Source organism: Salvelinus namaycush, chromosome 16 (assembly GCF_016432855.1).
Source record: "Salvelinus namaycush isolate Seneca chromosome 16, SaNama_1.0, whole genome shotgun sequence".
Lineage (NCBI taxonomy): Eukaryota > Metazoa > Chordata > Actinopteri > Salmoniformes > Salmonidae > Salvelinus > Salvelinus namaycush.
Window position 1 is genome coordinate 16,554,928 of NC_052322.1, and position 144,179 is coordinate 16,699,106.

The following is a 144,179-nucleotide window of genomic DNA, read 5'->3' on the forward strand; positions in this document are numbered from 1 at the left end:
GTCATCTGATGAAGAATATCAAGGTTAGTCAAAAATTATATATATTTTACTGGTTTGTTACGATCGCTAACTTTTGCTATTGGGGAATGGCTTGTGTTTCTGGCTATTGTGGTAAGCTAATATAACGCTATATTGTGTTTTCGCTGTAAAACACTTAATAAATCGGAAATATTGGCTGGAATCACAAGATGCCTGTCTTTCATTTGATTGGGTTCAAGTCCGGGCTCTGGCTGGGCACCTCAAGGACATTCAGAGACTTGTCCCGAATCCACTCCTACGTGGTCTTGTACTTTGCCCCGTTCATCTTTCCCTCGATCCTGACTAGTCTCCCAGTCCCTGCCGCTGAAAAACATCCCCACAGCATGATGCTGCCACCACCATGCTTCACCGTAGGGATGGTCTCAGGTTTCCTCCAGACATGATGCTTGGCATTCAGGCCAAAGAGTTCAATCTTGGTTTCATCACACCAGAGAATCTTGTTTCTCATGGTCTGAGAGTCCTTTAGGAGCCTTTTGGCAAACTCCAAGGGAACTGTCATGCGTCTTTTACTGAGGGGTGGTTTCCATCTGGCCACTCCACCATAAAGACCTGATTGGTGGAGTGCTGCAGAGATGGTTGTCCTTCTGGCAGGTTCTCCCATCTCCACAGAGGAGCTCTGTCAGAGTGACCATCACCTCCCTGACCAAGGCCCTTCTCCCCCGATTGCTCAGTTTGGCCGGGCGGACAGCTCTAGGAAGAGTTGGTTTCAAACTGCTTCTGTTTAAGATTGATGGAGGGCACAGTGTTCTTGGGGACCTTCAATGCTGAAGACATATTTTGGTACCCTTCCCCAGATCTGTGCCTCGACACAATCCTATCTCAGAGCTCTACGGACAATTCCTTCGACCTCATGGCTTGATTTTTGCTCTGGCATGCACTGTCAACTGTGGGACCTTTATATAGACAGGTGTGTGCCTTTCCAAATCATGTCCAATCAATTGAATTTACCACTGGTGGACTCCAATCAAGTTGTAGAAACATCTCAAGGATGATCAATGGAAACAGGATACACCTGAGCTCAATTTAGAGTCACTTAGCAAAGAATCTAAATACTTATGTAAATAAGATAAGTCTGTTATTTTCAAACAACTGTTTTTGCTTTGACATTATGGCGTATTGTCTGTAGATACATTTTGTAATTATTTATTTTATTTAACCTTTATTAACTAGGCAAGTCAGTTAATTACAAATTATTATTTATGACAGCCTACACCGGCCAAACCCGGACGACACTGGATCAATTGTGCACCGCCCTATGGGACTCCCAATCACGGCCGGGTTGTGATACAGCCTGGAGTCGAACCAGGGTGTCTGTAGTGACACCTCAAGCACTGAGATGCAGTGCCTTAGACCGCTGCACCACTCGTGAGGCCTGATTGATGAGGATTTGTTTTATTTAATCCATTTTAGAATAAGGCTGTAACGTAATAAAATGTGGAAAAGAGGAAGGCGTCTGAATACTTTCCAAATGCACTGCACACTATTGGTTCATATCAAGTCGTAGTAAAGTTCAGCTTCAGACTACAGTGGGGCACTGTGTCACTGTCAGAAGATATGTGCTTCAGTCATAAAAACGTTCTCTAATCTCTTCGGTCTCAGCTAGCTAGTCAGCCAGTACCTACCTAAGTGGCTAGCCAGCCAAGCTAGCTACAGAAACGAAACATATCAAATACACTCGCTAGAAATAAACACTTTAACTAATGTAATGACTTATATAAACATCCTTAAATATACTGTTAAATAACTCTTACTGACACCCAATAGCTTAAGGGTGCTGAGTGCTAACGCTATCTTATTAGCATTAGCCAACTGTTATGCTGAGGGAGACAAGCTAGTTAGCTACCACCAACTCTGCACAAACCTGTGGCTAACTTTCTGGCTGTTCCGCCCTCTCCATTTCATTCACTGCTGCCTGCTCATGCTCAACCTGCTCGCTTTTTTTGCCTCTCTTACGGAAGAAGTTCAGAATATCCATATTTGCTCTGTGCTACACTGCAGACTCAAAGTGAGTGACAGGTGTTTTGCTGAATGATGACATTGACAACTAACCGGTGCTGTAGGGGTGGGGCCAAGGGACGTGAGCGGTCCACTGTGTTGTGAAATCCAGACTAATCACAGCAAATACAGCATCACTCCTGGAGCTTCTTGCAGTGCCTACTACTGGGTTTGTACTAGATAAGTCAAAATTGGCCAAATAAAATAGCTTTTTGGTCTTAATTCAAGGTTAGTGTTAGGCCCCAGAAACCCAGGCCCAATGATGCCACTGTAAACAAGGCTGCATGGGATTTCTCTTAAAGCCGGGAGCCACTTAGTGGATTTGACAGCTCTAACACAGTTCTCCGACACAGCCAAAACAACTGCTATGCGGATGTTGGCTGAAGCGAATCTGATTGAATCGAGCCCTTGATATATGTATGATGATCTTAGTTCCTCTTTAGTGAGAGAATAGCAGGGCTGCATTTCTGGAATTGAGGAAGTAGAATCCCCAGACGAAAACACCCACACAAGTTAATCACAGCTTGTTTCAGTATTAGTATAGTACTGTAGGACTATGCTATTACAGTCATACAGACGCCTATTGAATGACACCTATTTCTACAAAACATGACAGCAACACTACAGTCAACATGTCATCAAGAGTTTAAGAAAGAGCATAGAATACACCAGAGAATTAGCCTTTTCATTGAAATAACAGCATTCATCATAATGCAATTGCTTGGAATGAGGATGAGTTTGATTGGTACACACGCTGAAATGATAGAATCTTACCTGTGGCACGTCCATTGAACCTTTTTTGTCAAACTAAATCTCAGCAAAACTTTCCAGTCTAGAATGCATGTTTTTTTTGTCATGTACAGTAACACTTCCTTTAAAAGCCATCTAAGAGGTAAGGGGAAGAAAAATGATTTACCTGGCTCTATGCACCGCCCACTTGTCAGATTTCAATTCTCTCTGGTCTATTGTTTACAACGCTCAACAAACGTTGCATGTCAGATCTTGCATCAGTTCATGTTGTGACCTTGTAATCGGGCCTGTGTGTAGCTGGTGTAGAGAGTCAGGCGCAGGACAGCAGATATGAGTAATCAACGTATTTACTCAAGAATACACAAATACAACACAATATACCGACCCCATAATAACGGACCGTATACAAGACAAACATTCACTCACAAACAACCATGGGGGAACAGAGGGTTAAATAATGAACAAGTAATTGGGGGATTGAAACCAGGTGTGTAAAACAAAGACAAAACAAATGGAAAATGAAAAGTGGATCGGCGATGGCTAGAAAGCCGATGACATCGACCGCCGAACGTCGCCCGAACAAGGAGAGGGACCGACTTCGGCGGAAGTCGTGACAGACCTGTGCTTTTGCAATTAGTTTTTGCCTGGTAGTCATTCTTTCATTTTGTGGTTTTGTCCAAAAGAATAGGCTTATAAAGGAGCTAAATATATAAAACCATAACATTTAGTGATTTTTTAAAATAAAAATATATAGTTTATTTTATATAACTAAATATAAAAACCTTCATGAGATCAAAGTCCTAGAGTCAGTCCATACCCAGACGTATTATATTCTAACTTGCCTTAAATGACCAGACATTGGAAATGGTATAGTTTATGAGAAAGCACATTTAAAAAATGCATTTATGTGTTTGCATGGATGTCCTCTGATACCATTGATCAGCCTACCTGTAAAAGTAGGAACGCATGTTCAGGATGCAGTCTTGAATAAATTACACAATATAAATGAGACAATATTTATGTTGCACACCTTTTAGCTTTCTCATTAAATTCTTTACATTCTTGTATATGAATTTCTACAATTTATAGTTGGTTTGGGGTTTTTAAGTCATAGAAATTTAGAACTATTGGAATTTTTACATATTTTCCGATGTACATTGTGTAATTTGCCAATGGTCCCTAACTAGACTCATAGGGAAATCCAATGTCAACCCAAATTTACCACAGGCATTACGGTCTGGTCTTGTGAAGCTGCACTCAGAATGTATTATTAATTGTGTGCTGCCAGCTGTGGGCATGTGGACAGGATTGGAACAAACCCAACCTAATTATTTGTCATGCCTCATCTGAGCAGGATCAGATGGTGACAGGGGTCTCAACCAGGGAAGACCAATGTGATGGCGCTAAAGTGAACTTTTGCACATACAACACTTTATTCTATCTGTGCAGCAAACATTGGACAAGCCAGAAGTTTCAAAGATTGAAACTATTTTAAGGCAGTCTAACAAACCCTAAAGTTTATTTTCAAACCGTATCAATGGTTGACAGGGGCTTTTCCTGATCAAACAAAAAGAGTCAAGCAAAAATGTGAGAAAGACCTGGGAGACTATTGATGATGATGAATGTTTACAGATAGGTTTGAATGCCCCATCATGGTCATATAATTGCAGACATAAATTAATGCAGTTTAAGACCATCCAAAGAAAGTACAGTGTGGAAAGTTCGGAAAGTATTCAGACCCCTTGACTTTTTTCACATTTTGTTACGTTTTAGCTTTATTTTAAAACTGGTTAAATAAATAAAAAATCCTCAGCAGGAATTTACCCAATAATGGTAAAGATTTTTGCAAATGTATTAAAAAGAAAAACTGAAATACCTTATTCACATACACTACCAGTCAAAAATGTTAGAACATCTACTCATTCAAGAGTTTTTCTTTATATTTTACTATGTTCTACATTGTAGAATAATAGTGAAGACATCAAAACTATGAAATAACACATATGGAATCATGTTGAAATCAAAAAAGTGTTAAACAAATCATAATATATTTTGTATTTGAGATTCTTCAACTAGCCACCCTTTGCCTTGATGACAGCTTTGCAAACTCTTGGTATTCTGTAAATAGCCCCAAGGCCCCTCAAACTCAACTCTGGACCTTGAAGCCAGTTCCACTACTTCTTTTCATTGTTCCCCTCTAATCAGAGACTGATTTAGACCTGGGACACCAGGTGTGTGCAATTAATCATCAGGTAGAACAGAAAACCAGGAGGCTCCAGACATCGTATTGTAAGAGTTGAGTACCCCTGTCCTAGGCTATATGAAAATAAAGAGACATGAGCCACAAAAAAATGTAAATAGTTTGGCTAGCCATTTGATTAGATTTTCAGGTGTCTTATGGCTTGGGGGTTGAAGCTGTTTAGAAGGCTCTTGGACCTAGACTTGGCGCTCCGGTACCACTTGCCATGCGGTAGCAAAGAGAACAGTCTATGACTAGGGTGGCTGGAGTCTTTGACAATTTGTAGGGCCTTCCTCTGACACCGCCTGGTATAGAGGTCCTGGACGGCAGGAAGCTTGGCCCCAGTGATGTACTGGGCCGTATGCACTACACTCTGTAGTGCCTTGCGGTCGGAGGCCGAGCAGTGCCATACCAGGCAGTGATGCAACCAGTCAGGATGCTCTCGATGGTGCAGCTGTATAATCTTTTGAGGATCTGAGGACCCATGTCAAATCTTTTCAGTGGCATCTTATATACAAAAGTATGTGGACACCCCTTCAAATTTGTGGATTCGGCTATTTCTGACACACCTATTGTTGACAGGTGTATAAAATCGAGCACATAGCTATGCAATCTACAGAGACAAACATTTGTAGTAGAATGGCCTTACTGAAGACCTCAGTGACTTTCTACGTGGCTCCGTCATAGGATGCCAACTTTCCACCTCCAAATTGACAATGACCCCAAGCATACTTCCAAAGTTGTGGCAAAATGGCTTAATCACTTCTTCTGGCTGCAAGCCCGAGGCCGCCCACAATATGACAACAGCCACTTCAAGTGCAGGGCGCGAAATTCAAAATATATTTTTTAGAAATATTTAACTTTCACACATTAACAAGTCCAATACAGCAAATGAAAGGTACACATCTTGTGAATCCAGCCAACAAGTCCGATTTTTAAAATGTTTTACAGCGAAAACAGCACGTATATTTATGTTAGCTCACCACCAAATACAAAAAAGGACAGACATTTTTCACAGCACAGGTAGCATGCACAAAGCCAACCTAACTAACCAAGAACCAACCAAACTAACCAACAAACAACTTCATCAGATGACAGTCTTATAACATGTTATTCAATAAATCTATGTTTTGTTCGAAAAATGTGCATATTTCAGGTATAAATCATAGTTTACATTGCAGCTACAATCAGAAATTGCACCGAAAGCAGACAGAATAATTACAGACACCAACGTCAAATACCTAAATACTCATCATAAAACATTTCTGAAAAATACATAGTGTACAGCAAATGAAAGACAGGCATCTTGTGATTCCAGCCAATATTTCCGATTTATTAAGTGTTTAACAGCGAAAACACAATATAGCGTTATATTAGCTTACCACAATAGCCAGAAACACAAGCCATTCCCCAGTAGTAAAAGTTAGCGATCGTAACAAACCAGCAAAGGATATATAATTTTTGACTAACCTTGATATGCTTCATCAGATGACAGTCCTATTACATCAGGTTATACATACACTTATGTTTTGTTCGAAAATGTGCATATTTAGAGCTGAAATCAGTGGTTATACATTGTGCTAACGTAGCTACTTTTTCCCACAACGTCCAGATTTTTTTCTGACACTTTTTCTGACACACATATTCTGACCAAATAGCTATTCATAAACATAACTAAAAAATACATGTTGTATAGGAAATGATAGATACACTAGTTCTTAATGCAATCGCCGTGTTAGAATTCTAAAAATAACTTCATTACGACATAAGGCTTACGTTATGGCGACCGAGTGCCCAAAACCTGGGCGCAAAACTAATAGTACACAGTTCGACAGATATATGAAATAACATCATAAAATGGGTCCTACTTTTGCTGATCTTCCATCAGAATGTTGTACATGGTGTCCTTTGTCAAGAACAATCGTTGTTTGGATTTAGAACGTCCTTTTCCCTCTTGAATTAGCAAGCGCACTAGCCAAGTGGCGCGAAGCTCTCCTTTCTGAACAAAGGCACACAACGCAACACGCCTAATGTCCCGAATAAATTTCAAAAATCTAATAAAACTATATTGAAAAAACATACTTTACGATGATATTGTCACATGTATCAAATAAAATCAAAGCCGGAGATAGTAGTCGCCTATAACGAAAGCTTTTCAGAAGGCAATTCCAGGTCCAACCTCGCGCCTTCCTGAAAACAGGAAATGGGTGACACGTCATTCCAAGAGAATTTATTCCATCTCAGACCAAGATAAACACTCCATTTCTTCTCTCACTGCCTCTTGACATCCAGGGGAAGGTGTATGACGTGCATGTATACTAATACGTATCATGCCCATTTATAGGCAGGACCTAGAAGAGAGCCTCAATTTCAGATTTTCCACTTCCTGGTCAGGAAGTTTGTGCCAAATGAGTTCTGTTTTACTCACAGATATAATTCTAACGGTTTTAGAAACTAGAGAGGGTTTTCTATCCAATAGTAATAATAATATGCATATTGTACGTGCAAGAATTGAGTTCGAGGCCGTTTGAAATGGGCACCTTTTATCTGGCTACTCAATACTGCCCCTGCAGCCCAAACAGGTTAAGGACAACAAAGTCAAGGTATTGGAGTGGCCATCACAAAGCCCTGACCTCAATCCTATAGAAAATGTGTGGGCAGAACTGAAAAAGCGTGTGTGAGCAAGGAGGCCTACAAAACCTGACTCAGTTACACCAGCTCTGTCAGGAAGAATGGGCCAAAATTCACCCAACTTATTATGGGAAGCTTGTGGAAGGCTACCCGAAATGTTTGACCCAAGTTAAACAATTTAAAGGCAAGGCTACCAAATACTAATTGAGTGTATGTAAACTTCTTACCCACTGGGAATGTGATGAAAGAAATAAAAGCTGAAATAAATCATTCTCTCTACTATTATTCTGACATTTCACATTCTTAAAATAAAGTGGTGATCCTAACTGACCTAAGACAGGGAATTTTTACTAGGACTAAATGTCAGGAATTGTGAAAGCCAAATACATTTAAACTCAGGTTAAGGTGTATGTAAACTTCCGACTTCGACTGTAGGTGTTCCTTTTGTCCAGGTGGGAAAGGGAAGTGTGGAGTGCAATAGAGATTGCATCATCTGTGGATCTGTTAGATCGGTATGCAAATTGGAGTTGGTCTAGGGTTTCTGGGATAATGGCTTTGACGTGAGCCATGACCAGCCTTTCGAAGCACTTCATGGCTACAGATGTGAGTGCTACGGGTTGGGAGTCATTTAGGCAGGTTACCTTAGTGTTTGTGGGCACAGGGACTATGGTGGTCTGCTTGAAACATGTTGGTATTACTGACTCAGACAGGGAGAGGTTGAAAATGTCAGAAAAGACACTTGCCAGTTGGTCAGCGCATGCTCGCAGTACACATCTTGGTAATCCATCTGGCCCTACGGCCTTGTGAATGTTGACCTGTTTAAAGGTCTTACTCACATCGGCTGCTGAGAGCGTGATCACACAGTCATCTGGAACAGCTGGTGCTCTAATGCATGTTTCAGTGTTACTTGCCTCGAAGCAAGCATAGCAGTAGTTTAGCTCATCTGGTAGGCTCGTGTCACTGGGCAGCTCTTGGCTGTGCTTCCCTTTGTAGTCTGTCATGGTTTGTGTAGTACGATTCAATCTTAGTCCTGTATTGACGCTTTGCCTGTTTGATGGTTCGTCGGAGGGCATAGCGGGATTTCTTATAAGCTTCCGGGTTAGAGTCCCGCTCCTTGAAAGCGGCAGCTCTAGCCTTTAGCTCAGTGAGGATGTTGCTTGTAATCCATGGCTTCTGGTTGGGGTATGTGCGTTCGGTCACTATGGAGACGACGTCATCGATGCACTTATTGATGAAGCCAATGACATATGTGGTGTACTACTCAATGCCATCGGAAGAATCCCGGAACATATTCCAGTCTGTGCTATAAACAGTCCTGTAGTTTAGCATCTGCTTCATCTGACCACGTTTTTATAGACCGAGTCACTGGTGCTTCCTGCTCTAATTTTTGCCTGTAAGCAGGAATCAGGAGGATATAATTATGGAAATATTTGCCAAATGGAGGGCGAGGGAGAGCTTTGTACACGTCTCTGTGTGTGGAGTAAAGGTGGTCTAGAGTTTGTTTCCTTCTGATTGCACATTTAACATGCTGGTAGAAATTTGGTAAAACGGATTTAAGTTTCTCTGCATTAAAGACCCTTGACCACTAGGAGGCCGCCTCTGGATGAGCGTTTTCCTGTTTGCGTATGGCGGAATACAGCTCATTGAGTGCGGTCTTAGTGCCAGCATTGGTCTGTGGTGGTATGTAGACAGCTACGAAAAATACAGATAAACTCTCTAGGTAGATAGTGTGGTCTACAACTTATCCAGGGTGCATTGCATGGTGCAGTTGCCAGAGATATTATAGAATGGAGATAGCTATGAATCCAATGAAAGAAGGAACGTATAACGCCCCACCCAGCAGGCTGATGACCAATCACGTTCAAGTTGGCATGCTACGTCACTTGGTTCCTAAGCAAATCGTCACGCAATCCCTTGTTAATGTCAGTGTACTTTTCCTCGAAAGTACGCAATGTCACGATTCCAAAGCTATACGATACAGCAGATAGCAAGTTAATTATCTTACATCTCGGAAAAGATTTGTGATGTTATATTCCTTGTTGATGAAATTGGTGCTAATGTTGTGTTTTTGAGCTAGCACCCAATAGATGCCAATTCAATCCTTGAAGGTGTAACGATCGTCTATAGGTGATTGAGCGGACCAATGCGCAGCGGGTGCTGAATACATAATGAATTTATTAAATCAAGACGACGAACACGAAGAACACTTGATAACTACAAAACAATAAACGATGTGAACAAACCTGAACTAGAGAACATGTAACATGAACGCACGAACAGGAAGGAACACACGAAAATGAATGAAAGAACGAAACGAAACGAAACAGTACCGTGTGGTGCGACATACACAGACACAGCAACAATCACCCACAAACAAACAGTGAGAACAGCCTACCTTAATATGGTTCTTAATCAGAGGAAACGTCAAACACCTGCCTCTAATTGAGAACCATATCAGGCAACACATTTAACCCAACATAGAAACACATAACATAGAATGCCCACCCCAACTCACGCCCTGACCAACTAAACACATACAAAAACAAGGAAAACAGGTCAGGAACGTGACAGAAGGAGAGAGTTCCTTGTTACAGAATCGTGCAGAATGGACCGTGCGGCCCATTGACATAGCATAGACAACGTTTCCCATCTCCTCAAATATATATCTGCCGTTACGAATGTTAGACTCCACTCTGTGAGGCACACCTAAATTGATGGTGCAGTTTGTTTAGGCGATGTTACAGCTAACTAGCTACGTTACATGCTGATATTGTTTTGGTATTATTGTGGGACACATTTTGATTACTAAAAGAAAAATGATACATAATATTTTCAACCTGAGACTCATTGGCCTTCGCTCATTTTCTGTGAAGAACATGTAAAATAATCAATTTTCATTGAGTGCACACTGTGCACCCCCCAACACATTTAAATTGCATATGTGGTGTTTGGGTCCACTGGACCCAGTTTATACATTTCCTGGCAGGGTTGATGAGACAGTGGATTGCGCAGTGAGACGGAACATAGTAAATAGGCATTTCAACCTCATAGATTTAGCCGGTGGTGACTTGTGGAATAGACACCGGCTGGAATGTGTACATATTTGTATGAACATAACAAGATTCAACAACTGATACATAAACTGAACAAGTTTTACAGACATATGACTATCAGAAATGTAATAATGTGTCCCTGAACAAGGGTGTTGGGGGGGGGTCAAAATCAAAAGTAACAGTCAGTATCTGGTGTGGCCACCAGCTGCATTAAGTACTGCAGTGCATCTCCTCCTCATGGACTGCACCAGATTTGCCAGTTCTTGCTGTGAGATGTTACCCCACTCTTCCACCAAGACACCTGCAAGTTCCCGGACATTTCTGGGGGCCCTAGCCCTCACCCTCCGATCCAACAGGTCCCAGACGTGCTCAATGGGATTGAGATCCGGGCACTTCGATGGCCATGGCAGAACACTTTCCTGCAAGACACATTCCTGTCTTGCAGGAAATCACGCACAGAACGAGCAGTATGGCTGGTGGCATTGTCATGCTGGAGAGTATGTCAGGATGAGCCTGCAGGAAGGGTACCACATGAGGGAGGTTACCCCAGGAAATCTTAAGTCTTATTACATACAGCCGGGAAGAACTATTTATAAGAGCAACGTCAACTTACCAACATTACGACCAGGAATACGACTTTCTCGAAGCGGATCCTCTGTTTGGACCACCACCCGGGACAATGGATCGGATCCTAGTAGGCGACCCAAAACAACGGCGCCGCAGAAGGGGCAGACGGAGGGGTCTTCTGGTCAGGCTCCGTAGACGAGCACATCGCTCTCCGCTCCCGAGTATACTACTCGCCAATGTCGAGTCCCTTGACAACATGGTAGACGAAATTCGAGCAAGGGTTGCCTTCCAGAGAGACATCAGAGATTGTAACATTCTCTGTTTCACGGAAACATGGCTCACGCGGATTACATTATCAGAGTCGGTACAGCCACCCGGTTTCTTCACGCATCGCGCCAACAGAAACAAACATCTCTCTGGTAAGAAGAAGGGTGGGGGTGTATGCCTTATGATTAATGAGTCGTGGTGTGATCATAACAACATGCAGGAACTCAAGTCCTTTTGTTCACCTGACCTAGAATTCCTTACAATCAAATGCCGACCGCATTATCTACCAAGAGAATTCTGTTTGATTATAATCACAGCCGCGTATATCCCCCCCCAAGCAGACACCTCGACGGCCCTGAAAGAACTTCATTGGACTCTATGTAAACTGGAAACCACATATCCTCGCCCTCCTTTCAGCAAATCCTACGACGACTCCATTTTGTTGCTCCCAGCCTATAGACAGAAACTAAAACAGGAAACGCCCGTGCTCAGGTCTGTTCAACGCTTGTCCGACCAATCTGATTCCACGCTTCAAGATTGCTTTGATCACGTGGACTGGGATATGTTCCAGATAGCCTCAGACAACAACATTGATGTATACACTGATTCGGTGAGCGAGTTTATTAGCAAGTGCATCGGTGATGTTGTACCCACAGTGACTATTAAAACCTTCCCCAACCAGAAACCGTGGATTGATGGGAGCATTCGCGCAAAACTGAAAGCGTGAACCACTGCTTTTAATCATGGCAAGGCGACCGGAAACATGCCCGAATACAAACAGTGTATCTATTCCCTCCGACAGGCAATCAAACAAGCTAAGAGTCCGTATAGAGACAAAGTAGAGTTGCAATTCAACGGCTCAGACACTAGACGTATGTGGCAGGGTCTACAGTCAATCACGGATTACAAAAAGAGAACCAGCCCTGTCGCGGACACCGATGTCTTGCTCCCAGACAAACAAAACAACTTCTTTGCTCGCTTTGAGAACAATACAGTGCGACTGACACGGCCCGCTACCAAAACCTGCGGGCTCTCCTTCACCGCAGCCAACGTGAGGAAAAAATGTAAACGTGTTAACCCTCTGATAAGGGAATTTATATGTTTAAAGTAATGATAAGAGAATCTGAATGACATTAAGAGTAATGACTAAAGTATTTCACCCTAATAGTTACAGAAGCTTAGACAATGTGTTTAGACATAATACTAGAATATTGTGAGACAGTGGGAACATTGTGTTTGTGTGTGATAAAGAGGAACTGACAACAGACATGTTTTGGTACTGTGAGACAAAGGACAGGAGATAAAGTTCCTCCACCCAGGGAGGAACAGATGCACTTGTAGGCGCTTGTAGGAGTTATATAAAAGGCTGTGCGCATTATATGATTTTTAGAACGTTCTCGTGAATAAAGAACCAACCTTTTGCAGAAGCTGAGTCTTTGCCTAATTATTATTAAACCCAGGGTCTTACAAACCTCGGGGATTGGTCAAAGCTTAAATAATTGTTAGTTATAATCATTGGGATTGAAAATTCTCCTGACACCCTCACAAGGCTGCCGGCCCAGACGGCATCCCTAGCCGCGTCCTCAGAGCATGCGCAGACCAGCTGGCTGGTGTTTTTACGGACATATTCAATCAATCCCTATCCCAGTCTGCTGTTCCCACATGCTTCAAGAGGGCCACCATTGTTCCTGTTCCCAAGAAAGCTCAGGTAACTGAGCTAAATGACTATCGCCCCGTAGCACTCACTTCCGTCATCATGAAGTGCTTTGAGAGACTAGTCAAGGATCATATCACCTCCACCCTACCTGACACCCTAAACCCACTCCAATTTGCTTACCGCCCCAATAGGTCCACAGACGACGCAATCGCAATCACACTGCACACTGCCTTAACCCATCTGGACAAGAGGAATACCTATGTAAGAATGCTGTTCATCGATTACAACTCAGCATTTAACACCATAGTACCCTCCAACCTTGTCAATAAGCTTGAGACCCTGGGTCAACACCCCGCCCTGTGTAACTGGGTCCTGGACTTTCTGACGGGTCGCCCCCGGGTGGTGAGGGTAGGAAACAACATCTCCACCCCGCTGATCCTCAACACTGGGGCGCCACAAGGGTGCGTTCTCAGCCCTATCCTGTACTCCCTGTTCACCCATGACTGCGTGGCCATGCACGCCTCCAACTCAATCATCAAGTTTGCAGACGACACTACAGTGATAGGCTTGATTACCAACAAGGCCTACAGGGAGAAAGTGAGGGCCCTCGGAGTGTGGTGTCAGGAAAATAACCTCACTCTCAACGTCAACAAAAAAAAGGAGATGATCGTGGACTTCAGGAAACAGCAGAGGGAGCACCCCCCTATCCACATCGACGGGACAGTAGTGGAGAAGGTGGAAAGTTTTAAGTTCCTCGGTGTACACATCATGGACAAACTGAAATGGTCCACCCACACAGACAGCGTGGTGAAGAAGGCGCAACAGCGCCTCTTCAACCTCAGGAGACTGAAGAAATTTGGCTTGTCACCAAAAACACTCACAAATTTTTACACATGCACAATCGAGAGCATCCTGTCAAGCTGTATCACCGCCTGGTACGGCAACTGCTCCGCCCACATCCGTAAAGCTCTCCAGAGGGTAGTGAGGTCTGCACAACGCATCACCGGGGGTAAACTACCTGCCCTGCAGGACACCTACACCACCCGATGTCACAGAAAGGCCAAAAAGATCATCAAGGACAACAACCACCCGAGCCACTGCCTGTTCACCTGTTAAACAGCCATCGCTAACATTGAGTGGCTGCTGCCAACATACTGACTCAAATCTCCAGCCTCTTTAATAATGAAAAATTGGATGTAATAAATGTATCACTAGTCACTTCAAACAATTCCACTTTATATCATGTTTACATACCCTACATTACTCATCTCATATGTATATGCTGTACTCTATACCATCTACTGCATCTTTCCTATGCCGTTCGGCCATCGCTCATCCATATATTTATATGTACATATTCTTATTCATTCCTTTACACCTGCGTGTATAAGGTAGTTGTTGTGAAATTGTTAGATTGCTTGTTAGATATTACTGCGCGGTCGGAACTAGAAGCACAAGCATTTCGCTACACTCGCATTAACATCTGCTAACCATGTGTATGTGACCAATAACATTTGATTTGATTTGTCTTCCCTGTAACGCACAAGTCCGATGATGCTGTGACACACCACCCCAGACCATGACGGAATGTCCACCTCCAAATCGTTCCCACTCCAGAGTACAGGACTCGGTGTAACGCTCATTCCTTCGACGATAAACGCGAATCTGACCATCCCCCCTTGTGAGACAAAAGCGCGGCTCATCAGTGAAGAGCACTTTTTGCCAGTCCTGTCTGGTCCAGCGGCGGTGGGTTTGTGCCCATAGGTGACGTTGTTTCCGGTGATGTCTGCTGAGGACCTAATTACAACAGGCCTACAAGCCCTCAGTCCAGCCTCTCTCAACCTATTGTGGACAGTCTGAGCACTGATGGAGGGATTGTGCGCTCCTGGTGTAACTCGGGCAGTTGTTGTTGCCATCCTGTACCTCTCTCGCAAGTGTGATGTTTGTATGTACCGATCCTGTGCAGGTGTTCTTACACGTGGTCTGCCACTGCGAGGATGATCAACTGTCCTTCCTGTCTCCCTGTAGCACTGTCTTAGGCGTCTCTCAGTACGGACATTGCAATTTATTGCGCTGGCCACATCTGCAGTCCTCATGCCTCCTTGCAGCATGCCAAAGGCACGGTCACGCAGATGAGCAGGGACCCTGGGCATCTTTCTTTTGGTGTTTTTCAGAGTCCGTAGAAAGGCCTCTTTAGTGTCTTAAGTTTTCATAACTGTGATCTTAATTGCCTACTGTCTGTAAGCTGCTAGTGTCTTAACGATGGGAAACAGTGTTGAAACCCTTTACAATGAAGATCTGTGAAGTTATTTGGATTTTGACGAATTATCTTTGAAAGACAGGGTTCTGAAAAAGAGTGAGTTTATGAGTTACTGAGTTTATGTGTGTGACCAATAAAATTTGATTTGATTTGAGCCGTCATGTTGGTTTTAATTTCCAACTTATTTACATTCGTTTTTACTTACACTTGTATGTTGACTTCTCCATATTAATGTTGGTTTTAAGTTTTGGATGACTTTTCTTAGCGGATGTACAATCATCGCGTATTGAATTAAGGGGCGTTTCATCCCGGAGAGAACATAATTATACACTTGCAAACTGATCAAAACGAGGGCTGAGGGGTTTACGTTGCCTACTCCCCTTGCTTGGCTAATCATTTGGACCGACGACAAAGATGGCCGCGGGGATTCCCCCAAAGGTATAAGGCGAAAGTAAGTGGAGGGTGTGTCTTTTTTTTTTTTACATGTTTGAAACGCAGCCAGGCGTTCTTCCAGTGCCTGCTACTGCCTAGCGCATTATATTGTATTGTTTGTTTTTGTCATAAAAATGTGTCAGTTAAAAATGTTGGGTAAATAATGTATAGCGCAAGAGATGTGTGGTTATGGAAACTCATATCAAACTGAAATGTAAACGACGACAACAAAAAACTCCACGACATTTCAACGTGGACATTTTTGTAATATTTGGTTGACGTTGATCAATGAGATTTCAACCTTTATTCACCCACTCAACAAGACAGCCAACAGTTTGTTGAATTCCCAATGTGTTATCACAATGCTTTCAACCAAATTCCAATGGAAAAACAATGTCAGATGTTTGGTTTAGTTGTCATTTAAATATGTTATCACTGCGCTTTCAACCACTTAAAAGCAAAACAAAGTTAAAATGTGAATACAATGTCAGATATTTTGTATTTATACAGCAATTGTATGTGTTATCACTGTGCTTTATCTAGCGTAACAAAATGACGTGGGTTGCATTCGAGATTACATTAAAAGCACATAGTGCAAGTGAACAATTATGTTCGAGATTCTATGCAGAACATAGGAATTGTGATACGAGTTTCTAAAACCACAGAACCTTTGCATGCTAACTTGAACATGCACTCTTTCTATGGTTGCATAAGTAGACATTTATAGTCACAGTAACCTCAATGTGACACTGGATATTTTACTCAAAAGGTTGAATAAATACTGTTATATTAGTTTGTAAGATAGCCTTAACTTTAGGCTATTTACTGTAAAAGTAATACTGTGTTTGGTCGACAACATAACCAAATATCAACATTTTAAAGGATATCTAATGCTTGGATAATTTCATCTGAGCCACTGGCTTAATCATATTCTTTAAGTTTGGTTTAGTTGGAGATGTGAATTCAACATAAAATGTGTTACTTTATCGACAAGTTAATAGGCTATTTACTGTATTACAAAAGTGATATTGAATTGTGTTTGGTTGTCAATGTTAACAAATATCAACATTTGAAGGAGATGTATATTTTGTGCTACTGACTTCTGGCTTTAATTCCCATTTGTCTACAAATTAATAATTGATATGTTGGATTCATGTCTCCATCACAACCAAAAATCTAAGTTGAAGAATAGGACTAAATCTAATCAAACTTTAAATGTACTTTCAATAAAGTTTGATTTGATTTAGTCCTATTCTTTAACTGTTTTTGGTTGAGATGGAGACGTGAATCAAACAAATGAATTCAACCTAGGCTTGAAACCCTAGGCCTATATATATTGTCTATTTTTAGTTGAACCGTGGGTTGAATTGAAACCCAACAGCTGTTTAAGACTTCACAAATGCTATATAGGCCTAAATAGTATCATTGATGATATATGACTTATAAAGTATGGTTACATTTAATTAGCTCTTTTAAATCTGCCCTTTTGACTGACTTTGAGACCATCAATTAATCTATTTAGTTATTAAGAGATCTCTCAATAATCTTTCTCAGGATAGCACATTGGTAGTAGTCACTGACAAATATCTAAGATAATTAGGGCTGGGCTTGATAACATTTTGGGATGGGAGACCAAATTAATACCTAAGATAAATCAACTCTCCAGTAGGAGGTGCTGCCCAGCCTATTGTTTTTTTTACGTTAGTGGATAAAACGTTGAAGATGTGACCTGTTTCAAAGGTACAAATTCAACATATTTTATACAAGGTTTGTCTATGTTGAAAATTGGTTACCATGATGGCATAATCCGGTGGTTGAAATTTCAACCTCAAAACAACAGTTGATTTACTTTTTTAAGATCCAATGTATTTTCCACATACTGTAGGTTCCACGTCACAATACCTTGACACGTTATGCTGAAACGTTTATTCAACCAGTTTGTCTCCAGTGGGTATTATTGAAAGTGTATATTAAAAAAAAGTGTATATCAGGGGTGGCTCACGGGTGCCCGTATCCCGCTGCTGACACCAGTGTAGAAAATGTGGGGGGGAAATAAAGTGGGGAATGACACTTCCAAACTATTGGTCTCAAGGCAAGCACAAACCACACTCCCAAATAGGCTTACGTTATTTCCATCGAGACTGCCCTCTTTAACCTAAACTTGATGTACACCTATGATAAATAGCCTAATCAAAGATCACATTTTTCACAAAAATATTGGTAGGCCTACATGACTCATGAATGTTCGTTCCCGCATTCCACATCATCTTGAGTACGTTAAACCTCGGGCATTTTACAGGAAAGGGTCACGTGTGTTTGTCTTCTACGGAATCCCCCCTGTTTCAAGTCACTTATTTATTCTCCGAGTCCAGCCCACCGCTCAGCTCGTTGTCAAGAGACTGGTACAGTCTACAGGTCTACAGTACCGTTGCTTGACTACCCAGACTCGTTGCTCTGGCCAAACGCTACGCCTTACCAACGTTTATGTAGCAAAAGACTGAGCAGCGGAAGAATTTAGTGTGAAGGCTTGTACAGCAGCCTATTTGCGGAGTGGGATTGCATAGAAGCGGAGGAGAGGAGTTGCAACAATACTTGGTTGTTTTAATACTACGACAAGGATCGAAATGATCGTTCTGCTTTTATGTATTCTGTCGGTGAGTAGCTTAGGTTACTTTTTATTATTGTGTGCTATAATGGCATACGTATTTTGCATTAAGGGAACCATATACAACACATAATATGCTACAAATTGCCTATATTGATGTTGTGTTGGGTTTCTTTTGACTTCATTTTACAATTTAAGCGTTTGTAAAAGATTGCCAAATGCGTCAGAGCTCATTCAACACTTTCACTTTCGATGTCGTTTTGAAGCAACTGCCTCTACAAAAAAAATATGTCAGTTAAAGCTACAGTGTTGGAATATTTTGTTATTTTACTAGCTCTAATGTGAAACATTTGCGCAACTGATTTATGAAATGTGGTTTTATAGGCAATAGTGGCCAATCCTCAAAAAGGGCTTACGTTTTTGAGATACCACAACCCGAGGTTTTCACGTCTCACGTCTCATGCCTCCCATTTATGAAATGGATGGTCGTGAAAGAATATTTGACAGCAAAAGTTCTTAAATTGATAGATATTATGACTAAACTCAAAACGTGCAGAATAGCTTCTTCCACCAGCCTCCTCTGCTCCAAATAAATTATGGTCCAAAATTCATTATGGCTGCCACAATATCATTAAATGGTGGTTTAATCACCTGTGTATACAGTACCTGTCAAGTTTGGACATCTACGGTTTTTCTTAATTTTTCCTATTTTCTACATTGTAGAATAACAGTGAAGACATCAAAACTATAAAATAACACAAATGGAATCATGTAGTACCCAAAAAAGTGTTAAACAAATCAAAATAGATTTTTTTTTTTTGAGATTCTTCAAAGTAGCCACCCTTTGCCTTGATGACAGCTTTGCACACTCTTGGAATTCTCTCAACCAGCTTCACCTGGAATGCTTTTCCAACAGTCTTGAAGGAGTTCCCACATATGCTGATCACTTGTTGGCTGCTTTTCCTTCACTCTGCAGTCCAACTCATCCCAAACCATCTCAATTGGGTTGAGGTCGGGTGATTGTGGAGGCCAGGTCATCTGATGCAGCACTCCATCACTCTCCGTCTGGGTCAAATAGCCCTTACACAGCCTGCAGGTGTGTTGGGTCATTGTCCTGTTGAAAAACATTTTTTTTTTTTTTTTCACCTTTATGTAACCACTCTGGTACAAGTGGGGCGCTAGCGTCCCACGTAACCAACAGCCAGTGAAATTGCAGGGCGCCAAATTCAAAACAACAGAAATCTCATAATTAACATTCCTCAAACATACAAGTATTATACACCATTTTAAAAATCAACTTCTCGTTAATCCAGCCACAGTTTATGATTTCAAAAGGCTTTACGGCGAAAGCACACCTTGCGATTATGTTAGGTCAGCACCTAGTCACAGAAAACCATTCAGCCATTTTCCAGCCAAGGAGAGGGCTCACAAAAGTCAGAAATAGCGATTTAAATTAATCACTAACCTTTGATCTACATCAGATGGCACTCATATGACTTCATGTTACACAATACATGTATGTTTTGTTCGATAAAGTTCATATTTATATCCAAAAATCTCAGTTTACATTGGCGCGTTATGTTCAGAAATGCATTGTCTCAAACAAACATCCGGGGAAAGTGCAGAGAGCCATATCAAATAACAGAAATACTTATCATAAACATTGATAAAAGATACAAGTGTTAAACATACGAATAAAGATAAACTTCTCCTTAATGCAACCGCTGTGTCAGATTTCAAAAAGGCTTTACGGCGAAAGCATACTTTGCGATTATGTTAGGTCAACGCCTAGCTACAGAAACACATACAGCCATTTTCCAGCCAAGGAGAGGGCTCACAAAAGTCAGAAATAGCATTAAAATTAATCACTTTGATCTTCATCTGGTGGCACTCCCAGGTCTCCATGTTAGACAATAAATGTTCGATAATGTCCCTCTTTATGACCAAAAACCTCCTTTTTGTTTGCGCGTTTTTTTTTAAGAACAATAAAAGTTAGTAGAAACATGCCAAACAATGTTTAAAATCAATCCTCCGGTTGTTTTTGTCATAAATAATCAATAATATTTCAACCGGACAAAAGCTTTGTCAATAGGAAAGGTGAAACAAGAAAGGCGCGTTCCCGATCAGGCGCATGGCTGATGTCTGGAAATTTCCACTGGCCTCTCATTGAAAGTGCTGTATCTCCCTCATTTTTCAGAGTAAATACCTGAAACAATGCCTAAAGACTGGCCACATGTAGAAGAAGCCATAGAGCTTGTGAACTGGGTCCTAAGTCTTTGTGTGGTGGATAGGCTTTCAATGGAAAAACGGCCTTTCAAAATAATAGTACTTCCTGGTTGGATTTTCCTCGGGTTTTTGCCTTCCATATCAGTTCTGTTATACTCACAGGCATTATTTTAACAGTTTTGGAAACTTTAGAGTGTTTTCTATCCAAATATACTAATACTAATACTAATATATGCATATCCTAGCTTCTGGGCCTGAGTAGCAGGCAGTTTAATTTGGGCACACTTTTCATCCAAAATGCCAAATGCTGCCCCCTACACTAGTGAAATTAACCAGGTAGGCTAGTTGAGAACAAGTTCTCATTTACAACTGCGACCTGGCCAAGATAAAGCAAAGCAGTGCGACACAAACAACAACAACACAGTTACACATGGAATAAACAAACAGTCAATAATAGAATAGAAAAAGTCTATGAGGTAGAAGCAAATGAGGTAGAATAATGGAGGTAAGGCAATAAATAGGCAATAGTGGCGAAATAATTACAATATATAATATGAAGCAAGGGCCAGCCAACGAGAGCATACAGGTCGCAGTGGTGGGTAGTATATGGGGCTTTGGTGATAAAATGGATGGCACTGTGATAGACTGCATCCAATTTGCTGAGTAGAGTGTTGGAGGCTATTTTGTAAATTACATCGCCAAAGTCAAGGATCGGTTGGATAGTCACTTTTACGAGGGTATGTTTGGCAGCATGAGTGAAGGATGCTTTGTTGCGAAATAGGAAGCCGATTCTAGATTTAATTTTGGATTGGAGATGCTTAACACAGTGTCCAAAGAAGGGCCAGAAGTATACAGAATGGTGTCGTCTGCGTAGAGATGGATCAGAGAATCACCAGCAGCAAGAGCGACATCATTGATGTATACAGAGAAGAGTCAGCCCGAGAATTGAACCCTGTGGCACCCCCATAGAGACTGCCAGAGGTCCGGACGACGTGCCCTCCGATTTGACACACAGAACTCTGTCTGAGAAGTAGTTGGTGAACCAGGCGAGGCAGTCATTTGAGAAACAAAGGCTGTTGAGTCTGACGATAAGAATGTGGTGATTGACATAGTCGAAAGACTTGGCCAGGTTGATGAATACAGCTGCACAGTATTGTCTCTTATCGATGGCGGTTATGATATCGTTTAGGACCTTGAGAGTGGCTGAGGTGCACCCATGACCAGCTCGGAAACCAGATTGCATAGCGGAGAAGGTACGGTGGGATTCGAAATGGTCGGTGATCTGTTTCTTAACTTGGCTTTTGAAGTCCTTAGACAGGCAAGGTAGGATAGATATAGGTCTGTAGCAGTTTGGGTCTAGAGTGTCTCCTCCTTTGAAGAGGGGGATGAACGCGGCAGCTTTCCAATCTTTGGGGATCTCAGACGATACGAAAGAGAGGTTGAACAGGCTAGTAATAGGGGTTGTAACAATTTCGGGGGATAATTTTAGAAAGAGAGGGTCCAGATTGTCTAGCCCGGCTGATATGTAGGGGTCCAAATGATAGTCCCACTAAGCGCAAACAAGATGGGATGGCGTATTGCTGCAGAATGCTGTGGTAGCCATGCTGGTTAAGTGTGTCTTGAATTCTAAATAAATCAGAGACAGTGTCAACAGCAAACCACCATCACACCTCCTCATCCATGCTTCACGGTGGGAACCACACATCCGGAGATCATCCGTTCACCTGCTTTGTGTCTCATAAAGACACGGCGGTTGGAACCAAAAATCTAAAATTTGGACTCATCAGGCCAAAAGACAGATTTCCACCGGTCTAATGTCCATTGAATATAGAGAAGGCAGCAGACTGCTTGACAACACCAAGCATTCCAAGTCACAAGTGTCTCTGATGATCAATGAGGCAACTCGGGGGGCTTCAACGAAAGGAAAGAGAACCCTGGACATCTTCTCCATAGCTCTACATCTTGCGGTATACCAACTGTGGTATAACTTGTGGCTCCAGGATTGGGCTCTTAAGTCACCTCCTTATTATTTGGAAGTAAGCTTTGAATAATTGCTAGTCCAATACTGTTGCCTGAATCCAACATGACCTTCTGCTGGCTCACTGCATTTGTGATGCCCATTGGGATGTTCCGGTGCACTCTTATGATATTTGGGTTGAGCTGGCGAATTTATAAAAAAAATAAAAAATCATGTCCATCATCCTGGCTGTCTGCCCTGGAGTTGCCTTATACAATGGCAAGAAAAATGTGAACCCTTTGGAATTACCTGGATTTCTGCATACATTGGTCATAACATTTGATCTGATCTTCATATAAGTCACAACAATAGACAAACAGTATGCTTAAACTAATTACACACAAATTATAGTATTTTTCTTGTCTATGTTGAATACATAATTTAAACATTCACAGTGTAGGTTGGAAAAAGTATGTGAACCCATAGGCTAATTACTTCTCCAAAAGCTAATTGGAGTCAGGAGTCAGCTAACCTGGAGTCCAATCAATGAGATTAGATTGGAGTTGGTTAGAGCCCTGCCCTATAAAAAACATTCACAAAATTTGAGTTTGCTTTTCTCAAGAAGTATTGCCTGATGTGAACCATACATCTAAAAAGAGATCGCAGAAAACCTAAGATTGCGAATTGTTGACATGCACGAAGCTGGAAAGGGTTACAAAGTCTCTCTGAAAGACATGACATTTACCAGACCACGGTAAAACACATTTTCGAAAATGGAGAAAGTTCAGCGCTGTTGCTACTCTACCTAGGAGTTGCCGTCCTGCAAAGATGACTGCAAGAGCAAAGCGCAGAACGCTCAATGAGGTAATGAAGAATCCTACAATGTCAGCTAAAGACTTACAGAAATCTCTAGAACATGCAAATATCTTTGTTGGCGAGTCTATGATACGTAAAACACTAAACAAGAATTGTGTTCATAAGAGGACACCACGGAAGAAGCCACTACTGTCCAAAAAAAACATTGTTGCACGTCTGAAGTTCGCAAAAGAGCACCTGGATGTTCCACAGCGCTACTGGCAAAATATTATATGGGCAGATTAAACTAAAGTTGAGTTGTTTGGAAAGAACAAAACACTATGTGTGGAGAAAAAAAGGCACAGCACACCAACAACCTTATCCCAACTGTAAAGTATGGTGGAGGGAGCATCATGGTTTGTGGCTTCTTTGCTGCCTCAGGGCCTGGACAGCTTGCTATCATCAACGGAAAAAGGCATCCCCAAATTTATAAAGACATTCTGCAGGAGAATGTAAGGCTATATGTCTGCCAATTGAAGCTCAACAGAAGATTGGTGATGCAACAGGACAACGTCCGAAAACACAGAAGTAAATCAACAACAGAAAGGCTTCAAAATAAGAAAGAACGCCTTCTGGAGTGGCCTATTCCTCTTTACGAAACTGTTTCAGTTCAGCAATATTCTTGGGATGTCTGGTGTGAACACTCTCTTCAGGTCAGGACTTCCTCAACCGATTTGCGATGCTGTGGAATGACCTCAAGAGAGCGGATAAATAAATAATAAACAGACACAGCCCTTTCACAGACTCTCCTTCACAACCAGACAACCAACATTACACTACAGGAGTATCCCCAGCATCAATCAGACTGAGAACTATAGTCAATGGGTCTCGTTGGCATGCAAGCTGCATCTGCTGAGTGCCTGCACCCAACTGTCATAGAAATGGAAACTGATGTACTACAGGTTGCTTTCCTGTAACTTGGTTATGCTACTATGTGCTTGTGTTGTGAAAAACATGAACACAGATTGATGAACTAGTTGTATTCAGCTATTCAAACACAACCGAGGCAGGGCAGTGCCACTCATAGTTTGAGTTATACCAAAAGCAGTAGCAGTGGGTGGGTAAAATCACAGGGGAAGCCAAGTCAGGGGGGGAAAATGCAATTTATTACAACCTATGTGTTGTAATAATTGCATTGTTTGCTCTATAACCTGTTAGTTCATATGACTTCACAATGTGATATACAGTGCTTTCGGAAAGTATTCAGACCCCCTGACTTTTTTCCACATTTTGTTACATTACAGCCTTATCTTAAAATGGATGAGACATTTTTGTAAATTCATATAAAACTGGAATATTACATTGACATAATATTCAGACCCTTTACTCAGTACTTTGTTGAAGCACCTTTGGCAGCGATTACAGCCTCAAGTCTTCTTTGGTATGACGCTACAAACTTGTCACACCAGTATTTGGGGAGTTTCTCTCATTCTTCTCTGCAGATTCTCTCAGGTTGGATGGGAAGCGTCGCTGCTTTGGCGTCGCTGCTTTGGCTAGGCCACTCAAGGACATTCAGAGACTTGTCCTGAATCCACTCCTGCATTGTCTTGGCTGTGTGCTTAGGGTCAATGTCCTGTTGGAAGGTGAATCTTTGCACCAGTCTGAGGTCCTTAGTTCTCTGGAGCAGGTTTTCATCAAGGATCTCTCTGTACTTTGCTCCGTTCATCTTTCCCTCGAAAAACATCCCCACAGCATGCTGTTGCCACCACCATGCTTCACTGTAGGGATGATGCCAGATTTCCTCCAGATGTGACGCTTGGCATTCAGGCTAAAAGAGTTCAATCTTGATTTCATCAGAGCAGAGAATCTTGTTTCTCATGGGTCCTTTAGATGCCTTTTGACAAACTCCAAGCGGGCTGTCGTGTGCCTTTTTACTGAGGAGTGCTTCCTTCTATCATAAAGGCCTGATTGGTGGAGTCCTTCTGGAAGGTCCTCCCATCTCCACAGAGGAACTCCGGAGCTCTGTCTAAGTGACCATCGGGTTCTTGGTTACCTCCCTGACCAAGGCCCATCACCACTGATTGCTCAGTTTGGCAGGCCGGCCAGCTATAGGAAGAGTTGGTTTCAAACTTCTTCCATTTAAGAATGATTGAGGCCACTGTGTTCATGGGGACCTTCAATGCTGCAGACATTTTTTTGGTACCCTTCCCTAGGTCGTTGCCTCGCCTCAATCCTGTCTCGGAGCTCTACGGACAATTCCTTTGACCTCATTGTTTTTTTTTCTCTAACATGCATACAGTGGGGAGAACAAGTATTTGATACACTGCCGATTTTGCAGGTTTTCCTACTTACAAAGCATGTAGAGGTCTGTAATTTTTATCATCGGTACACTTCAACTGTGAGAGACGGAATCTAAAACAAAAATCCAGAAAAATCACATTGTATGATTTTTAAGTAATTAATTTGCATTGTATTGCATGACATAAGTATTTGATCACCTACCAACCAGTAAGAATTCCAGCTCTCACAGACCTGTTAGTTTTTCTTTAAGAAGCCCTCCTGTTTTCCACTCATTACCTGTATTAACTGCACCTGTTTGAACTCGTTACCTGTATAAAATAATTGTCGTAATAGGGAAAGAAGGAAGTGTTTTAAAATGCCTAAATAAAGGTTGGCAATAGGTTTAGCTACCTAAGAATCTTCCTGCATGTTTTCAGACCAAGAAAGCTGTAGATCAGCATGCGTGTGTGTGCATTCTCACTTCTCAAACTATGCAAGTATGGATAGCTGGAGCCCAATATGGCGACCGGAGTATGGGCGAGTGGGTGTGTCGAAGGGAGTGGGTGTATGGAAAGAAAATCAGCTAATTGGGCAGATTTGTTACCACTCAAGACCACTTTGCGTGGCTGATTGGGTTGCACTATGAGTTGATAGTAGGCCACCAGTGCTCTGGTGTTGTGCCTGCCGACTTGAAGTGCTTTCTACTGGGTATCATGGTCATGTCACCGGTGGTAGCAGCATGGTCATTTTTTTCTCTCACATGGTTTCATTTAAAGTAGGATAGCAGCCTACACAAGAAATAACTAATATTGCTAACCTTGTCACCTTGATACATACAGTCTACTACTCAATGGTGAGGGCATGAACGGCAACAACACCGGGACACAGTGCCCTTCGCTCCGCTTGACAAGCACTACTGTCTGGCAACGGCGTGGGAAAACCTTGAAATCAGCCCTTGCCTTAACAGGAAGCCAGTTATATAGGCTAGCACTGGAGTAATATGATCACATTTGTGGGTTCTAGTCAAGATTCTAGCAGCCATGTTTAGCACTAACTGAAGTTTATTTAGTGCTTTATCCAGGTAGCCGGAAAGTAGAGCATTGCAGTAGTCTAACCTAGAAGTGACAAAAGCATGGATTAATTTTTCTGCATCATTTTTGGAGAGAAAGTTTCTGATTTTTGCAATGTTACGAAGATGGAAAAAAGCTGTCCTTGAAACAGTCTTGATATGTTCGTCAAAAGAGAGATCAGGGTCTAGAGTAACGCCGAGGTCCTTCACAGTTTTATTTGAGACGACTGTACAACCATCAAGATTAATTGTCAGATTCAACAGAAGATCTCTTTTTGTTTCTTGGGACCTAGAACAAGCATCTCTGTTTTGTCTGAGTTTAAAAGTAGAACATTTGCCGCCGTCCACTTCCTAATGTCTGAAACATAGGCTTCCAGGGAGGGCAATTTTGGGGCTTCACCATGTTTCATCGAAATGTACAGCTGTGTGTCATCCGCATAGCAGTGAAAGTTAACATTATGTTTCCGAATGACATCACCGAGAGGTAAAATTATATAGTGAAAACAATAGTGGTCCTAAAACGGAACTTTGAGGATCACCGAAATGTACAGTTGATTTGTCAGAGGACAAACCATCCACAGAGACAAACATATCTTTCCGAAAGAAAAGATCTAAACCAGGCCAGAACTTGTCTGTGTAGACCGATTTGAGTTTCCAATCTCTCCAAATAAATGTGGTGATCGATGGTATCAAAAGCAGCACTAAGGTCTAGGGGCACGAGGACAGATGCAGAGCCTTGGTCTGATGCCATTAAAAGGTCATTTACCACCTTCACAAGTGCAGTCTCAGTGCTATAATGGGGTCTAAAACCAGACAGAAGCGTTTGGTATTCATTGTTTGTTTTCAGGAAGTCAGTGAGTTGCTGCCCAACAGCTTTTTCTAGAATGTTGAGAGGAATGGAAGATTCGATATAGGCCGACAGTTTTTAATATTTTCTGTGTCAAGGTTTGGCTTTTTCAAGAGAGGCTTATTACTGCCACTTTTAGTGAGTTTGGTACACATCCAGTGGATAGAGAGCCGTTTATTATGTTCAACATAGGAGGGCCAATCACATGAAGCAGCTCTTTCAGTAGTTTAGTTGGAATAGGGTCCAGTATGCAGCTTGAAGGTTTAGAGGCCATGATTATTTTCATCAATGTGTCAAGAGATATAGTAGTACAAGATTTGAGTGTCTCACTTGATACTAGGTCCTGGCAGAGTTGTGCAGACTCAGGACAACTGAGCTTTGGAGGAATAAACAGATTTAAAGAAGAGTCCGTAATTTGCTTTCTAATGATCATGATCTTTTCCTCAAAGAAGTTCATGAATTTATCACTGCTGAAGTGAAAGCCATTCTCTCTTGGGGAATGCTGCTTTTAAGTTGATATTTCCACCTATTGTATCTCTGTGTTTACAGGTCTATATTTCCAAGATGCATTGAGATATCCTGATGTTGTGTATGTAGGGCAGACAACTGACTATTTGTATTCCACATTTGAGCAATTTCAGAGCTTATAATATTGGGTTACATGTAACCCCTACCCCACCCCCCTCCAGCCCGGCATTATTCTGCACTTTTTGAGTTTAGGTTGTGTGTCACAATAGCTGTCAATATAAACACTTTTGCAGTACAACATTTTTTTCACAACCAGTCCATTTCATAAATGGGAGACATTTAGAGATGTGAAAAATATGATTGTGTTTTGTTCTACCCCGGGTAGGAGTATCTCAAAAATGTGGCTGCCTTGCCACAAGCCTATTAGACTAGAGCGTGAATTTAGGTACTTTCCGCCTCTATTGTAGTGGTCGATCTTGCGACAGTTGAGGTGAGAGAATAGATCATTGTTGGGACAATTTTTTTTTCTACCTTCTGTTTACAGGTTTTGACCGTGGTTTACTCATGTGATCCAGAAACACAGTATTTGAAGAATGGGGAGTGTTGCAGTATGTGTGGGCCAGGTAAGGAAGAGAACATTCATTATTTGACATATCTGTACTCTTATCAGCCTTTTGAGTGAAACTGAGTCAATATACCCTTGTAGGATCTACACTCAATATTCATAATCCGCAAAACTATATTATCTTAACAGGCACCAAGATGTTATCCAGCCATAGCGGTTGTTTTGATCCACATTGTATGCCATGCCAAGAGGGGGAATACCAGCATGCATTCACAAACAAGAACCTCTGTAAACTGCAACCATACTGCGACCCAAGTGAGACTTTTGATGCTCTTTATGTATTTGAAGACATAGTATGTGTCCGAAATCAGATGTGTCATGCCCATAGGGGGCACAGGGGCAAGATTTGTACTGTAAAAAAAAAAAAAAAAAAAAAAATACATCTCTGTAATACTACTATCCACTTAGCAATTTTATGAAGTTGCCTTTAGTTAGCCCAGATAGGTTCCCAATCCCGCAAACTCATAACTAGCTACCAAGAAGACATTTCAGACTATCAATCAAGTTAGAATAGCTTAGCTGGCAAGGTTGGTAGACTTTAGAAAAGCAAGCATGTACTGAATAAGACTCATATTCCTTTCAATATTTTACCCAGAGCTGCAGAGAAGCATATTTAATGTATTTTTAAAAAGAACCACCAGTCAGGAAGATACAGACAGCTGAAGAGGTATGCTTAGATATGCAGAAAAATAGACCTATTTATTACATAGAATTCATGATTATGGTTCTAGATTGCAGGAAAAAGCTGTTTCAGGTGTTTGAAAAATGCCCCCCTCCGGACCACCCCCCAGCCATCCTCGCATACTTTCTGCCCCATCAGATTATTGGGGTGCATGACACCCATGTCCGAAATGACACCCTTTTCCCTATTATTGCATTAGTGCAGGCCCTGGTCAAAAGAAGTGCACTAAGGACTAGCATGCCATTTCAGATGCACGTAGGGCCTACTGTTTATCTGGCTTATCTCTTTGTAATAACACAACACTTGTATCTCCTTCCTGCCACAGATAAAAACTTTGAGCACAGTACCAATAGGAACAAGACAAGCCTCAGCCCATGCAAATGTAAGACTGGATACCACTGTTCCAGTGAAGAGTGCCTGACGTGTGTTCCACATACTAAATGCAGACCTGGAGAAGAGGTTAAATCCAAAGGTAGAAAACACTCACTTTCATCATGCTATCAGCAACGATTGAGTTCCATGCTAGTGTGCCTACTACATGTTCAAACATGGCTTTTAAGTTTCTGTTTCTATTCCGTTGTATTCTATTAAACTGCCAGAGTTAGGCTACCTAAATTGTGTAATTTTTGAACGGATACTCTAACCGGATACTGTATATTTTCTCAGGTAGCCCCATACATGACACAGTGTGTAAGGCCTGTCCTTTAAACATGTTCTCCAGTGACAGTTCTGCAGAGAGCAAGTGCAAGCTATGGACAGTGTGAGTAGTTCGATCCTTGTACCATTAAAAAATGGGATGTGTATGTTATCAAACTGTAAATGAAACCACAGCCATCATACACATAATAATGTTGGTTTGTTTAATCCCAAATTATGTTTTCAGTTGTAAGTCTGAATTCAAAACTGAAGCCGAAGGGACAGCCATCTCAGACACGATCTGTGGTAAGTACTATACAGGGTCCACACATTGAATGCAACACAAATTACACATATCACAACATTTCCATTCTACCATACTGAATTGGGGAACTATAAAATATATTCCTTTAGTGTCAGTTGACCATCACTTTCTCACAGTAACTCATTCACTTGAATTGGGCTACATAGTAGGAGGGGCCTGTTTATCCTGGTTTCAAAATCAGACAGCTTAAACCGAAAGTTGTGGTGTGGGAGTGTTTTCTCAGTATTACAGTAGCCTGTAGTAGGGCGGCCAACAGTAGCCTGTAGTAGGGCAGGTTTCAGTAGCCTGTAGTAGGGCGGCCAACAGTAGCCTGTAGAAGGGCGGCCAACAGTAGCCTGTAGTAGGGCGGCCAACAGTAGCCTGTAGAAGGGCGGCCAACAGTAGCCTGTAGAAGGGCGGCCAACAGTAGCCTGTAGTAGAGCGGCCAACAGTAGCCTGTAGTAGGGCGGCCAACAGTAGCCTGTAGTAGGGCAGGTTTCAGTAGCCTGTAGTAGGGCGGCCAACAGTAGCCTGTAGTAGAGCGGCCAACAGTAGCCTGTAGTAGGGCGGCCAACAGTAGCCTGTAGTAGGGCGGCCAACAGTAGCCTGTAGTAGGGCGGCCAACAGTAGCCTGTAGTAGGGCGGCCAACAGTAGCCTGTAGTAGGGCGGCCAACAGTAGCCTGTAGTAGAGCGGCCAACAGTAGCCTGTAGTAGGGCGGCCAACAGTAGCCTGTAGTAGGGCGGCCAACAGTAGCCTGTAGTAGGGCGGCCAACAGTAGCCTGTAGTAGGGCGGCCAACAGTAGCCTGTAGTAGGGCGGCCAACAGTAGCCTGTAGTAGGGCGGCCAACAGTAGCCTGTAGTAGAGCGGCCAACAGTAGCCTGTAGTAGAGCGGCCAACAGTAGCCTGTAGTAGGGCGGCCAACAGTAGCCTGTAGTAGGGCGGCCAACAGTAGCCTGTAGTAGGGCGGCCAACAGTAGCCTGTAGTAGGGCGGCCAACAGTAGCCTGTAGTAGGGCGGCCAACAGTAGCCTGTAGTAGGGCGGCCAACAGTAGCCTGTAGTAGAGCGGCCAACAGTAGCCTGTAGTAGAGCGGCCAACAGTAGCCTGTAGTAGAGCGGCCAACAGTAGCCTGTAGTAGAGCGGCCAACAGTAGCCTGTAGTAGAGCGGCCAACAGTAGCCTGTAGTAGGGCGGCCAACAGTAGCCTGTAGTAGGGCGGCCAACAGTAGCCTGTAGTAGGGCGGCCAACAGTAGCCTGTAGTAGGGCAGGTTTCAGTAGCCTGTAGTAGGGCGGCCAACAGTAGCCTGTAGTAGGGCGGCCAACAGTAGCCTGTAGTAGAGCGGCCAACAGTAGCCTGTAGTAGGGCGGCCAACAGTAGCCTGTAGTAGGGCGGCCAACAGTAGCCTGTAGTAGGGCGGCCAACAGTAGCCTGTAGTAGGGCGGCCAACAGTAGCCTGTAGTAGGGCGGCCAACAGTAGCCTGTAGTAGGGCGGCCAACAGTAGCCTGTAGTAGAGCGGCCAACAGTAGCCTGTAGTAGAGCGGCCAACAGTAGCCTGTAGTAGGGCGGCCAACAGTAGCCTGTAGTAGAGCGGCCAACAGTAGCCTGTAGTAGAGCGGCCAACAGTAGCCTGTAGTAGGGCGGCCAACAGTAGCCTGTAGTAGGGCGGCCAACAGTAGCCTGTAGTAGGGCGGCCAACAGTAGCCTGTAGTAGGGCGGCCAACAGTAGCCTGTAGTAGGGCGGCCAACAGTAGCCTGTAGTAGGGCGGCCAACAGTAGCCTGTAGTAGGGCGGCCAACAGTAGCCTGTAGTAGGGCGGCCAACAGTAGCCTGTAGTAGGGCGGCCAACAGTTGCCTGTAGTAGGGCGGCCAACAGTTGCCTGTAGTAGGGCGGCCAACAGTAGCCTGTAGTAGGGCAGGTTTCAGTAGCCTGTAGTAGGGCGGCCAACAGTAGCCTGTAGTAGGGCAGGTTTCAGTAGCCTGTAGTAGGGCAGCCAACAGTAGCCTGTAGTAGGGCGGCCAACAGTAGCAGGGCAAGTTTCAGTAGCCTGTAGTAGGGCGGCCAACAGTTGCCTGTAGTAGGGCGGCCAACAGTAGCCTGTAGTAGGGCAGGTTTCAGTAGCCTGTAGTAGAGCGGCCAACAGTAGCCTGTAGTAGGGCGGCCAACAGTAGCCTGTAGTAGGGCGGCCAACAGTAGCCTGTAGTAGAGCGGCCAACAGTAGCCCGTAGTAGGGCGGCCAACAGTAGCCTGTAGTAGGGCGGCCAACAGTAGCCTGTAGTAGGGCAGGTTTCAGTAGCCTGTAGTAGGGTGGCCAACAGTAGCCTGTAGTAGGGCGGCCAACAGTAGCCTGTAGTAGAGCGGCCAACAGTAGCCTGTAGTAGGGCGGCCAACAGTAGCCTGTAGTAGGGCGGCCAACAGTAGCCTGTAGTAGGGCGGCCAACAGTAGCCTGTAGTAGGGCGGCCAACAGTAGCCGGTAGTAGAGCGGCCAACAGTAGCCTGTAGTAGGGCGGCCAACAGTAGCCTGTAGTAGGGCGGCCAACAGTAGCCTGTAGTAGAGCGGCCAACAGTAGCCTGTAGTAGAGCGGCCAACAGTAGCCTGTAGTAGAGCGGCCAACAGTAGCCTGTAGTAGGGCGGCCAACAGTAGCCTGTAGTAGGGCGGCCAACAGTAGCCTGTAGTAGAGCGGCCAACAGTAGCCTGTAGTAGGGCGGCCAACAGTAGCCTGTAGTAGGGCGGCCAACAGTAGCCTGTAGTAGGGCGGCCAACAGTAGCCTGTAGAAGGGCGGCCAACAGTAGCCTGTAGTAGGGCAGGTTTCAGTAGCCTGTAGTAGGGCGGCCAACAGTTGCCTGTAGTAGGGTGGCCAACAGTAGCCTGTAGTAGGGCAGGTTTCAGTAGCCTGTAGTAGGGCGGCCAACAGTAGCCTGTAGTAGGGCAGGTTTCAGTAGCCTGTAGTAGGGCAGCCAACAGTAGCCTGTAGTAGGGCGGCCAACAGTAGCAGGGCAAGTTTCAGTAGCCTGTAGTAGGGCGGCCAACAGTTGCCTGTAGTAGGGCGGCCAACAGTAGCCTGTAGTAGGGCAGGTTTCAGTAGCCTGTAGTAGGGCGGCCAACAGTAGCCTGTAGTAGGGCGGCCAACAGTAGCCTGTAGTAGGGCAGGTTTCAGTAGCCTGTTGTAGGGCAGGTTTCAGTAGCCTGTAGTAGAGCGGCCAACAGTAGCCTGTAGTAAGGCAGGTTTCAGTAGCCTGTAGTAGGGCAGGTTTCAGTAGCCTGTAGTAGGGCGGCCAACAGTAGCCTGTAGTAGGGCAGGTTTCAGTAGCCTGTAGTAGAGCGGCCAACAGTAGCCTGTAGTAAGGCAGGTTTCAGTAGCCTGTAGTAGGGCAGGTTTCAGTAGCCTGTAGTAGGGCGGCCAACAGTAGCCTGTAGTAGGGCAGGTTTCAGTAGCCTGTAGTAGGGCGGCCAACAGTAGCCTGTAGTAGGGCAGGTTTCAGTAGCCTGTAGTAGGGCGGCCAACAGTAGCCTGTAGTAGGGCAGGTTTCAGTAGCCTGTAGTAGGGCAGGTTTCAGTAGCCTGTAGTAGGGCGGCCAACAGTAGCCTGTAGTAGGGCAGGTTTCAGTAGCCTGTAGTAGGGCGGCCAACAGTAGCCTGTAGAAGGGCGGCTAACAGTAGCCTGTAGTAGGGCAGGTTTCAGTAGCCTGTAGTAGGGCGGCTAACAGTAGCCTGTAGTAGGGAAGCTAACAGTAGCCTGTGTGGTACCTCTGTCAACACTAGTTTAAGGGACACATAGGCCGTAGGCTATGGTTGGTTAACAATAGTTGGTTGAATTGTTTGTATAAAAATGTTATTTTTTATTTACTTTACAGTGCCAGTACCCAGTTCCCATGGAACAATAATCCCAATTGTAATGGCCTTTCTAGCTGTTGTGGTTTTGGGCATTGTCCTGTTCAAATTTAGAGGTATTTAACACTAATTTATTATGTTATTTGAGTGATAACTTTACGTTGGAATCTTTGAGTAATCAAATTTTTATTTTGTTCTAGGTCAACTCGGAGAGGCCTGCAAGAAAGCAAATGTACGTTCTCTATATGCATTTTGTACCAGCCGTGACAGTATTACTGCTATTCTGTTATATTTAGACACTAATTCACATATGCATTGTGTCATTCACCGTAGGAATCCTGTATGGATTTTAATCTTAAGAGGGGAACTAAGAGGGCTACAGCAGACGGAAAAGCAGAAGAGGGAAACGCAGAAGGACCTGAAGAGGGGAGGGAACAACTTCAACCTATGATCCAATTTGTAGAGCCACCATCAACACTATACCCACCATTACCAGGTTTTCAAATACCAGAGGAGGTTGAAGCTAAAGACGTGTCAGAAAATGGACATTTGGTGGTGCAGGAGGAGGGTAAATCTCACCATGTTTCTGATACACAAAGTGTATTTTATGGATAGCTATAGATCACATGACCACCTGGCTTTACCTATTGCTTAACATGATAAACAACAGCCAGGTTGTGCATTAATTAATACAGTAGGGGTGCGTGGGTATAATCACTGGGGAAGCCAAGCCAGTAAAAAAAGGTCATATTACAACCTATGTTGTGATATTTGCATTGTTTGCTCTATACCCATTAGTTCATACACCACCATGATATACAATAAGACTGTGACAACAAAAAGACAGTTACACAGTGGTGGAATAAATTCAACTACACATGCGTTTGTTTCATCACAAAACCGAAGAGCAACATCTGACCGGTGGAGTCCACAAAGCATATTGCACATAACAAACAGTTGTATTACCTACAGCATGGTCAATAAAGTTTATGTTTTTGACAGTTACTAAACAGCTACTGATTTGGAACCACAGAATTACCTCAAGTCACCACAAAGACAACAGGAACACTGTCCCCGCTGTTCCAGCACTATTTCAACTTAAACATTTAAACATCATCATCATGCTTAGTTTAATACACTGAAAACAAACTTAAAAATACCAAAAACATTTTAGTCCAATCAATGTTGCTAAATATAATTCTGGCTGTGTGTGTGTGCGTGCGTGTGTACGCACACGCAAGTGGGAAAAAAGTTCACTCACCCTAATTGTAGACTAGTTGAAGGTCAATGCCATCTTCCTCTCTTTCATGTTGGCAAAACGTTCTATGGCTTAGTCATACAGTATGCTTTTAGTTTTTATTTTCATAGGCTACCTAGCTAAAATGCTTGCTATCCTAACTTCCTCACATGGGCAACAATGATTGATATGGTTGAATATTCTGTACGTGTAAACTGTTGTAAAAAGTATTGGTTGCTGTATTCTGTTATAGAAGATGTTCATAAGCACACTAGAGAATGGCTTTTTATTATGTCTTTCTGTTTTAATTACTCTCCTTTGCATTAAACTATCAAAAATAAATGCTACTGAGTTGTTCATAAAGACAATGCCCATTTTAAATTTGAAATGTCTGTTTTGTTGTTGTTTTTTAAATTCAAAATTAGCATTCAAAATCAAGACTATTTTTTTGGTGTCTCTTTCAATTTAAGTTACATTTATAAAGTATAGATTATAATATTGTTGGAGCACACTGTACCTGGTCTTTTATTTTACAGTACTTTTACATTTTTGGGTCAGTAGCAGGTACTCAGATTTTCCACAAGGGGGGGGTAGTGCTTCACTAGAACCTTGAGATTTCAGGATCAGTCAGGGGGTGGACTTCACCCTGTGGTGGAAAAAGTACCCAATTGTCATACTTGAGTAAAAGTAAAGATACCTTAATAGAATATGACTCAAGTAAAAGTGAAGGTTACCAATTAAAATACTACTTGAGTAAAAGTCTAAAAGTATTTGTTTTTAAATATACTTAAATAACAAAAGTAAATGTAATTGCAAAAATATACTTAAATTAAAAATATAGAGCCTTCCAAGTGGTGCAGCAGTCTACGGCAGTGCAAGAGGCGTCACTACAGACCTGGGTTCGATCCCAGGCTGTGTCGCAGCCGGCCACGACCGGGTGACCCATGAGGCGGCACACAATTGGCCTATTCCGCTCAGTGCGGCTTGGCAGGGTCGTGTTTCGGACGACGCATGGCTCTCAACCTTCGCTTCTCCCGAGTCTGTACAGGAGTTGTAGCGATGGGACAAGACTGTACCTACCAATTTGGATATCACGAAAAAGGGGTAAAAAGTACAAAAATAAATAAGTAAAAATATAGATCATTCCAAATTCCTTATATTAAGCAAACCAGAAGGCACCATTAGCCAGGGGCTCACGTCATTTTCAAACAAAACATTTGTGTTTAGTGAGTCCACCAGATCAGAGGCAGTAGGGATGACCAGGAATGTTCTCTTGATAAGTGCGTGAATTGAACCATTTTCCTGTCCTGCTAAGCGTTCGAAATCTGGGTGTCAGGGTAAATGTATGGAGTAAAAATGACATTGTTTTCTTTAGGAATATAGTGAAGTAAAAACATAAATAGTGAAGTACAGACACCCCCACTGGTGGCTCTGTCATACTTTTGTGAGAATGTCATGATCTTGGGAGGCCAGAACAGAAGGGTACTCATAAATAGACATATTAGCTTTACCTTTTAGATGCTGTAAACAAGTTAATTCTGTCACAATTCAAATGTTCCATGTAGCTTGGGTATTTTAATAATTAAAAAAGTTAACCAGCAATGTATTAGACTGTTTTAAAAGTACAGTGTGTGCTTGGATTAATCAATGCTGTACTTGTTTTAATATAGTTTGTGACAGATTGGATCCTGTTGTGTCTCCCTGTTCTGAGGGATCACACCCTATACGGTCTATGATTATGATCCTTTGGGCCACCTGTAAAACAGGGGACCAATCTACCCTCTGTGTTAGCAATGGACTGGGTGTGTGTATTTTGAGGTGGGATGAAGAATAGAAGACAGTGCATTTCAGGCTTCTTTCCTCTTAGGTGATTTCTCATTATCCCCGGATAAGTGCAGTCACAGCCCTTTACATGGAAACCTGGGTGATTGACAAGGGAGAGGTTTTTCTAGTCTTTCACCCCCCACTCATCTCCCCCTAACTGAATCTCACCCATCAGATCCTGTAGGTATGATCTCCTGTTGTCTGATTATGTCCGTTTCTCTCCTACACACACACACACAATCTCTCTCTCCATGTGGAGGTTTGGAGATGCAGAAAACTGAACTGGTTTAGGTTAGCAGGCCTGCTCCCCCTTTTGGACTCTTCAAGTTGAATTGTAGGATCAATCTGTTTCTACTCATCTGCAGTTCTACTGTGTTCCATTTTGAAATGGTATTATTCAACTCCTGTCTGAATTTGGATAACGACCCCCATGCAGTTTCTTGTTTGGGCTATGTTCCATCAAATTGTTAGTGTGACTATCACCCTGCATGGCCCAACAATGAGAGAACCAATTACTTTACTATTAATTAATTGAACTAATTTAAACTGATAAAAGGATGATTTCAGTCAGTGAACATGTGACCATGGGCCATGATTAATTTTCATCCTTGTTATTATTCAACAATATTTATCCTGCATAGATTGGGGTTTATATAAAAAATATTTAATTTGCATATCAATCAGATCTGTTAAATCTTTACAGTCAGGTATTAAGCAATATTCTTGGATAAAAATCGTAATAAACTACCAGAATAAGTTTGAAAAGCTAAATATAAAACCTTAAAAATCTGATTGTGGCCTTGCCAGACCTTGCCCCAAAAACAGTAAGAACTGGTGAATGATCAACACATGACAATTCCATTTCATATTTTGAGGGATTTTATTTTACCAAAATAAATGTTAATGATAAGACAAATGAAATTATAATGTACAGATTATTAATGCAAATACATCTACACTTATGTACACAAAACATAACTCTGTAAGAGTCTTCGGTCTTACAAGAAGCCAGACAACATATAGGCCTGCCCAGCATTTTCCATAGTAAGCGTGTAGGCTACCACATAAAAAATAAGCCTGTTCCAATCCCTGGAGTTTGGCATTTTAAAGTGCAAAATATGTAAACATGTGTTTTTGGTCATTTAAAACTGTAAACGCTTCGTTAAAGAATATCGTGAGCAGTATATCTGGGAATATACAGTCCATTCCTTGATGCCCATTCTGACCAGAATTTGCCCATTTCTGTGCTCCTGGGATGACGCACATTGTCCTGGTGGGGCTTTTTCACCGTTTCCGAGGTCGCGGTTTCTGCCAAAGACCATATTTTGGGCTTTTGACACTCAACGTTGTCCTTACATCCTAGACGAGATGGGGATGATGTGCGTTCGGTGTCACTCTTTTCGACATAATTTCCCCCATGAACACGCGTGCCGTCTCTATGGTCATCGCTTGATTGTTTCTCCAGGCGTGCATCCACCAACTCTGGCGTTGAGTTGTCCACTCTATGTCCAATATCCTCCACCTTGTCATCGACGGTTTGAGGATCTATTTCTTCTTCATCAAGCAAAGCGCTTTTCTGCAGAGAGACATCACTCTTCTCCTCGTCGCTTTCGCCCTCCTCCTCGTCAGATTTCCCCTTGAACGCCCAGCTCACCCTATTCTCCTTCTTCAGCCGTCGCCTGGCGTTGGCAAACCAAGTTGACACCTGCGTGAGGCTCATCTTGGTTACGATGGCAAGCATGATCTTCTCGCCCTTTGTAGGATATGGGTTCTTGAGATGCTCGTTCAACCAGGCCTTGAGCGCGCTGGTGCTTTCCCGGGTAGCCACCTTGGCGACTCTGCTTGGGTCATCGGTTGCGCCTGGTCGGTATTGCGGGTAGAACGGCCCTCCTCGGCCGAGAAGCGCTTCATAATACGGAGAGACAGTCTTCAGGTCGAAGGAGTTGTTCTGAAAACACAAGAGAGAGTTGCAACGTTTAAACTTCTGCATAACCGACCACACTGATTTGTCAAGTGCGTAATTACGCATTTCATTTTATTGGCGAGAAAGGCACGCATCAAGCACAGTTGTACGTTGTATCTGTTGTATTCAGATTACAAAATGTAATGAATTATCCATTAGAAGCATAGGCTATTCTCAAGTAATTTACCATGTGCGCGATGTGTCTGTAGTGTGGATAGGGGATAAAGTTGTATCCCTGTAGTCCTGAATATGCCAAAGGGACCCCAGCCATCGCAGCAAGATGAGGGGCTTGTTGCTGTTGTACCCCGGGTTGACATCCCAAAACCGGTATCTGATATCCAGGGAGCATGTTGATGTTTCTTTCAAAGAAGAAGTTGCCAAATCCAATTTGTGACGCAGGCATCCTTACGCCCTGACTATCAGATTTTGAATGACAGTATGTGCACCCTCGCGAACTTTTAATATACCCCTGTGCAGTCATGGGCGTTCCTTAGCCGCGGTGACTGACGAGTTCAAAAGACTCGCTTTCACTCGGACCAAATCCCATCAAAGGAGAACTCCGCTGTTCCTTTTAACGGTTTCTTAAAGGCGCTAAATAGCCTACGTGATACTTATCTCGAACCAAGCATTTCTATGGTGAGAGACGAATAATTAAACTTCATTTGAAATTCACAATTTTATTCTGATGCATAGGATATAGAGATCTAGCTAACTATTTCTAATAATTGACTTACTCTTTTTTGTCACAACATGATCGGTAACCTTAATAATGGAACAATTCCAAACTATTAATTTATGTGTCACCTGAAATTAGCCAAAATTCCACCTTTTATTTAACAGATTTATGAACGCCCAACAAATCGTAATCATTTCACCTTTACTTACCCCAACATTTAGGAATTCCAACAAAATTAAGTGTTTTACAGGCAAAGAATAAACACATTTTCCAAAAAAGAATGAAACTCTTTTAAAATCAAACTCAAGTTTCCCATCAAATTTGATAATAAAATTACTTGAATAAGATTAACACCAGGCAGACCTATCTTGTCTGACGATCAGACCTCTGTTGGAAAATTACTTCTGAACATATAGCTGTGAATTTAGTTAGCCAACTGAATTAGTCTAATGATGTTAATAGATTTTCAGGTTTCTTTCCATGACCATTGGCTGAAACTGTAATGTCTTTAATATATTATTATTTGGATTTATCTGAGTTTTCATCTAATATTTGTAGCTTGAATTAAGCTATTGGTTTTTGTAGGCTATACTAAATGCCCCTCAACATCTGAAACGAAAAAATGTAGGCATTATGCTGTTATTCCACAAGTCTATCTTAAACTATTAAATGAATATAAAATCGGAAAACATCTCACATATTTAGTTAGATACCAATGTACTTTATTTACTATTCCTAATTAACAAATGTAGGCTTAATCTTTGGGTGCCAATTGGTCAATGGGTTTACCTGCCTCACAACTTTTTTGTTAATTTATTGTGATTGAACCATAACAGACTGCCCTTTACATGTCGGAGAGTTTTGTTGTGGCTTCAGCATGTCGTTTCAATGGGGCTAATTAAAAGTGGTTAAGTGAAACAGGTGTTAACTAATGCATATGATAATTATGAGATAACAAATGGTGATGTGGGAAGGTCGAATGATTGTTAAAGATGCGAGAAGAAGAAGAGTTCTTATTCCACTCTGCCTTTCATGTTCTCCAAAAGGACATCAGTTGAAGGATACGTTTTTACAGAATTTGTGCGCACTATAGGTATTTCTGGTTCATTTCTAAAAGGGTGAATTGTTAAATATAAGTATTAACATGTCAGAGAATAACATTTAGCCATGTTTGCATAAAGGTGTCCAATTTTTTTTAAATATATATATATATATATATATATATATATATATATATATATAATAACGCATAGCTTACATATCGTATTATCTATTTATTTGTTAAAACAAAAATAATGGTATTGAAGTAAGATACATTTATAACAGAAGACTAGCATCTGCTATATCATCTGTTATTAACAGAATTCATGAAATGCATCATCTTGATTTAAATGTTCACGTTATGCTGAACATAATCAAAAGGCCTATTCCACAGATGGTTTGTTTCTGTCTGTGTGTGTGTGTGTGTGTGTGTGTGTGTGTGTGTGTGTGTGTGTGTGTGTGTGTGTGTGTGTGTGTGTGTGTGTGTGTGTGTGTGTGTGTGTGTGTTGTGCATTAGGTAGATGGAGAGGGATAAACAATGGGAAGAAATAGAGGGGAGAGGGGGTATTTGGGCGAGGTCCCTCAGGCCTAGAGCAAATTTGTTCAACTGGTACAATGAGTTGACTGGAGAGCAATGAGTCAGAGGCTTAACTAATGCCATCAGTATGTCTTAAAACACAAACAGCTCAGGGCAATTGCTTTTGTCTGACTTGTAGACTGTCCTTTCAATTCTTTTCCTCTTTCGCATGTCGGCTACAATGCAGGTGTTGGTCTTGTTCTGACAGGTTGCATATGTACTGTTTGCTCTCAGGATGTCCCTCGTTTGCCTAGAAGAGTGGCCAAATGGAGGAGGACTGTCCTCAGTTCCCTATGAGATTCAGTATACAAGATAAGATGAATGATAGTCTCTTGTGAGTGTTATATGGCCAGCACATGCACGATTTGGCTGGTCTTACGGTGAATGGAAAAGTTTCCTCTGTTCTCTTCGAAAACTCCCTTTTAGACAAGATTGGTAGGCCTACTTTAGTCCGTCATAGATGGATCGACTGGAAGCCTCAATGATGCCTTTCATTTCCCACTCTCATAGATACTGTATCCTATATAACTGTGCCAATTAACCGTGGGCCTCTGATTAAGTCCAGGAGAAGAACCATGAAGGACAACCTTTCTCTAGTGGAACTCTCAATTATGCTTTTAATTTCCCATTCTCATACTGTATTCGATATCTGTGCCCCACTATAGTCTAACAGTGGGCCTCTGATTGATGAGAAGATCCAGGGCCATGACAACAGCGTGAGTCCTAATGAGCTACTAACAACAATGGGCTTAGGTGTGACTTCAATTACTGGTCATCACCTGCCGCTGAGGGGACACAACAAAAGGCCTAAGTACAGCATGTCAATAGAATAGGTCACGAGAAGGTGTGAACAACACAACAAAAGCTTAAAGGGAATCTACAGAGTATTCAACACCTAGTCCTTGTTAGTTTTTTAAAACCACAACCAGATACCTGTACTTCTCCTAACAGAGAGGGAAAGTGGTAAGCAGAGAATAAATCTGGATATTTGGCATGAAGTGGGAATGGAACGCATTTCTAAAATGCTTATTTGAATATAATTTACCCAAATAAAGAACTAATCACTACTAATGTAACATAAACATAGGAGGCAAGATACACTACCTCTTTAAATCTGACTCAATGAAGCAAGTCAATGTATCAACTTGCTCATTCCCTTAACATTCCGAGGAAATTAAGTGAATGTCAACTCATGACATGGAAAAATCGTCATATAACAAATCCCATTCTTCCCAGGTAACGGGATATAGAGGGACACAACCCCAAATGGAGAAATGTAAGCAAAGCGTACATTTTATCAAGCTCTCCCACCCACTCCTCAGCTATCAACCCCTCCCTTCCCTTCGGACCCTCATCCCTCCTACCTCTTTGTCCTTTGTCATTACTCTTATCAGCTACACTCTATCATTCTTTTTATAGAGAAGTGGCGCTGAAACCGCTTGCAAATGTAAGTATGTCTTTGTTAGTATCTCGGCGGTGGGCTGCAGTCCCGCCCCTCTGGTCCCTCCTGGGTGTGCTCTGATTGACGGCCCTCTGCTGGGTGAGGGACAGGCCATGTTCGTTAGGCTGTGACGGACAGGCCGACAGCTGGGGGACTGAATGACTGCTGGTGGTGCTGGTTGGGCACTCTGCTGCGTTGGACGTTGGGGGCCACTGGCCCGCTCCACCACCACCACCCCTGTGGGGCCTCACTGGGCCCCTTGGACCCCCAGCCTGCCCAGCAAGTGTAGTTCCCCGGCAGGCTTGCTGTGCCAGAGCAGCTCGTTAGCTGTTAACTGGCAACACCCTGCCTCTCCTCCTCAGTGACAGGGAGACTCAGCATGGTATGTTGGTCCAGGTGGCCCCCAACACACATATGCAAGTCAACATGCCCTGCTGCCCAGGAGAGTACATAATTCATTAATTGAAGTCAGAAATAGCACTGTAGACACTGAATGGCATATTATAGAAAAATTGGGTATAGTGAACTCCCAGACAGACAGACATATAGTATCTACTACTATATTACAGTAGCTACAGCGGAACATGTGACATGGGAGTACTTTTTTTCTACATGCTGCAAGATTTCCAATTATTATTATTGGAAAATAACCATCCACAATAAGAGGGGTTAAACGTATTGCTAATGCACACTGTGGCAAATAATTCCACTGCTACTCGTGGTGCATGACATGACATGAAATGTAACATCAAAACAATAGTGTTTCATCGTTAATAATCATACAATATGTTGCTCAAAATAATGTATGCTTGTTTTGTTAAAGAGTTAGGAATGGAGGTAGAGGAAGAAAGCAACTCCTAAAATGTAACAAACTAAAGTTCACAGCTAGCATCTAATGAGCTTGTAGGGCATCTGTGACGTGACATCTACATTTCGGTCCATTTGTAAAACAAAGGCTACAAGGAAGCCGGGGGCACTGGTTCTCTGTGTTTCAACCCTTATAACAATGGAAAGCAGGCGCTGGTGGGAGGCAGTGCTCTCATGGAAATGAGCATCCAAACCAACAATGTGTCTCCTAATCTCCTCAGAGAGAGGAATCAGTTACACAGCAGTATGCACCCCTCAATGCTTTTCATTAGAACCAGCGTGCTATTGAAACACTAACCCCCCACCTACTCCCCGCGAACCCCCCCCATCCCAAACCCCCTAATGTGTAGCCACAGGCTCTCCTCACACATGGGCCAGATACAAGGTAGCCCCTCCAGCAGTAAGGGGGGGGGGGGGGGGGGGGGGGGGGATCTAGACAGTGGGACAGGGGGTTAGTATTGGGGAGCTAGGCCTCAAAGCATGGGATTAGAGTTAATGTGCCCTCCCTGGGTTATAATCTCTTCAGAGGGGGACTTTGTTTGAGGGCTTGAGGGCAGTAAAATAAGTATCTATTACAGAAACCCCCCTCTTATCCCACACTCCAGCAGCCTCCCTCTCTTCAAAAATGAAGCACAAAAACACTTGCCTCTGTTCCCCCATGTCTTCTGATATCCAAAAGCAAGTGCTGCTGCCCTTTTCAGCTAATCTGGAGTTAAGGGCTAAAGCCTTATGGAGAGTAACCACGACACATATTTACTCCATCTGTAGCCTGCAAAGTGAGGAGGTTGATGTAGATCAAAGGAGGCTTAGAAAAGAAGTGAGGATATTACCATGAAAATAAGAATAAAATAGCGTTCTCACAAGTTTAATTTCTTGTTGTTGGGGAGTCATAATGTGAGAGCTGAACTATGGGCTCCAAAGCTGAGGATTTAATGAAATGTAATCTTGTTAGAATACCCGTGTATAAAGAAAAATCTTGATATTATTATCCATCGACTAAATCTTAAGACCATCCCAACCACAGGAGGCTGCTGAGCGAAAGGACAGCTCATATTCATGGTCGTAACAGAGCCAATGGAATGGCATCAAAACACACATGGAAACCATGTGTTTGATACCATTTCACTGATTCCGCTTCAGCCATTACCACGAGCCCGTCCTCCCCAATTAAGGCCCCACCAACCTCCTGTGATCCAACAGCTGATATTAAGTGCCCATTTTACCAAGTTAACTTGGTAAAACTCCACCTACTGTGACTCTCATAAAGATTAAAAAGTGAACACAAAATTAGTAGCACAACATAGCACTTTAATACCAAAATATCTCAAATATAAATAATGTGCAAAACAAAACAAGCTTGAAGAGGCAGGTTCAAATTGAGGCAATACAAACAACTTGAGGAAAAACATGATGCAAAGCCATGGCACATCAACTAACTTGTTCCACAATTGAATAAGGCACTTCATTATGAACAGACTATTCTATGCCAGTACTCTGGTATTGTTTTGTCTTTCAATAGAATACAACGTGAAATACAATGTGAAATACAAATTGAAATACAACGTGAAATACAAAGTGAAATACAACGTGAAATACAACGTGAAATACAGAGGGTGAACCAATAGAAAATATTGTCCCTTATGACAATCAACCAACTGACAATGTAATAGTGCAATCATCAACATGTAAACGTGGCACTTCGAATCTGGAATGTCAGATCGGCTTGGAAACTAGACATTTGGGCCAGGGTCTTCACTAAACACGGTGTGAGGAAAAGGCAAGTAAAATTCAAATACAAACTAAATTGAAAGAGCAAGAAAACAAATGCAGCATGCAAAATAGCTCCGTATGTAATGTAACATTTTGTCTCACTAGAATAAAATTCTACTTTTAAAATGGAATTAAATGATAATCAAATAATTTTGGGAGATTACTGCCTTGATTGTATTGTAGCAAACAACAAACTAAACAATTCAATAGTTACAGCTCCCTACAACATAAAAGCATACAGCATAAATACTATAAAAGCATACATTAAAATTCAAATAAACACAGTGACTGAACATGTTTTTGTGATGTCATTTCTGTGATGTCATTGAATGTGGGACATTTGGCTAACTTCTTCCTTAGCGTGAGAATTTCCTGGGTCTGAATACGGGGACCATGAGTTGATGGGGCGCTAGTGCCACCCTCTCCTTTACAGGGGCTAGCTCCTCCGCTGAGCCCCACTTCTTCTTGGACTGGAACAACGAGACCAACTTCCTGTTCCTGCTGCGGTCTCTGGCATGGAACTCAGGGAACTCTGAACAAAATACAGACCACCATAGTTGTATAATACATTCTATGTAAGGCTGAAACCTAACGGTAAGGATTACCTTTTTTGGCCTCTGTTTTGACTTTAGTAACAAAGCCACAGGCATTGTTATGACAATGTTATTCTGTATCAGACCGGGGAGGGAAATATTGTGGCCTTTGTTAATTTCTTGCGTGTCAGACAACATTTCAGAGACGTCAGAGAGTCAAAAAGAAAATAGTAAGAGACACTCACGTATCTCCTCTGGAGCTGCTCGGTCTTCCTCTGTAGGCTCCCTGATGTTCAGGTACTGGCAGGCAAGATGGCCGCTGTAGTCCCGCAGATTCTTCTTCGCACCTGAGAGGAAAGGAAGAACATGTCAAACAATGACTATAAGAAAACATGTACCTGGAAAAAGGCAATCAATGGCAGAAAGATAATAGATTACCTGTTGCATCGATACCCTCCATTCCACACCCCAAAATACAAAAAGCATGTGGGTTAACTTTCCCTGTCATTTACCATATTTTCCAATGAGCAGCTCCAAAATGTGTCGATGGCCATGCAATGCTGCAATATGCAGGGGTGTATAGCCCTGCAAAACAAAAAGTGGAAAATAATGCAAATGTATTCCCCACCAAAGACATAGGGGTATAATGCAAATTGTATAACCATGTTTTGTTTTTTTCAAGAACAAAACAGGCTGTCCAATACAGCTATTTGAACATAACCTCTGACATCCACTGTGTGCAGAGTTCAAGGTTTAACCCTGGAAAAATGTACAAGGCGTTTTAATACCTACCCCCTAGAGTTTCCCATGGCCCCAACACAGCCAATGAAAACATGAAAGGAGAGAATATACAAATTACCAGAGGTTATGGCAACACAACATAATGACCACATATATAATTGGCTAGTTATTCTCAGAAAATTGCCATAGTTGTGAGTTTGGCACGGTAATACATTTACACAATTGACATGATTTATTAGTAGACACTGTGTGGGCGTGTTTTACTATACTTGTGAGGACCAGAAGTCCCCACAAGAATAGTAAACTAACAAATATTTGACCGACTAGGGACATTTTGTTAGTCCCCACAAGGTAAAATGCTATTTGTAGGGGGTTAAGGTTAGAATTAGTTTTAGGATTAGAATTAGGTTTAGGGTTAGGAGCTATGGTTAGGTTTAGGGTTAAGGTTAGGGTTAGAGTTAGGGGTTAGGGAAAATAGGATTTTGAATTGAATTATGTATCCCCACAAGGTTAGTTATACAAGACTGTGTGTGTGTGTGTTGACTGCTGTATTGCATTTGCACAGCTGGATCTTCACAGGAACCATTACGATGCAACATTACATCACCAACACCACAGAAAACAACATAACTAACCTGGCTGCAACCCATAGGCTCGTTGCCTTGGTAACTAATCTGCCTGGCCGGCCTCCAAATATACAAACAACATACCTATTGCCTGATCACTTCCTGTGTATGATATACTGTACTGAAAGAGGAGGTACTCACATGCTGAAAGAAAATAAAAATAGTAGTAATGTTATTACTACAGTTCGACAATATTTTCTAACATACCATTCCAATAGCATAAGAAATTATAATACAGAACACAATACAGCCCATATTCACAAAAAACAAGAGCATACTCACAGATTTAGTGTTAACATCAGCTCCTGCGTTGGCCATCATGGTAGCCATGTCCTCTTTGCCATGTTTGGCTGCCCAGTGAAGAGCGGTCTGTGTCCAGAACAAGGAGAGGGAAATGTGAACCATTCACAAAATACAGTTGTTTGAACCAAACTATTTCCATATACAGAACAAAAGCACTTTACTGCAAAACCGACACAGGAGTTGCCCTATTTATGTATACACAGATACTTGTATTGTATTGACATATACACAGAGACTTGTATTGAATTGACATGCACACAGATAATTGTATTGATGTACACACAAATCAAATTGTATTGGTTGCATACACATGTTTAGCAGATGTTATTGCGGGTGTAGCGAAACGCTTGTATTGTATTGACATATACACAGATACATTCCCAGTAGTGGTTAGTCAGTAGATAGTAATTGGCATAGCATCATTACTCCTCTACCAAGTGGTTTCAACAGTGTGGATCAGATGAGAGTTCTGATAGGCTGGCTGAAGCGGTGGGCCAGCTGTGCACAGGAGGAGTGGAGAGATGGAGGGAGAGGTAGAGGGAGGGACGAAGGGATGGTTTCCTGCCATCTAACAGAGCCTAATTACAAAACAACACTGCACTGTGCCCACACCAGGGGGGGGGGGGGGGGGGGGGGGCAGCCGCCTGTCACAGGGAGGAAGATTGATGATGTTGGTGTGACCCTCAGAGGGGAGCGAGGGAGACCCACCCAGGAATCGCCCCACTGTCAGCACTCAGCCATCAGAAAGACAAGGCTAGGGCCCCACCACGCCGTGTGCCCCCTGTACACACACACACACACACAGAGACATACTCACACCCAGACACACACATAGGCATGCACGCGCAAACACACACGCTCAGAGACAACATGCACACAATTGCCCACAATTTCACCTGCTGAATCGCCCGTAATTACACAGCCTGAAGTGCTCAGTGCTCAGAGACCCATTGACAAGAGTAACAAAGTTGATCACAGCAGCGGCACTATGTCAGAAAGTTGTATGTGGTTTGCGTGGGACTTATTCTTGAGTGTGCAGAGCTTGGCTGCAAATGTCAGCCTCTGAACCACAACGTCTATGTTTCTCAGTCTGACTCCAGTCATGGAACAGGGAGAGCAGAACAATGATGAGAAGTAGGTTACCTTTGTCAATCAAGACTAGTAAAGGTATTTCCTTTACTATAGAGGTGCTTAGGCAGCTTGAGCTCACCATCTATGAACATCCTTGTGCTTGTTCAAGGCCTTAAATGGCATTTCTTCATCTCCTGCATTACACGCTACTACACCAGGAACTTGGTGAACTATATCACAACCTCGATATTAGGACAGAGCAGTTGGGGGAGAGATACACCTCTAGATATCCAAAACCAGTCTGGGACACAGATTGTGATAGATGAAGTCTGGCTCTGAGTATCTCCATCTCTGTTGCCCGCCCTGTCACACGCTGAAGACGGATTGGTCGGCTGGGCCGTTTGAGTGGCAGCTTGGCGGGTCTCCTAGTGAGCAGGAGTGATGGACGACGTGGGACAGGATGTGGCGTTATCCCCTCCTCATGCCTCTCGTTCCTGTCCCAGCCCGCTGGGGCCACCTCCCACGTTCCTGCCTGACCGATGACACACTCAGTGTGTGTGTGTGGGTAGGTGTCATGCTCCCAACGTGGGAGTAAGTAGTGTCCTAAGGGACAAGGGTTGATCAAGAGGAAACATTGGACAAAATGACCTCTGGCCTGTGACACTTTCCTGTTCATAGTAAGACCACTGAGGAGTGATGGGAGAATGATTTACTTACAAACTGCAGGGTGAGAGGAAGTACGTCACAGTCCAGCACGGCAAAAGGGGGGAGCACATGTCACGTGTAGAGGACGAAAAGGACATAGAGATCAGGAAGGAATAGGATATGTTAGATGGGGTTAACATATGTGGTTCTTTGAATTAGCCATTCCCTGTCAATGACAGTTGAGGAGGAGAGTGTAGCTACACAATCCATCTGCTATTGGGAAGGTCAAAATTTATGAGTTGTCTAAACTTTGTCTGATGGGGACAGAACTAGTCCACAAACGGCACCCAGACCTCCTCAACTTCAGGCCCTAGGTAAGAGTGACTTCACCGCCGAAGGGTGAAGGTGGGGGCATCAAAGCCGCCCGAGGGAGATTTAGCTCCTTCCCGGGGACATGGCCAACACTGTTCTTCAATTAATCCCAGCCTGCTCTATAACTTTCAGATTATCTTTAAGTGGTTGAAGTCTTTGTGGTGCATTAAGAGTCTCTCTCTAATCCCCGCTCCCATCTCCCTGCACTTCAATGGCGACCCTGGTATCTTGTCTGGGTGGGGATGCTGATGGCAGGGGCTTAGGGATAGGTCTTAGAAGGTGGTCTGACACAGGACAGTGTGAGAACCCCAACACAGGGGAGGGACAACAAACATGAACCCAAATCTCTTGAGCGCACAGGGAGACCAATAAAGGGATTTGGGTTGTCAGGGGGGGAGGGGGGGGCTCCAGGAGCTAAAAAGCTATCTTCCATAATCCTTTTGAAAGCGGCGCCTTTGAAATGCATGATCTTGATGTGTGTACATCACAGGGTTTTTAAAATACAATTAACGGAAAAATAACAATGGAATGTCGACTATTTGAAATGCATTTTTATAGGTTTCATAAAACAATAGGTATAATTTCAGAATATGATCAACTTTCTAGAAAATGATTGTCAAGAATTGAGATTAACAAGATATAAAGTAGGGGATATCAATACTTAATTCACTTACCCCCTGACAGTCATAGCAGATTCCAAAAAGAAAATAAAGAACATAATCAGTCAATTATAATAGAAATGTAATACAAATATTCCTAATCAAAGTTGTGGAGAAAGTATACTCACTGAAACAAAGTCCTGGTTTAGTCAAATGAAGGAAAGGGAAGGAGGGAAACTACATTTAGTGGTTGCATCCAATAAAACAAAGCTACCCATTTATCCACAAGATGTATACTGCAATGTTATGCAGACATATCCAAGGTGGTTTTGGAAACCTTGGCCTTTGTGAAGGGCAGAGGTGGAGGGGTAGAGGTTACCTTCTTGTTGGCCAGGGAGGGCTCCTGTTTGAGCAGCTGGGAGAGGTCAGAGAGACGGCCACAAGTAGCAGAGTAGATCCATTCCTTCTCCACAGGGTCCAGCTGTAGGACAGGGAGTGGATGAGCTAAGCAAATGGATAGTGTCCATAAAGCACACGTCTGGTATGTACAGTATTATGAATATTCATGTCTAATATGTACAGTACCAATCAAAAGTTTGGACACACCTACTCATTCAAGGTGTTTTTCTTTATTTTTACTATTTTCTACATTGTAAATAATAAGGAAGACATCAAAACTATGAAATAACACATATGGAATCATGTAGTAACCCAAAAAAGTGTTAAACAAATCAAACCATCTCAATTGGGTTGAGGTCGGGTGATTGTGGAGGCCAGGTCTTCTGATGCAGCACTCCATCACTCTCCTTCTTGGTCAAACAGCCCTTACACAGCCTGGGTGTGTGTTGGGTCATTGCCCTGTTTAAAACAAATGATAGTCCCACGAAGTGCAAACCAGATGGGATGGCGTATCGCTGCAGAATGCTGTGGTAGCCATGCTGGTTAAGTGTGCCTTGAATTCTAAATAAATCACATACAGTGTCACCTCAAAGCACCACAAAATCCATCACACCTCCTCCTCCATGCTTCACGGTGGGAACAACACATGCAGAGATGGTCTGTTCACCAAGTCTCTTCTTCTTATTGAAATTCGACCATGAAGGCCTGATTCACGCAGTCTCCTCTGAACAGTTGATGTTGAGATGTGTCTGTTACTTGAACTTTGTGAAGCATTTATTTGGGCTGCAATTTCTGAGGTGCAGTTATTCTAATGAACTTATCCTCTGCAGCAGAGGGAACTCTGGGTCTTCCTTTCCAGTGGCGGTCCTCATGAGAGCCAGTTTCATCATAGTGCTTGATGGTTTTTGTGACTGCACTTGAAGAAACGTTCAAAGTTCTTTAAATTTTCCGGATTGACTGACCTTCATGTCTTAAAGTATTGATGGGCTGTCATTTCTCTTTGCTTATTTGAGATGTTCTTGCCATAATATGGACTTGGTCTTTTATCAAATAGGGTTATCTTCTGTATACCCACCCTACCGTGTCACAACACAACTGCTTGGCTCAAACGCATTAAGAAGGAAAGAAATTCCACAAATTAACTTTTAACAAGGCACACCTGTTAATTGAAATGCATTCCAGGTGACTACCTCATGAAGCTGGTTGAGAGAATGCCAAGAGTGTGCAAACCTGTCATCAAGGAAAAGGGTGGCTACTTTGAAGAATCGCAAATATATTTTGATTTGTTTAACACTTTTTTGGTTACTACATGATTCCATATGTGTTATTTCATAGTTGTGATGTCTTCACTATTATTCTACAATGCAGAAAATAGTAAAAATATAGAAAAACCCTTGAATGAGTAGGTGTTCTAAAACTTGACTGGTACTGTATATATTAGCATATATAAATGTGGAAACTCACAGCCACTGGGGTGGAGCGCATACTACCCATACACTCCTCTTCCGACTCGGACTGAAAGAGACAGACAATAAGACAAATTATATAAGTAATATCATGAGTATTATTGATCCAGCATGCTGAAGCAGCAGTGGCATCTCTCCCAACCAAGGCCTTATGTTGTTCCACATAGGAATGAAGAATGAATGTCCTAAGGCCCTAATAGACACACACACACACACAAATCAATCAATCACAATCACACTGTTTATATGTTTATCACCTCAGACATCAAAAGGGACAAAGTGATCAAACAAGTGTCAGACAGACAGACAGGTAGGATGGAGGCAAACAGAGGTTTTCACACCAAGGGGTCAATGTAATAATAACTGTGAACTCCACTGTTAACCAATAGACATGTCTGTCTGTGGACCTTAGGGCTCCCGAGTGGTGCAGCGGTCTAAGGCACTGCAGCTCAGCGCAAGAGGCGTCACTACAGTCCCTGGTTCGAATCCAGGCTGTATCACATCCGGCCGTGATTGGGAGTCCCATAAGGCGGCGCACAATTGGCCCAGCCGGGGTAGGCTGTCATTGTAAATAAGAATTTGTTCTTAACTGACTTGCCTGGTTAAATAAAAATATACATTGGTCAGAGACCATCCCACCATCTGTGTTCCCCTCTGTTTTAAATGTGGTCAGAAACGCCCCAAAAATAAAGCACACATTTCTCTGAATGCACAAAAGTGTCATTCTGGCTGATTAATGTGGGGAGAAAATGGCCGTTTTCTATATGTTTTGTTTGGTCAACCACTTGATTGCTAATTGTTCTGAGATCATACAGGGACATGATGTAAAAACAAAAAAGTCTTTCATGTCGCTGTCATACATGCCTTGTTTAACACGAAAAGTGGAGGCCAATTTATCCACTGGCACATGTCCACTTTTTCTCTGCTGGAAATAAAAATAACAGGGGAAGAAAAATATTGTTGGGCAGAATTTTTTTTATAGTTGAGTTTCATTTTGTCAAGTGGATCTCTCAGCACTTTCCTCCTCTCTGTCATGTAATTCCATTCTCTTTGTCTTGAGGTTTAGAACACAGTTTAGAACAGAGTGATACTTCAGCTTCCCAAGCTCTTCAAGAGCAAATGAGAGTAGCACAGGCAGAGTTACAACTGGGGGTTTTTTGCGCAAAGAGGAAGTTCAACCAGCCACAGTGTAACAGCTTTGTTAGACAGGGGAATATTTGCTGACAACTGGTTCTTTCCACAGCATCAATGATTTTTTGATACAACTCCCACTTTCTAATGTTGTCACATAAGAGAGGTGGTGAGATTCAGGAGGCCCTTTTACGTTATATGATGAGATATGGAGACGAGCAAAATAATTGTATTTGATAATTGGCAGCCAAACACGTCATGTCACCAGCATTAGAATAATAGCCTAACCTCGACATTTAGCCTATATTGGACATTTGCATGATCACTGATAATTTAACCACAATGTGAAGTTAAATCTGCCTATAAACTTTTCATGCTTTTCCACGATGTGGTTAGGCTTACAGTGCACCATATCTCTTGACTCCAAGTTAACTTCAATGTGATGGTTATTATATTATATGTAGGGTCCTATAAAATTTGTTCTATTTTTTCCAAAATTCTGTTTTCTCGGTTTAGTTTTTCCAGGTTTTCGGTTTTTTCCAGGTTCTTTTTTCAGGTTATATTTTCAAAATGACACTTTTTTTAAATAGAAAAAACAACCAAATTGGATGTTCTAAATCCACAACAATGCTTTAAACCACATCAGGAGACCCCCTTTGAGGTCTAGGACAAATCTAAGACATTTTTATTTTTGTGTTAGCCTTTTAAAAAGTTAGCTTTTCGTTAAAAAACAAGGACATTTCTAAGTGACCCCAAACTTTTGAACGGTAGTGTATATATGTGATGGGATGTATAGACATTATGGACAGTATGTGGATAGAATATATAGTATATCTGAAGAATACGTAGGATAGAATAGTATATGTACAGCAAAAGTTATATAGGATGGGCTTGAGTAGAATACAGTATACACATATGAAGTGGGTAAAACAGTATGTAAACATTATTGAAGTGACCAGTATTTCATTATTACAGTGACCAGTGTTCCATGTCTATGTACATAGGGCAGCAGCCTCTAAGGTGCAGGGATGCGTAACTGGGTGGTAGCCAACTAGAGACAGTGACTAAATTCAAAGCAGGGTACTGGGTGGAGGCCGGCTAGTGATGGCCATTTAATAGTCTGATGGCCTTGAGATAGAAGCTGTTTTTCCTGCTCTCGGTCCAAGCTTTGATACACCTGTACTGACCTCGCCTTCTGGATGATAGCAGGGCGAACAGGCCCTGGCTCGGGTGGCTGAGGTCCATGATGATTTTCTTGGCCTTCCTTTGACACCGGGTGCTGTGTATGTCCTGAAGGACAGGCAGTGTGCTCCCGGTGATGTGTTGGGCAGACCGCACTACCCTCTGGAGATCCTTGCGGTTGCGGACGGTGCAGTTGCCGTAACAGGCGGTGATACAGCCTGACAGGATGCGCTCCATGGTGCAGCTATAAAAATTTGTGAGGGTCTTAAGGGCCAAGCCAAATTTCTTCAGCCTCCTGAGGTTGAAGAGGCGTTGTTGCGCCTTCTTCACCACACTGTCTGTGTGGGTGAACCATTTCAGATTATCAGTGATGTGTACGCCGAGGAACTTGAAGCTTTTCACCTTCTCCATGTCGATGTGGATGGGGGTGTGCTCTCTCCTGCTGTCTCCTGAAGTCCACGATCTGCTCCTTCATTTTGTTGACGTTGAGGGAAAGGTTATTTACCTGGCACCCCTCCGCCAGGGCCCTGTCACCTCCTCCTTGTAGGTTTAGGGCCATCAAGGAAACCTATATCTTTCTAGATTAATCTCAATCTGTTTAATGGGCACAAATCAGAAATATTTTTCTAATGAGTTCAAACATGTTGTTGCAACTTGCCTTACATAATGACAGAACAAAGGGCAGCATTCAAATGCTAATGGTTGCCCCCTTCATATTGTTTCCCACTCTCAAACATCCACGGTTTGTTTTAAATCCAGATAATTTAGCTACTGCCATCTGGTGGAATTTTGCAGCAACAGTTCCTGCTATGACTCACTATTTTGTTCAGAGAGAGAAAGTGTCCTCTGGCTCCAGGACCTGCTCTCCTCGCCTCCGTCTGGCATTTTGAGAGGGAGGTGAGAAGATAATTGGATGACATCTTCTCCTTAGAACTTCTCCTCCAACACTCTCTGTGTTTCCCTCGATTTTTTGAGAAGATAAGGCGGGGAGAGAGGACGCAAGGAATTGAGGAAAATATTTTGAGATTTACGCCTGCTGTCACAAGCCTCTCACCTTTGACCCGGAGTCCCTGTCTAGCTCATCCTGTCCGTTACTGTGTGCTAGGGTTTTCTCTGAAATGGACGGTGAGGGGGTCCTCTCGGTGTGCTGGTCCTGAAGGCACAAAGACAACATACAGAATTAAGCTGTGATGAGGCAGCCTTAGTCTGGCCTCAACACCATTGTAAAAAGGTCTTAATGTCATTTAAAATGCTTAAAAGTATATACATGTGTGGTTAAGATAAAGTGCACGGCTGAATCCCAAATCACCCCCTTCCCCCTCCATTTGCACGTTCACACGCACCGCCATACACACAAGTGTCCCAAAGCTGAGGGAATGAAAATGATCGAATGTGTAGGAGCTAATTAGACCCTCCAAGCCGGCAAGGTTGAAGGCTCCACAGCCAAGTGCTATCGCACCACGAAACGCATGTTTGGAGTTCGCGCAATTGAATACAAAATAATGGCGAGGCAAGCCTAATTATATGCCAGTGCATATGTTCCTCTGATTTCAAGGCTTGACACATTTAACAAATGAAATACCTTCCAAATGAAATGTTTAACTGTTACGGAGGATTACATATTTTATTTTTTTATTTTAATTTAGGGGTGGATCAGCTTAATATTGCGGAAAGATTGTTGCTTCCATCAATGTAATTGTCTGCATCATTTCCAATCCCCCATATATTTTTTGGGTAAATATATATATGCATATACATACACGTACATACCCATACATAAACATTCATACATACACACACATACCTATATAGACATACATACTTTTTTAAGAATATACCTTTATTATTCCCCGCAAACCCTACCACCCTTCCCCCAATTGGAGTAAACTAATAAACAATAACATTTAGGGTTCTACCTTCAGTTTAAACATATTATACACATTTTACAGACACAATCTATTTTACAATAGTTATATTTTGTTTGTTTTTAGTCCTTCCTCTATTCCTGATGTCCATCCAGTTGGATTTCTATTTGTAACTGTGCTCTTTCACAACATTTCTGAACCTATATACATTTTACAGACCCCGTATGTTTTACATTGGTTATCTTGTAATTAGTCCCACCCTTCAGCTCCATTTAACCACTCCCACTCCTCTTAACACCATCCATTTTGGATTTCTATTTGCCATTATTTTTCAACTGTGCTGTGATGTTTCACAAAAGTACTGAACCTTTCTATTCTCATAGCTTCTACAGATTATAAATTAAAGATAAACATTTTATCGAAAATAATTATTATATTATTGATTGATTGACTATGGCTTTTCAAATCACCCAGTATTTCTATCGGCAGCATTAGTTCTAGGCAAATGTTGCAATTCTTCAGCCATTCCTGGACCTGCGACCAAAAACGAGCTACATATGGACAGTACCAAAATAAATGATCTAATGACTCTGCCTCCTCACAGCAGAATCTGCAGAGCTGGGAAGATTGTATCCCCCATATTTATCCCATTCTATTGGTTGCAATAATTTTCTATAGTAATTTAAATTGAAAAATTTGAAGTTTTGAATCCGACGTTGTTTTGCATGTCAATTCATAAACCATGTGCCATGGAATGGGTACGTCGAAAATCTCTTCCCAACTACTTTGCAACTTATATGGCACAGCTGTCAATTTTTTGGTCCTTAAATGAAATTGGTATATGTTTTTATTTATCACACTTTTCTTTAACCATTTATGTTCTTTAATGCAGGGCTGACATACAAGTTCCTTACTTTTCTCCCCTTCTACTTGCCTCTTCCATTTTTGTGGTAATGCTGCAATTAGTTGGTTGTAATTTTGGGTAGAGCAGATATTTCCATATGTCTGTGTTAGCTCCATGTGTGACATAACTCCACTAGTCCTATTTATGGTATTATTCACTAAAATATACCTTTTGTAAACACGTCATTGAAAAATAAGTATAATTAGTATATTTGAGTTTAACCACAATATTTGTTGTATTATTTGTTCTGTCTTTTCAGGTGGATTAAACTGAAATTGCAACCAAATTTCTATGGCTTGTTTAAAAAATAACAATATTTTAGATATTATTTCCTTTTCAAACAACCGAAAGTGAGCAGTTGTAATCTGAATAAAGGGAAAAGGGCCATTCTTGAACATGGGGTGAGACATTCTTACAAATTTACTAGAGAACCAGTTTGGATTTAAGTATAACTTTTGTATGACTGATGCCTTTTGTGAGAGGTCTAATGCTTTAATATGTAATCATTTCTGCCCTCTGAATTCATATTCGTTATATAAATAGGCCCTTTAAATTTTGTCTGGCTTGCCATTCCAAATAAAATTGAATATTTTTTGTTCATATAATTTAGAAAGCAGGTCACTAGATGTAGGCAAAACCATAAGCAAATAGGTAAACTGTGATATGACTAAAGAGTTAATCAGGGCGATTTTTCCACAAATAGACAGGTATTTTCCTGAGATAATTTCTTTCATTTGGGATTTGTATACCCGAGTATGTCCACATCCCCATCAGACCATTTTATTGGTAAACTACACGGTAATGTAAAATGTGCATTTTTTTAGTGATCCAATATCATAATTTGGTTTTAATCCAGAGAGGTTAGCAAAAGTATCTAGATCCTCTATGAGGCCATGGAGGGATTCTAATTGTGGTTTTTAAAGAAAACATGAATCATCAGTGTACAATGACACCTTTGTTTTTAAGCCATGGATTTCTAATCCCTTAATATTATTGTTGGATCTAATTTTAACAGTTAACATTTCGATGGCAATAATAAATAGATGTGCCGATAGTGGACAACCTTGTTTTACTCCTCTAGACAGTTTAAAACTTTCTGAGATGTAGCCATTATTTACTATTTTACACCTAGGGTTACTGTACATAACTTTAATCCATTTTATAAGAGATTCCCCAAAATTGAAATATTCTAGGCATTTATATATAAACTCCAGTCATACTTAATCAAAAGCCTTTTCAAAATCAGCAATGAAAACCAGGCCTGGTGTCCCCAATATTTCATAGAATTCTATTGTTTCCAGTACTTGTCTTATATTATCTTCAATGTATCGTCCACGTAAAAGACCTGTCTGATTAGGATGAATAATATCTGACGATACTTTTTTAATTCTATGTGCCAAGCATTTAGCTAGGATTTTTGCATCACACACTGAAGTGTAAGAGGATTACATCTTTGTTAATTTGAATTTGTTTAATTATTAAATGTGGAACATAAATTGCATCATTCAAAGTCACAAGTGTGTCCTGAAGTTAATGGGTTAATTGATCCCCTCGCCACTCAATGGAAGTCACCGTTGGAGTTGTCATCATCAGCAACACGTGACAACGGAGGGCCCTCCGAGCAAGTTGGTAGAGGCGAGGGGGTGATTTGGGATTCACCGCACCAATCCATTGCCATGCATAGGTGTGCCTTACATTAATTGCTTGCTACAGAGTTGATTGCTCAGGTTTAAGCCAGGTATGGCAACTTAAGATAATTAGCGTGCAGCTCACCCATGCTTTCAGGCTCTCTGAGTAGTAGCTCTAATCCTGTTCCATTTGATGCAGCTCTGTCTTAAACTAATGTCCACTCGACTAAATATGCAATTAACTTCATGTTTTCCATAGTATCGCCTGGTCTAATTAACAAAGTAAAGTTCAGCTAATTAAATGTATATTCTCATTGGTTAATCATTATGGGCGGGGTTTAGGAGCAAAGGTAGAAAGGCTGTCCTTTTCTCTCAGCTCAGGGTTGAACACCATTTTACAACGTGCTCCATAGCAGTTTGTTTGTGGCGGCCTGTATGTATAGGCAGTTGATGTTAGCTGCCCTGGTTGATTCTCCTAGTAAGGGGTAGAGTTAGGCTCTGTTTAGCACCGGAAAAGGAGTAATCCGTAGTTATGCTGTTTAACATCTAAGCCTAGTCTTAAAATGCAGTAGGAACCGTACTGAGGGGCTGAGCTTTAGACCCACCATCATCTGTCATTTTGTATCCTGAATGTTGCCATGGACAACTGTTTTCAAGACGAGCCATATTTCCTGCAATAAATCCAAGTACTGTTTTTCTACAACCATTGGTCCTCATTCCCAAGTGTCACCTACCTTGGATCTCCTATTCAACAGAGGCCATCTCTCCATGCTACATTTAATAAGAGCATTCTTGATTTACACCTGCTTACTGTAACTCTGACAAAGTTATAGGTAGTATACTATATGTCCACTTCATGCCAAAACCACTTGTGTTGTGCTGTTGCCCTTTTCCTGTGTGAATAGAGATATTGTTTGCACATACTTATGTGAACACTGACACTATCGGCTTAGCATATATTCTCTTTAAAAGTGATGCTTGTAGACACACTAAGGCTGCGTTTAGACAGGAAGCCCAATTCTGTTCTTTTTTCCACTAATTGGTAATTTGACCAATCACATAAGATCTTTTCGCATCAGATCTTTTTCAGAACTGACCTGATTGGCCAAAATACCAATTAGAGAAACAAATAACAGAATTAGGCTGCCTGTCTAAACGCAGCCTAAGTAAAATCCCTTCTGCTAGATTGTGTAAACTGAACAGCTGGATTTTACTTTGGTAATATATCATTGTGCAATTAACCCTAATATTTATTAGGAAATGCAATAAGAATTTCACAGCTCAAACCAAATGGGAAAGACAACCAGAATGAGGTTGTTAACAGCTGCACCCTTTGAGTAAAAAATGTGGTAACTGGCACAGGCCGTTTGTAAAAAAAAATCTGAGACAATACAGAATTAACTCTTTGAGAAGTCCATAAAATGACAGATTGGAAATTAGTAAGAAGGATAATAATATCAAAGTCTTGCTTTCAATCCATGCTTCCGCTCTAATGCCATGCTCTTTGTGTGAGTTCTTCTCAGCTTTCTAGCATACCTATCAATGCATCTCATCCCTCTTTTTTTGTGGGAAACAAAAACAAAAATATCAAAACTGGTCATGGTTGAAGCTCACCTCCTGCATGTGCTCCTGCTTGGGTGCCTCTTTGAAGGTAATGCTGGGGCTTCCTCCACACCACATCACCTGTGAAGGCTTCCTCGCCTCTGCCCTCTTGGCCGGGTCAGGCTGGAGGTCTGGTTCCCCCTGGGTGTGGAGAGACGAGACCCCCGACACATCCCACTGGACTGATGCCGAGGGCCTGGCAGTGCTGGCCGCAGGACTGGCCTGTCTGTCTGTCCCAGGCTCTGTCTCACTGCCCTGCTTCTGCTGCCTGTACCTCTTCTTCAGAATCAGGTACTTCTCACCCTAATGGGGACAGACGGCAGGCAGGTGATGAGGAGGAGGGTATAGGACTACTGTATAGGAGTTTAACTTTGATCTAAAAGTAAAGTCATTATGCAGTGGCATTTCTTAAACTAAGATATATTTTATTGTGGAAATAATTCAAACTGTTTGAGATGTATTTGTAAGTTGCCCTTTCTAATTATTATGTAACTGAATGGTAATAACATTGTGTAGGCCTACAACCGATAACACAGGGCTGGGGCCCTAATCCTATTGATGAATAGCAAACTACATAGTAAACAGACATAGAAAAGAAAATCCTTTTTTTGTAACAAATTAACTACCATGGCTGAGTAAAGATAGTGGGAAGGCAACTCAATTTGAGTGTGGAACATTAAAGAGCTATGCACACTTATCACAGCACACTTTCTACAAATGGTCGAAAGTTCACCTACTTCACTTACATTCTCTGATTTCACAACAGCAATCCTGTCGATGATCCGTTTGAACTCCTCTCTGTATTTGGCTGGGGGAAATGAACAATTTTGGCATCATAGAATTAGGAATTAGAATACTAGAATGGGCATGAACCTTCTTATGAGTGTCCAAAAGTCAGCCATGTTGGTCAGGGAGTTAGTCAAAATCAATGTGAATAATGTATCTGCACTGTATATGTGTTAGCTAGCCTACTAGTTTTAGAGGAATGGTTCCATAAATGTTTCTAATTAACTGTCAATATGCCAACATTCCATTCAAACAATGCCGTCAATTCACATTTACAACTTGTCTAAATCCTATCATCAACTGATATGAGCCATTGTATATATATATATATATATATATATATATATATATATATATATATATATACACACACAATGGCTCAAATCAGTTGATGATAGGATTTAGACAAGTTGTAAATGCAACAAGTACTGATATTGTATCATATAATAACACACACAGCTTTCCAAGAAAAAATAAATAATAATATGAGTCTATTTACATATATTTTAGAGGCTATTTATACATAAAATGTGCATAAAACCTGTATAAACTGTATTTTTATTATGTGACAAGATTTTAGGTTGACCATAATTAAATAACACAATTTCTGATACATCACATGCCTTACTTTTATTTTTGCACAAGTAAAAGCAGGAAATGCATCACCTATGCCTCTACTGCAATTCATTCCAATTAGACTGGTTTTGGATTTCTCCCTGGACAAGATGGCTGCCATTTTCACCCCATTCTGGAACTTTGGGGTTTATAACATATCCCCTCTAGTAATTTAATAGAATCTCTATAGTTGGCATATTAAGTTCCAAAAACGTGATACAACTTTTTGTTTTCTCCCAAAACCCCAGACTTTCATTCTCTGAGGGGATTAGAGAAAGAAAATGGATGATGAGGATAAGAAATATAATTTGGTCTAACAGTGTAATAATAGCTTTCTTATGGAATGAACTCTAATGGGATTAAGTGTTGTCTTTATTAATTTTGTTACCCCTTTTTCTCCACAATTTCAGGATATCCAATTGGTAGTTACAGTCTTGTCCCATCACTGCAACTCTCACGTACGGACTCGGGAGAGGCGAAGTTCGAGAGCAACCCTGCCAAGCCGCACTGCTTCTTGACACACTGCTCGCTTAACTCGGAAGCCAGCCGGCACAATGTGTTGGAGGAAACACCGCACAGCTGGTGACCAAAGTCAGCGTGCATGCGCCCGGCCCGCCACGAGGAGTCGCTAGAGCGCGATGGGACAAGGACATCCCGGCCCGGCCAAACCCTCCCCTAACGGCGCTGGGCCAATCGTGCACCGTCTCATGGGTCTCCCGGTCGCGGCCGGCTGCAACACAGCCTGGTATCGAACCCTGGTCTGTAGTGATTACTCTAGAACTACGATGCAGTGCCTTTAGACCGCTGCACCATTTGGTAGACCCTAGATCTTTCTAGTTTAAAAGTCATATCCTCTCTAAATCAGGCTGTTGAATCACTGGCATTCCAAGACGTAGACCTATTGAGCCTGAAGAACGCATGATGGCTATTTGAGATTATTGTGTGGCCTGTGAAGACTTGTGGTTGATCTGCCCTCCCTGTTACTTCATCATCTTTCCCCTTCTTGCAGAGGCCAGGTTTGTGTCCCAAATGGCACCCTATTCCCAATTTAGGGCACCATTTTTGACCAGGGCTCTGGTCAAAAGTAGTGCACTTTATAAGAAATAGGGTGCAATTTGGGGAGCACACCAGGGGCTCCAAGAGGGAGGGGCTTTTATTCTTCATTCCTCTGCAGGCCAAACACAGATCGAGTTGCAAAACAATCATCTCAGAAAAAAGTCACTGACTGGGAAAAGGGACAAAGAGGAAACTAGGGCTCTCTCTGCCAACATGAGGCAGGCAGATATACAAACAACTCTACTCCCATATCATCTCCAAAAAGCCCACCCCCAACCTATCTGTCTATTTCTGCAGTATTAAAGCTTTCCTATGGGAACCCAAACAAACTACAAATTGATGGCTATTATAATAGTTTACTGTTTAACTTCCTCTCTGACAGATACAACTGGGTTTGTGAAACGATATTCAGACTTGATGCTGACAGACGTCAGTTTGTATAGGCTGCTGTTTCTGAGAATGTATCCATTACTCCAGCCGGCCAGACCACTTAACATAGGCCATCTTAGTTCAACAGACAATACTAATGGCTGAAGCCCTGTGTTTGAAAGAATGTTTAGGTATGTAAGAATAGGCCCGAACAAATGAGCTCTTTCCCTTTTCCTGACAGCAGCAGGGAGTGGAAAGAACATTTTGAATGAGACAGTTGCATAGCTCACAACTTCACATCCACAAAAACAGGAAATCCAGAGGAAGTGGCCACTTACATCTCATCAACAAAATAATTCCTGGTTTACTGGTACAGGGGTGACAGTTTACATGTTCAGTAATTCATTAGCTAAAAAGGTAGACAGAAAGCCATAGCAACTGGACAGACACAGCAATGTTAGCTATCACTTCCCCACTTTATGGGGAAGTTTCCCACTATGTCCCCACTTTATTCAATCGTAATAAAAGAGCACATCATTAGCGATCTAGTTGTGCTGGTGGTGCCTGTGGCCTAAATTATTGCATTATGATTAAAACACTATTATCGTGCAATCATGCCCATTTAAAAAATGGGAACACGTGTTGTTAGAAATGACTAAGTACTGGAACTATGTACTGGAAATCATTTTCATAATTGGACACTCCAGCCATGTCAGATAGCACAATATCAAAGCAGCTTTATTTGGAAACCTCTGTCAACAACTGTACCACAGAGATAGCATCTGGACAGTACAAATGTAATACAAGGTCACATTGGATAATCATTCATCTAGCGCCTGTCAAAACATGTTAGGGCCTAGTTATTTTATCCAGTACCAAGCAGGGATAATGCCCTGGTGGATTGCATTGCAAGTGATTGGTCAAACGTAACAATATTGTAATTTCAGGTATCAGTCTCAATTTGAGGAAGGACATTGGAGAAAATATTTGTTGTAAATAAAATTGTAACAGTCTCAGGTTTCAGGATAATGCCAGTTGTGTTCATGACTCAGGGGCTGAGTGTTATTAATTAAAAGGCAGCACCATAATCACACTGTTTATCAGTGTGAATCATTGTTGTAATACCACAACAGAACACCACAGTCCAATGGTGAAAATGGTTGGTTGTTGTGGTCTGGGTCTGAGGCAAGGCTTGTGTAGCAGGCACCAGAGAATTCAAGCAGCTAGAATTGGTCTCAGGAAAGGAAATTACAGAATTCCTGGTGTAAATGTTCTGTTTAAAGGCCCTTTAATGTAAAGCAGATGTTTAGTTTCGGCTACCCGACCGGGAATTGGGAACAATGATAAACAAATGGGTTTGAGGGAAAATTATTCATGAAATAGAATTGTTATAAAGGAATTAATTATGTATGATCAAATGATGTGTCTGGACCACACAGATTATGTTATTGTGACAGCTACATACGTGACAGATGTCGCATGAGACGAGAAACTGTGATATCGCGTCAAGTCATCCATCACGAAGCAGTTGATGAGAGCAACTGTTGCAGTTTCGTTGAAATCATTTTTGAAATTCCACATTTTCGATACAATGTACTGCTACTTACCACGCAGCTGCATGTCGTTATGACCAATGAAAGGCCTGTATATTTTCATTAAATCAGCATTTTTTACTTTCCCTCCGGCTGAGTAGAAATAATCCAGCAACGATTCTTCACTGACATCACCCATTCTTGCTTTATGTTTGCTCGTTTTCTATGACTAAAAAGGGTTTCTTTTAGAATTAGTATGGTCTTGCTGCTATGACATTGTACGCTCCCTGGCTAATTTGAGAAGGAGAAAAAAAACATGTGTAGCACATGTCCAACTTCACTCCAACCAAACCCAACCCACTCACTGTGCACCCTCCGTTTAACTATTTCAGTGCTGAAAGAAAACTGAGAGGACAAAGCATTTTGAAAGCATATGTTACAGTATAAGAGATATTTCTGACCAACTTGAACCATTGTGTTTAAGCACAATTACAAACTCTTTAACACTGATGGTGACATTCCCATAAAACCTAACCCATGCATCTCAGTGGATTACTTTGTGTACAAATCTTTCCATTTTCCCGCAAGTTTATTATTTGCATATTCAATACAAACTCAGGGGTGCATACTGTCGGTAACACCTAGCGACCTCGTCAAGAGGTTCGAGCCTCTTGGTGTAATGGTTAAGGTGTTGACTTGACAGTCTCGAATCCCAGTAGGTGCCACTACGTGAATTTGCTTTTGCTGTGGGATGGTGCCCGATGAGGCCATCGGAGAGTTGTGAGTTACTTGTTATAGAAGTATGGGGACACGCCCTCCCGAAGGAAGATGGAAATGTAGCGACCTTAATGCTGTGTTTGTAACCAAGTGGGAGGTGGGAATTTACAAGTTATGAAGTCTTAAATACAAGTTTAATGAATACACATGCTTTGAACTCGATAGGCTAATGGCCAACAAGCTGAGTAAACCATGAACTAAAAGTACAGCTATCATGCTTGTTAAACAAATAACAGTGATCAAAAACCATATTAATAGATCGTTTTTTTTATAAATAATGTTTTGTTGTTGCATTTAACTCCTGAAAATGCTATTATCAAAGTCATTTCCATAGTACAGTGTTCCCAAAAAGGACCGGCCGCAGGCCATATTTAGCCGGCAAGTGATTATATTACGTTCTCAGAAATAATATATAAACTATTTCGTTATTTATTTATATTTTGGAGGGAACATAAAATACTCTAGAAACGCCAGCAAATCAGCTCCAAGTGATTTTCATTTTGAAAATCTGTTCCATAGTATTCCCATGTATAATAGAGTGTGATCATATGATCAGACTCCCGGTCTTGACACAGCCTGGGATCGAACCCGGGTCTGAGTAACACCTCAAGCACTGCAATGCAGTGTCTTAGACCGCTGCGCCACTCTGGAGTCAAAATTATATTTAATTGCTAAAATATACACTGATGATCAGAAGTATGTGGACACCTGCCTGTCAAACATCTCATTCCAAAATTATGGGCATTAATATGGAGTTGGACCCCCCTTTGCTGCTATAACAGCCTCCACTCTTCTGGGAAGGCTTTCCACTAAATGTTGGAACATTGCTGCAGGGACTGTCTTTCTTTCAGCCACAAGGGCATTAGTGAGGTCGGGCACTGATGTTGGGCGATTAGGCCTGGCTTGCAGTCGGCATTCCAATTCATCCCAAAGATGTTAGATGGGGTTGATGTCAGGGCTCTGTGCAGGCCAGTCAAGTTCTTCCACACCGATCTTTACACACCATTTCTGTATGGAACTCGCTTTGTGCACCGGTGCATTGTCATGCTGAAACAGGAAAGGTCCTTTCCCAAACTGTTGCCACAAAGTTGGAAGCACAGAATTGTGTAGAATGTCAGTAGCATTAATATTTCCCTTCACTGGAACTAAGGGGCCTAGCCCAAACCATAAAAAACAGCCCCAGACCATTATTCCTCCTCCACCAAACTTTACAGTTGGCACTATGCATTGGGGCAGGTAGCGTTCTCCTGACATCTGCCAAACCCAGATTTGTCCGTCGGTCTGCCAGATGGTGAAGCGTGATTCATCACTCCAAAGAACGTGTTTCCACTGCTCCAGAGTCCAATGGCGGCTAGCTTTACACCACTCCAGCTGACACTTGACATTTCGCATGTTGATCTTAGGCTTGTGTGCGGCTGCTCGGGTATGGAAACCCACTTCATGAAGCTCCCGACGAACAGTTCTTGTGCTGACGTTTCTTCCAGATGCAGTTTGGAACTCGGTAGTGAGTGTTGCAACAAAGGACAGACAATTTTACACGCTACGCACTTTAGCACTCGGCGGTCCCGTTCTGTGAGCTTGTGTGGCTTACCACTTCTCGGGTTGAGCCGTTGGTGTTCCTAGACGTTTCCACTTCACAATAACAGCACTGACTGTTGACTGGGGCAGCTTTAGTAGGGCAAAAAGTTGACAAACTGACTTGTTGGAAAGGTGGCATCCTATGATGGTGTCATGTTAAAACACACTGAGCTCTTCAGTATGGCCATTCTACTGCCAATGTTTGTCTATGACGATCACATGGCTGTGTGCTCGATTCTATACACCTGTCAGCAACGGGTGTGGCTGAAATAGCCAAATCCACTTATTTGGGTGGGTTTCCACATACTTTTGTATATACAGTGTACTTAAGTATCAAAAGTAAAAGTATAAATAATTTCCATTTCCTTATATTAAGCAAACTAGATTGCACCATTTTCTTGTTTATTTTTGTTTACGGATAACAAGGGGCACACTCCAACACTTAGACATCATTTACAAATGAAACATTTGTGTTTAGTTAGTTCGCCAGATCAGAGGCAGTAGGAATGGCCAGGGATGTTCTCTTGATAAGTGTGTGAATTGGACCATTTTCCTGTCCTGTCCTGTGAAGCATTCAAAATGTTACGAGTACTTTTGGGTGTCAAGGAAAATGTATGGAGTAAAAAGTACATTATTTTCTTTAGGAATGTAGTGAAGTAAAAGTTGTCAAAAATAGAAATAGTAAAGTAAAGTACAAATACCCCCAAAAACTACTTAAGTAGTACTACTTAAGTATTTTTACTACACCATTGTGGTTACTTAATGCAAAAATGGTGTTTGATCAGGGTGGATGTATAACGCAAACGTCTAGCAACCTGAAGGTTGCATGTTCAAATCTCATCAAGGACAATTTTAGCTAATTAGGAACTACTTACTACTTTTTAGCTACTTTGCAACTACTTACCATGTTAGCTAACTCTTCCTCTAACACTAACCATTTTAGCTAACCCTTCACCTAACCAAATTTGTAACATATAACAAGTTATGCAAATTCGTAAGATATAATACAAATTGTAATTTGTTATATATCATACGAAATGGGTGATGGGCATCCACAAATTATTACATACCATATGAAACGTAACATATCATACTAAATGGAGTGTCTTGATTTACGTACAGAATAATACGAAATGCTCTGAGTCCAGGTTGTTTACCTGGGTGTGTAACCATACCCCACAGCAAAAGGGCCCATCCTGCTCAGTCAGAGCCCCAGTGTAGTGGATGGCTAGTGTCAGTTAAGGTATTATCCTTAAACACAATGTCAGATTAATTGTGTCAATGCATTCTGAATATTAAATGTGTTTGATTTACCCCAGTAATCTCACTCTCCCTTTTTCTCCACTTGTAGCGAGCTACTCTTTAAATTAATTTCTATTTCATTAAGAAATATGCTTGTGATTTCAATTTCATATGTTTTACCCATACAAAAAAATACAATATTGAGATGACAATAAGCTCCTTATAAACTGATACAATTATAGTCCCTAGTCCCTATTAATCTTGCATGTCATAAAAAAAATGTGAACCTTATGCTCTGCCATTTTAGAAAAACACCCTTTTTATGAGGGTCAAGAATGATGATCCGCTGACATATGTCATGTCTTTGTGTTGTAAAGTACCACACAGAAGCTGAGAACATATTTAATCACTTTGCCATTACTGAAATACACTGTGTGGAAGGTAAATCATAAGTAGCAATCATGTAATTACTTTGCTCACACTATGGAGCAATTTTGGATTTTTAACTTAGTCAGCTTAGGGATTCAAACCGCTAGGCTGCCTGCTGGGATGTATGACCAGAAAGATTCCAGACCAGGAAATACACTGAGGGGGACCCATCACCTGTCGTTTAAACCTTCGGGGCCTTGAGGGGCCTCGTGGGGCCAGATATTAAGCTAGCTGTGGCCCTCTCAGTCTCCAATAACATGAAAGTCAATCAGTCTCTATCTAACTAATGGCAACGCGTGGCGGTGTCAGTGTATCGGTGCTGTGCTGGCTCTGATAGAGGGCAGCTGTTCACTATGACTAGCATGGTCATCCACCCCATATGGCTGTCACTTGTCTGCGGGCCTTTTCACAGCACAGACCTTGTAAACACTTTATTTCTCTGCCCCCCCCCCCCCCCCCACCCCACCCACCCCACCCCACCTAGCTCTTCTGAAGGGGATGATGTTGATTAATGGGAATCAATGGTAGCGGTATTATCAAGCGGACAACCCATCATTTAAGCCCCTGCTGCCTCTACATCCAGCCAACCGGCCAGCCCTGGGTCTGGGTTACACCATCCAGAGAAAACTGGCTGAGAGAGGAAGGGAGAGAGAGCTTAGAAAGGGGATTGTTTAGACAGACAATGGTGTCTACCTGATTTTAATCCCGGCTCCAAAAGAGCATAGGGATTGGCAGAGTTTAATATATGAAAGTGCTCTCCATAATCGTGATTTGCGCAAAGTGCCCCTTTGTGTTAATCTGACATTTTTTACAGCATGCTTTTTGACATCTGTCACAGGGAGGAGTGCTTACATGCCCCAGCTGCTTGGAACTGAACAGAACAACCAGGATGATAATACTGTACATTTAAAAGGATCTCATCGTAGACAATGCATCCACAATCCCATATACAGTATAGTGTTGGGAAGTATTCCAACATTGAAGAAAAACTCATCAAATTTAGGAAAGCGTGAAAATGCCTTCTTTCAAACATTTAGTCCTATATTTAAGTAATTTCTCGACAAATTAATTTTGTACCAACAGTATCAAAGAATCCAACCTGATTAAAGTACAGTAACATTAAACACTTTCTATGCAATGTCTTTCACCTTAGACTTTGATTGTGAAGATGAGCACACCAGAGTACAGTCTCCAGAGAGCAGCCAGCCACCATAAACTACTACAAGCAGTGTACCACAACCACAACATATGAAGATGAGTTTATTTAGTTGGGATTGTTTAATTACTTTGTGGTTCAAAATGAAAGCTGCATTTCAATAATTAAAGTCCAGCGTATCAGCGCTAAAGCATAAAATGTTGGAAATAAAATCAAGGATTACAACATTAAATCCCACAGGGCCAGATGTGAGCACGGGAGGGGCCACTGCCCACTGACAAACCGGATTCTGGATCAGATTAAGACTAGGGACAATCCCAGAGGGGCCATGGGGCCTTTCCAATGCGGATTAGGGGCATGTGTGGAATCAACATGCTGTAATCCACCGATTAGCTGATAATCACCTGTAAATACACCTTTGTCTGCGCACACTACAGACAGGACAGGACAGGACCAGCCTTTCCTGGAAGTGTGTGTGTGTGTGTGTGTGTGTGTGTGTGTGTGTGTGTGCGTGCGTGCGTGCGTGCGTGCGTGCGTGCGTGCGTGCGTGCGTGCGTGCGTGTAGGCTTACATATTTCCTGCCATACCTCTGGAAGGTCTGCCACACATGTGTGGACTGTGAACCACTATTCAAAGCTGAGAAGAAGTTCTGAGGAGAAGGAGAGGCCAGTCAACCAGATGTACAGTATATAGCATTACCTCATCAGGAGTTCAGACCTGTTCAGCAGGAGTTGCCTCTGTAAAGACTGACCAGTATCAAATAAGAACATCTTGGTTATTAAATAAGGGCTAGATTCAATCCGTAGTGAGGAAGATCTGTGTTATAGCGCGATTTAAATGTTAAGGTAATTTCCAATTGAGCTGACATATGCAGCGTTTACCGTCAATGCAGTCTCCGCAAATGCAGGAACATTGACTTTAATTTTCAACTGCACTATAGCAGGTATCTTCCGCTCTACGAATTTAATAAAATTTAATTTAATCTAGGCCTGGTCCCAGATCAGTGCTTTTCACTATTCCATTGTTATTGTCGAGCATTCCTTAAGGAGATGGCAAGAGAGCAACAGAAACAGACTGGCACCCAGGCTAACGCAACACCACAGATCCAATGCTTTCTTCAACCTGTCACACCAACCGTAGAAAACGGCAGCATCAGTTATACTTTGAAAATATATTCGGAGGCTTTTAGATGATCTTATGCGTAATACGAGGATCCAAGAGGTTGTAGTAAAGGGTACAGCATATCATATCCAAGCAATAAAATACTGGATGTACACCTCGTAAAAAGTATAGGGGTACTTCAATAGAAGAGGTATTGTGTTATGTACCATAAGCTTAACTGGGTCTGTATCGAGAGGTCAAAGTGTGTGTGAATGATGCAAACACATTATACTGAACAAAAATATAAACGCAACTTGTAAAGTGTTGGTCCCATGTTTCATGAGCTGAAATAAAAGATCCCAGACATTTTCCATAAGCACAACAAGCTTATTTCTCTCAAATTTTGTGCACAAATTTGTTTACATCCCTGTTAGTGAGCATTTCTCCTTTGCCAAGATAATCCATCCACCTGACAGGTGTGGCATATCAAGAAGCTGATTAAACAGCATGATCATTACCTTATCCTGGGCACCTTGTGCTGGGACCAATAAAAGGCCACTCTAAAATGTGCAGTTTTGTCACACAACACAACGCCACAGATGTCTCATGTTTTGAGGAAGCGTGCAATTGGCATGCTGACTGCAGGAATGTCCACCAGATCTGTTGCCAGAGAATTTTATGATTATTTCTCTACCATAAGCCGCCTCCAATGTCATTTTAGAGAATTTGGCAGTACGTTCAACCGGACTCACAACTGCAGACCAGGTGTAACCACTCCAGCCCAGGACCTCCACATCCGACTTCTACACCTGCGGGATCGTCTGAGACCAGCCATCCGGACAGCTGATGAAACTGAGGAGTATTTCTGTCTGTAATAAAGCCCTTTTGTGGGGAAAAACTAATTCTGATTGGCTGGGCCTGGCTCCACAGTGGGTGGGCCTATGTCCGCCCAGGCCCACCCATCACTGCGCCCCTGCCCAGTCATGTGAAATCCATTGATTAGGGCCTAATGAATATACACTGCTCAAAAAAATAAAGGGAACACTAAAATAACACATCCTAGATCTGAATGAATTAACTATTCTTATTAAATACCTTTTTCTTTACATAGTTGAATGTGCTGACAACAAAATCACACAAAAATTATCAATGGAAATCAAATTTATCAACCCATGGAGGTCTGGATTTGGAGTCACACTCAAAATTTAAGTGGAAAACCACACTACAGGCTGATCCAACTTTGATGTAATGTCCTTAAAACAAGTCAAAATGAGGCTCAGTAGTGTGTGTGGCCTCCACGTGCCTGTATGACCTCCCTACAATGCCTGGGCATGCTCCTGATGAGGTGGCGGATGGTCTCCTGAGGGATCTCCTCCCAGACCTGGACTAAAGCATCCGCCAACTCCTGGACAGTCTGTGGTGCAACGTGGCGTTGGTGGATGGAGCGAGACATGATGTCCCAGATGTGCTCAATTGGATTCAGGTCTGGGGAACGGGCGGGCCAGTCCATAGCATCAATGCCTTCCTCTTGCAGGAACTGCTGACACACTCCAGCCACATGAGGTCTAGCATTGTCTTGCATTAGGAGGAACCCAGGGCCAACCGCACCAGCATATGGTCTCACAAGGGGTCTGAGGATCTCATCTCGGTACCTAATGGCAGTCAGGCTACCTCTGGCGAGCCCATGGAGGGCTGTGCGGCCCCCCAAAGAAATGCCACCCTACACCATGACTGACCCACCGCAAAACCGGTCATGCTGGAGGATGTTGCAGGCAGCAGAATGTTCTCCACGGCGTCTCCAGACTGTCACGTCTGTCACATGTGCTCAGTGTGAACCTGCTTTCATCTGTGAAGAGCACAGGGCGCCAGTGGCGAATTTGCCAATCTTGGTGTTCTCTGGCAAATGCTAAACGTCCTGCACGGTGTTGGGCTGTAAGCACAACCCCCACCTGTGGACGTCGGGCCCTCATACCACCCTCATGGAGTCTGTTTCTGACCGTTTGAGTAGACACATGCACATTTGTGGCCTGCTGGAGGTCATTTTGCAGGGCTCTGGCAGTGCTCCTCCTGCTCCTTCTTGTACAAAGGCGGAGGTAGCGGTCCTGCTGCTGGGTTGTTGCCCTCCTACGGCCTCCTCCACGTCTCCTGATGTACTGGCCTGTCTCCTGGTAGCGCCTCCATGCTCTGGACACTACGCTGACAGACACAGCAAACCTTCTTGCCACAGCTCGCATTGATGTGCCATCCTGGATGAGCTGCACTACCTGAGCCACTTGTGTGGGTTGTAGACTCCGTCTCATGCTACCACTAGAGTGAAAGCACCGCCAGCATTCAAAAGTGACCAAAACATCAGCCAGGAAGCATAGGAACTGAGAAGTGGTCTGTGGTCACCACCTGCAGAACCACTCCTTTATTGGGGGTGTCTTGCTAATTGCCTATAATTTCCACCTGTTGTCTATTCCATTTGCACAACAGCATGTGAAATTTATTGTCAATCAGTGTTGCTTCCTAAGTGGACAGTTTGATTTCACAGAAGTGTGATTGACTTGGAATTACATTGTGCTGTTTAAGTGTTCCCTTTATTTTTTTGAGCAGTGTATTTCAATTGACTGATTTCCTTATATGAACTGTAACTCAGTAAAACCTTTGAAATTGTTGCATGTTGCGTTTATATTTTTGTTCAGTGCCTTCAGAAAGTATTCATACCGCTTGATTTATTCCACATTTTGTTGTTACAGCCTGAATTCAAAATGGATTAAATATAATTTGTTCACTCATCTACACACAATACCCAATAAGGACAAAGTGAAAACATGTTTTCTAAATTTTTGCAAATGTATTGAAAATTAAATCCAATAATATGTCATTTACATAAGAATTCACACCCATGAGTCAATACATGTCAGAATCACGTTTGGCAGAGATTACAGCTGTGAGTCTTTCTGGGTAAGTCTCGAAGAGCTTTGCACACCTGGATTGTACAATATTTGCCTATTATTTGTCAAATTGGTTGTTGATCGTTGCTAGACAAACATTTTCAAGTCTGGCCATAGATTTTCAAGCAGATTTAAGTCAAAACTGTAACTCAGCCACTCAGGAACATTAATTGTCTTGTTGGTAAGCAACTCCAGTGTAGATTTGGCCTTGTGTTTTAGGTTATTGTCCTGCTGAAAGGTGAATTCATCTCCCAGTGTCTGGTGAAAAGCAGACTGTACCAGGTTTTCCTCTAGGATTCTGTTTCTTTTTTATCCTGAAAAACTCCCCAGTCCTTAATGATTAAAAGCATACCCATAACATGATGCAGCCACCACTATGCTTGAAAATATGGAGAGTGGTACTGTGTTGTATTGGATCTGCCCCAAACATAACAATTTGTATTCAGGACAAAAAGTAAATTGCTTTGGCAAATTTTTACAGTATTGCTTTTGTGCCCTGTTACAAACAGGATGCATGTTTTGGAATAATGTATATTCTGTACAGGCTTCATTTTCACTCTGTAATTTAGGTTAGTTTTGTGGAGTAACTACAATGTTGTTGATCCATCCTCTGTTTTGTCCTATCACAACCATTGTAACTGTTTTAAAGTCACCATTGGCTTCACTGTGAAATCCCTGAGCAGTTTCCTTCCTCTCTGGCAAGTGAGTTAGGAAGGATGTCTGTATCTTTGTAGTGACTGGGTGTATTGATACACCATCCAAAGTTTAATTCATAACTTCAGCATGCTCAAAGGGATATTCAGTGTCTGAATATTTGCCTGTTGGACAGTGTCCCCACCATCTATCAATAGGTGCCCTTCTTTGCGAGGCATTGGAAAACCTCCCTGGTCTTTGTGGTTGAATCTGTGTTTGAAATTCACTGCTCGACTGAGGGACCTTACAGATAATTGTATGTATGGGGTACAGAGATGAGGTTGTCATTCAAAAATCATGTTAAATATTCTTGCAACTTGTTAAGTGCATTCTTACTCTTGAACGTTTGGCTTGACATAAAGGGTTTGAATACTTGATTCAAGACATTTCAGATTAAATTTGTAAAAAAATTCTAAAAACATAATTCCACTTTGACATTATGGGGTATTGTGTGTAGGCCAATTACCAAAAATCAAAATTTTAATTCAGGCTGTAGCATAACAAAATCTGTAAAAAGTGAAGGAGTGTGAATACTTTCCGAAGGCACTGTATAATGTAGCACCACAAAGATAATTAATGCCATCTACTGGCAGTTTATAATACATACATGTGAAGTTACTTGCTAGTCCAGGTGCACTAGGCTGTGATTTGACTCCATTTCAGTCATTTGAGACACAGCCCACCCATTACTGTTCATTAACAACATAAAGTCAGACTCCTCATATTTTGTGGTTAAAATGCAAATGTATTAAGTGATATAATAATAATAATTTGGTGGGTGCTTATATTTGTCCTAATTCACACATACAAGTGTGTATTAATACGCACGTGTGAATTGGAAATGTGTCTTTTGCATATCCCACTCTCCCTGAGACACCTTCAGAGACTCGAGTCACGGCCCGGGTCTGCCATTATCAACGGCGACCCTGGACCAACTAGGGTCAAGTGTCTTGCTCAAAAGGCACAAGTTGACCTTTTGCTTACTTTCCCAACGCTCTAACCGCTAGGCTACCTGCTGCCCTGCAAAAAAAAGGTAATATCCATGGTGTACTTCACTACACACAATGTACTCTAAAGCAAAATGTTTGATGATGCTTTTTTTATTTGGTAAGACACTTAAGAGACATTCCTGAAAGGGAGATCAAATAGTTTTGGTTCATAGCAGATTCATCATGCCTGATATGAAAAACAAGAAACGAAATATTAAGTCTACACCAACACAAAATGTACAAGTCATGAAATCAAACAATATTTTATATATAAAACATGGCAAGCTTAATAAATATTACAAATAAACAAAAACTGGTAAAGTAAACAAATGTTAAACTATTTGGTTTGGGCAATATTTGACAAGGAGGGGTTTAGAGAACGCATATTAAACCATCAATAAAAAACAAGCTGAATGTCAGTTTGACCATGTTAATGAACGATGGTGGTCAGTGCTCCCGCCAAATCACTTCTATTAGTGTGGACAGAAACACATTCAAAGAAAACCGATTCACAAACAATATGCAACCCCAAACCGTTGCTCAGTCTCTTTAAGTTACTGTATTGTGTTAATGTGTTACATTAAAGAAACACAAAATATGCAATGTCTCAAAAGGTGTTCCAAGCTCATTGTTACATGGAATATTGTTTTTTGTGTGTGTAGACTGCTCTTTTACAAATCACGACATTCTAACTTGCATTTGTTCCATGTAGGTTGCAGGTTGTGAGTGCATGCTCAAATCTTTCTACATTAGTGTAGTCATGTTCCCCGAAACAACTCCATTCCACCTAATAACCAAGGGTTCATCTTTCTGCTTCTAAACACTAAAGAACGGAAAACCATTTCATTATCTTAGTCTTTGTAGTTAAATCATACCACCACTATTGATTGACAAAAATTGCTTCAGCACAGTAGAAAATATAAAGCCCAGAATTTACTCTGTCTATTCTAATCTTAGATGCGGCAATTTTGAAAATACATTTTTGGCTCTGTACGTTTGAAAATACACAGCAGTTGATAACACAATATGTGGTTGTTACTTGAACACAGTTTTTTCATGTATACCTTTAGTTTGACATCTACTTGGTTCTCAGGTCTTAACATCGTTGGGTATGTTACTCAAAGAGGATGAACACCATGAAGGGAATCATTTTGATTCAATCAGGAGTTTAGGACAATGTATCATTCACATACAGACACACCCACAATACACACCCAGACAGACACACACTCACAACTAATTCTAAGTGTCCATTGTGAATGTAAAGTCATCCCCTTAGTGATTAGTCTATTTAACAAAGATACAATTGTGCAACATTTATTGTTTGCATCAAAGCAAACCAGGAGTAGAACATATACCAGGCCATCCTAGTTGCTGCAATTCACCAAACACATTTTAGAGAGAATTTTTTTTCTGACATTGTGCCCCTTTTCTTTTCTTTTAATTACTTAAAGGTGCATTCTCCAACTTTTGCATCATTTCAGCCAGTAGTTTCGAAAGTGGTGCTCATGAGCCAAAAGCGGTCCCCATTTTTTGAGTACTACGTCATCCAATTGTGTACTGTGTCATCCATCTCGTGATATATTACACATTTTGCAATTTATATGATATCATTCGAATGTTGCAATTTGAGCAAAATATGTTATGAACTTGGATCCCGGAGTGCATCTTTAAGAGTTAAGAGTGTTTGGGCCACCCAAGCCTTTCCTAGATCTTCTCTGGTCCACTCCGGTCCATTGCAGAGAGAAGCAGGCAGATCTATGCCGGGACAACCCCTCTTTCAGTCTCGTTTTAGAGGGTAGGCCCGATAGGGTGTTACCCTACACCAGTAACTGTCCAGTCCACCCAAAGGTCCCAGCCTCAGCTCCCCTTGACGCTCTGTTCGTCCGTTACAAAGTGCAAGCAGTTAAATGTCTCTTTGCCTTTTCCCTCCCATCCCACACAATAAACTGAAATCAAATGCAACATCAAAGAATATTCTTATTGTCTGATTGCAAAACCGTGCAGCAGACACTGTCCAACAGGCAATGGAAAGGGAGAAGGCAGCTTGAGAGAGTGCATTTGTGTCACAAGGAATTCAGTCCCCTCTACGCAGACTCCATAGAGTGTGGTTCCTCTTCGTGGTCAGGTTGCCACTAGTTGGTTGGTTGTCTGCCAGAGTGGTTACACCTCCCTAGAAACAGAAAACACACAACAGAGATTGATTACCACAAGGCCTTTGATATTGTATAGAGTAAAAAGGTAAATTATCCTGAAGATAATTTCTTTATTAGAACTTTGGCTGAAAGAGTTCCTCTGTGGGTTCTACTTTGGTAGTGATTGTAAATAACCATAGCTTGCATTGTGTCAACTTGGCAGAATTTAATAGAACACATGGAAGCCCAAAGAGCACATCCAGGTGTATAGACATGATACCCATGTATAAAGTGAGATGTGACTTACGATGCAGTGAGAGTAGAGTTGAGCACTAGGGTGGTGCGTATCCTATAGAGCTGGGCTAGGGTCAGCTTCTTGTGCTGATGGGTCTTCCTTCTTTTGGGCGACGACTGCTTCTCTGGGCAACCGGCTGTGAACGACTCACTGCACTTCCCCCCCTGTCCTCCAGAGGGCGCCACCACCATCTCCCCATCTGAGCTGCTGCTGTCAGCCTGGCTATTGCTGCCTTCACAGGCCTCAGCTGCAGCCAGAGCCCTCTGGACCTGCCGGGCCTCTGCCTTCCTCAGGGTGTCACAGAGATTACCAGAAGGCATGCTCATACTCAGGAAGTCCTCATACTCAGGCTCTGAGTCTTGGTCAGTCTGAAACAGCCCAGTAAGGTCGTGGGCTGATAGACTCTTACTGTGGACCAGGCATTCCGCCCTCTCGCTCCTGTGTTCTGATTGGTCCTGGGCTGTAAGGCTGCGGGTTTGTATCCGGGAGACAGGTGCATTGTCGCGGAAACGCTGCAGAAGGTTGTCCTCTGAAAGGGACTTGATGTTCAGGCTCTGGAGGCAGCGGAGGCGGGCCGTAACCGGGGGGCGTCGCCGAGGCTTCAAAGACTGAACCACTGACAGCTGGGAACCAACAGAGGTTGAATCCTCCTCCTCTTCCTTCTCCACCAGTTTCATTACCACCTTTTCGTTCTCCATTTCCACCTCCACCTCGTGGCCCTCTATCTCTCCCTCCTCTTCAGTCTCCTCTCCCTTGCTCTGGCCTGGTCGTGTCTGTAGGTCCAGCTCTCTCAGTAGGGACTCTGGGGAGAGGGTACCGTAGGCACTGTCCATGGACAGAGAGCGACACTGAGGCTCCAGCTCAACCTCCCCTCCCTCCATAACACCCTCCTGCTCTGGCTCAGGGTCCCGGTCGGCAAGGTTGTCCTGGGGGCTGGCAGGGTTGCAGTGCAGGGGCTCAGGCCCAGTAGGTGGGGTAACTGTGCCCGAGTCTAGGCTCTTTTCTAAGGGTCCTCCTGAGTCTGTGCTTGTGGCAGAGGGGTTTTGGTGCTCCCCTGAATCCTCTCCTATGTCCATGACTGACAGGGTCTCTGTGGAGCAATCCGAATGACTGGAAGAGAAAGACACCAAAACGTTAGAATGATGAGAATGGTTCTAGTAATATAAACACTAACAATAAATGATCATGTTCACATGAAATAATCTTTGCACAGATCCGATCAACATCTACAGTGTCCTTATAGAAGAATGAAGCTCTACTATGTCTAAGTCGTTGTTTGGGTTTGTACCTTGGTCCCTGCTGATCTTTGTTCCTCATGCAGGGGGAGCTGCTCTTGTTTTCCTCCTCCTCTTCCTCTCCGCATAGACGGCGCTGTAGGGTGACCTGCTGCCTGAGAACCTCCTCAGTCCGCATTCTCTGGAGCTGGTTCTGGACGTTGCAGATGGCATCAACCCAGCTTCGCCCCTGGGTGGCGCTGTTGGCCTGGAAAGTGTAGGCTGCCACAGCGCTCTTGAACTCATTGAGGTAGATGAGAATGAAGGAGCCTATAGTAAGAGAGAACAGCTAATCAAAACATGTTTCTCAAGAATTTGCTTGAGCCTGTCTGCAGTGCCAGATGGGACGGAATATCACTTTCAAGAGTTTTGTAGTGGTTCCATTGTGCCAGACATGCTTAACATGTGGTTCCATTGTGCCAGACATCAAGCACAGCTGAAGTATGTGAAAGAAAACAAATACCTTGAACCCTGGTTTAAATGTAGCTGCATGCTGGTACTCACCAGGGTCCTTGAGTTCTTTGCAGATAACATTGTGGATGAGGAGGGGCTGTCTGATCACCTTGACCTTCTCTAACTTCTTCACTGGTTTGGTGATGAGCAGCAGGTCTGTGAACAGGAAGCAGTACACCTCCATCTGTGGGAAGGATGGGGAATTGCTTCCAGGTCAATTTCAGGTCACTTGTCATCATTCTAGTACAATAACTAGGCTAAATCAAATAAGGAAATATTATGAAAATAATTTGCTCCCCAATCACCCTGGTCATTGACATATTCTATCACAATGACAATGGGTAGTTCTCAGCCTGCGACAGTTATAATGAGATAAAAGCAGTTACAAAGTAGCCCAGCCAGACTCTTACCCTGCTGTCTTTGCCCTCCTTCATGCGCAGTGCCGCCTCCAAATGGAGCTGTCTGGTCTCCTCTGGTGATGTGCCTCTCATAGGAGCCATCAGGTCGAAGCGGTTGAACTCACGCAGGATCTAAGGAGAGAGACAAGAAGAAGAAGAGTTACACACCAAGCAGAAACACGTTGCACAATTTCAACCCGGACTAAAAATCTAATTCAATAGAGATTCTAGTCTAGCAGTAGACTTGCAGCAGTATATCCAGGAAGCCAGCCCTGAGTGTGGTGAGTGCCCACCTTCTCCAACTCCTCGCTGCTCCCCTCCACTGCTTCGTAGGAGTCGATGCGTCCAGAGATGGCGGCTAGCTTCTGCTGCTCCTCCCGCTGGCGCATCCGAGAGTCCACGCTGTTGATGAAGCCCTCCACACACGCCACCATTCCGCTGACGGCGTCGCGGGACGGCGAGTCGTCAGTCTTCTTGAGGACAGCCTTCAGCAGTAGGGGGTACTTGGTGAGTCTCTGGTGAGGCTTGGCCAGCATGTCAGCCAGCTTCAGCCGGTTACACTGCTTATGAGTCTCAGCCCACTGCGCAGGGGAGAGAGAGACCAGGAGTTAGAGGTTAAAGAAAATGTGGCTAGGAACTTAAATGAACAACACTGAAAAGTGCTATGTAGAACGTAATAGTGGTATATGATATTGGTTGACTGTGCTGTATTTGTGAGATTAGTAAATAGTATTTGGTGGGCAGTTGTTTAACTTTACACTATCAGTGTGAACAGAGAGAGATCGGGAGGACAGACGGACTGCGACTCACCGTGACGTAGATCCTGAAGAGCTCGTTGTCCCTGAGGAGTGACCTCATGTATTCCATACTGGCCTCCTCCTCCATACAGTAACGGATGTAGGGCTTAAACCTGGAGCCAATTGTCCTGAAGCCGTGGTGGAGGTCTGTAGGGTTGAGGAGGGTCCTGGCCTGCCGGGCAATCTCCAGGGCAGGCAGCATCACCTGGTTCCACAGGGCCGTATGTAGACGCACAATGTCCTGGATGTTACTGAAGAGTCGCGCAGGCTCCACCTCTGTCAGCAGACCACTCTCCTGCAGGTTCAACAGCCCGCACAGGAACAACTGGAGGAAGAGAGGACATGGGAGAACAGGTTGCAATATGGGACATCTTATAGGAAAGTACTGCACTAGAGATAGACAACCTACACTGAGTGTACAATACATTAGGAACACCTTCCTAATATTCAGTTGCAACCCATTTTGCCCTGAGAACAGCCTCAATTTGTCAGGGGCATGAACTACAAGGTGTTGTATTTTGCCCTGAAAACGTTCCACAGGGATGCTGGCCCATGTTGACTTCAATGCTTCCCACAGGTGTGTTAAGTTGGCTGGATGTCCTTTGGGTGGTGGACCATTCTAGATACACACGGGAAACTGTTGAGCGTGAAAACCCAGCAGCGTTGCAGCCCGACACACTCAAACCGGTGCGCCTGGCACCTACTACCACACCCCGTTCAAAAGGCACTTAACTCTTTGGTCTTGCCCATTCACCCGCTGAATGGCACAGATACACAACTCATGTCTCAAATGTCTCAAGGCTTAAAAATCCTTCTTTAACCTGTCTCCTCCTCTTCATCTACACTGATTGAAGTGGATTTAACAAGTGAGATCAATAAGGATTCCTAGCTTTCACCTGGATTCTCCTGGTCAGTCGGTTTTGTACACTCGCTGTATACGTGCCACTAATGGCCCTCAGAGAGCAGACCTAACCAAACTAAAATCTTAGCAGGATTCATGGAAGTAGCTCATTTGGACTTGACATAGAAGGTTATGTTGTTCTTCCAAAAATGATCTAGGAGGTACACGTGTGTAAGGGAGAGAAGCAATTACTTTGTAAAGGGCACTTACGTCAGTGATGACTCGTAGTTTCTTGATGTAGGTGGCCTCAGTGTGCAGGAGCTCCCAGATAGCCTCCTGCTGGTGGAACTGGCGTCTGGTCAACGTCTGGAAACACACAGAACCAAAAACACACTCATTAGGTAATGGCACATCTATATCTCATACACATCTATGTGAACAGACGACACACTCCCTTATCCACGAGTTGCACATAAGAACACAATGCACCCCCCCCCCCCCCCCCCCACGTTCATGAGTTAACAGCCTTACACAGGTCTGAACATATAAAGTAGCAACACACACACACACTCATAGGGTAAAAGCCATAAGCCATGTCTAAGAACATACTGCATGAGACAGACTCATGAGATAACAGCTTTACTGTTACATGTCTGGTCACAAACAAATGATACCATCTAGACCGAGCTCAGTCAAACACTGATTGAGTTGGAGTGTGACTGAAATCCCCACAAACCCTGATCCCCAATCACACAGCATCTTATCACACACAGACATCGGTCTATCTTGCCTGATTACCTGAGCCCACCTCTAAGGGTGTGAGTTCTGCCCGGGAAGAGAGACGGACGGGATTGATCTGGTAACGTTTATACAACTCCACATTAACCTTAATAAACAGCTGTATAACACTGGCTGTAAACGTTATCCGCCCTGTTGCTGGGAAACACCGGACTGGATGGGCGGGAGATTGTCAGGCCAAAACAGGAACTGATTGTGAACAGTTTATGACTTAATATGTGAGTAGCTACATGCATGCGATCAAATCAAATTTTATTTGTCACGTGCGCCGAATACAACAGGTGTAGACCTTTCAGTGAAATGCTTACTTACAGGCCCTAACTAACCGTGCAATTTGTAAGTAAAAAATAGGTATTAGGTATTTGTATTAAGCATTTGTGGTTATGTGTCAGTGAATGAGTGTGTGTTTCGGTGAGTTTGTTTTGGTGCGTGCTGGTATTCGTGTGTGTGTGTGTGTGTGTGTGTGTGTTCATGTTACCGTACCTCATGGTTGTCGAGTAGCTGTGTCCAGCTGTCCTCCAGGGTGAAGCTGGTCTCCTCCTCTTCCTCCTCCCAGGAGTCGTGATGGAAGGAGAGCTGAGGAGGAACCTTGGGAAGGCCAAACAGAGTGTACGACTGCAGCTTATTCTGGAGCTGCTCCATGCGATCCACCTCCTGATAGAATGGGCATAAACCCAAACGTGTCATTAACCACAGCTCCTGGGCAAATTATGTATTCCTGCTTCATTCGAACGTAATTCACATGCACAGCACCTTTAGAGGAAATCACAAGGTCAGTATTAAATAAAAGGTTAAATAAAAAAATAAAGTATTACTTTAGGAAGGGGAGAGGCAGGAACAGTGCCTTTAACTGTATTACGATAGAGGTTATTATTCTCTTAAAGAAAACTGTAAAACAGATTGACCTCCTGCATAAGCATAACCCTCAAGAGTCCACTGAATTCTTCAATCTTAACAGCTACCCAGACTATTGTCCTGCCAGGGCAGCCTTATGTGTACGTATGAAAATGAGCTCAGTGCATTGAGATCACTTGGACAATAGAGGAGCTGGGTAAGGGGGCGGGGAGATGCTAACTGTGCTTTGGGGACCTGTCCCCTGAAGGGGATACAGGATTTGGTTGTTTGACCCTGGTTCACCCTTGCTTTGTGGAGAGGAGAGGGGGCAGGTCTCTGTGGTCCCCCACCCAGCCCTGCCACTGACAGGGTTAAAGATGATGGCCATTGGCCACGGTGAATAGAGATGACCTGGGAGCTGACAGGTGAGTGACAGACACGGTCTCCATCTGACATCTGCTACTGTGCAGGATATGACCCCAGGGGAGCGCGGACAATGTACGTGTGTGTGTGTGCTTTGTTAGTCTTAAGAGATAAAAGTGAAGGATTATTGCCATTTCGTATTTTTGCATCTTATTTTTTTCCATTCTTGTGTGTGGTATGTTATTATCGTAGTAGGTTCTTGAATAGACATTACTCAAACATGTTAATCCTTTGTTCTTACAGGTCACTTCCACCACAGCTACTTAGTGTATTTGTTTAGTGGAAGGTTGCTGTGTGAGCCTATTCAGAGGCTTTGGAGAGGAGGGATGTGATCTCACTGGGAGCTGAGTGGATATGGCCTTTGAACCCCGTACCACACACACACGCTTGCGCGCAGAAACACACCACCTCCCTCACTCTACTAGGTTTCCCCTCTGACGGCCCGGACCAGGCCTTACCCCTCACCTTGCCAAAGGCCCCTGCTCCAGTGTTGGAGCTAAAGAAGCCAGAGAAGCGGCTGGCGGCGCGGTTCTTCCAGCTGTCCGGTCCAGCCCCCACACTGGGCAGAGAGCCGCTCAGTGCGGTCAGGGAGTCCGGAGACGGGATGCTGGCGTCCCCAAGGAACTCTGTTATGTTCTTCCTGCGACGTGCCTGACCCTGCAAGAACCAGGAGAGACCCGAGTTAAAAGCGGGTTTACATGAAGTCACCGTGAAGAGAGAGAGCGAAACAGAAAGAGAAACAAGAGACGGTAAGAAGAATAGCAACTCATGCGAAAGGAGAGGAGCAAAGATGGGAGGGAAAAAGTCAAACACATGAGGAGAATAAACAGGAAACAGAGGGAATTTTTTAAGTGATGATGACATCAGCAGGAGAGCTGTTAAAGCAATCCTAACATCCTAACTGTCGTTCAGACACAAACAGGACCACAGGGAAGGAATGCCACTTCCTGAGACGGAACACTAATTACCTCACAGAGGGAAAGAGAGCAGGCCAGGGGGGGGGGGGGGGGGGAGAGACGCTGTTCCATAAGAACAGGCGGACGGCTGGAGTCAATCCACTGCATTGCTCCATCACTATTGCTACCCTGTGAGCAAGCAAGCCCTCCCGCTGGCCTGCGCGCCTTAAACATGCAATCTCAATCCAATTCACGAGCATCGTCCGGCTGGGAAACCAAACAAACATGGGCCTCCTCAGGCCTCAGTATCTGAGGAAACAGTTGTTTTTTTGCCATCAGAGAGAGACGGTGTGTCAGTGCAGTGTAATCTGCTAGTGGGGACTAGGGAGTCGCTGGGCCATTGACCCGTGTTCAGTTCATGTTACAGTAGAAAGGAACATCAATTCCATGGTATTGACGGCTGCTTTCTTATCCACTGCTCTCAATCCCCACTATTTCCCTGTCAAGTCATTCTGGGTGGCTAACAAATCATAGGCAGAGGATAAGGTCTCCGCCTACAGTACAAGATCCATAGTGAGAATGTACACAAAAGAGGCTGGTTAGCATTGAGCAGTGGTGTGGTAAACAAACTGTCGGATGGAGAGGAGCAATAGCAAACCACTCTCTCTCTCTGCAGACACACATTATCTACTGTACCCATCTATAAACAACACTGCTCAAAATGTATTACCTTTCGGGATTCTTTAAAGGCTTTCATGCAGCAACCCCTTCTCGACCAATCGTTGTAGTACAGTACAATCTTCTCCTCCTATCCAAAGTAGTATAAACTGTACTTCATATCGGAGGAGGTTTTCCTCCTCTGTTTTAGTATCAACGTGGGATAAGATCGAGAGGGAAAGTAACAAATGACTCCAGCATAATTTCCCATCCACTATATTTAGATTTAACTGCTTCGGTGGAGCAAACAGTGTGGTCTCTCATCCAGCTCTGACCAGGGGGGATTTCTGGGAGATCTCGGCCAAGAGGACAAGGACACAGGTGCAGGAAGTGGACCGACAGAGAGAGAGACTCTGGACTGTGCTAGTGACAGCACCTCATTGGGCTAGACTGGAGAGGCTAAATTCCTATTAGCTTAGCGTGGTAATGCTCTGGCAACAGATACACAGAGCATGGTAGGTGAGAAAAATGTGATTCTAGTTTTAGCAACATGTTTTTTAGATTAGTATATGATAACGAACATTTTACCAAAACTAAAAACGACACAGTATCAGTCATTTGCAGGACATTTCTGAAATGATGAGTTTCAATACATTACAGTACAAACCAAAGTCCTGGCACTATGCCTACCAACCCAAAGAGAAGTAGGCTAAGCCTTCGCTACCAACAACTGCAATACCATAGTGTGACTTCAAGACTTACTGTCTAAACTGGCAAATAGATGTACACGTCTTTAAATTCTAACAGAGATACAGTAAGGGAAAGGCTCCCTGACGTTTCACACAATGTAAGCAGTATAATACTCACCATTGAAACCAGCGGCATGTCAAAGATTACAAAAACCATACTTCGGATAGAGACTTATTGACTGCAGCCCATACCGGAACGGAACCAGCTGCAGTGTTCTCTCAAGTTGAACCTCTCTTCGTCCTTCTCCGCATACATCCGCGATACACACACACACACACTTGAGAGCCAGAGCCCTTAGACTAAGAGGGGAAAGCCCCAGAGAGCGACAGCTGCAACAACTAGAAGTTGTTCCCCATCAGAAAAGCGCTTCTGAAGTCAAGTTATGAGCTGAGATGTCCTGCTCAAATTGAGTCCAAGTTGAGTCAAGAGTCCAGGTTTTGATGTTTGATAGGAAGGACACAAGAGCCACTCTATCTCCATGAATACACCATGAGCACCACCCCAGGACTCATCTTTGAACTCTGTGTGTCTCTGTGGTAGTCCTTCAAGTACCGCTGTCCTAACGCTGAGAGATGAAGCCTGCTGTGCTGACTGAGCCTGCTGCCTGCCTAGCATTTCACACAGCCACTGTCTTGGAGTCATAGCAACCGGGAAGATCCTGCCTGCCCCATTGTGTTGAGGAGGAAAGGAAGAGGAGGCGGGGCTACAGGAAAAGTATGAGTGTGTCGCTTATCTACATAAAGGGGGTGTGGACAGAGCAACAGCTTGCAGGGTAGAACAGACATCCTGGTGCTGCAGAAGACTTGCCAACTGTTCATCTGTCCATAGTGGCTCTTTGGCCCTTTGTTTAGAGCCGCATCTGATGTCCAATTTCCTTGTTCTGACTGTTGGGAGTCCCCCACAGAGCCCCACCCCGTGCCTTTCCTTTCCTTTTCTTTTAAACCACTGCACTTCCCTCCAAACTGACTGACAGCTTTGCAGCTTAATCACTCAAAACTGTCATGCTTCCTTATTGTAAACGAAACTGTTAGTCTACAGTATAGCTGTACAGAAATGTATTCAGGCTGTCAATGGTATGACGCATGTACCAGGCATATAGAAACAGACTCACAAGGAGAGTTTTGCCTTTGGGAGCAAAGCAGATTGTCACATACAAGTTAATTTGGGAATGTCTCCAGTTGTAGAAAAAAAGGCATTGAGTGACCTAACAAAAACATGTATTACTGAATTGGTGAGAACTCTAGTTAGGCCTTTACCACAGTGAAATGACCAAAGTCTTGCTCTGTTGTGGTTTGAATGGGCATTCCAAGTTTTTAAATTGAGACGTATCTTTTGGCTCCGTTCACCTAAAAAAAAGGAGCCATTCATTTGGCTCACAAACAGCTCTTCATTCAGTGGCGCTTAAAAAAGGTATGAAAAACCATGAAAAACAGCACATTTCTAATGTAAAGCCTAAAAGGTTGACTACCATTATGTCAGCTCATGAAACGTGAGTTCAAATTCAACAACTATATTTTTAACACGCTGTGTGTTCAAGAATGAGGCTCTCTCCTCACTACCAATTATTCCTGCAGTGAGGAATTACCATCTTCAGATAATGTTTTTATAGCTTATCTACAGATAATTGTTGTCTGGAGTAGGGCTGGCATAATTACCATATAACCGTGTAACCGACGGTTATGGATGAAGCCTGTCATTATTATTTTTTACCATCATAACCAGGGCTAAAATTAACACCCGCCACCTGCCAAACGCAGGTATATTCTGGCATTGGCGGGTAAGATGTCTATTTCACCAGCCACGTTGGCAGGTGGTCAGGGCTCCACAGTGTGAGCATGTCACTCGCATTTGTGAAGAAAAAAGTCAGGTATGATCACATTTATAGTCAAATAAATGCTGCAGTAGATGTTTTCAAAGTGTTTCTGCCATTTTGTTTCATAGCTGGTAAATTCATCGCACAAAGTCAAAGAACTAGGAATCATATATAGCCTATTCCACTTCGGTCTACAACACCGCCAGGCTGTGCGCATGTGAAGAGCTGAGTGAAATATTCAGTTTTAGAAGCTCTGCAACAGGCATAAAATTTGGTCTGATATATCTGAAATGAAAGTCTGAAGTGAGACTTTGTCCTTGTGTTTCTTGGCTATTTACATTGTTTTGTTCACAAGCAAGGTTGTTTTTCTATGCATGAGTTTCAACTGCTAGGGAAGAGAAGACAAGCTGCTACTCGTCAGACTCAATCTCAAAAGGCACAAACATGACTCAAATCGCGCTACCAAGGTAACGTTCCGCCCTTAAAGGTCAGGAAAACATTTTTGTATCTGATATTTTGGTTAAAAGACAAACGAAATGAAACATACCATATTACTTCTTACTAGGAATACATGTATTGTTTTAGAAACAAAGCATGCTCATCTGTTCTTTTGGTGTAAATGAGGCAAAGCCAAATATATTTGGCCTGGTAAAAAAATCTGAGTGGCTGGTATATTTTTAAATCTACCTGCCACAGTGGCTGGTGAACCAAAAAGTTAATTTTATGCCCTGGTCATAGCCGTTAAAAATGAAATGTTTTTTGTTGTTGTGTGGAACGAACAGCTGACTGAAGACAGGATGGCCGGGCATTTGTATGTTGAGTCCGTTTCTGCTCTAACACTCTACAACTACTGATGTGGGCGGCAACATGGACTCTACAATGTGACAAAGGGGCAGCAGGTAGCATAGCGGTTAAGAGTTTTGGGCTAGTAACCGAAAGGTCGCTGGTTCAAATCCCCGAGCCGACTAGGTGACAAATCTGTCGATGTGCCCTTGAGCAAGGCACTTAACCGTAATTTGCTCTGTAAATTAATCTGGATAAGAGTGTCTGCTAAATGATGTAAATGTAATTACATTTTGTTGCTCCTTGCTAAAACAAGCAAGGTGTTGTAGCAAAGCAGTCTTCGGTTGCCTAGGCAATGCCCACATCCTTGCAGCAGCAGTCAAAAGCAAAGGAAAGGAGTCAGAATGTTTTTGTTTTTTTGCTATTCGCACGGTTATAACGATAACCGCGGTCATAACGATAACCGCGGTCATTTGGCTGACCAATGACTGTCGTCCAAAATTCCATGACCGTCACAGCCCTAGTCTGGAGCTCAAAACGTAGTAATAGCAGTATTCAAATCAGGGATACAAATGATCGGCTCTTTCACAGATAAGATTCTCGACATTCACCGAAAATAGAGCTGATCGTTCATGAACAACCCATCGCTAGTTTGAAACAATGTTTAAAAAAAATGTTTTCCTCAATCAACTCTGTTTTGGTTTGCATGTCTAGACAACTTTCCACAACGCTTTCCTGGTTGACTGTAACAAGGAAACAAATGCCCAGTACTGACCTGAAGGGGAAAATCCCTTGTAGTGCCTGTTTCAACAAATAAAGTGTGCCTACTTATTCTACACAGATAGGACTAAGAAAATACTTTCTCATAACATGGCAGATCAACTACAAGCCATCAAATTCAGGTCATCTCTAATCACCTGGAGTAGCTGTCTTTCTTCAGAACTACCAACATCTCTGTGTGGCCCTGTCTATCTAACCAGCCCTCTCTAAATGATGGTGTTTATTGTTTTACCAACATCTCTGTGTGGCCCTGTCTATCTAACCAGCCCTCTAAATGATGGTGATTATTGTTTTACTAACATCTCTGTGTGGCCCTGTCTATCTAACCAGCCCTCTCTAAACGATGGTGTTTATTGTTTTACCAACATCTGTGTGGCCCTGTCTATCTAACCAGCCCTCTCTAAATGATGGTGATTATTGTTTTACTAACATCTCTGTGTGGCCCTGTCTATCTAACCAGCCCTCTCTAAACGATGGTGTTTATTGTTTTACTAACATCTCTGTGTGGCCCTGTCTATCTAACCAGCCCTCTCTAAATGATGGTGATTATTGTTTTACTAACATCTCTGTGTGGCCCTGTCTATCTAACCAGCCCTCTCTAAATGATGGTGTTTATTGTTTTACTAACATCTCTGTGTGGCCCTGTCTATCTAACCAGCCCTCTCTAAATGATGGTGTTTATTGTTTTACTAACATCTCTGTGTGGCCCTGTCTATCTAACCAGCCCTCTCTAAATGATGGTGATTATTGTTTTACTAACATCTCTGTGTGGCCCTGTCTATCTAACCAGCCCTCTCTAAATGATGGTGATTATTGTTTTACTAACATCTCTGTGTGGCCCTGTCTATCTAACCAGCCCTCTCTAAGTGATGGTGTTTATTGTTTTACCAACATCTCTGTGTGGCCCTGTCTATCTAACCAGCCCTCTAAATGATGGTGTTTATTGTTTTACCAACATCTCTGTGTGGCCCTGTCTATCTAACCAGCCCTCTAAATGATGGTGTTTATTGTTTTACCAACATCTCTGTGTGGCCCTGTCTATCTAACCAGCCCTCTCTAAATGATGGTGTTTATTGTTTTACCAACATCTCTGTGTGGCCCTGTCTATCTAACCAGCCCTCTCTAAACGATGGTGTTTATTGTTTTACTAAAATCTCTGTGTGGCCCTGTCTATCTAACCAGCCCTCTCTAAATGATGGTGTTTATTGTTTTACCAACATCTCTGTGTGGCCCTGTCTATCTAACCAGCCCTCTCTAAACGATGGTGTTTATTGTTTTACTAACATCTCTGTGTGGCCCTGTCTATCTAACCAGCCCTCTCTAAATGATGGTGTTTATTGTTTTACTAACATCTCTGTGTGGCCCTGTCTATCTAACCAGCCCTCTCTAAACGATGGTGTTTATTGTTTTACTAACATCTCTGTGTGGCCCTGTCTATCTAACCAGCCCTCTCTAAACGATGGTGTTTATTGTTTTACTAACATCTCTGTGTGGCCCTGTCTATCTAACCAGCCCTCTAAATGATGGTGTTTATTGTTTTACTAAAATCTCTGTGTGGCCCTGTCTATCTAACCAGCCCTCTCTAAATGATGGTGTTTATTGTTTTACCAACATCTCTGTGTGGCCCTGTCTATCTAACCAGCCCTCTCTAAACGATGGTGTTTATTGTTTTACTAAAATCTCTGTGTGGCCCTGTCTATCTAACCAGCCCTCTCTAAATGATGGTGTTTATTGTTTTACCAACATCTCTGTGTGGCCCTGTCTATCTAACCAGCCCTCTCTAAACGATGGTGTTTATTGTTTTACTAACATCTCTGTGTGGCCCTGTCTATCTAACCAGCCCTCTCTAAATGATGGTGTTTATTGTTTTACTAACATCTCTGTGTGGCCCTGTCTATCTAACCAGCCCTCTCTAAACGATGGTGTTTATTGTTTTACTAACATCTCTGTGTGGCCCTGTCTATCTAACCAGCCCTCTCTAAACGATGGTGTTTATTGTTTTACTAACATCTCTGTGTGGCCCTGTCTATCTAACCAGCCCTCTCTAAACGATGGTGTTTATTGTTTTACTAACATCTCTGTGTGGCCCTGTCTATCTAACCAGCCCTCTCTAAATGATGGTGTTTATTGTTTTACTAACATCTCTGTGTGGCCCTGTCTATCTAACCAGCCCTCTCTAAATGATGGTGTTTATTGTTTTACCAACATCTCTGTGTGGCCCTGTCTATCTAACCAGCCCTCTAAATGATGGTGTTTATTGTTTTACCAACATCTCTGTGTGGCCCTGTCGATCTAACCAGCCCTCTCTAAATGATGGTGTTTATTGTTTTACTAACATCTCTGTGTGGCCCTGTCTATCTAACCAGCCCTCTCTAAATGGTGTTTATTGTTTTACCAACATCTCTGTGTGGCCCTGTCTATCTAACCAGCCCTCTCTAAACGATGGTGTTTACATGAGTTTCACCTGGCCTCTGTGTAGACCTTTCGGTCACCCTTCATTAATAACAGAGAGGACCCTGACCTACAACACTACTGACAGGTCTGGGAACTAGGGTTGGTGGCCCTCAGCAGTCTGCAGTCACGGTCAGCTCCAAGCAGGTTAATGATATCAAGTCTTGTGTCGAGTCGGCTCCTTATCTTATCTCTGCCGTTTGTGGTCTTAACCATGGTTTGGATGGGGAAATCTTTTAGGTGCCAAAACCCCTGAGGGGCCTTGGTGGAGGATTGTATTGAAAGTAGCTAGAACGGTCATGTCGCCCCCCCCACTCACACTACTGGCCTTTCAGGTCTGTTGTTATTCAGCGATAAGAGGCCCCTTGATCAGGCAGGCTAATTAACGATTGGAAAACAGTGTGACATTAACTTTCCTGGCCACATGGACACAAACCCACACACACTGAAATGCATGAAAAAAGGCAAAACATGTATTTGCACACACATGACCATAGCCAGTGCCATGGTGGATACAAAGAACCATTGACATAAAAAGTGGAAGAGATGAATCGTCCATCACCTGGTAAACCAGATATCACTGATAATACAGGCCAATGGTCAGAATGGGATTCCAAATGTGTCCCTACACAGGCCCACCAGCATGACTGGAGTCTCCACTGTTCATCTCACACACACACTACCCTGCTGAGGTTTTCCCCATCATGCTCATGGCCAAAAGATCAATAAATCAGATACAAATCTCCCCCTTGGCTAAGGTTACAGATTGAGAATTCTGCTCATGCAGTTGCTGTGTAAAGTTGTGTCAAATCAAAACTACAGCAATCATTGCCTAAGCATTATATTTAAGCTGGCATACATTACACTGGCATCTTGTCTAAAATCAACTTAAATACTACAAGCACAGAGGTACAGAGACCAGGTGGTTCTGTCTGTCTGTCTGTCTGTCTCACCTGACATTGTGTTGGCGTTGGGCTCTGGAGAGGGGCTGATTCAGGCAGACCCTCAGGAATACCATCCACATGCAGCAGGTCCCAACTATACCAGGACGAGAGGCGATTAAAACGCAACATTCTCATCCTCACTTACTGTAGATGCAAAACAAGTCCAACAAAAGTCCAAATGTCACCATTAATTTAGGAAGATCTGGAATCCCCAAAAAGTCTCTACGAGATCCAAAAAACATGACAGCTCAAAAAAGAGAGGAAGAATCCAACCAAAATCCACAGAGAGAGGGAGTCCAAAGCACAGTGAAGTGCTGAGGTGAAGGAGGGTTATAGCTACTTCCTCTGTCAGTCACAAGAGCAGTAGTTCCCGGAATCTCTGTCTCTCCTGGCAGGTCAACCATCACACTGATATCATAAAAATGCTGTGTGTTCTCCCTTCTCTCGTCAAGCCTCAACACACTCTACTATCCAAGTCGCACACATTAACACACAGCTACTGCTCCTGCAGCAGTTCAACTGGCTCCTAGCCCCGCCCAGTCATAACGGAGCTCCCAGCCCTGATAGGCTGTAAACAGCAGACATCAGTCCCCACCTGGCCCAGCATACTCAACAAACACAGTAGGCCCACTTTACACATAACACCACACTTAGTACACAGAAATATCCCCATTCATGCTGGATAAACAAACCTTCTATTAGAAATGCATATGCCAGCTAGGGATAGTTAGATACACAACTTGGGTTTCAATTGAAGACACGGTTCAGCATTGCACTATTTAATGACACTGCTTTACAGTACTTGTTTAAATCACCAACGTGGACCACATCTACACTACAGCATCTAATATCCAAGAGCAATGAAATATCAAACAAAATCCAGCATTTTCACAGTGGAGTTGTCTATTAAAGTATAAGAACAAAAACATGAAAGTTACTCATATGTCAATTTCTTTCTTCTTAGTTAAGCTGAGATGTGTGAATTGGGTGGCCGGTAGCCTAGCGGTTAAGAGCGTTGGACCAGTAACCGAACCGTGGCTGGTTCGAATCACCGAGTCGACTAGGTGAAAAACCTGTCAATGTGGCCTTGAGAAAGGTGCTTTACCCTAATTGCTCTTGTACGTCACTCCGGATAAAAGCGTCTGCTAAATGGCAAAAATGTAAATGAATGGTTATTCATTTGACTGTGTCCTCGGAGATCCTCAAACGTGATCACACGTGTGACTCCTCCCCGTTGTTATTCAAACGACTCTTGCGCAAATTGCTGATTGTCCTCGTTGTGTATTTCACACAGAGGTTTGATGGCCTGAAATGAGTGAGCTGTTCATTTTGTTAGCCTATTCTGAGCAGAACAATCACTACTGTAGTCTAGGGGGAAAGACATGCATGTGAGCACTGTGCTTAGTGGGGAAAATGACACTGAGGTCAAGGAGAAATAAATAAAGACAACTGTTTTTCCCCTTAACCTTCTTCCTGCTACCATCAAAGGACTTTCATCAATACACAGGACACTGTAGTCCTACAGTTTTTAAAGTCAGTTAATAATACATTTAAATTAATACTGTATAATATAACCAAACATGCATGTCTGAATTATAATTATTAACTTCAATATTGTCTACGTGTGCGTGTGTGTGTGCGCGCGCATGTGTTTAGGGTCTCTGATGAGGGTGTACAGTGGAATGCTCGCGAGTCACATCTATGTTACTTCCTCTAAAAGATGAGGGCTGCCTGCGTTATGGTTCCTTGAACCCTCCAAGCTATTCAACTCCTGTAATATCAATCAATCATATTTAATGTATAAAGCCCTTTTTACATCAGCCGGTGTCAAAGTGCTATACAGAAACCCAGCCTAAAACCCCAAACAGCAAGCAATGCAGATGTGCATTGCTTGCGTTTGGTGGCTAGGAAAAACTCCCTAGAAAGGCAGGAACCTAGGAAGAAACCTAGAGAGGAAAACATGCTCTGAGGGGAAACCAGTCCTCTTCTGGCTGTGCCGGGTTGAGTTTTATAACAGTACATGGCCAAGATGTTCAAACATTCATAGATGGCCAGCAGGGTCAAATAATAAGAATAATCACAGTGGTTGTAGAGGGGGCAACAAGTCAGCACCTCAGGAGTAAATGTCAGTTGGCTTTTCATAGCTGACCATTCAGAGTTAGAGACAGCAGGTGCGGCGAGAGAGAGAGCGAGAGCGAGAGTCGAAAACAGCAGGTCCGGGACAAGGTAGCACATCCGGTGAATAGGTCAGGGTTCCATAGCCGCAGGCAGAACAGTTCATATATTTATCCCCATCCCCCAGTCTAACTACCTATCCATTACACAAGTCTTCCCTCTCCCTCTGGCCACTCCAGTTCCACAGACACCTTCAGACATCTCTAGGGTGGACCATCATTTCACCTTCTACTATGAACCTTGGGTGGAACAAAAGCCCTGGTTGACTTGGTTTGTGTGTGTGTGTGTGTGTGTGTGTGTGTGTGTGTGTGTGTGTGTGTGTGTGTGTGTGTGTGTGTGTGTGTGTGTGTGTGTGTATATAGAGTTCCTACTGGTTATATCATTACGACCCCATGTCAACATCTAATTTACAGAGTGACTGACTGATTAGAATGGGGGGGGTCATCTGAAATTCTGTTAGATAAGGGAGTCCTCTCACCTAACACTGTAGACAAGGACGGATGGACATGTGGGAGGATGTGGAGAGACTGCCATGAGTCTTCCATCTAAAATCACATTTCCATCTGTGCTCTATTGTACTGGACTGGACTGCTTTTTCTCAATCAGGAATTTGTGCACCATTACATTCCACAACAGTCATTGGTAGATGGCTTTTCATTCACATTTTCATTCATCCAATACAATACTATTATGGGATACGACATACTGAAAAGAATCACCTGGTAGAAGAGAATATATTTTGGAGGATATTAGTCTATCTTACCCAAGGTCAGATGAGTTCACAGTGACAAGGCTTTGTACTGAGTCTGTATATCTGTCAAACGCAGTTTCATTCTGAGCAGGTGAATCGTATTCTCTGTACTGTTAACCGGCCTTGGCATTGTTGTATTATTATCTATGGCAACCAAATGGTGCAAATTACATAAAGGCCTTAAAGAAAGTCCAAAGATCACTGCTATAGATGTGATCTAGCTAGGGAATGTAAATCAAAAGACACCAAGCATCCACCGCATTCTGTTTGAAGTACTTATTGTTAAGCAGGTGACTGGGGTCGCCAACAGCTTAGATTATCAATAAATGGTACAGCGACTAGCATTTTCCAAAGCCTGTACAAAATTAAACTAGAACTCTTAGAACACAATTATGCTAGTAGTAATTTCACCTTTGGTCAAACTTTTATAAACACTAACTTTAGCCTGTGCCTAATACCTTAACCTCTTGGCAGGTAGCAGACACAGTCCTGCCAGTCTACCACCATTTGTGCCATGGGCTTTTCCAGGTGCCAGTAATCTTTGCTCAGTACCTCTGGAGCCAGGAATCCTCTACCTCGGACCTAGCTGGGTAGGTAGGCAGAGGGTTAGTGCTAAGCTCTGGCTGGGCATGGGGATTGCATTGGGACTGTGTGAGCATTGCACAGAATTTGGTGGGAGGTTGAGTATCTAGTATCTACGTGCCATCACATGATAATGAGCCCTACACAGCCCTACCCATCCCAGGCCTTTGCCTTCTCTGGTCTGGTGAGAGACGTCAACGGTGGTAATTGGGGAGGTGGAAATGGGTGAACAGGTATAATGTGTATTTGTGATTAAGGTCAATGTGAAAACAGAAACCGATGGGTTGGGCAAGAGCCAGAACACACGTGGGCAAAGCAACGTTTTGAACATTCGTCATCGGCTTTGATACTCTGATTGGTTAAAGACGATTCAAACGCTGATGACTTTGTTTTGAACAAGGCCCGTTGTCACCACAAACAAATTCAACGCTGGCAGATTCAGACTGAAGTATGTAGCGAACGATAGAGCAGCGGAAGAATTCGGCTTGAGTCGACAGGCAAATCATCGGCTGCAAGTACCTCTAACTTTCCAAGCTCTATGGCACACATAATATTACAAACTTGTAATATCCCTTTTGTGCACAACGGACGCTCCTTTAAGAGAAGCAGAATTTGTCTGGTATATTTGAAGCCTGCCTGGCTCAATTCATTGTTATGCCAAGCTGTATCCTGTCGCTAGATAAATATTTTAACTACCTGGAGCAAAGTCTTCTGTACGGTAGAGCAGCCAGCCAGGCAGGCTTGGAATGGTCCGTGTGTAATTTAAAAGGGCTGAAGAGGTTCGGCATGTTCCATTTTTCTCTACCAGACCCTGTGCTCTGCTGGAATACTATATTAAGCAAATGCATGGCACAGTGTTGAGCTCCTATCCTACAGGATGAAAAGTGTGTAGCCTTTCTCTACTCTTTATCTCCCTCTTGAGGACACGGAGAGAATTGCATCAAGAGAATGGGATCAAGAGCTGTCGGTTTGAGATGATGATACAACAATTCATTACATGTACACAACACGGTCGCACTAGGCAACATTTCTTAGCATAAGGATTTTTAGTAGCCAAGAAGAGCCAATGAATTTTACCTAAGGGGACTTGTCAAGCATTAACTGTTGACTGAATGAGACACTTCTAACTAAACAAAGACAGGAGTGGAAAGGAACAGTATGACCAAGCTTCTGACTAATCAGACAGGCCCATGTTTAATGTCCGAGGCTGGTGACTTACCCATCCACAGACAGACGGACACTAAAGCCCTGTTACATTACAGCAACCTCAGCTTTATCCACACCTCTACCCGCTTCCTAGACCAGGGGCACGGCCGCAATGACATCACGTCCATGTTTTCAGTGCACGCAACGCTACCTTGTCTCACCTGCGTGTGTGAGTGTTGAGTGGGTCTAGACTTGTCTGAAGGGCGCTTCACCGTTCACACCCATGGACTTGTTTTTCACTCTGTAACCACAGAGGGCTAGTCCACACAAGCTTCAAAGCAATGTGCAAGAGCATAGCACCAACCACAGACATTATATTAAGGGAAGGTTGCGCCTGATCATTTAAGCCTCTCTCTTTGTCCGGTGTCAAATCAGTCAGTCGGTTCACGCGATACACAGCTATGGAAAGCGTGCCTGTGTTTAGCACAGAGTACCAGGGTGCCAGTTCACCCCTTGTCCAACAGAGCAGCCAGCCACCCTTTCTCAGCACCTCTTCTCCAGGCCAAAGGGAACACTTCTTGGTCCTTCCTGTCAGTCGGAGGAAGCGGCCAGAGGCAGCGCCTCTTCCTGCGTGAGGTCACCAGTCTCACAGCAGGCTCAGAGGGCTGCAGTGGAGGCTGGCACAGCCCAGGCTAGTAGGAAACATAGTGTAGGCTGGCACAGTACAGAGGTTATGAGGAAATCGATAAGCAGGGTTTAAGTGTTCAGATGGGAGGAAAGATAGAGGTAAACGGAGGATGAGGTAATGGAGGATGAGGTAATGGTAATGACTGGCTTATTATCACTACATAGAATGATCCACTACATGAAGAAAAGGCATCACAGGATGAAGGGTGAGAATATGGAAAGTGGGAGGAAGTCACAACAAAAGTTTCAACAGGTTTTAGAGATGAGTGGGTAGTGGCTGTGTATAAGTCAGACAGGATTTATAGTTTAAGTGTGCTTACAAGTGTCTGTATGAATGTATTTAGCGACAGCATTAATGTGTTTGTGTGTGTTTAATGTGTATGTGTGTGTTTAATGTGAGTGTGAGAGAGGGAGAGAGGAGATTTGGTGTAGTGTGCGAGTGAGAACATACTGTAGAGGCTGCACTGACCAGCAGATCGACGTTGCTCTCCTTGCGTCCAAGGGATCCGTGCTCCACCCTCTCACTACAGAGGGTAAGGATGTAGGGACTCTGCTCCCCCAAGGAGGGCTTCATGTTGGGCAGACTGAGCGACCGCAGGTCTTTCACCCCCTGCTCCACCTTCAGCTCATCACCTGGCCGCGCTGAGGAGGAACCAACAATGGAGGGTTAGCTTCCTGGGTTTTAAAATTATCTTTATTGAAGCTAGTTATTTGCAAGAGAAAAGTACATCCCGAAAAAAACATATCAACATTCTTTTCTTTTTTGCTCTAGTTTCCTGTTGAAGTTCTCTCTCTGCGGGCTCCAAAACAGGATCTCTAATCTAGTGGGCAGCCTTAAATCCCTCTTAAACATTGGATTGTATAAAAGACAAATACATCAAAACACGTGATTTGATGCCATTACATTCGCTCTGTTCCAGCCATTATTAAGAACTGTGCTCCCCTCAGCATTCTCCACTGATCTATCCTGATTGCCTAGTCATTTTTACCCCTACCTACATGTACATATTACCTCAACTACCTCGTACTCCTGCACACTAACTCGGTACTGGTACTCCTTGTATATAGCCTCGTTATTGTTATTTATTGTGTAACTATTTTCATTTTGTTCATTTTCTTACTTTTTAAACTCTGTATTGTTGGGAAAGGGCTCTTAAGTAAGCATTTTAACAGTAAAGTCTACACCGGTTGTATTCGGCGCATGTGACAAATAAAAAATATTTGATGATTTGCTGCTACAGATAAGTCTCGTGCAGGGATCCAAGATGGGGGACGCCCTGTCCAGTTTCCTCTGATCCAAGGGAGAGACAGGAAACTAAGGCCCTGCCATCTGTCCCACCCAGGCATTTTTAATGCTTGCGGGTAAAAAGAAAAGCCAAATATTCTCTAATATTGAACAATTAATTAGATTAGTGTTTGTTTCATGTTTCGTTAACCCTAAAAATCTAGTTGTCAGTGCAGGGTAGTAATCAAAAGTTGAAACACATTGTACCTTGGTTGGTTTAGAATCAAAACAAAATCCAAAAGACAGAGGTAGATTCCGTGGGAAAATATAAACTCAGCAAAAAAAGAAACGTCCCTTTTTCAGAACCCTGTCTTTCAAAGATAATTAGTCAAAATCCAAATAACTTCACAGCTCTTCATTGTAAAGGGATTAAACACGATTTCCCGATTAAACACGATTAATGAGCATACACCTGTGGAACGGTCGCTAAGACACTAACAGCTTACAGACGGTAGGCAATTAAGGTGACAGTTATGAAAACTTAGTACACTAAAGAGGCCTTTCTACGGACTCTGAAAAACACCAAAAGAAAGATGCCCAGGGTCCCTGCTCATCTGCGTGAACGTGCCTTAGGCATGCTGCAAGGAGGTATGAGGACTGCAGATGTGGCCAGGGAAATAAATTGCAATGTCCGTACTGTGAGACGCCTAAGACAGCGCTACAGGGAGACAGGATGGACAGCTGATTGTCCTCGCAGTGGCAGACCACGTGTAACAACACCTGCACAGGATCGGTACATCCGAACATCACACCTGCGGAACAGGTACAGGATAGCAACAACAACTGCCCGAGTTACACCAGGAACGCACAATCCCTCCATCAGTGCTCAGACTGTCCGCAATAGGCTGAGAGAGGCTGGACTGAGGGCTTGTAGGCCTGTTGTAAGGTAGGTCCTCACCGGCACAAACCCACCGTCGCTGGACCAGACAGGACTGGCAAAAAGTGCTCTTCACTGACGAGTCACGGTTTTGTCTCACCAGGGGTGATGGTCGGATTCGCCTTTATCGTCAAAGGAATGAGCGTTACACCGAGGCCTGTACTCTGGAGAGGGATCGATTTGGAGGTGGAGAGTCCGTCATGGTCTGGGGCGGTGTGTCACAGCATCATCGAACTGAGCTTGTTGTCATTGTAGGCAATCTCAACGCTGTGCGTTACAGGGAAGACATCCTCCTCCCTCATGTGGTACCCTTCCTGCAGGCTCATCCTGACATGACCCTCTAGCATGACAATGCCACCAGCCATACTGCTCGTTCTGTGTGCGATTTCCTGCAAGACAGGAAAGTCAGTGTTCTGCCATGGCCAGCAAAGAACCCGGTTCTCAATCCCATTGAGCATGCCTGGGACCTGTTGGATCGGAGGGTGAGGGCTAGGGCCATTCCCCCCAGAAATGTCCGGGAACTTGCAGGTGCCTTGGTGGAAGAGTGGGGTAACATCTCACAGCAAGAACTGGCAAATCTGGTACAGTCCATGAGGAGATGCACTGGAGTACTTAATGCAGCTGGTGGCCACACCAGATACTGACTGTTACTTTTGATTTTGACCCCCGCCCCCCCTTTGTTCAGGGACACATTATTCCATTTCTGTTAGTCACATGTCTATGGAACTTCTTCAGTTTATGTCTCAGTTGTTGAATCTTATGTTCATACAAATATTTACACATGTTAAGTTTTCTGAAAATAAATGCAGTTGACAGTGAGAGGACGTTTCTTTTTTTGCTGAGTTTAGTTCATATATTCTATTCTATTTTATTAATTGTGAAACTTGAGGGAAGCAAAATAAGATGTGGTGTTCTGATGGATGCTGACTGGTCCTCTGATGCAGTTACCTTTGACCTTGAGATAGTGGCCACCGAAGCGGTAAGCCTCAAAGTTCAGGGACAGGGGAGTGTTGGACTGGTCCAGGAACAGATCTACCCGGGATAACTCAATACCTTTACGCTCAAACACAGGACCCAGCACCTCCCTGGAATAGAGGAACACAGAGACAAAGAGAACAGAGTTAACAGACCAGCAGGGTTTCCCAACTGGCGTCCCGCCCGTGATTGTATTTGGCCCGCCAAGTTTAATTGTTGGACATAAAAAATACAAATAAACTGTAAAAACACGAGAAAATCAGTTCCAAGTGATTTTTATTTTGGAAATCTGTTCCAAAAATACTCTCACGGATAATAGAGCGATAAATGTGATAGTATACAAAAGCAAGCAAAAGTTTTAAATCAACTATTATATCCATTTGGGCTTCTTGCTGTCAATTTACAGTCTACATTTATTTGTAATTATGTTCCATGTTGACCTTCCGCTCAAGAAGAAAAAATAAGCCTGCGGCTGACTCTAGTTGATGATCCCTGCCCTACAGGCTTAGTCAAACCATTCATAATGACCCCACCACTCCCCAGCCGCCTTCTTTCTCACCTTAAGGTCTTCTTTTTCACGGCGGGGACGATCTCTGTGTCAATGTCAACGTTCAGATCAAACTTGAGGCTGAAGCACTCCTTGCTGGGGTCCTGCAGGGGGCGACAGACACAGTGGAAGTTAACGGCTGTCGAACTGAAGAGCTTAGTCTGAACGCCTGTAGTGATCTCTTTCTCAGTAGATGCACAGGGAGGCCCTTTACTAGCAAGCAGGCTGGCTGGCTGGCTAAGACTACTCAGGAACGGCCCGTCGGAGACCATTATATATCACTCCTTGGCTGCCACAGAGAACTAACGCAGCCTCAAAGAAACATGTTTGCTGCTGCATGAAGCCTGCAATCATGTTGGCACTGTGATCATCATACTATCTACAACTTTCCATCACATACAATAAGTCAGCTCTGTTCAGACCAATAGACTTGACCCAATACTATTAGGAACTGAGGTAGAGAGATGTGGGTTCCTAAGGGGTGTATTTCTACGTCGCACCCCTGCCTGCCTGTATCAATACTCACGTCAGTGTGCCGTCGCCGTGGTTTCTTCTTCACCAACTTCAACCCCCCAGGTTTACGTTCCCTGGGGGAAAAAAACAGTCATTTGCACATTAATTGACACAAATATTGAATAAATCATTCTCATATTAACTCCCATAGTGTAATGAAACACCTATGGAATAACAGGTCAACACAAGCACAACTATCGTATATTAATAGAGCAGTGCAGTCAAAGACGACTCCCCTCACTCGTCTAGCGTACATTTTGTCCTTCAAACCAAAATGACGAGCGCCATGCTGACAGACAGACAGACAAAGTGATGATGTCTGGATAGTTGACATAACGGAAGTGACATACCCTCGGTCGTTGGCCCCTTCGTCCTCCTCCTCCAGGTCAGAGGGGGGGCTGGTGCGGGGGGGACAGGAGCGCGTCGAAACGTTCCGGGCCAGGATGGAACCTTTCAGGGGGGTTACACAGAATATCTGTTAGAGATCTTTAATAACACTTTTCCTTAATAGCACAGGTACTTCCAGTTTAATCTAGCCTGACTAAATATTAAAAGGAAATTCTAAACGTTTATCAATTCTGTGGAAGGCAGTCGCGACTAACACATCAGTTCAGTGAGCACAGAAGAAGTCAGACAGTCTCATATCTTACATGAACACAGTTGAAAAAATTAAATTAAATAAATCCCGGGTGGAGGGAAGTCAGTGGTTGAACAGGAAGGTGGTCTAGAATTTATTCTTATGCATGTAATATGGTTTGGGGAAATACATTTCTTTGACTCAACAGTTTCGATACAAGTGCTGCTCTGCGGACCTTGACCTGACCTATCATACGACCAGTGTTGGGGAAGCTACTCTGAAAATATAGTTTACCAAGCTAGCAATTACTTCACACTGGAAGAAGTTATATAAGTTAAGCTACTCTTAAGAAAAATAGTTACTTCGAAAAGAAACTACTTTGTGAAAAATTATCATGTCCAATTCTGAAATGTCATAGACTACAAATCGCAAGAACAGATCACTCTGGATTCAGATGCTGACAGAATGTGTAATTTAGTCTATTAAACACAAAACTGTTTCAAGTGAGAATTAGGCAGGTCTGATGCCGAAAAAAGAAAGGAAATAACTGCCTACTTGAAAAGAAAAGCAGTTAGTTACTTTTCTGCCATGTAGCGGTGAAGCTAACTCCTGAAAACTCTACCAAGATTTGAATTTATTAAACTACCACCAAGCTACTTCAAAATATAGTTAAATTACTAATTGAACTACATGTAGTTCACTACTCCCAACACTACATATGACCTGACCTGAGTGTAGGATCGGGCACTAAATGTAGTGGAGAGGACGTCTGGGTGTGTAAGTGTTGTGGTGGGTAGTGTTGTGTACCTTGGGGTTGCAGGTCAAAGCGCGGGTGTCGGTCAAAGTGCATGTTTTCTGTGTCTTCCGGGTGGCAGCGGGAGTCACATGACTCACAAAGGTGAAGAGGGCTCTTGTTGTTCAGGTCCAGGCACTCTGGGTGGTGGCACACCTGGAGAGAGGGAGAGAGAGGGGTGAGGGTCAGTACAGCAGATGTACCAATCAACCTGGCCAGTAGTCTCGCGCGCCAGACACTTCCTCCCCAAGCTCGCAATTAGCCTGGGGAGGTCAAGTAGGCTAACAGAGAGACAGGTCACAGTATAACGATACATACACATCAGCCTGACGGCAGGACAGACAGCCTAATGCTCCAGGACCCAAGCCATTGTTTACACCATCACAGAGGCATGGAAGCAGCGCACAGGAGGTCTTCTGACTAGAGTTAGCCAGCCAGCCAGCCATCCAGTCAGGCAGACAGACAGCAGAAGGGAGCTGGATTAGACCCTCTCCACCTGTGGCCAGACCCAGACAGACCTCCCCCTAGCCCCTCCAGAGGACAGCAGCCCAAGGGGGTGGCATCCCTGGCCCAGGGGGTGGAGGACATGGGTAGGGGTTTCCCCCTCTCCAGCCTCTCAAGCCTCTCCGAGCTCCAAGAAAACCCAGACTGACTTCTATACCGGGAATGAGGACGTTTGGGGAGATACAATTTAGGTCCTGGTACCGTAGTTCCTGTCATTGTCTCGGTGTGCTCTGCTCAGGACTGGAGGTTTGTATGCGTGTGCATGCGTGCGTGTATAGGGGGGGCTTCATGTAAACAAGCACACACACACACACACACACACAAGCAGAACAACAAGTGTTTTCCCACAAGCTACCAATCACTCAGGACGAATAATAATCACACAGCCCTGTTGGATGTTCTTACTACGTTGACAAGCCAATAGATACACCTGTAGGCTTTGTATTCCACGTATCAAGTACGTGTCAACACAAAGATGCAGCATGTCAACTCCAGCTATCCACAAACATTGATAATACCATATGTTCTGCTAGGGCCATTAAGCTGTACTTTAAATCCCTGGAAAACAGTCAAGAATACTTTGGTTTAATGAATTGAGGCGTACAGGCATGTGCCCCTGTTGTGCTCTCACCCTCCACCTACCTTCCAGCTGAGTGGATGAGAGCAGCACTGTCCCCCAGCCATACAGTCAGGCTCCATCTCCAGGCCAATAAGCACCCAGGGCTTCAGCTACAAAATCCACCACCTCTCCGGTACGCTAACTAACAGAGTCCTTTCCTTTCTCTCCCCCCGGAAACAGCCACAAGCTGCCTAATTAATCCATACTTCTCAATGTCTAGCCAGGTTAAGTACCAGTAAGTATTTTGAGGAGCTAGTTGGGGGCCGGGGGGGAGGAGTAGATGTGAGGTTAAGACCGGCCAAGCCAAGGAAGGAGTCCCAGTATAGAGATAAACGTGAAGAAGGAGGAGAAAAAAAATACGCAAGCAGATTTAAGAAGTCCAAAGCTCCCTAATCTGGTGGACTGGGCTGGTCTCGCTCTGGCAGAGCCATCTGACGCTCCGCCGGCAGGCAGGGTTGAGATTAAACCAGGGGGGGGGGGGGGGGGGGGGGGGAGAGAGAGAGAGAGAGAGAGAGAGACACACACAGAAAGAGAAAGAGAGAGAGACAAAGAGAGAGAGAGAGAGAGGGAGACAGACAGAGAGAGAGAGAGAGAGAGAGAGAGAGAGGCAGAGAGAGATAGAGAAAGAGAGAGACACACAGAAAGAGAAAGAGAGAGACACACAGAAAGAGAAAGAGAGAGAGACAAAGAGAGAGAGAGAGAGACACAGACAGAGAGAGAGAGAGAGAGGAGACAGAGAGAGACACAGAGACAGACAGAGAGAGAGACAGACAGAGAGAGAGAGAGACACACAGAGAGAGAAAAAGACACAGAGAGAGAGACCCTTGTTTACTGTAATAGGCATATGAAATGCTCCCCTCCAAAAACACAATTAAGTTAAGTGTGCTTTGAAGTTTTTAGATGAAGCATGTCTCTGGTTGTTGGATGGGAGATTCAAATGCAATTTAAAAGAAAAAGCCTCATACCAAAACATTGGTATGATGGTATATTACTAGTTATATTAATCCATAGCTGGAATGTTTCATTCTGTTCTCTCTCGCTGTTAAATAAAATACAAAACATTGTGCTATGTAACAACATGAGCATGTCAGGAAAACTCCAGAGTTCTGCTTTCAATTTGTTTTCCTGGAAATAACAATAAACCTTTCCCCTCAGAAGTCATTTCACACACACAAAACACAAATAGCTGACAGACAAGATTTGTAAGCCCCTGTAGCCCAACAGCTCTCTCTCAACAACCACATAACAGACGTGACATGGTGTTAATGAAATGTGGAGACAGACGTGTGTGTGTGTGTGTGTGTGTGTGTGTGTGTGTGTGTGTGTGTGTGTGTGTGTGTGTGTGTGTGTGTGTGTGTGTGTGTGTTCAGATGGGTGAAACAGGAGCAAATCAGATGCCATATTTAGACAACGGCGGGCTCAGCAAGGTAACCAACAACTCACGCATGGGCCGGGTGACCAACACAAATAAACGTGTCACCTCTCGGATGAGGAAAACTCTCCTATGCCTCTTCTGTCCTGGACAACAAGCCACACATTCAGTCCCAAAACCTGTCAGAGTTTAGTTTTAAAGAAGAAAAAAACAGACTACATTTGAACATACTCAGAGGACAAGACTCAAAGGCTTTGTCACTGAAATGTTGAATGTTCAGTTACCATTTCATGTTAAAGATTGATACTTGGTTGTGATAGTATTTCCAACAATAGGTCACCTGAGTGAAGGTGAGAGCACAGCAAACTTGGTGGTGGTGACTGGTACTTGCGGGCCAATTAAAGTGCATTGTGACTTTGAAGGAGGATGATGGTCAAATGACAACTGGCTGGGGATCGGGAGCTGGGAGTATGCATGTGTGTGTGTGTGTGTGTGTGTCCAGACGCGTGTTATCAAGTCAACGGGATTAGCGGTGGGTTTGGAGGAGGAACAGTGATTGAGGCCCGAGCGACACACACAAGCCCCCCTGACAGCTGTGAACACGCACACACACACAGGCCCTGCAGTCCTCGCTCAGGCTTAGCACCATCACTGCCATGTGGTACCTGATTACACACACTTGTTGCCACGCATACCACACACACGACCAAGGCGCCATCACACACTACCACACACACGACCAAGGCGCCATCACACACTACCACACACACGACCAAGACGCCATCACACACTACCACACACACACGACCAAGACGCCATCACACACTACCACACACACGACCAAGGCGCCATCACACACTACCACACACACGACCAAGGCGCCATCACACACTACCACACACACGACCAAGGCGCCATCACACACTACCACACACACGACCAAGGCGCCATCACACACTACCACACACACACGACCAAGGCGCCATCACACACTACCACACACACACGACCAAGGCGCCATCACACACTACCACACACACGACCAAGACGCCATCACACACTACCACACACACGACCAAGACGCCATCACACACTACCACACACACGACCAAGGCGCCATCACACACTACCACACACGACCAAGGCGCCATCACACACTACCACACACACACAACCAAGGCGCCATCACACACTACCACACACACGACCAAGACGCCATCACACACACAACCAAGGCGCCATCACACACACGACCAAGACGCCATCACACACACAACCAAGACGTCATCACACACACAACCAAGGCGCCATCACACACACAATCATGTGAACACAAAGTTGCTACATTCTAATTTCCAACCATCAATGGGAAGTAGACAACTATTGAATGAACGTTCCTCTCACAGACAACAGCTGTCACACTTAGAGATGACTGGATTCTCCCGAAGTGATTCAGCCCTGTTACCTCAGAGTCTGGATCACACACACACACACACACACACACACACTATGGTCGGCGTTATAAGGTTTGATCCCCCTCCCTCGCCATTAGGACAATAATGATAAAATGCAAGGCCAGGCCGCCAACAGCACTGCATCAATCACAACAGTCTCTCTCCCAGTCTCCACCGGGGATGGTTCCCCCCCCGGACTGACTGGCTTTAATCTGAACAGCCTGTCCTGCCAGAGCACACCTAATCCCAGCCTCTGTGTGTGTGCGCGCGCAATAAGGTTGTTTATAGTTTCAGTGAATGTTGCAACGAGTGCCTGTACAATGTCATAGTGTGTAAGTGAAAGGTGGAATAGTACTCACTGGAACATAGTTGTCAGGATGGGATATTGGTGGAAGGAGACTGATTATTGAGAGACAATGTGAAAGAGAAAATAGGGCCCTTGTTGTGTTTGGTTTACTGCTACACACACGTTGTTGGTGCCCAAAGCTAATTAAATTCCCTTCCCATCTTCCATTGGGTCATCCACATACAGTCAGTCTCCAGCAGCCATCACACACACACACACACACACACACACACACACACACACACCCTAAATCAACACAACATTGAACAGCTATGACGAACATTCAGTCAAGACAGATGATTGTGTTTAGCTAGGTCGAACACAGACCAAACAGTCATGATGACATTTGGATATGGCTACAGTCCTCTAATAAAGCCTTCCTTTCAGTAATTTACTGTGTGCCTTGTTAACACTGCAGTCAGTTGATAGTGTGCTGCAAAGTGTTTCAGTGAACTATTCCACAATAACATCACTCCACCCCCACACTAAAACATTACTTCAGGGCCAGGCACTAACGTGTTAGACATCTTTGATTTGGCAACTTGAAGCCGCGTTCACCCTTTAGCGTTAGTTACCTTAGCAGATATGCCTTCTCATCATCAGTCATTTAAATACGTAAGACGTACTGAATCACACACACACACACACAGACACACCCTCCCCCGGCTTGGACCGTAAATGAGGCTCGACTGGTGTCTACCGACCTTGGATGACACGTTATCACAACACACGCAAAAGTGACACACACAAGTGATTGGTTTGACTCAGTCGTGTACAGTCTTGTACAAATAATAAGACTGTTGTGTGCACTCACACACCCTCAAACGAGACACACAGTACAGACTTCAGACTCCCTCATACACTGGTGTCAGACTCACTCCCGTCTAACTAATCAAATACATTTAACAAAAATATAAACACAACATGTAAAGTGTTGGTCCCATGTTTTATGAGCTGAAAAAAAAAGAAACTAGAAATGTTCTATATGGGGCCTCCCGGGTGGCGCAGTGGTCTAGAGCACTGCATCGCAGTGCTAGCTGCGCCACCAGAGTCTCTGGGTTCGCGCCCAGGCTCTGTCGCAGCCGGCCGCGACCGGGAGGTCCGTGGGGCGACGCACAATTGGCATAGCGTCGTCCGGGTTAGGGAGGGTTTGGCCGGTAGGGATATCCTTGTCTCATCGCGCTCCAGCGACTCCTGTGGCGGGCCGGGCGCAGTGCGCGCTAACCAAGGGGGCCAGGTACACGGTGTTTCCTCCGACACATTGGTGCGGCTGGCTTCCGGGTTGGAGGCGCGCTGTGTTAAGAAGCAGTGCGGCTTGGTTGGGTTGTGCTTCGGAGGACGCATGGCTTTCGACCTTCGTCTCTCCCGAGCCCGTACGGGAGTTGTAGCGATGAGACAAGATAGTAATTACTAGCGATTGGATACCACGAAAATTGGGGAGAAAATGGGATAAAATGTATAAAAAAATTTAAAAAAATTTTTTTTCTATATGCACAAAAAGCTTATTTCTCTCAAATGTTGTGCACAAATTAGTTTACATCCCCGTTAGTGAGCATTTCTCCTTAGCCAAGATAATCCATCCACCTGACAGGTGTGGCATATCAAGAAGCTGATTAAACAGCATGATCATTACACAGGTGCACCTTGTGCTGGGGTCAATAAAATGCTCCCAACTGGGTGGGCCTATGCCCTCCAAGGCCCATCCATGGCTGCACCGCTGCCCAGTTTTGTGAAATCCATAGATTAGGGCCTAATGAATTTATTTGAATTGATTGATTTTTATTTTGTATTTTTATTTAACTAGGCAAGACAGTTAAGAACAAATTCTTATTTACAATGATGGCCTACCCCGGCCAAACCTGGACGACGCTGGGCCAATTGCGCCACTCGGGAGCCCAATTTGATTTCCTTATATGAACTTTAACTCAGTAAAGCCACAGCAGATGTTCCAGACTTGAAAAGCTTCTCCGCTCTCTAACCCTTCCCAGTCCTTCCTATCCTGGTCTGGTCTGTTCTGGTACTCTGTGTTCAGACTCTGCCTCCGTCGGCATGCCTTCAACTTATCAATGAGCTGCGTGGGAGACTCTCTCCACAACACTTTAAAAAAATATACAGCTTCAGCCTGGGTGGCCAGCACTCACCGTAATGCTACAGCTAGCTGTACTACTGGGACATCGTATCAATCATGGTTTTAATTCAGAATGATGGATTGGTACGCAAATGCTAAACACCCAGGGAGTCTGCTTTACATCAAAAAGACCGTTAAATCACTTCTTCTTAGGACTGCCATCTAGGCCATCATTACTTTTAGTTACCATTTTCTGAGAACACATTTTCATGCCCCTCTTGGGAGTTGAGCACGCGACTGGGGGGCCCCCTGGGTTCACTGTAGAGGTTGGTGTCCTAAACATCACACGCTGTAGCCTCAGTGTACCCAGTGTGGTAGCGGAGGATAAACGCAGGTATACACCGCATACCCACCTATTTCTCAGTGGGTGTTGCGTATACTCACTTCTTAATCCCCAGGGTACGTGTCATAGTAGTGTAGTGGAGGTATACACCGTATCAATTAATAAGGCAGATCAGAACGTTTAGCTTTTTTAAAAAAAATGCTGATAGGCGATTATTTCTTCACATTTTCAGTGCAGCAACGTGCACACGGCAATAGGCCTAGAACAGTACAAATGTTCCAAAATGCAATTTGTGGAAAACCCCACTAAATCCCCACGCACATGTGAGCGGTCTCCTGGAAATATGAATTAGAAATTAAGAGAGGGGAGATCTAAAGATGCAACAACTATCATGGGTTGCTAATATGACTAGGATCATGCCTTTGGCTGGAAGACAATGAAAGAAAGTATTTGTAAAATAATTGCCTCCACGTTTCTATGGTGGGACTTTGGCTATAGGCTACTTTGAAGCAAGGTAGGACATGCCTCATATATGAAGTAAAATGTCTAGGTTTCAAACAGTTAAGGAACAGAAAAAATATATAGTGATGCTAATGATAGGCCTAACCGCCTTCTGGTAGATGGAAAGGCTTTCCCAAAAACTTTAACAAAATGTTAACTAGCTACAAAGTAGCCCATGTCTAACTGTCAGAATGATGTCATGATTACTTGCATCAATCCATTGGCCATTTGTTTTGCGAACTCTCATATCTCATGTGCTACAGAAACACCACTAATCAAACAGTGCTAGGTGCCTGGCACTTAAATTAAAGGGTAAGTACACTTAAAAATCAAAAATGTCAGATTTTTTAAATACCTCAAAAAAGTGGTCTCTTGATGTGGTTTAAGCATTTTAGATCATTCAGAGTGCATGTCAAACAGGAAATGTTTGGCCAAATTAGAGTAAACCCACTTCTCCAGGCACCACTACACCCCTGACTGTACCCTTTTAGTTCTGGCTGTTACTGGTAGGCTAGATGGAAACAGAGAGGTGGGGGGGGGGGGGGGGGGGGGGTAAATGAGATCAAAGGGATAGATCAGAGCCCCAGGTCAGGACTGGGCCAGATCTGATCATTTATTTTTCAATAAATAAACTTGGGTGAGTCTGTGAGAAGAGGCAGGGGAGAACAGTGCCGCCGCGCTTTCTCTTTCTTCTCCCGCCATCGGTCTGGTTCTCTAGCTGGGCTCTGAGAGTGTGCCAGGACCAGGCCGGAGCTCTTAAAGCAGGAGGTCTTACACAACGCCAGCCTGACGTGTCTCCTTACTATTAACCCCCCTCCCTTTACCGTGGAAGGGTTCGGTTGTCTTCAAACACATATGGAACTCTTCAAAACAGAGGCACTTGTTGTATCGGAGCGTCCAAAGCTAGGGCAGAGTGAGCGTGCATGTGTTTCTGGGACACATGGGATGATTCATGTATAAAGGCTTGTACTGTAGGGAGACTTGTTTTCTATCTGTAATGAGGAGATGATTGGCAGAGTGAAACGTCCAAGCCCACACCTGAGGCTGAGTGACTGGTAAGTGTCTGGTTGACAGGATATATTTTTCTGTATTTATTGCCAAGGCAGCAGCTACTGTTCCCGGGGTACAAACAGGATTAAAACAATCACATCTCAACAAAACGTAACAGCCTACATCATAAACAAAACATGACATCACTTCTCTATCACTACAAATCTACAATATTACAATGTGTGTGTGTGTGCAACTCTTCACAGGCGCCGTTGTGCCGTGAGGTGTTTTTGGTACTTGGTGTATATACGGTATATATGATAAAGGATATGATGTCATTCAGGCCAATGGGTTAGGGTTAGGGTTAGTATTAGTAAAGTAGATTAGCTCATTTGTCCAGTGTTGTACTAAAATTCCTGCAGCTTTTCAGTTTAAATTCAGTCAAATAATGTTGACGTACAACCGGATGCATTTTTCCCAGGCTGGGTTGAACACTCCCAACCAAACAGGCCTGAAATCTGATCCCATCAGTGAGAAAGTCCTTAGTCAAACTAAACTGTGTGACTTGTCATCTGTTTAAATGTATTTTAAAGGAGTTGTCAGGCAGACTGGGGGAAAACCACATGGAGAGTTTCATAATGATGACAAACCTATGACACATCTCCTACTGTAAGTCTTAGGAGAGGACTGACTTTTCCAGATGTACACACCGTGGAGAGTACACTAGGGAAACAGGTCCGGACTAGAGAGAGGGAATCTGACATCAGTTCGGAATATAGCAGTCTCCAACACAAATCACAAGATTACGCAGTGGCAAAAACCAAAAAGACAGCTCTTCTTCAATGGTCAACGGTCCATTTGATTAGCTGTGTTTGGTCAGTGGATGTACAGTAGAGTTTGGGAATTGTCTGTCCTAGGACAGAGATAAACTGAAGGACATCCATCTAACAGATCATTACAGGAAATAGCCTAGGTCTTTTTACAAAGGAAACATTCCACCAAAAGTGTGTTTCAACATGCAGCATGAAGAGCCTTGCCTGTACAGTAAACTGCACAAACATGCACAGATTTCACACCCACACCTTGAGAAATAGGCTAGTACTTCAACTAGGAAGAGACTCGACCACCCCGAAGTCAAGCCTTTTGTCCCTAAAAGGTCAAGCCAAGCCTTTTATCCTATACCCATATGATATACCGTATCTCCGTATCTACGCATTACGTTGTTGTTTTTTTAAACAATCATAAAACTGCAGATTTGCTGTTGGCCTCATCGGACACTGAACTGTCAACGATGGCAAAACGAGAGACGACTTTTTCTTACACACAAACATCAAGAGTTATTGGTGTGACCACATGAGAAAACTGAAGACCCACTCACCGGCAGCTGGTCCGTCTCTGCTCTAACGCAGTCAAGTGCACTGAGACGGAGTGAGTGTTGTCTCAGGCTGCACTGCTGGACTGTGATGCAACCAGTCTTCCCATCCATAGCTTCAGGGAAGGAAAAGAGACCGATAGGCAGGAAGGCGATTTGCACGACCAAAAAAAGAGGAAGTGCGTGAAAAAGAAAATAATTTTGGGAACCGCTGGAAACTCCTAGAGAGACAAATTGCTGATTTGGACACAGGCAGTTCCAATTTCGACTTGGAAATGGATAGTTGGTAAGCCACTTTAGATTTGGTATGAAGAAAATGGAGGGGGGGGGGGGGACACTGGCTGGGCTGGCGTGTGCCGTTGAGGATCTTGGGTTGTTGATATAAGAAGCAGATGTGGAATATGCCGACGTCTGACAAAAACAGAGACTTAAAGGCCCCCAAACGTTACAATTGATATCTGTGTGTATGCCATCATCACTAGCAGGCAGGAACAGTGTAGAGATAGGGAGAACATGGAGGCTGATTGAAAAAGCTCCAGGAAGTTTGTTGATGGCCTATGCTCCCCGAGGAACAAAAGGGTTTAAAAGTCAAGACATAAAGAGAGGGTGCATTGCACTAGCATTCTCACTGAGGAACAACATATCACTCAACTTCACTCTGGCTGTAGATCTACTCAGCCAGGTATGATATCCCTTTGCCATACCATTCTCCCACCTGTCCCTATAGATTATACCTAGCTGTGAAGCAAAATGTAAGATCAACCCTAAAACTACACAACCCTAGGCAGACAATAACACAACATGCTGGGTTCCTTTCACTGAACCTCAGTACTAATGCACACAGTGGGAGAGGTTGTGAGAGGGGTAAGGATGTTCTCGATCACTCACCTCCAGTTTGCAAACAAAATGTGATGGGAAAAAGTGTGTTCCTGAAAAGATTCTCAGTTTCGATGGGTAAGTGACAAAATACTTCCAAGGTCACAACTGTCGGTAGCTCGGTGGCAGGCAGACCAGAAGTTAAAATCCCACCCTCGACGGAAGCTTCTCTCTAATCTCGTTCATCCGTCAGTAAGGGAGCGTGAGAGAAAGTGTTTTAAAGTCCCTAGAGCTCTATGAGCAGGAAGAGCTCCAAGGTAGTAAAACGCCACAGGATAACCTGACAGACGAGGCTAGATTGAGCATGAACATGTGAGCTGCCTCGGTGTTTGCGATACCCCGCCCCCCACTACACCATCAGCCTCTCCCTCCACTCAAAGACCTACCAGCATTCACACATCCTGGACTGACTCACTGACTTGTATAGAAACCAGTCCTTATTCTAAACATCTCATGTTCCCACCCCACCCCCCTTCTGTCTTCACAGAAATTGAATGACTAGAACGGGATTTTCCCACAATTTCTATGGTTCTCCCTACTCATGTGTATCGTGCTCCGTATTCACCTCACCCTCCCATTTCTCCCTGTGTTTGATCCCTGACCTCTCAGTGGCACAAGGTCAGAGAGTAGCACGCAGGATGGTGTATTTGTGCTTTAAAAAAAGAGCTGACAGGAAAAAGAGGAGGCGTTTTTAGTGGTTCTTTCCTATGTAGTAAAATAAGTTGTCAATGGGAGGGAACAGTGTAAGAAGCAGTGTTGGAGAACTGCACTTGTTTACTTCTTTCAATATCAGATTAAAATAAGTCACTTGCTTATATGATTTCAATCTTGATGACATGATATTGAAATATTCTAATCCTATGGGCACCTCAATATTGTTGAAACTACTGGTGGCTGAAATATCAAAATGACTGCCTCCCTCATGACCCCATGTCTTCGCGCAGTCTACTGTTCTAACCTGTGCACAAACATGGGCCAGTACACTGCTCTCTGTTCTTTTGTCATTCAACCTAAGCTTAGAGGAGTCTACAATTAGCCAACACTGAAAAACTATTCAGGGGCCCCATGGCTGCAGGAGGCTGGAGAGACTTCCTGGAGGCACAGCCTGGGGAGGGAGAGGTCAGTTCTGTTCGGGTTGGGAAGCCCAAACTAATCTCTCTTCAAAACAAGTCAACATACAGGTCCCCTGCCCACCACCCGCCGTTGCCAACCTCAATTACAGCAGTCTGTGTTTAAAAGATGGGGCGGCAGCCACGCAATTACCCTGAAGGATTAGTCTGTAGTGGCAATGTCATTGTTGGGGAGGAGAAGGGGAATGTATTCTGTGTAAAGAGGTGACCCTCCCTTGATGCCGGACCTTGGCATTAACCCCTCCTGGACCGATAAGTCCAGAAATTCTTTCACAAGGTGTGTTCAAGAGACAAAGAGATAAAACAAAGAGAAAGATAAGTGTGTCGAGCGTAAAGAGCGAGTGAGAAGGGTAATTAAAAGGATACATGTAGCCTAATTATTTCACCATAAATTCTGCTGGAAGTTCCAGGGGCTGGAGTTTGGTTTGGGAGTTCATTCGACTGATTTACAAAGTCGCCTACTATTACTCGTCGTATCCGCGATAATAACATGTTTTGGATTTGGGAGATTCTCGAGAACACTGTTTCTAATTGAAGGCTCAGACAGACAGTCATTCTTAAAACAGTTAATTAGTTTCAACCACCCTGTGGACTCCCTCCCTCAGAAATTAGCCCTAACCAGTAATTACACATGAAGGCTTTAATTTGGTTTGCCATGAAGAAGAGCAGAGCTTCACATGTGAGGAGGGATTTGAATTTGTTATGTTGTTTCAACCCATCATCTCGCCACTGGGGGCCTCGTTATAAAGACTTTGAAGAACCAGCCAGTTACATTGGTCGTCCCTGACTCCCTGTCGTCCCAAGGCCATTTCCATTGGAGTGTCGGTTGGACGTTGGTGTTGCTCAATCAGGTGCCCTCTTCCTGTTATTCCACTGCCTGCTTCCAGTTAAAGAGGCTCATGGGGCTTGGGGTTGGGGTTGGCGTTACCATCTCATGGGTACCTCCTCCTGGCTTTGAATACCTTCCTGTTAAGACAATCTACTGATCGGCTCACGTCACACAATATCCACGTTTGTTATTGTTGGCCCCATGTCAAATCCTTAGGCCTAATTCCTATACATACAGGAGTATTCCCTTTCTTTTCCGCATTTCAATGATGTGTGACATTATTTTGCTGTGAAATTGGTTGTGTTTTTTATGCAAGCCTACTACCAAGCAAGGTAAGTATCTCCACGGAGAGCAGCAGAGCACTATTTAATCTGGTAACTGCCTTCATTTGCATCATTGCTTGTCTCTCCTTTCACGACTGAAAAATGAATGACCCAAGACTGATGGAGTCACTACTAAACTTATTTCAAGGAAACCCAAGTAAAAACACAACAGCGATCAAATCTGCCACTGTCATTGAGAACGATTTACCATTGGAATACGGTCTAAACGATTTGCGTATGTGAGAACTTTGGAAACCCCCTTGTTTTAACGTCAAGGATGGAAAAATACAGTATGGGAAGAAAGCGGTCGATTGGCTAATAGACGATGATGTCGGTGCACTGGGAGTTCTGTGGAGTGAAAAGCTTGTTGTAGCTTGCATCTGAGGCCAACTGTGACTCTAGGTATAGGTCTGTACGTCACCCACTTCTTCCTGCTTGGCTATAGCCACCAGCAGAGACTGTCTTTACCCAATCACCCTCTGTGTGTGTGCCTGTAGACGTCAAGTACGATTACTGTAAGTGAAATATTACATAGTCATACTACCTGAAGTGGAAAATATGATAGTTAATGTATTTAAAACTTGCTCTGTGTGTCATTGAGATTACATAGTAGGCCTGTGCTTTACGGGATGAAATCACTTTCCAGATCGCAAATGCTTTCATGTCCTCAGCCAATTCAACCATGCCATCGCAGAAGTGAGATGTAGCCTATGCCGTAGAAATACTTCAATTCTGTTGCTCTATAAAGGTACGTTTCCATAAATCATGTCCAGAGAAAAAAATTAAATGCTTGAAATGAATATAAAACGCTATCATAAGCATTATTGGTTTCTGTGTGAAGACGATTGGAGTTCCAGTCTTTAACAGGCATATCAAAAGACACTTCTCTTAACTTTCTCTATGTACTTCACATTGAAAACCCATTAGCCTACTTTTCCCTGAGCAATCCCAATGCCCAAATCCTGCTTAGTAGTCTAACATCACAGTACCACCACAGCAGAAATCCCACCCATGCCAGCCGGAGTGGTTCTTGCTCTGTTCCAAATGGCACCCTATTCCCTATGTGTAGTGCACCACTTTTGAACAGACTCCTATGGGCCCTAGTCAAACGTAGAGCACTACATAGGGAATAGTGTGCCATTAGTGACAAAAGCCTTTGAGTTTGAGTTTGAGTTTATTTTTATTTTTACAGGGCAGTGCACATTAATCAACGTTTCAGTAAAAGTGCCGGTTTTAGCCAGCCGGCTAATTTTCAACCGCAGTCCCTGGGTAGGTTATTAAAAACAATTACAATATAGACAATAGCAACATAGAACAAGCAAGACATAGCAACATAGGACAAGCAAGACATAGCATACAGACAGAGCAACATAGGGCAAGCAAGACGTAGCATACAGCCAGAGCAACATAGAACAAAAAGCAGCAAGACAAAATTCATAAAAGCAACAAAGTGTTTCCACACCTCACAAGTTACAGACAACAGACATGGAAAGCGGCAACACACAGCTAGGGACCATGTTCACAAATCTGATTGACCTTTAGCCATGTCTTCAAGCATTTTGTGAAAGTGTGATATGTGGTGCAGTTATGTGTGTCTGATGGCAGTGTATTCCAGACATGGGAAGCTCTCACAGAGAATGCAGATTTACTAAAGTTGCTTTTCCTTAGGGGAACTATACAGTCACCTCTCATGGCAGACCTTGTAGATCTGCTGCCATATATGTTTGGGTTTTCTGTTTAACAAAAATACTGAGTGGAGGGGGAGCCAAGCCATTTAGGATCTTGAATACAAGACATGCGTCGGTGTATTGCACAAGATTTTCCCAACTCAGGAGCTCATGCTTTCTGAGGATGTAACAGTGATGATGGCTATTGGGCTTCCTATCAAGCACTTTGAGAGCCTGTTTGTAGACAGACTGAATAGGTTTTAATGTTGTACAGCAAGCTTGGGCCCAACTAGTCAAGCAGTATGTTAAGTGGGGGAGTATCATAGATTTGAAGTACAGTTTTGCTACCTCTGTAGTCAAACAATTTCGTATAAATCGGAAATTAGCTAGGTTGAATTTGGTTTTGAATGACCTTTGACTTGTCATACAGGGAAAACTTTCCTTACACAGAAAATGAGGTCATCCTGCCTTCCTTTTCCTGCTAAGAAACCCCAATCGGGGACTCTGTGCTCTCTCATTTCTCCTTACGACTCATACCGGGTCTACTTAAGCTATATTTATTTTGGTGCTTGTTATATAAAAGGCAGTACAAGTTGTGAGGAATATTTGGATGACAATCAAGCGTGAGTTATGTACACATTTTCCTGCTTCAATAAATATTAAATCACCTACTGGATGGTAGAAGTATGTGACAACCAGGACACCGTGCTCTGAGCACATAGAATATGGGTCTACTTTCAATGCAAATGAAAAGGTATATCCATATACACTTTCTCACACTTTCTCAAACACACAAAAACACACGTGCCAACATACATGCAAACACACATACACACGTGCAAATTCTCTCTCTCCCATGAGCGCGCACACAGACAGAGAGACAGCTAGATAATTCTACCTCGAATTATTGACAGTACATCTTATAAGTCGTGCTCCAGTGTTGGCCGCCCTCATGCCTAAGACCTTTTCAAAACACAGACTGTTCCTCATTAGACCAGGACAAAAAAAGAGGGGGGAAAAGGGAGAAAGAGCAGAATGAAAATTAAAAGGATGTGCACAGCTGCTTTAAATAGTCCTCTAATCTGTCCGTGCCAAGAGGCAGCTAGAGCCAGACTCATACCAGAGGAGAGCCAAGCAGGGAAGGGAAGCATCATTAGGTAACTCGGTAAGGAATTAAGGCTTAACGCCACTGTACCTCAATACCTGGGTTTCAGTCACCCTATAGATGATTGTTGAATAGCTGACGGTGTGACCTTGTGTGTTGTTTTTGTATTTCATCACGCTGGAAGTTCAAGGGATTGTTTCGTTCGTGACTAGCTTTAAAAGGCTGGATAATATTACTTCCAAATAGTGTCACTACTTCCAAAAAAACAATAACATCAGAGATATTAGTCATCAAATGGATATGTAAGGGGCAGGAATAAAAAGGTCAAAACCATCCAAGTGAAACCAATTAAACCAAAGAGAGAAATAGAAGTCAGTCAGCTGATTGAAACTTCTCCCCTTCCATCCATCCACCCTTCCATTCCGTCACCTTCCCTGCAGCTGTTTGTACTAGGAGGGGCGCGTTGCCGTGAGAACCCACACCTTTCGGGGCCTGTCTGGTCCTGTCCCCGTAGAGACAGGGGGGAGGGGTGTAATTAACTGTATATGTGGGAGACCTGTTACAGAGCGAGCTCAGACTGGCCTCTTCTCCTTACTGTGCCAAGACTGCTGCCGCTAAATCAGTCAGGTGGACAAATAGGGGTATTCTTGTGCCCGAGCACCTGCCCCTTTGCCATCCCACCCGCCAAGTTCCCTTTTGGGTATTTTTGTATTCTTTTTTTGTAAACAGTTTTTGTTGTTGTTGTTCTGAACCCACTGCCCCCAAGTCGTCGTGATTTCGCCACTCCCCACCCCGACCCCGTCCGTTGATCTGCCCTATACGGAGCTCATGTGCGCTGCTTGTGCCTTTCTCCCAGTCTGCCCTGTGTGGAGTTTGCACACCCGCCCGGTATCCAAACATGCATGGCTTGAAATGCGGTCACTGGTCGAGTGTGTAGCCATCTACCTAGTTTAAATATCAACAGTGCTGCCACAGAAGCATAACACTTGATTAACATCATCATCAATATTCGGTCTGGTTGGCTGATAGCCTACTCACAAGTAGCACATCACCATTTCCTTATAGAATCATAGCCGCGGGAAGGGTCCTGGAAGTGCTGCAGCACCCCTGATAACTGTAAATACATTTGCCAAATAAATATAAATTACTGCTGTCTGTTCAGAAATATATGAAATAATTCAGAATAGCCCTCTACACCACAACTAGGCATTATAATTTAGCCACAGGAGACCAATAGCTGTAGATTGTGTGTAGCTCAATAACAAGGCATAGCCTGAATTCGGGAACAAGCGGCAAATCTGAAGGTGAACAGCATGCAGCTAAAAGAGGCCTTACATAATATTTCAAATACAAATTGCGGGAAAACAGGTTGGAAACCAAATGAGTCCTGCTGAAAATAGAAGACTCTAATCTATCTGCTGTAAACTATAATAACTCTAATCTATCTGCTGTAAGCTACCAAAATATTTTATCAACTTCCAAATATGCCTATTGGGTGAACATTGTTTTACAAAGTAAGGTATTGTAATGACCTTACTAGATCACAAAGGAACAATTGTCCAGACAGAGAATTGAGTTTACGAATTGACGGTTTATTAACCCAACTTCACACAGGCTACTGTTTGGCCGTAGCCCACGCCAAATAAATGAAGGATACCCTATAAAACAACCGTGACCTTCTCTTGTGAAGCTCAGACGTAAGAGAGAACAATGGCTAAACCTGTTCTTAACTTCCAATGCTCCATCCCCTTGCCCAAACCCCCCTCCACGTCACTCCGCCAACCACCAGGATGCCCAGCATCAGAACATTCCAGGCATTCCCGTGATTGGCAGATATCAGATTGATTGGCATGGCGGACCCCGCGAACACTGGGTACTGGTAAGTACAACACAAACAACTAACAGCATAACACATAACACACTGCTGTCTGTGAGGGTATGTTTTTTTTTTAGAGGTATGTTTTTGGCACAAACACATCGGCCATTGCAGTCGAGTGAGCTGCGCATCATTGCGTGAGTCAGTGAAACCGGAAAGGGGGAGGATATACGGACACGCCACATGTCCAAATTGATGACATATGTCTCGCAACGAGAGTCAAGTGAAGATAAACGGATTCGGTTCAGTCAGTCATCCTGATGAGCCCTTCCCAGCTAGCTAGTTTAAGCTTGTGGGCTGTTATTGGCTACACGCAAACGGGAGCGAAGGACACTGTTCCCGTATTGTAGTGTTGCCGGCTTGCAGCGCAAACTCTCCCCATTGAGCAGTAGACTGTATCCCGGATAGTGCCATTCAGATGGTTTCTACCAATTTTACAAGTTATTTCTCGTGTAGGCTGTTATCCTACTCAAAATAAAATCAAGTGGGATGGAACGAATTGACCACGTTAGCTAGCTACCGTGGGCAACGTGATAGCCTACAGCTGCCCGCTGAGAAGCAAGTCTCACATTGGCAAGCACCTCGATACAACATTGCAGCACTGGACATTCATTGGCACAGGCTTGTCGCTAGGTTAGTTAATTGGCATGTCACAGTGACATCCAGAGAGTGATCGATACTACAAGTTATTTCTCCCTGGCCCATCAAAATAAACATCACTTTCTTTTACAAGTTTTAACTAGCGCCATGCTGCTGTTGTTGCCAGCTAGCAGGACAACCGACTGAACCGAATCCATTCGTCTCCACACTGTTGACTAGTAGTGTGTGCCACAGAAAGTATATGACTCTTATATGACTCTTAAAATTAAGGAATTTAGAAGGGGGGGAGAATTTTGGCAGGCAAGAAAATGGCCTTGCCGAAATCCTCTCCCCCATTCTAATTTCCTTAATTTTGTGGCTAGAGTCAAATACTTTCTGTGGCACACACTACTAGTCAACATGAGCTACCAAAATTATTATGAAGTGTGCAGTCCCAAGATAGAAGGGGGAGGGGGTTTGGGCAGGCAAGAAAATGGCCTTGCCGAACCCCCCCCCCCCCCCCTCTTTATTAATAATTTATGTATGTGTGTTATATTAAACAGGAGGGAGTAAAATGTAGGCAAGCAATAAACATTTCAGAACAACTACTAGTCGAATGAGACATGGGAGAGATGATGCATTTTCTCAAAGAGATTTATTTATAGACTATTACACTTGAAACAAAAAGCCAAACCGAAAGCTGCAGACAATACTAGTGAAACCTCAACTAGCAAGCAAGTCGCAGCAATGAAGAATTGAGTGTGTGCGCATTCACGAGAATGGGGGGGGGGGTTCTGGCAGGGGGAGATTTTTCGGCACAAATTACAAATTAAGCACCGAATAGGTAGTCTCTAGCTAACCACCATATACAAAAATATCCACACAAGCCACATATCATGAATTATAAGATTATGAATATTATCTATATTATTAAGTTATTATTTAAAAGCATTGAAGATGTATCACAATCAGTAAAAACAATCAAGCTAGCTAACTAGCAGATTTACATCTATCATCAACATCAGTGATCAGCTGACAGCTTACCCTCTTCTCCTGATGTCAATCATGTCTGTAACTATCAATCATATCTGTGTGTGGGGGGGGCATTTTGAGCACCTGCCCCATGAAAGGTCCATGCACGGCCCTGCTGCTAACCGCCACAGCACGGTCAGTCAGTCCAGTATTAACTCAGAACTAAGGCCTCGCTATCGGCCTGAAAAACAGTCCCAGACCTACAACAAAGGTTCAAATTAGGTTCATACGACTATGGTACAAACCCTTTGGAAACACATGAAATAGTTATCTAAGCCTAACCTCAGTACAAGTAGTGTTAAGTAATGTGATGATGACTCTACTCGTAGACAGCTATAGTAGGTAGTGTCAGTACCTGACTTACTGGGACACCTGGATGTATTCAGTGAATAATTGGACAGGTGAACTTGACTAACGCTACGCCGGGGTGCATGTCTCATGCGGTGACTGGAACTCACAAACGCCTCTGGGGAGCTGAGTTACCGCAGAACGGAACTGTTATAATACTATGAAGTAGGACCAAAGGAAGAGCTATAAAGACCAAGCACTTTCAAATAAAATGGAGAAATAACATGAGGAAGGAGACTGCAGTCCAGTTGACTGACTGACTCCCTCTCTCCCTCCCTCCCTCCCTGTTGCCAAAAGCAGCTCAGTTCAAAGGGTTTGTTCAAGCTCCTTAAAATACTCTTAAAATGAAATATAAAAAGTTGAATGTTTTTGTTCAGTCAAATGGCTTCTTTGATGAGTTTATTTAAAACCACATGGGATATAATACAAAGTATATATTTTTTAAAGCTCTAATCATGTCTAAAATGTTTATGCAATGCGGGCGATTGGAGTTAAAACGCAACAAGAGGTAATAAGAAGAGATGGGACTGCAGAACTGGCCTGCTTCATTAGCGCCCCCTGCTGACTAAGACCAGACCTGTCACAGACAGGAGACGTGGGCATTTCTCTGCTGTTCTGTCTGCCAACTGAAGACAACATTAGCACAAGTCAGGGAACAAGGCTTTGCTGTGCCATCCTCTGAAATGTATGAGTTTGTCAACCGACTGGAGAGATGTAGATGATTAAATGGAAATCAGACAGAAAAAGGCAGCAAAGAAGACGAGTGGGGGAGAGATTGAGGCTGGGACAGGGCTGTTGCTTGCAGTTGAAAACAAGGCTTCCGTCCATCTCAGTCCAGTCACCAGCGAGCTTCTCAATCCTCCCTTGCTCCTCTCCCAGTCCAGTCCCCATAACTAAACAGGCCTCGTCTTAATCTCCTTACATAACGTCAGCCCGTGACCTCGGCCAAGGAGACGGGTTGCGTCAGTCGGACAGGCTTTGTCCCAAATGAACTCCCCTCCTCCCACCGGTGCACAGATCAACACACACACGATGTAGACCAGGGATGTCAAACAAATTTTGTCTGTGGGCCGTATTCGGTCATCGCCAAGGTCCGGAGGGACGCACTGATTAAAAAATATATATAAACAATAGTCCTCTATCCATCGCTTTTGGAATTTTCAGTGATTCTTAGTAACATGGAAAAAGTGAAGAGACTGTATAATATAGGTCCATTATAATTTCTACACAGTTTCGATATGGTTTTAGTCTTTTCAATGTAGACAGAAGGTTGTTTTTCCCTGGTAGAAAAAAAATGCACTCAAACCACCCGGGAGCCTGAATGGGCCTGCAGGACTTGAGTTTGACACGTGATGTAGACACTTCACCCACTGTGTACGTTAACTGGCTCTTGCTCAACTACAAAATCCTAAAAGGCCTGTAGAAGATCCTTGTTGCCTGTTATAACACGAGCAGGGCAGGAGAAAAGTGATTGTACAGTAGTAGTGTTTCTATCACCCAGGGAAAGGAGGGGAGGGACAGATCTGCTTAATAACGTGTGAAGCCGAAGAGAGGCTAAGAGACTGAAGCTACTACAGGTTCATCTCTCCAGCTCTCCTTGTGCCTTAACTTCCTTATACGTTTTTGCAACAGAGAATTGCTAGAACTAGCCTTGTCGTCTATAACTATCCTTCCCTGTGCTGCGTTGTCTTTATTCCCTAGCTTTGTGCTTTTTTCCATTCATTCTCTCTATTATTTTCCCCTCTTTCACTCCAGTCCATCATTTCCATTTTTTGTTAAAGGGACCGGTTGCTCTGTCACAGAAACTGAGGGTGAAATACATCTCATCCAGATTGAGAGAAAGGGCTCCTGTGAAGTGGACCGTTTTGGGGGAGAGCCGAGCGACCAGACAGAGACTGCTTTGGTTCATCTGGCCGTCTGGCTATGGTCCTGTTTTCAGAAAGCAGCAGCTTCAAAGGAATAATTCCTTTCACAGTCTAGTGGCCAGACACACTGCCTCACTCCTCGTACCCTTTTAACACCTAACAGAAGAAAAGGAGTCTCTCCCTAATCAGGTTGTATGTAGCAGGACCTCACCATAGAGCTTCAATATTCTAGATACCTCTACGAGGGTAAAGGTCTTATGGGGCCAAGCTGGACCTCATGTAGCATAAGAGTTCTGTCCAAACGGACAATCCAAATGAAATAAAGTTACACACTGATCTCTCCTCACTGTGGATTTATATGATAATGATTTGGGCTCAATGGTACAGGTTCAAAAGGATTACCCCTAACTGACTGGCCCATCCCAGGATGCGAGTCTTACCTTCGAGGCCTGTCGACGGTCAGGGCACTCAGGATGCTGGCACACCACCCAGTCTTCCTCCTGAACAGGCTTCTCATCTGGAACACACAGCAGAGGAAAGACCATGAGAAACACACACCTCTGTAGAAGATCACACACACAGACCTAATAAATGTGTCACCCTCGACCACTGCTACTCGAACTTCGGCGATGCATACAAAGTGCTCCCCCGCCCTCCCTTCGCAAATCCGACCACGATGCCATCTTGCTCCGTCTTATAGGCAGAAACTCAAACAGGATGTACCCGTGACGAGAACCATCAAACGCTGGTCCGACCAATCGGAAGCCACACTTCAAGATTATTTTGATCACGCGGACTGGAATATGTTCCGGTCAGCCTCAGAGAACAACATTGACCTATACAGTGACTCGGTGAGTGCGTTTATAAATAAGTGCATTGGAGATGTTGTACCCATTGTGACTATTAAAACCTACCCTAACCAGAAACCGTGGATGGATGGCGGCATTCGCGCAAAACTGAAAGCGCAAACCACCGCATTTAACCCTGGAAATAGGTCTGGAAATATGTCTGAATATAAACAGTGTAGCTATTCCCTCCGAAAGGCAATCAAACAAGCGAAATGCCAGTACAGAGACAAGGTGGAGTCGCAACTCAACAGCTCAGACACGAGACGTATGTGGCAGGGTCTACAGGAAATCACGGACTACAAAAAGGAATCCAGCCACGTCACGGACACCGACGTCATGCTTCTAGACAAACTAAACACCTTCTTTGCCCGCTTCTAGGATAATACATTGCCACCGTCGCGGCCTGCTATCAAGGACAGCACCACCCCCTCTCCTTCTCCGTGGCTGACGTGAGTAAAACATTTAAACGTGTTAACCCTCGCAAGGCTGCTGGCCCAGATGGAATCCCTAGCTGCTTCCTCAAAGCATGCGCAGACCAGCTGGCTGGTATGTTTACGGACATATTCAATCGCTCCCTATCCCAGTCTGTTGTCCCCACATGCTTCAAGATGGCTACCATTGTTCCTGTACCCAAGAAGGCAAAGATAACTGAACTAAATGACTACCGCCCAGTAGCACTCACTTCTGTCATCATGAAGTGCTTTAAGAGACTAGTCAAGGATCATATCAACTCCACCTTACCGGCCACCCTAGATCCACTTCAGTTTACATACAGCCCCAACAGGTCCACAGAGGACACAACAGTAGTGGGCTTGATTACCAACAACAACGAGAAAGCCTACAGGGAGTTGAGGGCACTCGGAGTGTGGTGTCAGGAAAATAACCTCTCACTCAACTTTTGTTGACAAAAGAGATGATCGTGATCTTCAGGAAACAGCAGAGGGAGCACCCCCATATCCACATCAAAGGGACAGCAGTGGAGAAGGTGGAAAGTTTTAAGTTCCTCTGCGTATCACAGACAAACTGAAATGGTCCATTCACACAGACAGTGTGGTGAACAAGGCGCAACAGTGCCTCTTCAACCTCAGGAGGCTAAAAACATTTGGCTTGTCAACCAAAACGCTGACTAACTTTTACAGATGCACAATCGAGAGCATCCTGTCGGGCTGTATCATAGCCTGATACGGCAACTGCACCACCCTCAACCGCAAGGCTCTCCTGAGGGTGGTGCGGTCTGCACAACGCATCACCGGGGGAAAACTACCTGCCCTCCAGGACACCTACACCACCCGATGTCACAGGAAGGCCAAAAGATAAATCAAAGACAACAACCACCCGAGCCACTGCCTGTTCACACCGCTACCATCCAGAAGGCGAGGTCAGTACAGGTGCATCAAAGCTGGTACCGAGAGACTGAAAAACAGCTTCTATCTCAAGGCCATCAGACTGGTAAAACAGCCATCACTAACACAGTGAGGCTGCTGCCTACATTGAGACACAATCACTAGTCACTTTATACAATGCACTCTAAATAATGCCACTTTAATAATGTTTACATATCTTACATTACTCATATCACATGTATATACTGTATTTTATACCATCTATTGCACCTTGCCTATGCCGCTCGGCCATCGCTCATCCATATACTTACATGTACATATTCTCATTCACCCCTTTAGGTTTGTGTGTATTAGGGAATTGTTAGATTACTTGTTAGACATTACTGCACTGTCGGAACTAGAAGCACAAGCATTTCGCTACACTCACATTAACATCTGCTAACCATGTGTATGTGACAAATAAAATTTGATTTGAAAACATACTGTAAGCCCATCAGGCCTGAGAATGCTCTATATATAGGGTGTAAGAGTTCAATTGAAAGACCGAGAAAACGGCATTGCTGCCAAAAGTGTCCAGACATGACAGAGCTGTACTGCAATAACTTTCCAAGAACCTTGGAATAGCAGACCTGTCCACAATGACGACTGTGTCTCTCCCACTCTTTCTTATACTCCATCTTGTGTATATAATATGTTAAACAACAGGCTCCAGGATCGATGACAATCATCCTATCTAGCAAACTAGAATCAATGTAAAGACAAGTGGTGAGTGGCTAGTGCCAAAAGCTGTTTTGAATAAGAAGTACACAGACTGAAGTAATCTCAATATCAAAGTGATTCCTTCACAAAAACACAGAAGCAACCAGAAACTAAAAGATACCCAGTTCTGAGCACAAAAGTTAACTCTCTGTTTGTACATGAGAGAGAGGACCTCAAAAGTACCTATTAACCTTCTTAAATGAGACAAAACAAGTCTTAAACCCCACTCACTCATGCCAAGAAATAGGTCTGGATCAAGGGCTGCGATATAACTTACTAAAATCCCCCAAAACACATCTGTTGCTCTTCCACTACAGGCATGGCACAAGGCAGGGATAGCAGCAGGGCAGGGGCAATCCCTCCCAGAGTCTGTCCCTCCTGCCCTGCCTGGGAGCAGGCCGAGACGTGCTCTCACTCATCCTGGGCCTCTGCCAACACCACCTCTGTTAATGACTCCTTCTAGGTTTACAGGCAGCACACTGCCCAGGGAGACACATCTTTTTTTCTCCCTTCAGGGGCACTTTTCCTCAAACTACAAGTCTTTATGACACTTGTCTAGTCCTAAAGGCAACAATTTTGCACTGTAGAACCGTTTTCGGCCAGTGCAGAGGAAATGCAAAAGCCCCACTATGAGGTCCGCAGAGGCACCCAGTCACAGAGGTGACCCAAGCTCCAGGTAATGGCCGACCAGGGGTCTGCTTCTGGGTCTCTGACTCCTGACCCCGTAGCAACACTCTCTCACCTGTGAAGTTCATGATATTCTGTCTCTCGTATAGCTAGCTGCCTATCCCTTTGTATACCATACCTTTACTATGGGACTCTTCCTCCCGCCCTCGGTCTTTCCCCTTTTGTCTCTCCAGCTCACTCGCCTCCGATCACGGTCTCTCCTGCTTTGGATCACTTTGTACCCTCGCACTCCACTTTTCCCTTTCTCTGCCTATTTGCCCCTCTCCGCCTGTGTCTCTCTCTCTCTCTGATGAACAGGAATTCCTGAACTCAGCACTGCTGATTAAGCCAAAAACAAACAAACACAAGGCCACATGTGACAGCAGACAATGAGTTGATGCACACTAAAGAGACAGCAGAGCGTTCAGTCTGCACAGCCTTTCCCTTGCTCTCTCTACAGCTCCCAGTGCCTCAAGTCTTAGACATAACGTCAATAAACAAGACACAGCATTGAGGCAAGCAAGTAACTTTTATAAACCAATAAATAGAAAAGGGATGTGTAAGGCCATGATAATGAAAACTGGATATTTTGTACCATGGCCATAATTGGCTGAAGACCCACTAGCCTAGTCCGATACTGTGTGCTGTAACCAACTCTTCCATCATTGTCAAGTCAAAGGCGTACATCATGGTCAAAAGGAATTGGATAAAGCCCTTAGACTAGACCACCAGGCTACTTACTACCTCACTCCCTCGTTCACCCATAAACCTTACATTACATCACCTCATTCTCCCTCAGACCCTCACAGCCTCACCAGCACAGCTCCATGTTTAGGCAGAGAGAGGCAGAGCCAAGAGTACGTTTAGCCGCAAGCCTTGAGCACACTTTTATAAGGAATGTTAAGAATGCCTCAGTCCTGCATTCAATTTGCTGAGCTTTGCCGTGGCACATCGGGCGTCTGAGGCTTAGCTATTCTCTGATTGTTCCGTTTTATTCCCCCTCTTTCATTTGAAGGGGATTGAGGCAGGGCGATTGTCTGAGCCGGTTGCACACAGGCCAGGAAGAGGATTATTATGCAATGGCCGCCGTCGACCATCTCCTAGAAGACAAAAGACAGATGGCAGACGGAGAGCTGCTGCCCTGCCAGGGAACAAGGTGTTTCCTAGGCCTGGGGCTGGCAGAGATGTGTTGCACTGTATTGCGCTGCATGTGTCAGCATAGCTTATTTCAGTGTCAGAGGCGGGCTGGAAGGCACTGGGAAGGAACTCTGCATCTGCGCCAAATTATCCCAGCAAGAAGCCCCATTACAAAGAGATCAATTGTTAAGATGTTTTAACACTAAAGAGCATCTGCTATAAAAACACAAACACCTTTTCCCGGCGCTACCACTGTGTGATGTAACAGGGGAGGCAAAGATGAGGATGGGAAACGTGATTCGGGGACTTCCTTACAGGCTGCCCCCAGGTGGTAAGGGTAGGCAACAACACATCCGCCACGCTGACCCTCAACACGTGGGCCCCTCAGGGGTACGTGCTTAGTCCCCTTCTGTACTCCCTGTTCACCCACGACTGCGTGGCCGCGCACGACTCCAACACCATCATTAAGTTTTCCGACGACACGATGGTGGTGGGCCTGATCACCGATGATGATGAGACATCCTATAGAGAGGAGGTCAGAGACCTGGCAGTGTTGGGCCAGGACAACTACCTCTCCATCAACATCAGCAAGGCAAAGGACCTGACTGTAGCCAACAGGAAACGGAGGACTGAGCACGCCTCCATTCACATCAACGGGGCTGCAGTGGAGCGGTTTGAGAGCTTTGAGTTCCTTAGTATCCACATCACTAAGGACCTATCATAATTCAAACACACCAACACAGTTCTGAAGAGGGCATGACAATGCCTCTTCCCCCTTAGGGGGCTGAAAAGATTTGGCATGGGCCCTCAGATCCTGAAGTAGTTCTACAGGTGCACAATTGAGAGCATCTTGAATGGCTACATCACCGCTTGGTATGGCAAATGCTTGGCATCCGAACGTAAGGGTAGTGCGTACGGCCCAGTACATCACTGGGGCCAAGCTCCATGCCATCCAGGACCTCTATATTAGGCTAGAGGAAGGCCCTAAAAATTGTCAAAGACTCCAGCCATCCAAGTCATAGACTGTTCTCTCTGCTACCGCATGGCAAGCGGTACCTGAGCACCAAGTCTGGGACCAAAAGGCTCCTGAACAGCTTCTACCCCCAAGCTATAAGACTGCTGAACAGTTAACCAAATGGCTACCCTTTCTATTTGCATTGACTCTCTTGCACACTCACTGGACTTTACCCACACACTCACACATACTACACTGACACTCCAACACACACACACGCATATGAACACACTTTCACACTCTTCACATACACCTGCTGCTACTCTGTTTATTATATATCCTGATTGCCTAGTCACTTTTACCCCTACCCACATGTACAGGGCTCCCGTGTGGCACAGCGGTCTACGGCACTGCACCTCAGTACTAGAGGCGTCAATACAGACCCTGGTTCAATTCCAGGCTGTATCACAACCGGCCGTGATTGGGAGTCCCATGGGCGGGGCACAATTGGCCCAGCGTCGTCCGGGTTTGGCCAGGGTAGGTTGTCATTGTAAATAAGAGTTTGTTCTTAACTGACTTGCCTAGTTAAATAAAAATGTAATAAAACATTACCTCAATTATCTCATACCCCTGCACATTGACTCGGTACTGGTACTCCTTGTATATAGTCTCGTTATTGTTATTTTATTGTGTTACTATTTCCTTTTTTAATATTTTTTTTAAAAACATTCTGCATTGTTGGGAAAGGGTAAGCATTTCACCTTCTACACCTGTTGTATTCGGCACGTGACAAATAAAATTAGATTTGATTAATTAGACCACCACCATGATTGAAACCCTGGCACTCTTGTAGCCTGGTCCAGATTTGTTTGTGCCGTCTTGCCAATTTCATAGAAGTTGGAAAAACCGCACAAACAGATCTGGGACCAGGCAAGTACTCTTGTACACTCAGCAGAAATGGTGGCCTGAGCGGAGCAGCCTGGGCTGCCTGGCTGGACCTTGTTATTCCAGTACAACAAACGACGAACCAGCTGTTATTAATGTAGCAGCATATTCAGTGGCAGTCAGTGGGGCCTGAACAAAGTCATCCTGTTGATGTTGTTTTACCCCTGTAGTGGCACACACACACACACACATCTAAAAACAAGGCCACACAGTGCTTCCTCCACTACCAAAGTCCCCAGCAGCGCACAACAAGGAGAAACTATTTAGAACAGAAGAGGGGCAGATAGTGGAGGGTGGACCACTATTTGGATGCAGAAAAAAAATGTATTTCAGGCTGTGTCTGGATAACAGTATACAACAACATAGTTGAAAAGGGGAAATACATTTTCAGTTCAATCGAGTGTTGCAAGAGACATAACTGAGAAGTCAAAAAAAAAAAAAAAAAGTGCCAAACACCACAAAACTGAAAGCATAATTCTGTCCAAAGTAAGAGTATTAGTGCACCAGTTTATAATACTCTTATAACCATATTTAAGAGGGTCATGTGGGGATCACTCATTACATAAGCAGAATGTTTGAATTAGAGGTCGGCCGATTAATCGAAATGGGCGATTAATTAGGGCCAATTTCAAGTTTTCATAACAATGGGAAATCGGTAATTTTGGACGCCGATTTATTTATTTTTATATATTTTTTTAACACCTTTATTTAACTAGGCAAGTCAGTTAAGAACACATTCTTATTTTCAATGACGGCCTAGGAACGGTGGGTTAACTGCCTTGTTCAGGGGCAGAACGACAGATTTTTACCTTGTCAGCTCAGGGATTCAATCTTGCGGTTAACTAGTCCAACGCTCTAACCACCTGCCTCACGAGGAGCCCGCCTGTTACGCGAATGCAGTAAGAAGCCAAGGTAAGTTGCTAGCTAGCATTAAACTTATCTTATAAAAAACAATCAATCAATCATAATCAATAGTTATAACTACACATGGTTGATATTACTAGTTTATCTAGCGTGTCCTGCGTTGCATATAATCGATGCAGTGCGCATTCGCGAAAAAGGACTGTCGTTGCTCCAACGTGTACCTAACCATAAACATCAATGCCTTCCTTAAAAAATCAATACATAGAAGTATATATATTTTAAACCTGCATATTTAGCTAAAAGAAATCCAGGTTAGCAGGCAATATTAACCAGGTGAAATTGTGTCACTTCTCTTGCGTTCATTGCACACAGAGTCAGAGTATATGCAACAGTTTGGGCCGCCTGGCTCATTGCGAACTAATTTGCCAGAATTTTACGTAATTATGACATAACATTGAAAGTTGTGCAATGTAACAGGAATATTTAGACTTATGGATGCCACCTGTTAGATAAAATACGGAACGGTTCCGTATTTCACTGAAAGAATAAACGTTTTGTTTTCGAAAGATGATAGTTTCCGGATTCGACTATATTAATGACCTAAGGCTCGTATTTCTGTGTGTTATTATGTTATAATTAAGTCTATGATTTGATGATTTGATAGAGCAGTCTGAATGAGCAATGGTAGGCACCAGCAGGCTCGTAAGCATTCATTCAAACAGCACTTTTGTGCGTTTTGCCAGCAGCACGTCGCAATGCTTCAAGCATTGCACTGTTTATGACTTCAAGCCTATCAACTCCCGAGATTAGGCTGGTGTAACCGATGTGAAATGGCTAGCTAGTTAGCGGGGTGCGCGCTAATAGCATTTCAAACATCACTCGCTCTGAGACTTGGTGTAGTTGTTCCCCTTGCTCTGCATGGATAACGCTGCTTCGAGGGTGGCTGTTGTCGATGTGTTCCTGGTTCGAGCCCAGGTAGGGGCGAGGAGAGGGATGGAAGCTATACTGTTACACTGGCAATACTAAAGTGCCTATAAGAACATCCAATAGTCAAAGGTATATGAAATACAAATCGTAGAGAGAGAAATTTAACGTCCTGTAATTCCTATAATAACTACAACCTAAACTAAAACTTCTTACCTAAGAATATTGAAGACTCATGTTAAAAGGAACCACCAGCTTTCATATGTTCTCATGTTCCGAGCAAGGAACTTAAACGTTAGCTTTCTTACATGGCACATATTGCACTTTTACTCTCTTCTCCAACACTTTGTTATTGCATTATTTAAACCAAACATGTTTCATTATTTATTTGAAGCTAAATTGATTTTATTGATGTATATTAAGTTAAAATAAGTGTTCATTCAGTATTGTTGTAATTGTCATTATTACATTTTTAAAAAATGTAAATTAAAAAAAAAAAAATATATATATATATATATTATTATTTTTTTTATTTTTTTTTATTTTTTTTTATTTTATTTTTTTTAAATCGGCCGATTAATCGGTATCGGCTTTTTTTGGTCCTCCAATAATCGGTATCGGCGTTAAAAAAAATCATAATCGGTCGACCTCTAGTTTGAATGCCTTAATGTCTAACTGAGCAGCACCATACAACACCAGGTCATTTCAGTTGATTATTTAATGTGATTTGATCCCGTGTCGGGGCATTTTCTTCAAGTGCTATAGGATGAAATGGCACAGAGCGAGAGGGTGGAGAGGCATGTTCCTCCATTATTGGGGCCTGCGTCCTGTTTATAGGTTAAGGAATGCTACAGTAGTGTGTACTACATTCAGGGGATAAGGGGAGACGGACAGGACTGCCCAAGCCCCAGCCCCACAGTCTTAGAAAACAAAATGGCTACCTAAAATCCCTTTTTTTTTTTTTTTTTAAGTGTCCCTCAGCTGACCCTGTAGTAGAACCCTTTTTGGTTCCAGGTAGAGACTTTTTTTGCAGTAATAATTTATTTTATTTTTTAAGAGCGCAGTCCCCTAGGCAACCCTTACCCCAGCCTAGTTGAGAAATGTTTTCAGTAGCAGTTGAGTTGAGGCTTAATTACAGGGACTGTGGGACCAGGTAGGGATCAAAGACCTGCCGTTCAGTTCTATCTGTGGCAGTCAGACATTCCACTTCTTCTAGAACACGAAGGTCTACTCTGCAGACACCTGAAGCTGCCCAGCGACTCAGCAGACAGAGCAGAGGCAGACCTCCAAGAAACTGCTGGCCTGGCTGGGTCTGGGAGGATTGGATAAGAGCATTCCTGTAGCCAGCCCTAGCCCAAAGTTATTACATCCCTTTTCCCTTTCACTAATGGCATAGAGGGCAGTGGATGGAGGAAAGCAGAAGCTTCAAAAAGCAGAAGCACTGAGTGGAGAAAGACAGTAACGCAATTCAGCTGTCCTAGTGTCAGTCCCAAAAGGCACCCTATTCCCTATATAGTGCACTACTTTCGACCAGAGCCTAGTCAAAAGTAGTATACCTTATAACAAATAGGGTGTCACTTGGAACGTCGACCGACAGTATGCACTCACTCCTTCTTCTGTGGTAAATATTTCATCTCCACAGCAGCAGCTGTTCCTATCCCCATTCGCTTCTCGGCTACTCTCATTTGAGGTGCTCTCTATGCCAGGTCACTGAGTGTCGAGTGCTTTCCACGGACTGAATGGAAGAAGAGAGCAATGGAAAGAAAAGAAAAAGCTTTCCATGATGGTGCTGAATTTCTGGAGGTCAGATCTCTGATGTATAACCACATGGCATCGCCATCTGCTAGCAGAGAAACCGGCTACATTTCATTCTTCAAGTTGGTCAGTGTCATATGACAACGTGGCTGATTCAGATCAAGTATACATCATCACAGGCCTAATGGTGAACGTCAAATGCTAGGCTTCATGTTACCATGATCATCTTCCAATGGAATCAAATTCCCCCTGCCAGTGCCATTCAGTCTGAATGGAAGTAAGCATGCAATGAACATGTTATTACTCACATACCACACAATCAGCTAGGTCAATGGTCCAGCCCTTGAATATATATTGGATGTGTGTACTTCTTATCCCGTTTGCTCGATCCTAATGCTTACCGCACAGATCATGGATGACGTCCAGAGAGGAAGACCAGGAGTAGTGCTCTGCCACCTGCTCGGTGAGGTAGGAGGGGAGGGTCTCCAGCTCATACGCCCCCCTCTTCTTCCAATACAGGAACATGGTAACCAATCCCCCGAGTCTCCCTCACTCTCAACCCTAACTATGGACCTTAACTCTTCAACCTTGCCTAAACAACCTTCAAATCCTGTCCCCCGATCACTGTAGTCGACCGACACTAATGCCACACCGACATTATGCATTATTTTACCCACAACTACCTACATCTTACCTTCTTACATCAAACCCATCTCTGAATCCATCTTCAGACTCCAATTCTCCAATGTAGTCCAACTCCTCAACTCTGCCAATAGCTCATTCAACTTCATTAAAAAAACTGCACCTGCAAAACTAGGCTATATTACCTCATCCAGCTCAACCACTAAACACTTGCTTTGAACCTTCTCTCCAAGCCATGCACCAGAGCTCCTCACTTCAGGTCCAACTGGGCATAAATGAGTCAAGATTTCCATTTTAACTGGGTTTTAATTAGCTCTCTGAAGAAACCAAACCACTGTCTTGGTTTGAAACAGTCTGTTATTCAGATCACTAACATTAAACAAACAGCTCTGACACCTGATTTATCAACGCCCTCCAGGATCTGTATTGAAGATCCAACCCAGCAGAAGAAGACAGGTCTAAACCCTCAACTCCAACTGTGCTCTGGTTCCAACACCTTGAAGAACCTAACAGATCCTCATAATCCAAAACCATCAACTAAAATGTTTTTCTAGGGTCTTGGTAACTTGTCTCTTCCTGTTGCTCCTTCAGTCCTCCTGAAGTTAAGGCGTTATAAGCATCCAAACAAAGAGAAGTCCCCTACCGTCGTCCACTTCAAAGTCATTAGCTTGAGCTCCTGACTTTACTGTAGATGTCAAAACAAACACTTCTCCTAAAATCTCACACAGTTCCATCTTCCCAAGGTAAAAGTACTTTGTTACTGCAAACTAGTGATAATTATGTTGTCATCATCCTCCCTTCCTCCCCAACTTCCAAAAGCTTCTCCTGTGCAACAAGCCGACAAGCTGTTGAGTGTCATAGCCTGTGTAGGATGCATGGACGATAGTGGGTCGAATGCCCCCCTCCACTCCATCAGACAAGCAATGTATTCATACAGAGGTGAGTTGCAATGCATGCTGGGATTGGCAGTCTGGGGCCAAAGGCTTTCTAACTGGACAACACAAAGATCTCTTTTAAAAACGTACTCCTACACAGAGAGCAGAACTTTCTTTATGTTTTGGGAAAACTGTAAAAGCCTGAAATATTTCTGCATTAATTAGGCTGGCTAGAACCTTGCTCTGTCTGTCTCCGGAAAAATGTATTATTTTCTTTATGAATGCAACAAGTCTCTGATGGCTATGTTCAGCTATTTCTGCGGAGGTACAGTACTACAATACAGAGACATTGGGGAACTGTTTCTCAGAGAGAGAAGACAGACATAGTAAAACCAAGGCCCTTTTGTAAAAAAAGGCCACATAGACAGATGGAACATTTCCGCTCTGCAAATTGAGGATGGTTTAAAACCACACCAGTAAGTCATCAAATCAATTGACAAAACATTTTCAACGTCACTCAAAAGGTTGATTCACTGTTATTATACCTCTATAATAGGAAAATGGAATGAAATACTGTGAGAACGCACTGTGCTAGCCATGGAAGGGAGGGACAATGTCACACAAAGACCCAAATGTCCAATTTTGGGATGAGAAATTAGAGGGTAGGATGGGAGCCGATCTGCTCTGCCGCTCGGGGCTTTGCAGACATGTGGTAATTATCTGGAACAGCTTTGAGTGCACTGCTGCTTGCTATTTAATGATGAGACCAGTCATGGGCTGCAGCATGACAACTAGTGCCTGCTGCAGCATAAGGGCCTATTTTCACCCGCCTCCTGCAGAAACAAACGGAACTACTAGAGGAGGCATTTAGACAAGTAGTCCACCATCCCTTTCATCATCTCCCAAACAACCTATACAAAGAAAACTGTCTTTTGAAGGGGACATATCATTATTCTGCAAATTACATCCAATCAGATTGCCCATCCAGTTGTCTTGTAGTTGAGAAACACACATTATTGAATAGTAGCTTGGTCCAGGGGAGTAAAATGAAAATCACTCATACTAACTACCAGGTATATAGTCTATATGAATCATCTCCTCGGTAAACTTTGAAGTATTAAATGGGGAGTTTGAGGAGGAATGAGTTTGATTGAGTGTGGGTACAAAACTGTAACTGGGGGAGTGTGTGTGTGTGTGTGTGTGTGTGTGTGCGCCGGAGGAGTGTATGAGTGAGAGTGTTGACAGAGGGAGTCCAGTCGAGCCGAAGGACTTGTGCGTGCCCATGTTGAGGAGGTTTGGGGTTATATTTAGAAAGGTGGCCCATCATAAAGGGACTGGTTAACTCTTCACCACCCAGGCCAGCTGCAAAGAGCAAGCGCCAGGGAATTGAAGGGAGGCCTATCCTATCAGAGCATCTGAACACCACGGAACAAACGACAGTAAATAGTACATCCAATGGCTTCGTCCTTCAGGGGCAAAAATGTGTTTTGACGTCTAGTATTAAGAATAACATTCGGACCAAAAAAAAAAAAAGTGTGCTGAACTCAGATTCACTAAGAAACAGGAAGCTTGTCTGTCCAGGAGAAAGCATTCAGACTGCTGCTTGCAGAGACAGGCCTGTGTTGCCTTCTATTGACTCTGCTCATAAAGAGCAGACTCCACACGCAGAACTAGTGATGCAGATAAAAACTTTGCATCCTGGTCTTTGTTGTGCTTCTACATCAATGAGCATGTGCTGCGCCGTTCAGAGACAATGCAACAGGCCTTTGGCACAGGCACGGCAAGGCAGCCTTTTCCACTGGATACGCTATAGAGAGCAACCCTCCCATACATACGCAAACACGCCAAAAATTATTTAATTTGTAAACGTAAATATATTCAAAATACATTCATCCCAACCAAAGACACCAGTACATCAGCTACCCCACTATTCATAGGATGTGCCGCAAAAAAAAGGGTGCGATTGTGTGTTCATTCCCGCAGAGAAAATTGCTATCAGACATGCAATTTAAAAAGTCCATCTTGAAACCACCAGTTAAGAGGGACAAACAACTGGTATTGCTTCCTTCAGCTTGTTGATATGAAGAATCCTTTAATTGAAACGGCATGGCTGAAATTGCAGTGGGTCTACCCTCTGAAATCCTCGCAGAAATCAAAACACTCATTCTCAGAGTGAAAATACGGTTATTGTCAGGAGGGCTCTAATGTTCATAAACAGTCATTTGGGCGGGCGGGTGTGTGTGTGTGTGTTTGTTTATAGAGGAACACTCTCAGAGTTAAACATTACCTCCAACATCTACTAACTTAATGAAGCACCATGTGTATGACCTTAGACCTTGTAATTATCCACTCGTTTCTGAAGAGCAGGGAAGCCACAGGTCCAATTTAACAGGGTGTGGTTCTCTCCAAGAGCAGTAGAGAATGACGGTTTAGAATTAATAGTGACCATCGACTCATTTGAAATGCATTACCCAAAGTGTGGTAATTAAACAACTTTTTATGTGCCTCCATAATGAGACTGAACCAAAACTAAATGCTCAGCTGGACAGATTGAGCACAGAACAGGACCTATAGGACTCAAATCCACATATTAATGTGGATTGCTCCATTACTGAATTAATAGACTTAAAAATCAGGATGATCTGGCACAAAACTACAACTCTGATGAGAGAATCTGATAACAAACTGCATTGTAACACACAATAGCCTCTTCTATCAAATAGCGCATGTCCCATCTGACTGTAAGAGGTTGAGTATCTCTACCTCCCTGAGGGTAAAAGGCTGTCACTGTGCTACCTGTAACTTCAACCCCAGGTCCCCCAGTCACAGGTCTGGGTCTCTGAAGAACATCCCAGCTAAAACGAGGCTAATAGGGTCATTCCATTTGATTTCAAGTACTTTTTCACCGCACCCCTTTTGATTTGAATGCATCTTTCTATACATATTTGCCCATGGTAGAAGGGGTCAGAATGTAACTTTTTGGACTTGAATACCAAAACATTTTAGGAGATAGGAGGTGCTCAAAGTTTTGCATACCCCACCATGACACATCCATGTAAAATATAAATGATGGATATCATTTAAAATCTTAAAAACAGGGTTGACAATTCTTGAATTTTTTAATATATTTTTTACTTTAACATAAATGATCTAAAAAGCACGTAAAACTTCTTTATTTTTTTGCATACGTTGTAGTTTAGACCCTATTTTACATCATCTGAGGTGTTTGTTTTGTGCCCACTATCAGATGACACACAGCATGCTCTTGAATACAGGCTGGGTGTCATGTCCTGGCTGATACATGTACTAAAATGGGAATGGGCAATTCAATGGTAACAGAATGACACATACACTTATTATTTTTGATGTATGCCAAAGAAAACCAACAATTGAAGTTAAACCATACAATGCACGGGGACCAATTTCAACAATTTCCACTGAAAATTTTACAAAAACATTTATCAGGATGTAAAGTTTCATAAATGAATAATGATTAAATCCCCCTCAGTTTATGTGACCAAGTTTCCCCAAAAAACTGAGTACTATGCTGTCCAACCTTGTCAAACATACATTTTCAACGTCCATGGATGTCCGGTGCTCAATGGTTATGAGCTGAATATAACAGTATGCCAGTGGAAGTGAGGACAGAGCAGGTGACCGGACTGTGTGGTTGGTGACTACTATAAATTTCCCATTTTAGCCAATTCAATTGTGGTCATTCTGTTACTGATTTTTCAGTCATTCTGTCAAAGATTTTGTGAGAGAATGACATGTTTTAAATCACTTCATAAATAATAATCAATTGGTATCAGTAAAAACACCAACTGGTAGGTCTACATTTACTTGTTAATTCTGTGAACTTTCATTATCCATATCTTACAGATATGTGGGGTTTTTGTAACAGAATGACAATATTTCTTAAACTTACAGAAGGCAAATCAATTCTGCAAAAATAAACAAATGTTGATATTAGTTGTCAAGGGTATAAACTTCAACTTATGTTTTGATGCAATTCTAATACATTACGACTTTTTCTGTTTGACCAGCAATCAAAGACTTTACTTCTAAGATGGAAAATGGTTGAAAAATATATACAGTGCCAGTCAAAGGTTAGGACACAGCTACTCATTCAAGGGTTTTTCTTTATTTTTACTATTTTCTACATTGTAGAATAATAGTGAATGCACAAAAACCAACTCATCCCAAACCATCTAAAATTTGGTTGAGGTTGGGTGATTGTGGAGGCCAGGTCATCTGATGCAGCACTCCATTACTATCCTTCTTGGTCAAATAGCCCATACACAGCCTGGCGGTGTGTTGGGTCATTGTCCTGTTGAAAAACAAATGATAGTCCCACTAAGCGCAAACCAGATGGGATGGCGTATCGCTGCAGAATGCTGTGGTAGCCATGCTGGTTAAGTGTGCCTTGAATTCTAAATAAATCCCAGACGGTGTTGGGGTGCTTTGCTGGTGAAACTATTACACCTCCTCCTCCATGCTTAAATGGTGGGAACTAAACGTGCGGAGATCATCTGTTCACTTACTCCGCGTCGCACAAAGACACAGTGGTTGGAACCAAAAATCTCAAATTTGGACTCATCAGACCAAAGGGCAGATTTTTATTTTACCTTTATTCAACTAGGCAAGACAGTTAAGAACAAATTCTTATTTAGAGTGTTGGCCTACACCAGCAAAAGCCGGAAAACGCTGGGCCAATTGTGTGCCACCCTATGGGATTCCCAATCATGGCCGGTTGTGATACAGCCTGGATTCGAATCAGGGTGAGTAGTGACGCTTCTAGCACTGAGATGCAGTGCATTAGACCGTTGTGCAACTCGGGAGCCCAAATGCCCAACAGTCTAATGTCCATTGCTCGTGTTTCTTGGCCAAAGTAAGTCTTCTTCTTATTGGTGTCCTTTAGTAGTGGTTTCTTTGCAGCAATTTGACCATGAATGCCTGATTCATGCGGTCTTCTCTGAACAGTTGATATTGATATGTGTCTGTTGCTTGAACTCAGTGAAGCATTTATTTGGGCTGCAATTTCTGAGGCTGGTAACTCTAATGAACTTGTCCTCCGCAGCAGAGGTAACTGTGGAGGTCCTCATGAGACCCAGTTTCATCATAGCTCGATGTTTTTTGCGACTGCACTTGAAGAAACTTTCAAAGTTCTTGAAATGTTGCAGATTAAGACATGAAGGTCAGTCAAAGTAATGATGGCCTGTCATTTCTCTTTGCCATAATATGGACTTGGTCTTCAACCAAATAGGGATGTCTTCTGTATAGCACCCCTACCTTGTCACAACACAACTGATTGGCTCAAACGCATTAAGAAGGAAAGAAATTCCACAAATTAACTCTTAACAAGGCACACCTGTTAATTGAAATGCATTCCAGGTGACTACCTCATGAAGCTGGTTGAGAGTGCCAAGAGTGTGCAAAGCTGTCATCAAGGCAAAGGGTGGCTATTTGAAGAATCTCAAATATATTTAGATTTGTTTAACACTTTCTTGGTTACTTCATTATATGTTATTTCATAGTTTTGATATATTCACTATTAATTTGGCCTGTTGTCCGGGCATCTGGCAGTCTCTATGGGGGTGCCACAGGGTTCAATTCTTGGGCCGACTCTTCTCTGTATACATCAATGATGTCGCTCTTGCTGCTGGTGAGTCTCTGATCCACCTCTACGCAGATGACACCATTCTGTATACTTCTGGCCCTTCTTTGGACACTGTGTTAACAACCCTCCAGACGAGCTTCATTGCCATACAACTCTCCTTCCGTGGCCTCCAACTGCTCTTAAACGCAAGTAAAACTAAATGCATGCTCTTCAACCGATCGCTGCCTGCACCTGCCCGCCCATCCAGCATCACTACTCTGGACGGTTCTGACTTAGAATATGTGGACAACTACAAATACCTAGGTGTCCGGTTAGACTGTAAACTCTCCTTCCAGACTCACATAAAACATCTCCAATCCAAAGTTAAATAGGAAGCCAAGTCTAGATTTTGCAACAAAATATCTTTCACCCATGCTGCCAAACATACCCTCGTAAAACTGACCATCTTACCGATCCTCGACTTCGGCGATGTCATCTACAAATAGCTTCCAATACTCTACTCAGCAAACTGGATGCAGTCTATCACAGTGCCATCTGTTTTGTCACCAAAGCCCCATATACTACCCACCACTGCAACCTGTACACTCTCGTTGGCTGGCAATCGCTTCATACTCGTCGCCAAACCCACTGGCTCCAGGTCATCTACAAGACCCTGCTAGGTAAAGTCCCGCCTTATCTCAGCTCGCTGGTCACCATAGCAGCACCCACCTGTAGCACGTGTTCCAGCAGGTACAGTGGGGAGAACAAGTATTTGATACACTGCCGATTTTGCAGGTTTTCCTACTTACAAAGCATGTAGAGGTCTGTAATTTTTATCATAGGTACACTTCAACTGTGAGAGATGGAATCTAAAACAAAAATCCAGAAAATCACATTGTATGATTTTTAAGTAATTAATTTGCATCTCACAGTTGAAGTGTACCTATGATAAAAATTACAGACCTCTACATGCTTTGTAAGTAGGAAAACCTGCAAAATCGGCAGTGTATCAAATACTTGTTCTCCCCACTGTACCTGCTGGAACGCGTGCTACAGGTGGGTGCTGCTATGGTGACCAGCGAGCTGAGATAAGGCGGGACTGTACCTAGCAGGGTCTTGTAGACGACCTGGAGCCAGTGGGTTTGGCGACGAGTATGAAGCGATTGCCAGCCAACGAGAGCATTGATCCCATTGATGCTGTTGACCCGGATCACTGGTTGCTGCAGAAAGGGGGTAAGTGTAACCGGTGTGAAATGGGTAGCTAAACTCAGCAAAAAAAGAAACGTCCTCTCACTGTCAACTGCGTTTATTTTCAGCAAACTTAACGTGTATATTTGTATGAACATAACAAGATTCAACAACAGACATAAAATGAACAAGTTCCACAGACATGTGACTAACAGAAATGGAATAATGTGTCCCTGAACAAAGGAGGGGGGGGGGGTCAAAATCAAAAGTAACAGTCAGTATCTGGTATCTCCTCATGGACTGCACC

The 144,179-nt window shown here is 43.4% G+C and overlaps 4 protein-coding genes across 10 annotated transcripts; 1 reads left to right on the forward strand and 3 right to left on the reverse strand.

Annotated features, from left to right (window-relative positions):
- Positions 1-18,260: 18,260 nt before the first annotated feature.
- On the forward strand, positions 18,261-35,815 carry cd40 (CD40 molecule, TNF receptor superfamily member 5). Of its 2 annotated transcripts, XM_039010603.1 has the most exons (9): positions 18,261-18,544; positions 28,682-28,760; positions 28,892-29,017; positions 29,770-29,916; positions 30,111-30,204; positions 30,328-30,386; positions 34,245-34,337; positions 34,422-34,453; positions 34,555-35,815. In XM_039010603.1, exons 1-9 carry the CDS (start codon positions 18,515-18,517, stop codon positions 34,834-34,836), a joined length of 942 nt encoding a protein of 313 aa, XP_038866531.1. In that variant the 5' UTR covers positions 18,261-18,514; the 3' UTR covers positions 34,837-35,815. The 2 variants fall into 2 exon arrangements, with proteins under 2 accessions (XP_038866531.1, XP_038866532.1); XM_039010604.1 differs by lacking the exon at positions 34,245-34,337.
- A 2,629-nt stretch (positions 35,816-38,444) lies between these two features.
- On the reverse strand, positions 38,445-39,648 carry irx7 (iroquois homeobox 7). Its single transcript, XM_039010707.1, has 2 exons — positions 39,433-39,648; positions 38,445-39,230 (listed from the first exon to the last, which is right to left on the reverse strand). The coding sequence occupies exons 1-2, from the start codon at positions 39,646-39,648 to the stop codon at positions 38,445-38,447; spliced, it is 1,002 nt and encodes a 333-aa protein (XP_038866635.1).
- Positions 39,649-45,134: 5,486 nt separating this feature from the next.
- On the reverse strand, positions 45,135-65,374 carry LOC120061083 (ankyrin repeat domain-containing protein SOWAHB-like). Of its 6 annotated transcripts, none has more exons than XM_039010606.1 (15): positions 65,118-65,374; positions 61,422-61,492; positions 60,697-60,987; positions 55,740-55,838; positions 52,371-52,421; positions 50,887-50,988; positions 50,696-50,707; positions 50,583-50,585; positions 49,609-49,611; positions 47,800-47,886; positions 47,659-47,661; positions 46,943-46,945; positions 46,663-46,735; positions 46,396-46,497; positions 45,135-46,149 (listed from the first exon to the last, which is right to left on the reverse strand). In XM_039010606.1, exons 1-15 carry the CDS (start codon positions 65,239-65,241, stop codon positions 45,974-45,976), a joined length of 1,200 nt encoding a protein of 399 aa, XP_038866534.1. In that variant the 5' UTR covers positions 65,242-65,374; the 3' UTR covers positions 45,135-45,973. The 6 variants fall into 6 exon arrangements, with proteins under 6 accessions (XP_038866534.1, XP_038866536.1, XP_038866535.1 ...); XM_039010608.1 differs by having other exon boundaries at positions 61,431-61,492; positions 65,118-65,373; XM_039010607.1 differs by lacking the exon at positions 50,583-50,585.
- A 13,007-nt stretch (positions 65,375-78,381) lies between these two features.
- Positions 78,382-104,245, reverse strand: LOC120061084 (pleckstrin homology domain-containing family G member 5-like). Its single transcript, XM_039010612.1, has 16 exons — positions 104,188-104,245; positions 103,154-103,253; positions 102,817-102,877; positions 102,303-102,394; positions 101,717-101,853; positions 101,203-101,208; positions 99,076-99,248; positions 84,657-84,848; positions 83,418-83,588; positions 82,407-82,502; positions 81,309-81,620; positions 80,792-81,079; positions 80,511-80,630; positions 80,152-80,284; positions 79,662-79,917; positions 78,382-79,483 (listed from the first exon to the last, which is right to left on the reverse strand). The coding sequence occupies exons 1-16, from the start codon at positions 104,228-104,230 to the stop codon at positions 78,382-78,384; spliced, it is 3,282 nt and encodes a 1,093-aa protein (XP_038866540.1). The 5' UTR covers positions 104,231-104,245.
- Between the last annotated feature and the right edge of the window lie 39,934 nt (positions 104,246-144,179).

Excerpts from the sequence above, each read along its gene's own strand:
- cd40 (XM_039010603.1), top strand. The coding sequence starts at position 18,515 with ATGATCGTTCTGCTTTTATGTATTCTGTCG. Across the intron at positions 28,761-28,891 it reads TTGCAGTATGTGTGGGCCAG|GCACCAAGATGTTATCCAGC; the intron begins GTAAGGAAGAGA and ends TTATCTTAACAG. Across the intron at positions 30,387-34,244 it reads CATCTCAGACACGATCTGTG|TGCCAGTACCCAGTTCCCAT; the intron begins GTAAGTACTATA and ends TTTACTTTACAG.
- LOC120061083 (XM_039010606.1), bottom strand. The coding sequence starts at position 65,241 with ATGGGTGATGTCAGTGAAGAATCGTTGCTGGATTATTTCTACTCAGCC. Across the intron at positions 60,988-61,421 it reads AATCAGAGAATGTAAGTGAA|GGTGAGAAGTACCTGATTCT; the intron begins GTAGGTGAACTT and ends TGTCCCCATTAG. Across the intron at positions 50,989-52,370 it reads TGCGCTCCACCCCAGTGGCT|CTGGACCCTGTGGAGAAGGA; the intron begins GTGAGTTTCCAC and ends CCTGTCCTACAG.
- LOC120061084 (XM_039010612.1), bottom strand. The coding sequence starts at position 104,230 with ATGCACTTTGACCGACACCCGCGCTTTGACCTGCAACCCCAAG. Across the intron at positions 82,503-83,417 it reads AGCTACTCGACAACCATGAG|ACGTTGACCAGACGCCAGTT; the intron begins GTACGGTAACAT and ends GTGTGTTTCCAG. Across the intron at positions 79,918-80,151 it reads CAAAGAACTCAAGGACCCTG|GCTCCTTCATTCTCATCTAC; the intron begins GTGAGTACCAGC and ends CTCTTACTATAG.
- irx7 (XM_039010707.1), bottom strand. The coding sequence starts at position 39,648 with ATGCCTGCGTCACAAATTGGATTTGGCAACTTCTTCTTTGAAAGAAAC. Across the intron at positions 39,231-39,432 it reads ACAGACACATCGCGCACATG|AACAACTCCTTCGACCTGAA; the intron begins GTAAATTACTTG and ends TTGTGTTTTCAG.